Source organism: Chiloscyllium plagiosum, unplaced genomic scaffold (assembly GCF_037043375.1).
Source record: "Chiloscyllium plagiosum isolate Xiang-an unplaced genomic scaffold, Cpla_swu_hap1 HiC_scaffold_15, whole genome shotgun sequence".
Classification (NCBI taxonomy): domain Eukaryota; kingdom Metazoa; phylum Chordata; class Chondrichthyes; order Orectolobiformes; family Hemiscylliidae; genus Chiloscyllium; species Chiloscyllium plagiosum.
In genome coordinates this window covers 44,151,420-44,258,139 of record NW_028270153.1, presented here as the reverse complement: position 1 = coordinate 44,258,139, position 106,720 = coordinate 44,151,420, and the positions used below count along the sequence as shown (strand labels likewise).

Here is a 106,720-nt window from a genome sequence, read left to right as displayed (position 1 = left end):
CTAAATAAATAATAAGTCCAGCATTACAGACCTTCAAAAGTATAAATTCATAGTAATAAATTATAAAAGTAAAGAAATAAAACATTATGACCGTGTTAGTGTGGTTGTGTCTTAATATCACGCAGTATAATTGTCCACTTGCATGTAGAAATATGATTAAGTATTCTGAATCATGCGTGAAATTATAACTCACAACAATAGATTGGTTGTTGGGGGATAGACGGGTGAAGTAGGGAATATTTAGGTTGGAACTACAAACCAGCTCCAGTGTGTCCACTTTCAATTCTGACAATGTGGGATGAGCAACCAACTCATTCCAGTCAGGATTTTAATATTTTCGAATCACCCTGTTCAGTGATGTTACTATACACATCTGGAATAGATGGGATTTGAACCTTGACCATAAATCATTATAAATTTACAGTTTACAGCTCTTCTTTTATGCACGTTCCTGTTGTTTTGTTGCATTTACAGGCAGTATGGTGGCGCAGTGGTTAGCACTGCTGCCTCACCATGCCAAGGACCTGGGTTTGATTCCCGCCTCAGGCGACTATGTGTTTGGAGTTTGCACATTCTTCCCATGTCTGTGTGGGTTTCCTCCGGGTGCTCCAGTTTCCTCCCACAATCCAAAGCTGTGCAGGTCAGGTGAATTGCCCATGCTAAATTGACCCATAGTGTTAGGTGCATTAGTCAGGGGTAATGGATTCTCAAGTGAACATAGCACGAACAGCCAAGTTTCTGGTATTGAGACTGGCTCTCATGCAACGAAGGATATGCCGGCTTCCAAGAGATCAATTGTGTTAGGGGATTCTGTAGTCAGAAGTACAGACAGATGTTTCTGTGGCCAGCAGGGAAAAAGCAGAATGGTGTATTGTTTCCCTGGTGCCAGCATCAAGGATGTCTCAGAGAGGGTGCAGAATGTTCTCACGGGGGAGAGGGGCCAGCAAGAGGTCATTGTTCATATTGGAACCAACGATATAGGAAGCGAAAAGGTTGAGACTCTGAAGGGAAATTATAGAGAGTTAGGCAGAAATTTAAAAAGGATGTCCTCAAGGGTAGTAATATCTGGATTACTCCCAGTGCTACGAGTGAGTGAGGGCAGGAATAGGAGGATAGAGCAGATGACTGCATGGCTGAGGAGCTGGTGTATGGGAGAAGGATTCACATTTTTGGACCATTGGAATCTCTTTTGGGGTAGAAGTGACCTGTACAAGAAGGACGGATTGCACCTAAATTGGAAGGGGACTAATATACTGGCAGGGAAATTTGCTAGAACTGCTTGGGAGGATTTAAACTAGTAAGGTGGTGGGGGGGGGGGAACCCAGGGAGATAGTGAGGAAAAAGATCGATCTAAGACAGGTACAGCTGAGAACAGGAGTGAGTCAAACAGTCAGGGCAGGCCTGCCAGGGTAGGACTAATAAATTAAACTGCATTTATTTCAAGGCAAGGGGCCTAACAGGGAAGGCAGATGAACTCAGGGCATGGTTAGGAACATGGGACTGGGATATCATAGCAATTACGGAAACATGGCTCAGGGATGGGCAGGACTGGCAGCTTAATGTTCCAGGATACAAATGCTACAGGAAGGATAGAAAGGGAGGCAAGGGTGGAGGGGGAGTGGCATTTTTGATAAGGGATAACATTACAGCTGTGCTGAGGGAGGATATTCCCGGAAATACATCCAGGGAAGTTATTTGGTTGGAACTGAGAAATAAGAAAGGGATGATCACCTTATTGGGATTGTATTATAATAGTCAGAGGGAAATTGAGAAACAAACTTGTAAGGAGATCTCAGCTATCTGTAAGAGTAATAGGGTGGTTATGGTAGGGGATTTTAACTTTCCAAACATCGACTGGGACTGCCATAGTGTTAAAGGTATAGATGGAGAGGAATTTCTTAAGTGTGTACAAGATAATTTTCTGATTCAGTATGTGGATGTACCTACTAGAGAAGGTGCAAAACTTGACCTACTCTTGGAAATAAGGCAGGGCAGGTGACTGAGGTGTCAGTGGGGGAGCACTTTGGGGCCAGCGACCATAATTCTATTCGTTTTAAAATAGTGATGGAAAAGGATAGACCAGATCTAAAAGTTGAAGTTCTAAATTGGAGAAAGGTCAATTTTGACGCTATTAGGCAAGAACTTTCGAAAGCTGTTTGGAGGCAGATGTTCATAGGTAAAGGGACGGCTGGAAAATGGGAAGCCTTCAGAAATGAGATAACAAGAATCCAGAAAAAGTATATTCCTGTCAGGGTGAAAGGGAAGGCTGGTAGGTATAGGGAATGCTGGATGACTAAAGAAATTGAGGTTTTGGTTAAGAAAAAGAAGGAAGCATATGTCAGGTGTAGACAGGATAGATCGAGTGAATCCTTAGAAGAGTATAAAGGAAGTAGGAGTATACTTAAGAGGGAAATCAGGAAGGCAAAACAGGGACATCAGATAGCTTTGGCAAATAGAATTAAGGAGAATCCAAAGGGTTTTTACAAATATGTTAAGGACAAAAGGGTAACTAGGGAGAGAATAGGGCCCCTAAAATTTCAGCAAGGCAGCCTTTGTGTGGAGCCACAGAAAATGGGGGAGATACTAAATGAATATTTTGCATCAGTAATTACTGTGGAAAAGGATATGGAAGATATAGACAGTAGGGAAATAGATGGTGACATCTTGTAAAATGTCCAGATTACAGAGGAGGAAGTGCTGGATATCTTGAAACGGTTAAAGGTGGATAAATCCCCAGGACCTGATCAGGTGTACCAGAGAACTCTGTGGGAAGCTAGAGAAGTGATTGCTGGGCCTTTTGCTGAGATATTTGTATCATCGATAGTCATAGGTGAGGTGCTGGAAGACTGGAGGTTGGCAAACGTGGTGCCACTATTTAAGAAGGGTGGTAAAGACAAGCCAGGGAACTATAGACTGGTGAGCCTGACCTCGGTGGTGGGCAAGTTGTTGGAGATAATCCTGAGGGACAGGATGTACATGTATTTGGAAAGGCAAGGATTGATTCGGGATAGTCAACATGGCGTTGTGCGTGGGAAATCATGTCTCACAAACTTGGTTGAGTTTTTTGAAGAAGTAACAAAGAAGATTGACAAGGGCAGGGCAGTAGATGTGATCTGTATGGACATCATTAAGGCGTTCAACAAGGTTCCCCATGGGAGACTGATTAGCAAGGTTAGATCTCATGGAATACAGGGAGAACTAGCCTTTGGATACAGAACTGGCTCAAAGGTAGAAGACAGAGGGTGGTGGTGGAGGGTTGTTTTTCAGACTGGAGGCCTGTGACCATTGGAATGCCACAAGGATCGGTGCTGGGCCCTCTACTTTTTGTCATTTACATAAATGATTTGGATGTGAGCATAAGAGGTGCAGTTAGTACATTTGCAGATGACACCAAAATTGGAGGTGTCGTGGACAGCGAAGAGGGTTATCTCAGATTACAACAGGATCTGGAACAGATGGGCCAATGGGCTGAGAAGTGGCAGATGGAGTTTAATTCAGATAAATGTGAGGTGCTGCATTTTGGAAAGCAAATCTTAGCAGGACTTATACACTTAATGGTAAGGTCCTAGGGAGTGTTGCTGAATAAAGAGACCTTGGAGTGTAGGTTCATTGCTCCTGAAAAGTGAAGTCGCAGGTAGATAGGATAGTGAAGAAGGCGTTTGGTATGCTTTTCTTTATTGGTCAGAGTATTGAGTACAGGAGTTGGGAGGTCATGTTGCAGGACATTGGTCAGGCCACTGTTGGAATATTGCGTATAGTTCTGGTCTTCTTCCTATCAGAAAGATGTTGTGAAACTTGCAAGGGTTCAGAAAAGATTTACAAGGATGTTGCCAGGGTTGGAGGATCTGAGCTACAGGGAGAGGCTGAACTGTCTGGGGCTGTTTTCCCTGGAACGTTGGAGGCTGAGGGGTGACCTTATAGAGGTTTACAAAATTATGAGGAGCATGGATAGAATAAATAGACAAAATCTTTTCCCTGGGATCAGGCTGTCCAGAACTAGAGGGCATAGGTTTAAGGTGAGAGGGGAAAGATATAAAGGAGACCTAAGGGGTAACTTTTTCACGCAGAGGATGGTAATATATGCACATCTATCTATGAACCGTCAAAAGACGATGGTCACTCTATGGCTTAGGGCTATGCCAATTGAACAGCAAACACTTGGAGGTAGTAGTGAACCATGTACAAATACAAAAGCAAAATTTTCAAATGGCAGGATTTATCACACCATTACCATAAAGAAACAACCCAGTCAAAAACTAAGGCATACAAAATGACATAGGTTAATGGTAGACCAGAGGATTGGAAAGTTTATTAAGATGGTGAAGTTTGATGCTAAATATTGGTTTAAATTATCTCCCTTTTCCCTGTTATCATGACCGAATTGTATCCTTCAAGGATCGCACACGTACTTTATCTACTCTCTTTTGTTATACTTGATTGTTTTATATTTCTTGCCAACTTACTTTCATAATTAATTTTCTCTCTGTTTATTAGCCTTGTAGTCATCCACAGCTCATTCCTAAAATCCGCTGACTACTCTTAGTTAATGCCATTTTGTATGCCTTGGTTTTTGATTAGATACTTTCTTTTATGGTAATGGTGTGAGAAATCCTGCCATTTGAATACCCTGCTGTTGTATTGGTACATGGCTCACTAAACAAACCCACACTTAACATAAGCACCATTATCTTTTGAAGATTCATAGAATTATGTAGTTGGGGGACTGGTGAATTCTAAATCAAAGGAGGTTTTCAGTAAATGAGAATATATCATTCAACTCTTAAGGACAAGCCCGGGAACTATAGACCAGTGAGCCGGACATTGGTGGTGGGCAAGTTGTTGGAGGGAATCCTGAGGGACAGGATGTACATAATTTTGGAAAGGCAAGGACTGATTAGGGATAGTCAACATGGCTTTGTGTGTGGGAAATCATGTCTCACAAACTTGATTGAGTTTTTGTGAAGAAGTAACAAAGAGGATTGGTGAGGGCAAAGCAGTGGACGTGATCTATATGGACTTCAGTAAAACGGTCGACAAGGTTCCCCATGGGAGACTGATTAGCAAGGTTAGATCTTATGGAATACAGGGAGAACTAGCCATTTGGATGCAGAACTGGCTCAAAGGTAGAAGACAGAGGGTGCTAGTGGAGGGTCATTTTTCAGACTAGAGACCTGTGACCAGTGGAGTACCACAAGGATTGGTGCTGGGTTCATCTTTTCATCATTTATATAAATGATTTGGATGTGAGCATAAGAGGTATAGTTAGTAAGTTTGCAAATAACACCAAACTTGGAGGTGTAGTGGACAGCAAAGGAGGTTACTTCTGATTACAATGGGATCTTGATTAGATGGTCCAATGGGCTGAGAAGTGGCAGATGGATTCAGATAATTCAGATAAACGTGAGGTGCTGTATTTTGGGAAAGCAAATCTTAGCAGGACTGATACACTCAATAGTAAGGTACTAGGGAGTTTTGCTGAACAAAGAGACCTTGGAGTGCAGGTTCATAGTTCCTTGAAAGTGGAGTTGCAGGTAGATAGGATAGTGAAGAAGGTGTTTCGTATGCCTTCCTTTATTGGTCTGAGTATTGAGTATTGGAGTTGGGAGGTCCTGTTGCGGCTGTACAGGACATTGGTTAGGCCACTTTTGAAATATTGTGTGCAATTCTGGTCTCCTTCCTATTGGAAAGATGTTGTGAAACTTGAAAGGGTTCAGAAAAGATTTACAAGGGTGTTGCCAGGGTGGGAGGATTTAAGTTGTAGTGAGAGGTTGAATAGGCTACGGCTGTTTTCCCTGGAGCATCGGAGGCTGAGGAGTGACCTTATAGAGTTTTATAAAATCATGAAGGGCATGGATAGAATAACTAGCCAAGCTCTTTTCCCTGGGGTGGGGAAGTCCATAACTAGAGGGCATAGGTTTATGGTGAGAGGGGAAAGATAAAAAAAGAGACCTAAGGGGCAACCTTTTCACACAGAGGGTGTTATGCGTATGGAATGAGGAAGTGGTGGAGGCTGATATGATTGTAACATTTAAAAGGCATCTGGGTGAGTATATGAATAGGAAGAGTTTGGAGGGATATGGGCCGGGTGCTGGCAGGTGGGACTAGATTGGGTTGGGATATCTGGTCGGCATGGACGGGTTGGACCGAAGGGTCTGTTTCCATGCTGTACATCTCTATGACTGTACTGTAATTAAATACCAATTTTAAATAAGGTTCATGGATTTGAGTAGAAAAAGAATAAGTTTGTGCACAAATAGTCAAGTATCTCTGTCAGTGCTGAAACAATTTCTATCTTGAATACGTGTTGAGAAATTGCTGATCATAATTGAATATCTAATTTTGGATTTTAAATTTCCTACTTACTGATGAATTCTTCATTTATAACAAGTTAATTCATGCTGGTTGTGTGACCAGCTGAGTTATGACATTTGATGGGTTTGTGATTCTCAAGCTCAGCTGAAATCTGAGATCAGGAATTTGCCCAAATTGCTGCAATGACAGAACCATGTCGAATTTCCATGATTGGCTGAAGAAGTGGTCTTTGCAAATAGTTTTTAACTATAAAAAGACCAAATCAGGTTAATGCCAGCCTCTGCTTTAAAATGTATGATGTTAAAATAGTCATGGAGTGAAATTTATAAAACATATGCAAACATGTTGTAAAATTAATAAAACATGAATAAGAAATAACAGGGATTAAAACAGGATGAGAAAGATAGAAAAGATGGACATAATCTAGGGAATAAGAAAAGACAGTGAAAGCAGAAAAGTATTTGATATTCACAATTTGTGCTAATTTATATTTTGACAATAGAACAATAAAGTCAGTACTTCTAGCATTATTGTTACTATAATAAAATGATTCATACGCATCACAGTGCCTCAGCTGAAATTTTATGTAGCAGTACAGAACTTCTTGGTACTGATGGTGTTGTAAGGATTAAAGTGACAGTAATGATTAATGATTGCATTGAATAATACAACAGCAGTGATTAATGTTGGGGCTCTTGGGTCTTTCAGACACCTGGACACGATTACAGAGCCATTGGTTAAGCCACCATGATGACTTGTACTTGGAAGCTAAGTGTCATAATAAGCCACAATTCTGGCACGTTTAACAATTTCTCTTGGAGTTTAGATAACAGTGAAAACATCACAAAATAATTATACTGTGGACTTTCCCACAAGAGTCTGTATTATAACTAGATTCAAATGGCTACAGGTAATCTCAGTCAATCGGATGAATTTTCCATTAACTCAATGCAGAGGTGCTGCATTTTACACAGAAAATGATCTTCTTGAAGACTGTCAAGCTCCCAGTTCAATGTATGACTCTTTATTGTTAATTAACATTGATTTCTGTTCGGAAAAGTAAGTACTGTACTGGTGTCCACAACACCTAACAGGTAAGTCACAAGCAGCAGGCATAAATATCAAAATATACTTGGCAGGTTTTCACTAACCATTGAGAGGTCATTTTATTTTGCTAGACTCTTTTGGCAATTGTTCCTAATCTACCCTTACAATTTTATATTGGATATGCTCCCAGCTATGCATGACCCATGAAGCAGAAGCCAGCTTGTATTAATAATGAGAAAACTATAAGGGCTGGATTTTTATTCTATGTAAGCAAATGGGTTTTGAGTGAGTTTACAATGAGCAATGTTTCTGTCACCGTTGTGCTAAAAGTTAGTTGGACTAAATAACTTATTACACTGTTGTAGCATGCAAGGAATAAGCATCTCAACTCTCTCTCCATTTGGTTTGATTTGATTTGATGAGTAACTATAGTTTTTATTATAGGAATATAAAACCCATTAATGTGTGTTGTACTGTTGGAACATATTTACTATGGAAATAGCAATCTGATATTGTTATAATGCACTGAAAACTATGGAATATTGGCTTAATTATAATCCATAAATCTTCTTCTAATAGATTTCACCACTTTTCCTCTCTAAAATGTGATTTTTATATGTTGAAGAGGGTTAAAGGGTTAAATTCTCTTTCAGTGTCTTTTTTTGTATCTTTAACTATTTTTCTACTTTTATGTGTCTGATTGAAGAGAATCCAAATTTATGATTCCGGAGATAACTTCTCATCTACAGTGTTTCTAGAAAGCGTTCAACTGCTATACTGCAATGATAAAGTAGGATTCATACAGGTGTTCTGTTATAATCACCTAAACTGACTGGTGAATTATGAACAGAATTAAACTTCCAATTGTGTCCTAATAATAGTAATAAAATGAACTCAAACCTTTTGGATAATTGTGGAAACTCAGTTATTTTTATTAATTTCCTTTAGGGAGGCAAAGTTGCTTGCACAAATGTAGATTTGCTAAAGTCATTCAGATCCTCAAAACAATAAACCTCACTCAGTGATCAACATTAAATGCCAAGCTCAGCAGCAATTCTGGACCAATGTGAAGACTTATTGAAGTTGCTTTAACTGAAGCATATGGAAGCAAAGTAACTGGCACTTCATTAGTTTCACAAGCTTACAGTGTAACATTAAAAGGTTGAAATTTCCCAGATGTTAACTCCAACTTTTCTGGATCTTTACCTTTTCTGGGTGATTCTCATGACCTTGCAAGGAATAGTAGTTCTCACTTATACTTCTCAGTCAAGATCTGGTGTTTATGTCTTAGCTGGTATGCTGACTTTGGAGGAATACCAGTCTTCAAATGGTACATACACCCACTGAATAGTAATTAGACAAGTTTCAAGTGGTGTGGGATGTGCTGCAGCACAGTTTCACCAGAATGATGCCTGGATTGTAATTGCAGTGACCCAGTTGTATTCCCAAAATTAGAGATGCAAAACAAGTGGCTGTGAATTTCCGGTATTGAAGGGGGTAAAACTAGTGAAAGGCCTCCTACTTAAACCTCTAATTGTAGAGAATTCTTAAACCAATTGGCCAATTAACAGCTGGTAGGCATGGTCACTGATCACTCCACACCTGGAAGTGGGATTTGAGGTAGTGGGCATGGCAACACCAGGCTCAGATGACAATGCTGTCACCACGGTTCACAGTTTCCCAGCCCTGATTCAAAAGAGGTCAGTAAAAATCTGACACTATGTCAACCCCCGCCAACATCCATCAGTGTGTAACTCCCGAATGTCCATTAGTGTGTAACCCCTGAATATCCAGAGTCTGTAAAACACGCAACATCCCACAGAGTTTAACTATCCACTACCCAGCAGTCTGTGAACCCTGTATCATTTAGCAGCCAGGACTACCACAATATCCAGCAACCTGTGATCACCTGACAGCAAGGTGTATTTAATACCTGCCCCTAGTATCTAGAGGCCTGTGAGACCCCATCACCAACAGCCAGCAATGTCAGATCCCCAACCCCAGCAGCCACCGTACTCACACAACAACCAGGGTCTTCACAAAGCAGTCAGAGTGAAAACCACAAGGGCACATGGGAGAAGCAAGATTCCATGTAGTTCCATGGAGCAGTGGCCAATCACCCAGTGTTCTCCACCATGTTTTTCAGACAAGGTGGGTGGTTTCACTCCACAGAAATAAAAGAAGGAGTTCTGTCCAATTAACCAAACAAACCTGGATGGTTGAAGTAGAGGAGATCAGATGCCATGTAATCAAAAGGGGAATCTGGTTGCAGTTTCACATAGAGATCACCGACCTTCTTTGATCTGCTAGGGGGTATGTCAGTCCCCTTTGTGGGGGCAGCAAATGGTTGGGTCAGGGTGTAGATGCTGGGAAGGGGAGGCCTACTGTGATGGCAACAAGAGCAGATGTCGCAGTACTCCCGAGGAAGGAATTGCTATTGTTTGTCAGGGGATGCCAGCCATATACCGTCAATCCTGATATGGTTGCACAAGTGTCCACCTGTGAACCATTGGTCACAGACCTACCTACAAACATGATTAGACATTGTGTCTGGTCTCTGACAGCCCATCCTTAAGATTATTCTTCTGTATTCACCCAGAAGTGGAGGGCCCAAAACATTGGAGAGAGAGAGAGAGACAGAGAGAGAGAGAGCCCAGATTAGTTCAATCGAGCCCAATTATTGCAATCCCAACTCCCAGGCAGGAGCATGTTTTGTAGCTGGAAGATTATCAGGACAGCCACTCCAATGCAGACTATGAGGCTGAAGTTCAATCACCTCATGGGAGAAGGCTCCGGGTGACCTGGAACATGGTGTTCATGTGTTTTCTAATATACAGACATCAGTGTGAAATGAGGTCGATCCTGTGGGTTTCTGTAGACTGAGCCTGATCATTCTGTTCTCCAACCACAAGAACAAGAGAGATAGAATCTCTGGGGGACACTCACTCCGGAGGAGGTGCAGCATGCTTTACAGAGTTCAGGGTCATATCATTCAACTCACTTTTCATCAGTGTAGATATCTGAAGTCAAACTCACAACTTGTTCAAACCACAACGTATATGCTGACCTGCTGTCAAAAGCTATGACAACTGAGGCCATGAAGAGTCAGAGGACTGTAGGTGGTCAGGATTACACTGATCCCTTTGCTGATGAAATGCCTTGGGAGCTATCTGTGAGGCAACAGATGCTGATTGTCCAGATTCACCTGCATGAGGATCTGGTGGATATTCCAGTGAGCATCCAGACCTTGGTTTGGACAGAGGAGAAACCCATCAGCCCCAGACTGCAACTCCCCATCCCCATCTGTGCTTGTAAGCCTGTCCATAGTGAGGTTCCATCCATTGGAAACTATATGGAGGCCCAGATAGGGCACACCAGTCAGTCAGTGGGATATGGTACTGCAAAAAGAAGAATTGTGCTCCTGCGATTGATTCTGGGTACACTGACTGTGATATTTTTTGTTCCCATATAAATGCTAAAGCTTGACTAATAGACTTCATCAGACACTGCAAGAAGGAACGAGGGATACATTGTTTTGTTCAAAATTGCTGAACTTTGAGAAGTAATTGTCTTTAGGTTATCTTATCAGGAAAGGCTTTAACGATAAGCCTTAAGATACTGAAGATGCAGATGCAGAGCACTTATTGTGTCTCCTTGAGACTTGAGAAACATAACTAATTGCTCAGTCATAACCAAAGCATTCAGGCTACAAATCTGGACAATTGAATCAAAACTGAGATCGGCCAAAGAACATCAGAAAGGGAGACAAAAACAGGAAGTACTGGAGAAACTCTATATATTTGGCAGCATCTGTGGTGAAAGAAATAGAGTTAGCATTTCACCTCCCATCTGGCTCTTGTGAGGAAGGTGAGGAAAGGTGAGGAAGAATGATTTGCCTCCTTTTTTTTAAACCCTCTCTTGGTTGATGACAACTTACAGAGTTAAGGAGAAATTTCTTCAGCCAGAGAGTGGTGAATCTGTGGAATTCATTGCCACAGAAGGCTGTGGAGGCCAGGTCATTGAGTATATTGAAGACAGAGAGAGTTAAGTTTTTGATGGCCAAGGGAATCAGAGGTTGGGGGTAGAAAGCAGGAAAATGGGGTTGAGAAACCTATCAGAGCTGAAAATGTGTTGCTGGAAAAGTGCAGCAGGTCAGGCGGCATCCAAGGAACAAGAGAATCGATGTTTTGGGCATAAGCCCTTCTTCAGGAGGGCTTATGCCCGAAACGTCGATTCTCCTGTTCCTTGGATGCTGCCTGACCTGCTGCGCTTTTCCAGCAACACATTTTCAGCTCTGATCTCCAGCATCTGCAGTCCCCACTTTCTCCTTGAGAAACCTATTAGCCATGATTGAGTGGCAGAGCAGTCTTGATGGGCCAAATGGTCTCATTCCTGCTCCTTTGGTCTTATGGTTATAATATTTTTGTTTCATTTTAGCATGAACCTATATCAAATGACAATAAAAGGTGATTACTTCTGAATGAAGGAACCAATAGCAAGGCTTTGACTGAAAAAAAAAATGAATTTTATTACCAACGAACCCCAATGAGTTTAAAAAGGAATGAGCATCTGGTTACAGTCAGGAAGACTAAAGGCCACTAAGTTTAAATGTGCTCACAGTGCTTGGGTGTTAGATTTTTAACCTGAGAACACAGTTGCTTATTTGTTGACTGCTATCCCAAGCAGTGACAAATCTGCACCAGGCCTGACATCACAGTCTCTCCCAGCAATGGTCAAAACCCATCCCTCTGCACCTTTGAATCCAATCACATTTGAAAGTGGTGGCATGGTTTATTTTCCCCCAATTTTCCACAATGAGGCACTGCCAGAATTATAGTATGCTCTGCATTTCTGGAGAATTTCTGATCAGAATTACCTGTCTGAAAGGCAGACCATTTTTGTAGCATGCAAAAGGAGCTACCTGACTGTGACTGTTACTCCTTGGAAAATCCAGCCTTTCAAGTCTGCCAGGCATATCAGTTCTGTTTGAGGATTTTGGGAAGACTGTAGAAGGGAACTGTTCGAGGTTGGGGGAAATACAAGATGAGAAGATGTGTTGAGATGATTTCCAAAGAGGGTGAAGTCAGTGACAGTCCTGGAAACAGTAGACTTAAAACATCAGTACGAGGTATCTGCCCTCAAATTGCACTTTTGAATTTTGTGCTGAATGTCAATCATTGAGGCCAGAAATTAACATGGATCTGACCAGATGTGAATAACTTGCAGGTTCAAATTGGTCTAGAGGTTTTCTTTCTCTTTAGAAATACAGATAACGGTCCCTGTGAGCAGCAGGGTGTCTTGGTTCAGGCTTTCACGGTGACATTCCTAAATTGGCAGAATGATGCCGTGTGCACCCAATCTATGTAAGTGCTTAGAAAGAATGAGGAAGTGACCCTCAGTGTGAACACAATCTAAAGTGTTTCCCTCAAGCAGGGAGGGAGATGACTATCCTAATATCTTGAAGCTTGACCTGTATTCAAAGATTAAAAATTCAAACAAATTATTGTTGTGGGATAACTTACAAGGCCCTTCAAATGAAGTGTGTGGAGAGTGGGACAGTTCTGGTCAGCTAGCAGTCTTCAACAGATAGCTCCATTCTTCAGATGGAAGACAGACATGGAGACATGGCAGAAAAGCAAGGGATGAATGGAGAGGGAGGTTCTGAAGAAGGGTCACTGGACGTGAAACGTTACCTCTTCACAATTGCTGCCAGACCTGCTGAGCTTTTCCAGCAACTTCTGTTTTTGTTTTTGAAGGGAAGAATGACCTTGCCTTTGGCTAGAGAGCAGGATGCTGCTATCAGAAGCTACTGAGAGGAACATACTCTGTGCCAATAGTCTACTTGTCCTCTCGTATCATTAATATACCCTCAATTGTCACAGTTTGTATACTTAGTTTGAATACAAAGACAACAATCTTAGATTATAGTTAACTAAGTGGGACATTGTTATTAAGGGAAGCCAGAAGTCACAAAGGCATTGGCATACAATAGGAATGTCTGATAGAGAGTCTGACTGAGTAAATAGGCATGACTGGAGCGAGAGATATCCAGGGAGTTGCAGAACACAGTGTGATAGATTTGCAGCATCTAACCTATCAACACCTTGTGCAGATGATCCCTTCATTCCAGGAATCAATTTATATATCCTTCTCTGAACTACTTCTGATATAAATTGGTCTTTCCTGAAATAAGGATAACAATACTGTATGCAGTACTTCACACCTTGTCTGGTGTTTTACATACGTCAGTTTATTCGTTCTTAGATAAGCTTCAGTAATTTATTGCGTTTATATGAACCATGCTTTAAAAACATCTGCAGCTCCAAATAACCACAGTTTTCAAAGCAGATTGGTGTTCTTCATTGGACCAAGTAAATATTTCTGCTCCTAGAAACTTGGGATCTACTTCTGAGCATTGAAAACCAACTCCTATCCCATTAAATAAGGTAAAAGTTTTCATTCCTTCTGATTGTCATTACTTAAAATATCTTTGTCTCGAGAAACTATAAAATAATTTGAGAGATAAGATTTGTTCATTTCCTCTATTATTCATAGCTCCAAAAAGTAAATGAGACACAATTAGGTATGTTCATATCCAAACAAAGGAAAGTCCATTATTAATATGAATATGGGATTTGAGAATTAATCTTGGTTGTGAACGTCTATTGGTTCTGTACTCTATCCCAGCAAGATACTACCTTGCAATACTACTTTGGATCATAAGACTAATAAGCCAAACAGTCAGAGGAGTTATTTTGTTTGTTAATACAACAGACTACCTAATTTTGAATTATTTAGCATTATGGTCTAGAGAGGTTTTTGACTCAAATTTACTGACTCGGCAGGAGTATCGGTAGGGTTGACCACCGATACTCCTGCCGACTTCATCTGCAGGAAATGCAGTCAGATCCTGCTCCTCACAGAACGAGTTATGGAACTGGAACTGGAACTGGAGTTGGATGAACTGAGGATTATTCGAGAGGCTGAGAGGGTGATAGATGGAAGCTACAGGGACATAGCTATGCCAGAGAACAGAGGTAGCTGGGTAACAGTTAGAGGTGGGAAGGGGAGGAAGCAGGCAGTGCAGGGATCCCCTGTGGTCGTTCCCCTAAACAATAAGTATGCCGTTTTGGATACTGTTGGGGAGGACGGCCGAGCAGGGGTAAGCTGCAGTGACCGGGTCTGTGGCGCGAGGTCTGGCTCTGAGACTTAGAAGAGAAAGGGGGAGAGGAGGAGAGCGCTAGTTATAGGAGACTCTCTTGTTAGAGGGACGGACAGGTGGTTCTGTGGACATGGGCGAGACTCTCGGATGGTTTGTTGCCTCCCAGGTGCCAGGGTCTGAGACATCTCGGACCGTGTCTTCAGAATCCTTAATGGGGAGGGTGTGCAGCCAGAAGTCGTGGTGCACGTTGGCACCAACGACATAGGTAGGAAGAGGGGTGGGGAGGTCATTCAAGAGCTCAGGGAGTTAGGCTGGAAGCTGAAAGCTAGGACAGACAGAGTCGTCATCTCTGGGTTGTTGCCGGTGCCACGTGACAGTGAGGCAAGGAATAGGGAGAGAGTGCAGTTGTACACGTGGCTGCAAGGATGGTGTATGAGGGAGGGCTTCAGATATTTGGACAATTGGACTGCATTCTGGGGAAGGTCGGACCTGTACAAGCAGGACGGGTTGCACCTGAACCAGAAGGGCACCAATATCCTGGGGGGTAGGTTTGCTAGCACTCTTCGGGGGGGTTTAAACTAATTTGGCAGGGGGAGGGAATCCGGACTTGTAGTCCAGCAAGTAAGCTAGCTGTGTCAGGATGTCCAAGACTTTAGGGAGGCTGTGAAGAAGGTAGCACTGACAGGGAATACTTGCGGACACAGAGCTGGGTTCAAGTGCGTATACTTCAACGCAAGGAGTATCAGAAATAAGGTGGGTGAACTTAAGGTGTGGATCGGTACCTGGGACTACGATGTTGTGGCCATCATGGAAACGTGGATAGAAGAGGGACAGGAATGGTTGTTGGAGGTTCCTGGTTACATATGTTTCAGTAAGATTAGGGAGGGTGGTAAAAAAGGAGGGGGGGGGGTGGCGTTGCTAATTAGAAATGGTATAATGGCTGCAGAAAGGCAGTTCGAGGGGGATCTGCCTTTGGAGGTAGTATGGGCTGAAGTCAGAAATAGGAAAGGTGCAGTCACCTTGTTGGGTGTTTACTATAGGCCCCCCAATAGCAGCAGAGATGTGGAGAAACAGATTGGGAAACAGATTTTGGAAAGGTGCAGAAGCTACAGGGTACTAGTCATGGGCAATTTCAACTTCCCAAATATTGATTGGAAGCTCTTTAGATCAAGTATATTGGATGGGGCGGTGTTTGCGCAGTGTGTCCAGGAAGCTTTTCTAACTCAGTATGTAGATTGTCCGACCAGAGGGGAGGCCATATTGGATTTGATACTTGGTAATGAACCGGGACAAGTGATGGGCTTGTTAGTGGGTGAACATTTTGGTGATGGTGACCATAATTCTGTGACTTTCACCTTGGTTATGGAGAGAGATAGGTGCGTGCAACAGGGTAGGTTTTACAATTGGAGGAAGGGTAATTACGATGCTGTAAGACAGGATCTGAGGAGCATAAGTTGGGAGCATAGGCTGTCAGGGAAAGATGTCGTGGAAATGTGGAACTTTTCAAGGAACAGATACGACGTGTCCTTGATATGTATATACCAGTCTGGCAGGAAAGAAATGGTCGTGTGAGGGAACCTTGGTTGACGAGGGAGGTTGAATGTCTTGTAAAGAGGAAGAAGGAGGCTTACATAAGGTTGAGGAAACAGGGTTCAGACAGAGCAGTGGAGGGATACAGGATAGCCAGAAGGGACCTGAAGAAAGGGATTAGGAGAACTAAGAGAGGGCATGAAAAATCTTTGGCGGATAGGATCAAGGATAACCCAAAGGCATTTTATGTGTATGTGAGAAACATGAGAATGACGAGAACGAGGGTAGGTCCGATCAAGGACAGTAGTGGGAGACTGTGTATTGAGTCGAAAGAGATAGGAGAGGTCTTGAATGAGTACTTTTCTTCAGTATTTACGAACGAGAGGGACCGTATTGTTGAAGAGGAGAGTGTGAAACGGACTGGTAAGCTAGAGGAGATACTTGTTAGGAAGGAAGATGTGTTGGACATTTTGAACAACTTGAGGATAGACAAGTCCCCCGGGCCTGACGGGATATATCCTAGGATTATGTGGGAAGCAAGAGAGGAAATTGCAGTACCGTTGGCAATGATCTTTTTGTCTTCACTGTCAACGGGGGTGGTACCAGGGGACTGGAGAGTGGCGAATGTTGTGCCCCTGTTCAAAAAAGGGAATAGGGATAACCCCGGGAATTACCGGCCAGTTAGTCTTACTTCGGTGGTAGGCAAAGTAATGGAAAGGGTACTGAGGGATAGGATTTATGAGTATCTGGAAAGATACTGCTTGATTAGGGACAGCCAGCACGGATTTGTGAAGGGTAGGTCTTGCCTTACAAGTCTTATTGAATTCTTTGAGGAGGTGACCAAGCATGTGGATGAGGGTAGAGCAGTGGATGTAGTATACATGGATTTTAGTAAGACATTTGATAAGGTTCCCCATGGTAGACTTATGCGGAAAGTCAGGAGGCATGGGATAGAGGGAAATTTGGCCAATTGGATAGAAAACTGGCTAACCGGTCGAAGTCAGAATGTGGTGGTAGATGGTAAATATTCAGCCTGGAGCCCAGTTACAAGTGGAGTTCCGCAGAGATCAGTTCTGGGTCCTCTGCTGTTTGTAATTTTTATTAATGACTTGGATGAGGGAGTCGAAGGGTGGGTCAGTAAATTCGCAGATGATACGAAGATTGGTGGAGTTGTGGATAGTGAGGAGGGCTGTTGTCGGCTGCAAAGGGACTTAGATATGATGCAGAGCTGGGCTGAGGAGTGGCAGATGGAGTTCAACCCTGCCAAATGTGAGGTTGTCCATTTTGGAAAGACAAATAAGAATGCGGAATACAGGGTTAACGGTAGGGTTCTTAGTGAGGTGGAGGAACAGAGGGATCTTGGGGTCTATGTTCATAGATCTTTGAAAGTTGCCACTCAGGTGGATAGAGCTTGTAAGAAGGCCTATGGTGTATTAGCGTTCATTAGCAGAGGGATTGAATTCAAGAGTCGTGAAATGATGTTGCAACTGTACAGGACTTTGGTTAGGCCACATTTGGAGTACTGTGTGCAGTTCTGGTTGCCTCACTTTAGGAAAGATGTGGAAGCTTTGGAGAGGGTGCAGAGAAGATTTACCAGGATGTTGCCTGGAATGGAGAATAGGTCGTACGAGGATAGGTTGAGAGTGCTAGGCCTTTTCTCGTTGGAACGGCGAAGGATGAGGGGTGACTTGATAGAGGTTTATAAGATGATCAGAGGAATAGATAGAGTAGACAGTCAGAAACTTTTTCCCCGGGTACAACAGAGTGTTACAAGGGGACATAAATTTAAGGTGAAGGGTGGAAGGTATAGGGGAGATGTCAGGGGTGGGTTCTTTACCCAGAGAGTGGTGGGGGCATGGAAATCGCTGCCTGTGGGAGTGGTAGAGTCAGAATCTTTGGTGACCTTTAAGCGGCAATTGGATAGGTACATGGATGGGTGCTTAAGCTAGGACAAATGTTCGGCACAACATCGTGGGCCGAAGGGCCTGTTCTGTGCTGTATTGTTCTATGACTCATTTCCCTGGCTGGTTAATACTGTATACTATCCCTCACCCATTTGCTCAAACTAAATCCTCCTGAATTGGACCTGGTGCTATCCTTAGCTGTATGTGCGGATACTGTAGGCAATCATCACGATGGCTCAGTAGTTAGCACTGCTGCCTCACAGCACCAGGGTCCCAGTTTCAATCCCAGGCTTGGGTGACTGTCTGCGCGGGTTTGCTCTGGTTTCCTCCCACAGCCCAAAGATGTGCCGGTCAGGTGAATTGGCTATGCCAAAATTGCCCATAGTGTTAGGTGCATTAGTCAGAGGGAAATGGGTCTGGGTGGGTTACTCTTCAGAGAGTCGGCATGGACTTGTTGGGCCAAAGGGCCTGTTTCCACACTGTAGGGAATCTAAGTTAATCAACCTAGAATTGTCGTCTGGTGACACCATGAAATATGCAGAGCCAAAACCCAACTGATACTCACTAAATGATAAAGGATTACTGAACACAAACTAATTTTAGCTCAAAAAGAAAAGCCTTTTCAATGGTATTGGAATAAAATGCTATTGCCAAAATGTTTCTTTTCCTTTAATGAATAAGGTATGCATTTGCACAGGATTGTTTAGCATACAGTATTTCAAGTCATATAGCAATTTTCTGGCTAACTTGTATTGCTTTGTAATTTAAAGCTAAAAATAAAGTCTAAATACTGCCATCTGCTGTGCTGAAAGGTATTACCAAGTACAAAAGGATTGGAAACCTAACAACTAGGTGTTTTTATGCTGAATATTTAATTGCCTTTTCCTTGTAGATTGCATTGATTAGACAACTCTCTTACTATTGCAAGGCTTGCCAGAAATGAAAAGCTCTCCAAAAATGTAAATGAACATCCAAATTATCAAAGAGCTATGCAACACTAATTAGATTAGATTAGATTCCCTACAGTGTGGAAACAGGCCCTTTGGCTCAACCAGTCCACACCGACCTTCCGAAGAGTAACTCACCTCGACCCATTTTCCCTCTGACTAATTGACCTAACACTATGGGGCAATTTAGCATGGCCAATTCACCTGATCTGCACATTTTTGGACTGTGGTGGGAAACTGGAGCACCCGGAGGAATCCCACGCAGACACGGGGAGAATGTGCAAACTCCACACAGACAGGCACCCGAGGCTGGAATTGAACCTGGTACTCTGGCGCTGTGAGGCAGCAGTGCTAACCACTGAGCCACTGTGCGGTACATTGTGAGGAATTCTCCTATACTATAGACTATTCTTCGAATAATCAAGTACAGGGAGACAATCCTTTATCTGAAATCCCAAAATCCGAAAAGCTCCAAAGTCTGAAGGTTTTTTTGTGAATTTTTTTTCTCATTAATAAGGTTATTTGGTGTATAAAACAGTTAACCCAAGTCGACATCCACTCGATGCATGTCACTCAGATCCGACGTTGAGGGAGTGGCCCAGCACCGACAGGCCTTGATTCTGTTTCAAGGCATGTTTTACTCAGCGAGTATGCTCCTCCGGTAAGATTTTTAAAAATTTCACCAAACTGTCACTTATTCTGAAATTCGAAAAATTCTGAATTCCGAAAACCAGCTGGTCCCGAGCATTTCGGATAAAGGATTGTGCACCTGTATTTTAATTTGATAGAAAGAAATTGTATTTATTTAGGACTTTGCATGTTCTTGAGGTTTACCAAAATGCTTCATAGCTATGGCAGTGCTTTTGAAGCTTAATATCTTTGTACGGAGAAATGACAGTTTTATTCTGCTCAATGCAAGGTCTCACAAATGCCATTCTGACTAATGACTATATAATTTATTTTAATGCTGCTAGTTGATGGAAACACAAGCATTTACAGAATGCTTTTTGTACCTACTCCCAGATATTTCAAAGTACAATAAATAATTTGAGCGCGATCACTATTGTAATGCAAGAAACACAGCAGCCAATTTGCAGACAGCAAGCTCCAACAAAAAAAAGTGATAACTAGACAAATTTGTTTTGCTGAAGTTGACTGAGGGAAATATCTTGACCAAGCCCTAGTGGATAACTCTTATATTTTTCTATGACAGAATGTCAAAAAGGATCTTTTTACATTCTGCCTCAGTTTAACATCTCCCAAAAAACCCAAACTTTGAACAATGTAACTCTTCCTCATTCCTCCCCCAGGAATGTCAGGTTTGATTTTTTTTCCAAGTCCTGAAATAGACTTGAATCTGAAACCTTGCAACTGAGAGAAAGTGCTACTAATTGAGGCACCACTGACAATAATAGTTGAGGTTTTCTCCATCACAGATATCAGTCTTCAGACAATTCAATTCAGTCCACATGATTAAAAATAAGTCTGAGGGTAGTACAGCCAACAAAACGTATGAGCATTGACAACATCCCGACTATAGGACTGAAGACTAGTGGTTCAGAAATAGCAGTGTCCTTTGTTGCTGTCCCAACATAGCAACACCAGCATCTACCCAACAACATGCAAAATTGCCCAGGTATGTTCACCCATGAAATATATAGCACATTCAATCCAAGCAACAACTATCTGATCAGTCTACTGTCAGTCAGCTTCAAAAGGGGTGGAAAGTAGACAGGCTGAGGCTGGAGGAACACAGCAAGCCAGGCAGCATGACGAGGTGCGGAAGTTGAGGTTTCGGGTGTAACCTTTTTTCTGCACCTCCTGATGCTACCTGGCTTGCTGTGTTCCTCCAGCCTCCTGCCTGTCTACTTTGGATTCCAGCATCTGCAGTTTTTATTATCTCTGAAAACGGGGTGGAAGGCAGTTGACAATGAATGCTGTTAAGCGGCACTTAGCAACAAACAATTGTCTGTTTGGATTCAATGGTTGAAATATGTATAAAGAACCAAATTCCAGAGGTGATGATAGAATGACTGCCCTTCATATCAAGACAGCATTAGCCTCAGCAAAATGAAGTCAATTGGTATCAGGAAAACTTTCCTTGGTTAAAGGATCACGTCTCACGCAAAAGAAAGATTGTTGCAGCTACCACAGCAATTCAGATGTCAGTGGTCTGTAATTTGCTTACAAACATTTTGAATATCATTATTTAGATGCTTTGCAATTGTAGAAAGGGACATTTTGTATAACAGTCTTAATTTGGAAGGTCCTTGAAGAGTTTCTTTCTTCCTTTATTATAAAAGTGTAATAAAAGTTTTACCTGTTTAACTTTCAGAACCAAGTTTAAATCTAGGGCGTGAATTTCCCAGTGTCTGAACAATATGGCTGATGGAAAAGGTAGGACAATATAAAGGGAATGGAAAATTAGATTCATAATGTCAAGAAAGGATCATATATTCCCCTGAAGATGGCTAGATGGCAACCTCACTGGAAGTGGTGAGGGCCCGATTTGAATGCATTACTTTGGTCAAATTTATAGGAATGTTACTGTTTTCCCCAAGTACCAGTAAGAAACTAGACCATTCTGATTCCTCATTTTAAAGGGAGAGTGGTAACCTGACAGCTAAAGCTTGCTCCCACCTTCACCAGGCCCCTATGTTGGCCAATATTTCTCAACATCTCAGGGCTTGTTCCACAGGCAGAAATCACCTGTATCCTCTGTCCATGGATGAACACATTGGCAAAGCAACAGCTTCGTATCAGGATAGCCTTCCTGAATAACTTAGTTCAGTTCAGCACTGTTACCACAATTTGGAGTCCACTGACCCCCTGAATTGCAATGTTGCTGCTAGGCTGTCTTGTGTGCAGAGATAGGCACTGATAACGTACATTGGAACAATGTGCATCGCAGCTTGCTCGCTTACTTTGCTTTTACTTGGACACTGAGCTGCTCTATCTTTCCTTTTTCACAGGCAGATTGCCATGTTTTCCATCACCAGAAGGCCAAGGAGGTGAACATGTTAATGTACTTACTGTATTACATCAATGTCACACCTACAGCATATGCCAGCAACTTAAGCAACAAACACAATGCATGCATTTCAACCAATTGACTGTGTGTGAAGGTTTAATGGTGGTAGCTCTTAAGTCAGTCAAGGGGGACTATGGTCTGTCAGAAATCCCGATCATCCCCAATCAGGGAAAATACTGATAGGAACTGATTGAGTGAGTAGAAAGTACAAAAGGCACAAGGGTTAGTAGATATTTTGTGGGGACTAAATAACCTGCTTTCAATCAGTATTATAGTTTTATATAAAGGAAACTCAAATGCACTGAATTAGTAATTTCAAAATTTATTTTAAATTTTATACACCGATATTTAACATCTCTTTTGAAGTGCGAAAATAGCATATAAATATATAAAAACATAAAAGGAGAACTTTATTTATATAGACAAAACATTCCATAGAAAATAACAAAAATGATCATTCACAGGCCTAAATATTCTCGAGATGCATCTTAGTCAAAGCTATGAATTAGCCACGACGTTGTACATGGAAGGTAAAATGCTGCAAAATACAATGCTGACAAACTAAATCAACCCACATCATTACAAGTTTAATTCAGGTTTTAAAACTTAGTGCATAAAAGTGTAAATTAGAAAGAATATCACCCAGAAGCTGTGCAGCCATAGAGGCAATTTCATAACTACTGCAATGTTGGTTTAGTTTTCAGCTTTCCCCAAAGTTGTATCTGTTGAGAACACTAAGGCCTCCTGCTTGTACTTCCATGGTCCAGAAGGAGCTTTGCAGCTCAGATGTAAAGGAAATCTAACACACCAGTCAGTGATTAAATAGTTGAGACTCCAACCAAACCAAAAGGAAAGTCGAGATACTTATCACTTGCAAATACTCCAAGCTATACTACTACATTTTGTGGAAACACCATATCTCTGTTTCAAGTCACAGCAAAGAGCTGCTATTTAGAAAAAAATAAATCCAACTTATATTGGGAAGGTGAAATACTTAAATCTTCATTGATTAGTAAAGAAACTATGATCTACTTAGATAATATTGCTCAAATATTTCAGTCCTATTGTTATTAGATATACTAGGAAACCAGATTATGATGATTCATATGGACAAAGTAAAAACCTAAAACCAAGTGTTTTTTGAAAATATCTGACAAAAGACAATTTAAAAGTTCAGCTACTTCCCAATTTTATAGGGCCCCAAAAAAGTGGAATTACAAAATACTGTTTGACAATCTTCTTCGAGTTCATCGCATAATATTTCTAAAATTGGGAATTCAATTACAATATTAATAATAAGCTTAATTCAGCAAAAAAAAATCTAAGAAAGAGATTAGTGGAAAAAAGGGACAACAGGAAACGTACCGTACTGTGTTAGCTGGTATCACTTTGGATAGTTCTAACTGATCTGCTTTGTATCTCAAGCAATTTCTGTTTTTGTTTTCACATGATTGACAAGTTATTAAGTATAAATCCAAATGCTTGAATCATGCAACATACATGCAAAAGATTAATAAAGATAGCACTGGAAGTAATATTAGAAGGAACAGTAAAATGTCTACAATAGGAAGAAAAAAATTGAGACACACAAGGCATGAGGGATCATGCACAGAATATGCTGCCTACTGAGTACATATTTAATTCAGATACTTGTAAATGAGCACACAAGTTTTCAGTAATATCCCATTATTACTTCAATTCTTAACTGTGAATTATTTTCACTTTATATAGGACTTGTGGCATTTGTACATTTGCTTACAATCAAGTTCTTTACAACATTGCTTGCCCATAAACAGTTAACACAAATCAGATTTATGGCCGAGGTAGTGGAATACAATTTTTTCCACACCTGTAAAAAAGTGTAATTGCCCGTATGACAATAAATGTTTCATATGAAACATGATCAAATATTAAGAAAACATACAGTAAATTTGGCAAGCTAAAGTAATATGCTATCTTTTGTTGGCTTGTTTGATTAAGTGAAACAGATTTATAATTTTAATATTATTTCTTCAAGATTATTTTTCTAAAAGTGGTAAATAAAAACTAGCCACACCTTAAATTACCTAAATACTCCACATTTCTCCATATTGGTTCCTATATTCAAGAAAGTCAAATTTCACATTAATATTGGAAGTATTACAATGGCAGACAGACAAATGCTTAGAATGATAAATGTTTACTTTCACAAATATGGTCTCAATGGTGAAAATACCATCATCACAATGAATACGTTTGAGCAAATGCTTGTTGGTACAGATATATTCTACAAATATAATATTCATAAACAAAATGTCCAGCTCTAAATGTTTCTATGAACATTAGTTTTAATTACTTCAAACTCTAAATATTTTTTAGAAATACGGTCATGAATATTTAAATTTCAACAGATCATGTCTTTGATAAATAGAAATTTTAATTTTCCATAAAAACCCCAAAATTAAATATACAATCAACAACAAATCAAACCTGCTCATCACAAACATTTGTGACAGGGTAGAAAATTAGACATAACTAAATTCACCATTTTAACTTTGTGCTGTGTTATAATTATTAATTGTCGCAACTTTTCAGAAGAATCTTACCAAAGACTCTATTTGAGTATGTGCAGCAACTGACTGTAAAGCTGAAAATCATGTTTTAGCTTTGTAAGGCCTCTTTGCTTGATGACCCTCTTAAGTAAAACAGCCAATAAGACAGCATTTTAGACAATGAGGGAAATAAGACAGCAAATGAGCAACTGAGAAGCCTGAAGATAGTGACAATAAAGGAAGATTTAAAAAGGTAACTAGTTCGACATTTTAGGAAAATTAGATAATGGGAGAAAGTGAAATGGACTTCGTATTGGCATGAGCAAATCAAGACACAATACAATAGCTGATGAATTTGTGCTTAGCAAAAAAGGTGGGAAAATATGCCTGTACTTTGAAGGTTGGAATTACTTAGCACGTTTTTCAGTAACTATGGAAAGAGAAATGAGTTAGTGTTTCAATCAATTCTAAAGAAGATTTCTTGATGTGCCTTTTGCTCCTCTCTCCACAGGGAGCAACAAACGAGTATTCCAGTAGTTTTTTTTTTCAGATATACAGTACCCACTGTATATTGTTTTTATGTAAGCTGTCTCTAAGTTAAGCATTCTGGCAAGTTGAGAGAGAAAATACACTAATCTTTGAGTCCTCCTTATAATAAGATGTAAAAGTAAGGTAAAATCACCATAGTCCAAGAGGACCATCAGGATATTTTCTCATTAGAGAGGTATGGCTGGTGGCAGATTAACCAGAGGGTCGCCACACCTCAGGCAAGAGGTGAGGTATTCATAGTGACCTCCACTGGTGAGAAATTTGCATCTGTGCTGTTGGCCTCATTCCCCATCACAAACCAGCCATCCAAGCTGCCCAACCTCCAAAGATAATGTACAATGTTCAGGAATGACTCTGAGAAACTGACAAAATTGAGTTGTGCACTCAGGAATGTGAAAAGTTAAACAAAATGAATTTATGCTGAAACAAAGTCTAAAACTGTATTGTCCAAGATACTGAGTTGGAAACCATTTAATCTAATCATTTTAATGTTTCATGTATCAGAGCATTTGATGAATATTTTCTTGTTGGATCAGTTTGAATCGTTTCAAGAAATACTTCAGTAATCCTAATTATGTTGTAGAATGGGTATATTTAATAAAACTAATATATTCCTTGAACATATTTTAATATTGAACTTAAATCACACATTTTCCAATAACTGTAATCTTCCCATCTATTAAATTACGTCAAAAATAATGGGCATTTATAGAAACATATATGTCTGAGTTATCAGTACAAAGGAAATAACTTCCAATAACTCTGTTGCAATGCAGCCTACATTTTGAAATTGTTAAAATTTACAATAACTGAAAGGAATTTTAATTGTCCTTATTTTACATGAATTTGTATCGTCATTTGAAAGAACACTAAATATTTCAAATGCCATGTTTGAACCAACTTAAAAGACAATGCTAAAAGCTGGTTGGTTCTACAAGAAATACAATGACTTGGAGTAGTGGTTAAAAACCGATGAAGGTCAAAGACAAATAATTGAAATTAAGTATGTAACTTATCTTTGTGTTCAATGTAATGAGAATATAGTGTATGGACTAAGCTTTTCTCTTTTATTAGCTTTTTTCTGATAGAATACCTTATTTCCTTTAAGACGTGTCACCGGTATTCTAGAATTAATCAAATAGCAGATAGAGAACTTTATTTAAAAAAAGTTTGAAGCTCTGCCCGCTCTTATATACTACTCAAAATACAATATTTGATGCATGTTTAATTTGAACAAGTGGGATTTATGTTTATTTTCACATATTTCTATCTCAAGCTTGAATAATAAAAGATGGATACCATTACAGTGTTAGCTTCTGCAAATTAACATTTCACCAACTTTAGGCTAACCATAAAACTTGCATTAAGGCCACTCAAAAGTATAACTGCTGCTGAAAAAGCTAGCAAACTGAAATCTAAAATTGCAATAATAGTTGGAAGATTGACAGTTGGTCTTGTAATGTGGTTCATTAGAGCTTGCTGGAAGCTGCATATATTCATATGTAGGACATGGTTCTTTGCAGGAAAACTGAATTTGTCCATATTGTGCATTTTCAATTAAAGTTTGGGGTATATTGTTATCCGGAGCATTCCTCATCAAATGTCTCAACCCAGGTCAGCTTGCTCCCTTTTTAATACAATTTAAACTTAAAAGCTCTGGACTTACTGTTCCTTGGTGCGATGTCTGGCAAACCCTTGGCCAATCCGAGCCCATTTGCCAATCATTCACTCTTCCTCATGCAATACAAATTTACATACATTTTTATTATTTATAACATAACATTACTTAAATGCAGGCAGACAGCAGAATGTTGCCAAAAGAACGAGCCTGATGCCTTGTAAATGATTCACAAAGTTAGCACACTGGTACAGTTCAAGTTATTAGGAAGGCAAAAGGAGTTGCCTTTATTGTTAGGGAGATGTACAAAGGTAGCAAAATCTTACTATAGCTGGTCAGGGCACTGCTGAGATGATAGCTGGAGTACTTTATATGGAATTGATCTCTTTACGTAAGGAAATATAAAATTGCATTTGAGGAGTTCAGAGAAGTTTCATTAAATGGATTCTTGGGATTATGGAATTGCCTTAAGAGGAACTGTTGAGCAGGTTAGATCAATACTAAATTGCATTTTAAAAATTGAGAGGTGATCTTATTGAAAAGTTTGAAGGGGCTTAATCAGGTAGATATAGAGTCTTGCCTCATATATAGCAGTTTCAAAAGAAGGGACATCCCATCTAAGATCTTAGGAGGATTTTCACCTCTTACAGAGCTGGTAACCTTTGGAGTTCCACCCCCTAAACAGCTGTGGAAGCTGGATTATTAATTTTTTTTAAGGCTGAATTAGACAGATTTCTGTTCGCCAAGGATTAGTGAGGGGGTAGGGGAGGCTGAAAAGTGAAATTAAGGCCACAATCAGATCAACCATGATCTTATTGAATCTAGAAACAGGCTCATTTTCATACACATTACTCAGACACTGTGGATTGGTCATTTATTTTGAGCAGGATTGTGATGTTTAGTTGCTATCTTGGGGACTATGCCTTTAAAATTGTGGTCTAATTTTCTGACTGGTATCTAGCCTCTGGTATCAGGTTGAAATAGAACTACTTGCATTTTTCTTGTAATGCACAATGATTTTGCTGAATAGCTAACTGCATCCCTTTAGAGACACAAAGGTTGAATTGTTCACAAGGAAACACAAGCTAAAGTCAGTTTGGTCTGGACATTTGAAGGCCACAAAGTGTATACCCCAGTGGTATGATTAAATCTGCAATGGCTCAAATATTTTTGTTTAAAATCAATCATTACTGAATGAAAAATCCCTTTGTAAGTGCAATTTATTTGAACCATACTGATGCTCCAGACAAAAAGTTTGTGGACAATCCAGTGATGTAGCAAACATAACTCATCAAAATCTGGGAGAAGTGGATTTGAACACCTACTAGTGGTGAAATTTACATTAAAGTATCGTGACTGCATCAGCAATTTGACAAGTAAGTGTGGAGATAAGTTACAAATTAAAAAGCAAGTACATTTTTCTAACGGCAGCAGGGGGAGGAAAAGCAGCAGGATTTCTTATTTAGCAGCTATGTGAACCGATCAAAATGCTGCAGGATCAAAATGCGCAAGTGGGGATAGTGTAAAACTGTGATCTTATTTACAATAAAGTGCATATCCAGTTGTGATACAAATGTTAATTTACATTTAGTTTTTTTTAATAAATATTTCTCAGATTAGCATTAACTGCTCACCTTCATAGTAGCCATCTAAACATGCAAAATATTATGTAGAAGAATTAAGTGAACACATTTACAGTATTCATCTTTAAAAAAATTAGAACAGCCAACAGATGGCACTAGGTACATTTTAAGAGGCTCAGAATGCAATGTTGTGTAATTGAATCATATTGGTGCCAGCCCTTCTCCTGAATCTTTATTAAACTTGATATAGTGTGCAAAGTCTGGAGTAAAGCCCAGATATTTAATCATTCCGTATGCTAGAGCAGCTCCTGTTCATCATCTTCAGAACCTGATGGTCCTTGGCGCACCTCCTCATACCACTTGTTGGTTAGTGTTTTCATCTGTATTCGGCCATGGTGGAGGTCCTAGAATACATATGTATAATCAGAAGTATGAGAGAGGAATACACTTCAGTGTATCAATGCATCTCAGTTGAATTACTTATATCCCACTTTCCTTGGCTGTATTGCATCTCCGGTAGAAAATTAAAGCATCCATATCATTCAAAATTAAATTGAAATATAAGCATCTATGAGTACAGCCAGGTTACCATAAAATGTTGCCGATTTGCCATGGCCAACTTGAAATTATAGAATTATATAGAGTTGAAAATGATAATGAAAAACCACTAAATGTTCAAGGGGACAAAGATGTACACAATGCGATGGAAGTTAGAAACTAAGATACCACTTAGTGATCAACCTGGTAATTGATACTTGAATTGGACAGTAATCCAAATGCACTGTTGAGGAGTTATCAATCAGCCTGGTGCATTAACAGAAGCTGCAAGGGCCACAGATAAGGGCATAGCAAAGGTCTTTTCCTGGGGTAGGAGAGTTCAAAACTAAAGGGCATTTTTTAAGGTGAGAGGAGAGATTTAAAAAGGGAACTGAGGGTAGTTCATACATGGTAGGATAATAACATTTAAAATACATTTGGACAGGTAAATTAATAGGAAAGGTTTAGAGGGATATGGGCCAAATGCAGGCAAATGGGACAATTTTAGCTTGGAAAAACTTGGTCAGCATTATGAGTTGGTCTGAAGGGTCTGTTTCCGTGCTGTATGATTCTTAAGACTAAATTTGTTACTAGGGCTCGAGAAATTTTCCATTCAAATCGTAAGACCACAAGATATATGAGCAGAATTAAGCATTCAGCCCATCAAGTTTGCCCCACCATTCAAGCATGGCTGATACATCTCTCAACTTCATTCTAGTCTTCTCGTCTGGTCCCCTTACTAACCAACCACCTATCTTTCTCAGTTTTAATACACTCAATGGAATTGGTCTTCACAACCTTTGGTGGCAATGAATTCCACAGATTAACCATCAAATTCCTCCTCTTATCAGTTGTAAAAGATTGTCCTATCAATGAGTCACTCCTACTACTGGAATCACCTCAACATCCACTCTATTCAGGCTGCTCAGTATTTTGTAAACTTCAATGTAACCATCTTCATCCTTCTGTACAGACCCAGAGACCTTAACCGCTTCTCGTATGACAAGCTCTTCATTCCCAGTATCATTCTTCTAAACCTCCACTGGAGCCCTTTCAACGCCAGCACATCCTTCCTTAGATATGGAGCCCAAAACTGCATACAATATTCCAAAGGTGGTCTCAGAGCCTTACACAACCTCAGCAGTACATCTGTCGTTGTATTCTAGCCCTCCTGAAATAAATACCAACGTTGCATTTGTCTTCCTAACTGCCAACTGAACCTGCATGTTAACCTTAAGAGAATCCTGAACTAGGATTCCCATGCTTCTTTGTGCTTCAGATTTCCAGTCTTTCCCAGTTTAAAAAAATAGGTTATGCCTCTATTATTCCTATTAAAGTAAGTAACATCACACTTTCCTACACTGTATTCAAAGTGCCATTTATTTGCCCATTCTCCTAACCTGTCCTAGTCTTTCTGCAGTTTCCTCACTTCCTCAACACTACCTGCCCTCCACCTATCTTTGTATCATCTGCAAATTTAACAACAATGCCCTCACAGTTCCTTCATCCAGATTGTTAATGTATTACATGAATAGTTGTGGCCCTTACACTGACTCCTGAGGAACTCCACTGGCTGCCATCCTGAAAAATACCCCTTTTATTCCCACATCTTCGACTTCTGCCAGTCAGCCAATCCTTTATCCAGCCTCTAACACCATGGGCTCTTATCTATGTAGCAGCCGCCTCTCCTTTGTCCAACCTGCTTGTTATTTCCTCAAATAATACTAAAAGATTGGCCATGTGTGCTGACGAAGCTGTGCTGATTCAGCCCTATTTTACCATGCACTTCCCAGTACGCTTAATAATGGAATCTAAAATCATACCAATAACCCAGGTCAAGTTAACTCTCCTACAGTTTCATCTATCTCCCTCCTTTTTAAACAGGGGTGTTACATTAGCCATTTTCCAGTCCTCTGGGACCCCCTCTGACTCCAGGGATTCCTGAAAGATCACCAGTGCGTCTACAATCTTTGCAGCTATCTCCTTCAGATCTCTGGGGTGTAATTCAACTGGACCAGGTGATTTATCCACCTTCAGACCTTTCAGCTTCCTCAACACCTGCTTAGTAATGACTTCTTCCTCATTTCTTCCCCCTGAAATTCTTGAAGTTCTGGTATGTTGCTGTTGTTTTCCACTCTGAAAGCCAATGCTAAATTCCTCCACCATTTCTTTGGTCCCCACTACGACTACCTCAGCTTCAATTTCCGGCTGTCCATTGCCCACTCTCGCTTCTCTCTTACTTTTTAACATATCTAAAAAAAATACTCTTGCAATCCGTTAATATTACTCACTAGTTTACCCTGATTTTTCAGCTATCTCCCCTTATTGCTTTTTTTTTAAAAGAAGTTATCCTCTGCTGGTTTTTAAAGGCTTCCCAAACCTCTGGCTTCCTACTAATATTCACCGTATTGTATGCTTTCTTGTTTGTTTTTATAACCTAATGGGTATCTCATTGCAATACATTGCAGATGCTGGAAATCTGTGGAGGGAGTAAACTCTGAAGAAAGATCACAAACCTAAAATGTTGTCCCAGAAAGTCCGGTGGTTAGCTATTTGTTTTCATTAAGCTGACTGGATGTGCTGTCAAGACCATGTAGAAATCCTAATGTGGCTGACTCTGTGGAAATTTTCTTTGGATAATTATCTTGCATCTGGAAATTTCTAAGAATCGTCCCTAGGGTGAGCGCTTTTGGAGAGTTCCAATTGACTTAAGTTTAACAGTTACCCATGAAATGTTAGAGAATTAAAAGCCTCCTCTAACTCTTCGGTAAACATTAAATTGAATACAGAGGTCACCACCAACCTCACCAATTACACAACCCTGACCACTGACACTTCTAGAACCTTTAATCTTTAATCGCCAGATGTGATCCCCCCCCCCCCCCCAACAACTCCCATCCCTCCCCACCCCAAACTATCCTAAGCCTTACCATTATCTTCGCCAGTCATCCAGCAGGTATTCTAACCAACAACATCCTTCACTCACCTCCTATTCTAACCACCATACATACCTTTTCACAGAGCTGTCAAAGTGGCTGGCTGTAAGACAATTAAACCCTCAGAATAAAACACTTACTGCTGCAGAAGTGTGGTTTTCACTCTGATTTACTGGGTTGCTGGCTATGTTTCCTGGATTGGTCTCCACTTATTTGCAAAAGAAGATATCTGTCCAGGAAATTCCAGAACACATTTGATCAAAAGAGAAATACTTGTCTTTTAGCCCAATCCAGATCAGAAATAGTGTTCTGATCCCGATTGGAGTTACTGGATTCTTTCTCAGACACTGCCAGACTTCTTGAGTACTTCCATCATTTTCCCTTTATATCTCAAAATAGGTAGTGCATTTAAAATAGGTTGAACAAGTGGAATGAAGCTTACATTGCCCAGTGATGCAAACATTTTGGAGCAGCTTTGTGGGATTAACGGTGTCAAATTCTGTGAACAAGTTGAGAAGTATTAGGAACAATTATGTGTCTCTGATACTTTCACTTTTCGAAGTCAAAAATCATGCCCAAAGAGCTATTTTGGTAGTACAGTGGGAAAGGAGAGTCTGAATGGTGAAATTCAAAAATGTAGCTTTGGGAATAAAGGACAAATACTTGGAAATTGTACATGGACAATAGTAGAAAATGAACGAGATAACTTTTAACAACGCCAATCAAAAGGAGAAACGGGGCATAGTGACATTAGATTTGTAATCTAGAGGCCCAGGTCAATTATCTGCAGTCAAGGGGTCAAATTCTATCAAGGCAGCTGGAGGATTTCAAACAATACATTTTTAAAAAGGCTGGTGTTGAAAACACCAAACAATTAGTTCACTAATAAAATCGAGGGAAAAAAAATCTGTTGTATAGTTATCCGGTCTGGCCTGGCCTACTTGTGACTCCAGTTCGCTGAGTTTTAAACAGTTTAGCAAGGCACTCAGTTCAAGGGCAATTAGGGAAGATCATCAAAAACTGGATTTTCCAAGAATACTCAGATCTCACACTAGAATAAATTAAATTACCATCATAGGAGTGAGGGAAACAGGATCAGCAGTTTAATGGTAATATAGTGCCTACGAGCAGGAATCTCATTAACAATTGATTAGTGTCATCAGTGAGTAAATAAACGTTGTTGCAAGACTCGGTGAAGGGACATTAACCAGATGTAGCTGACATAATGTCACTGTCAGAAGAGTAATACACGTACTTAAGGTACAGACACAGGATTTTGCTTGATTTGTTGGAACTAGCATAAACATTTAAAGATGATATACTTTCAACTTCTTGAAGAGCTCCTGGTATGTGATTATATAATGGTGCCTTTCCCTCACAAATGCAAAGATCGGATTTATAAACTCTTTTTTTTAATAAAGAATACAACCCAGTGTTTCAAAACATCCTAGTCATTGACCATGTATTAGAAGCAATAATATCTTGTTAAGGCACCTCATTATGTTAAATGGATTTGGTTTTCAGGAAACATCATCTCAGATTTTTCAAAAGGAACTGCTTTGGATTTCTAGCATCTGTGCACTTAATTCCCTTAAAAGTGAATTTAACGAAATCCAAGTAACTTATTACAAAGTTACCCAAAATTGCTCAGTGAACAATCCAATTATTCTAAGTGCTGACTAAAAAAAAGACGTCAAGCAATTATCACACTGAATTTAAGGAATTTGCAAAAGAACAGCAGCAGGCCACTCATTACCTCAAGCCTGCTCTACCATTCAATGTGATCATGCTACTCTAACTCAATTCCATATCTCAAAACACTCCTTGTGGAACTGTGCACCAAATGTCTACTATCGTTTGTTTGTAGAACTTCATTCCAGAAAAGTCAAGCTCTAACCTTTAGGCTATGTCTCGTAATACCACTGTCCCCAATAAGTGGAAATAGTTTCCCTCTACTGACTTAATCAGTTGTCCTTAATATAAAGTTCAAGGATATATACTTATGTATCTTACATTGAATAAAACTAGAAAGAGAGAATGAAGTATGGAATGTTAAACTTCACTAAATTAGAATAGCTACGAGCAGGGGGAAGGATCTTTTTGAATTTACTAATTGGCAAATCCAAATTTTAACTTTCTTTTCCACTGTTAAAAAATACAATAAATTCTAGTATTCCATAGCTAGCATAATCAGTTTATGCACTGTAATGTACAAAACTTTGATTTATCGATCAAAGAGAAAATTAGAAAGGCCAACCTCTGGAGTAAGTCTTCGTGTAAAGAAAGGGTTCAAATATTTCGCATCCAGCCACATGAAGCCTTTGAGATCATGCCGCTTGATGTATTGCGCTTCATATTCTTCCTCAGTTAGTTCTGATAAATGTTCAGATTCAACCGTATTCCCCTGGAAACAACAGCAATCAATTAGAACTATCTATATACATTTTATGCCATTTTATAGTGAGTTAGATTGCTAGCTATAAATTATTTATTCAATTCTTGAAAATAATGCTGCAATTTTTACTACCAAATTGTGTTACTCTGCTCATTACCTTTAAATAAAATGAAAGGCAACAAGTAGCAAATTCAGTTATGAAGTGGCGAACATAATGCTATATTTTTACCCATTGATTTAATTCCAAAACAAGTAATTAGGTCTTTTATTCTAAGAAGTTATGACTGAGTTATTCTATCTTAATTGTTAAATTCTAAATTTTCTGTGCCAATAGGAAGGGTGTGTGTCAAAGAGCCACAAAGGATGGGAAGACAAAAGGCAAATTAAATACCATCTTCTCAGTTTTGCTGAGGGTAATATCTTTCTTGTTTCTTCTACGTGTTTTGGGGTCTTCTATATCCATCAACCTGATGAGAGGCATTGTTCCTCCACCCAAAACCAGAATTGTGAAAAGCACAATGACTATTGTGGTTGTTCCAATAAGCTGACGCTTCTCTATTGGCTCCATCTCCAAATGTAGGCTCAAAGCATAAGGAATGGCACCACGCAGACCTAAATGTTAAAGTAATGAAATAAGTCCAAAGGATTTGAGTAGTAACCAGAAGATAAAATCACATTAGCTACTGTGTCCATCAATTTTGATTACAGCCAATTTAACCTCAACTGAATTTTCAACTGAACTGATGGGTGTGTAATATTTTTTATAAAAAAGATCTCTCAGCATTTCACAAAAAAATTACTATAGAGTCAAATTTGTGGATTATAATAAACATATGATTATAAAGCAGATTGTTATTACTGATACTTGGTTTAACGTATGATTGAATTACCTGCAGTTATAATATGCTAATGTTTGCTGAAGATTGTTTCCACTTAGATGATCAAATATATGTGATGAGCAAGTTGAATTTGTAGGATGTTTTGAGATGAATCCAGCAAGATTAGAGAAGCAATGTTTAGGAAGGAATAGCATTCAATAAAAGTACTTTTTGGTGCAAAGGATGCCATTTTAAAAACAAATTTATAGACTGACCTTCATGACATCAAGGTGTCCCAAAGTGCTTTACAGCCAATTAGGTGTTTTTGAAGTATACTCACTGTAATACATGGCAGCAATTTACAAATAGCAAATTCCCACTCATAATGGAACAAATATGAGGTTTGTTATGTGACCATGTCTTTAGTTTAGGGTAAAATTGAGGAATGAAAGGGCTCACGTGACCTGCTCAAATTCTGCTCAATAACAAGCAACTGCGCTGACATTCGATACACTGTTTATTTCAAGATAGGACAAACTTAGCGAGGTGTAGGGGATAGCTAACTTGCATACCTCCTGGACCCAACATCCATGAGATTTGTATCACCATGGAATGGAGCTTTGAGAGTGGAAGACAGCACAGAAAGTCATTGCAGAATTATGTTTCAGAATTTTCTACAAGTAACACTGAACTTCGGACAAGTGCAGTGAATGTGAAAGCACATGAGATAGAGGCAAAATAGAAGTGGGAGCCTTCAGATGAAGAGGGTTCAAATGAAGCTGGAAGGTTCACCTGGTTTTGACCAAAGAGAGGGATCACCAGGGTAACCTGCACTATGAGAATTTGTAAGTAGAACTGGTTTTAGAATTTTAGTCTGCTTCGCTTGGGGATTCTACAAGGCTTTTTTTCAAATATATTGTATACTACTAGTCTAAGGAAACAAAGATGCCAACTCATACTGTCACACAGATACACTAACATTTTCTGATCAAAACACTTCTATAGGTGGCAGTCAGTCAGTCATAAACACATGATTGAAGTACTTTAATCATGCTGTAATCAAAGTAATTAACAGGTAGTTAACAAGTATTTTTGTTAATTTATACTAATTACATTAAATGACCATTTTAAATACGATGGTTAGAAGACTGTGGGAAATAAATAAACAAGAGACCTCCAGGGGTCTTATCGATAGCCTTGTCCTTGAGTTTTAAACTACAGGGTCACTTATGAATAAAAGCTTGTTTGTTTTTTAAAGATAAACAAAACATTCTATCAAGACAACCCATTGTCTGTATGTTGACGGTAATGTGCACGTGAACAGATCTATCAGTGACAATTACCACATTATTAACAAATTAGATTTCAATAAATTTTAATCAGGAAAGTTGATATCAAATTGGATATAAAAAGAAGGTTCAGAGAGCCATTATTTTACGTACTTCATATATCAAATGTGGCAAGTGCAGTACAACATGGATTAGTACATTGTTCTTCAGTTCCATAGGAAAAACAGAATGGCAGGGTCTTAAGTGGCAATAATTTGGGAAAGGTTGGCATAGAGATCTGGGTGTCCTTTTACACCAGTCAGTCACAAAGCAAGTTAGTTAGGAAGTTGTTATATTTTGGCCTTCATTGGAAATGGGCTTGAATAAAAGGAGCAAAGAAGTCTTATTATATATACACAGAGCTTTGGTGAGACCACACCTGGAGTACTGTGCACAGTTTTGGTCTGCTTAGCAAGGAGAAGTTATACTTGAAATAGAGGGAGAGCAGCAAAAGGTATATAAGGCTAATTCCTGTGATAACAAGTTATCAAACGAGAAAAGATTGAGTCGACTTGGCATGCATTCACTAGAGATGCGAAGAATGAGAGGGATCTGATTGGAATGTACTAAATTCTAAACACTAAATACTACATGGAACAGTGCTTCTTCAAGAGATTGCATCTAGTTTATGTCCACCTGAGGACTGGATGGGTCATGGTTTCTTGTCTCATCCAAAAACTTGTGACAGTGCACCCTTGGCTTTGGTAATGCACTGCAGCATCAGTTTAGATTACGTGTTCAAGTCCCAAGAGTGGGACTTGAAATCACAACCTACCGAGTCAGGTAAAAATGTTACCACTGAGCGAAGGGTGATCCATTTCCCCTGTTCATGAGAATCAGGTTAGTGCAGGAAAGGTTGTGAAATTGGCAGAAATAAAATAGTGCAAGCAATTTGCAAAAGTTGGCTTTAATTGTGCTTGACATGACAGGGAGAGATGGCAGAGAAATTATTTTCCTTAACTCTTTGGTTCTTGTCATTTCCCTCTTTCTTAAAGATCATCTTTAAAATCCCATTTACTCCTCTCTTGTTTGCCCCTTCTAACATTGTGTCTTTTTCACTTTTATGACCATGTCTTGAGATATTTGTTCTCCATTAAGGACAGAGTACAAATTTAGGTTTTCACTGGAAATGGAAATCAAATTAAATATAAAGCAACAACAAGTTGCGATCAATCATTCCACTAAGTTTAGCATCACTATTACATCAAACAGCATAACTATATGCCCAAGTACAGCAAATGCAAATGAAAATTCTAAATCTAATGAGTTTTGATTATTTTATATTAAAAATGTTCAACTTAAAACTGCATTGTACTATGCCACAAATAACAAGTTTAAAATAACTATCGTTGATATCCACTTACCACTAAACCACATAACAAACATCATTTTGGGGGTAATTTTATGATCTCGAAAGAAGTTCAGAAGGTAGGACAGGGGAAAGATATTCACTGCTCTGCCAAATAAGACAAGAACCTGTAAATAAAAGTCTTATTAATGGAATTAAATATGGGTAATCAACAGTAACTTTTTTTTTGAATATATACAATGTATTTATTTAGTAAGTTTAGTATAACCGGCAATACATTTGTCTTGATATTTTAGTTACAGAGTACATATACTGTGATTTAATTTTGCTTCAGGATCCACACCTATTTCAATAGCGATTCAGTGAAAATGAGTACATTTATATTAAGTGATAGCATTAAAGGATTCTCTTTCATTTCATCAAGACCAAATTTTTTTTGTATCGTTGATTGTGGACTGAAATAGGAAAATGGTAGGAGAAAAGCCACACACACAGATCAGATCCTGAACTACAACAGCAACCACCTGAACACACAGAAGAGAAGGTGCATTAGGACCTTGTTCAAAAGGACTACCACACACTGCAGCACTGCTGACCTGCAAAGAGAAGAAGAATACCTCTACAGAGTCTTCACCAAGCATGGATATCCCCACAATTTCATCCACAGATGCCTAGCAGACAAAGTTGATGAGGACATGCCACGTCTCAAGATACTAGCCACGCTACCTTATATGAAAACTGTCAACTAACAGCCAGACTTCCCCGACCACTTGGATTCATGAAAGCCCATAAACTGACAGCCACGCTCAGACAACTTACCAGAACAAAAGACCCTATATCCATCAACTGCAAGACTAACATAATTTACAAGATTCCATGCAAGACTGCGTGAAACACTATAAAGGACAAATAGGCAGACAACTAGCAATCCACATCCACGAATACCAACTAGCTACTAAACGTCACGACCATCTGTCCCCAGTAGCCCCAGACACAGATGACAGGGACCACAAACTTGACTGGCCAACACAACAATCACAAGACAAGCTAAAGAGAGGATACCAAAGAATTTCTCGAAGCATGGCACTCATTCATAGACTCCACCACCAAACACATAGACCAAAGCCAATATACCAGTCACCACAATAGACAACCAGAAGCAGCAGAAACGGAACCAAATAAATTCCAGAAGCCACAGTACATCAGCGTTTCACAGGAAGCTCCAAAGCACTTAAGGTGTCACCGAGACAGAGTACGAAAGTTGCTTTTAAAAAGTTAAGGTAAGCGCTCTTAACACTTACTTGTTCAGTCAGTGAACAGGAAGTGTAGTCGCAAACAAACTGTCACCAGAGAATGAGTACAACTATCAACAAGTGGGCTGAGACATGGTGACCAGTTGTCGATAACAAATACTTTCTGCCTATAAATGACTACGCAATTGGCTTTTAGGCAGCTGAACTTGTAGGTGAGAACAAGACAGCCAGAAGCCTTTGGATCTTCATCAAGGGATAGAAAATAGAACAGTTCAGCACAATAAAAAGTCCTTCTGCTCATCATTTCTGCACCAACGGTGACGCTATTCTGAACTACTCCCTCTGACTGCACATGGTCGGTACACCCCCCCATTTCCATGGGTCTGTCTAAATGCCTTTTGAAATTTGCTATTGTATCTGCATCTACCACTTCCCCTGACAACACATTCCAGGCACCTACCACCCTCATTAAAAAAAAACTTGCCTCATTCATCTTGTTGCAACTTTCCCCTCTTATCTTAAACCTATTCCCCTTAATATTTAACATTTGCCCATCCAATCTATCCTGGCCTTTCAATTTTATATACTTCCATCAGGTCATCCCTCACCTCAGCCTCCAACACTTGTTAAAAAAAATTCCAAATTTGTTCAACTTTCCTTATAGCTAATACACTCCATTCAAAGCAACAACCCGGTAACACTTTTGCACCCTCTCCAAAGCCTCCACATCGTTCCTATAGTGTAGTAACAATAGTCCAAACGTATCCAAACAAAATTTTTTTATACAGCTGCAAGATGTCTTGCAAACCTTTATATTCAGTGTCTAAACCGATAAAGGCAAGCATGCCATATGCCTTCTTTACCACCTTATCCACTTGCGTTGCCAGTTTCAGGGAGCTATGAACTTTCACCACAAGATCCCTCTGTATATTAACGTTCCCAAGGGTCCTGCCATTTGCTATATACTTTCTTCTTGCAATTGACCTCCCAAGATGCATGTCTAGCCCAGATTAAACTCCATCTGCCATTTCTCCGCCCAACTTTGCAACTGACCTATATCTGACTGTATCTCTTGACAACCTTCCTCACTATCCACAACTCCACTAATGTTAGTCTACAAACTTACTTGTCACACCACACACACATTCTAATCCATACCATGTGTTTACATGTATATTTATTTGTGGAACATCACTATTCACATATCACCAGACAGAAAAACATCCTGCCACAATTACCCTCTGTCTTTGATGACCAAGCCAATTTTGTATGCAGCTTAATCTTCTATATTAGCCTATCATGAAAAACCTTGTCAAATGCTTTAGGAGAGTCCATGTAGATAACATCTACTAATCAATGCTCTTTGGCAGTTCCTCAAAAACTAAAATTTGAGAGACAAGACCTCCCCCATACAAAGCCATTCTGACTATCTCCATTAAGTCCATTTTTCTCCAAATGCAAGTAAACCCTGTCAGAGAATCTTCTCCAATAATTTCTCAGACCACTGATGAAGGCTCACCAGCCTATAATTTGCTGGATTAATCCTGTTGACCTTCTTAAAAAAAAGGAATAAGACTTGCTATTCTCCAGTCTTCAGGGACCTTCAGGGAGTGGCTAAACCTCAGCGATCTCCTCCCTTGCCTCCCTCAGTAACCTGGGAATAGACACCATCATGCCTTGGGGGCTTATCTACTTTAAATGTTTTTCCAAGACACCTAAAAGACCCTCCTTCATATTGACACGTCCTAGAATATCAACATACCTCTCTCTAATCTTAACATTAGCCATAACCTTCTCCTTGGTGAGTACCGATGTGAAGTACTCATTAAGAATCGATTCCTGAAGAAGGGCATGTGCCCGAAACGTCGAATCTTCTGTTCCCTAGATGCTGCCTGACCTGCTGTGCTGTTCCAGCAATAAAGTTTCAGCTTAAGAATCTCACCTACTTCCTCTGGCTCCCCGTATAAATTCACTCTTTTGTCTTAGAGTGTATCTACCCTCTCTCTTAGCTACCCTCTTGCTCTTAATATACAAATAAAATGTTTTGGGGTTGTCCTGAATCCTACTTGCCAATGACATTTCATAGCCTCCCGAATTCCTTGTTTAAATTCTTTCCTGATTCCTTCATATTACTCCAGGGTTTTTTTTTTCTGATTTACTTTACATGCACTTTTTAAAATTTCTGACTAATTGTCAATATCATTGTCATTCCGGATATCCCGAATTTCGCCATCCTTTCATTTTCACAGAAAGACCCTGGTCCGAAACTGTCATCAACTGGCTTTTAAAAAGGTTCCATGTCAGATGTAGATTTGCCCTGAAACAGCCACCTCAATCTAATCAGTTCTTAATATAGTTGTGATTCACCTTCCCCCAATTTAGCACTTTTCATCCGAGGATCAGTCTTATCCTTATCCATAACCATCTTAAATGCTCTCCCATTGAAACTTTGATCACCTGGCCAGGTTCATTCCTCAATACAAGATCCTGAATGACCCATTCCCTAATTGTTGTGTCTCTGCAGTTAAAAAAAAGCCTAATGGCTGAAGAGAACCAGTTTATATTCCCTCACTAGTCAGCCAATGTAAGCTGTGGCTTTTAACTAACAAGTGAGACTTTTAAAACGTTGCAAACCAGTTGTTCTGTGCTCCCTGTAAGCAAATGAAAGTATTCAAGATAGACACAGCAGCAGCAAATCCTGGCAAGTCAAAAGGATTGTGTCAGAAAATCCTGTGTACAGAGACCACTGAAGTGCCTTCATAGTTTTTCCATCCTGTCCATGAATTTTTCTGCCTCCATGTTTGTGTAAGGGGAATTTTATAAAGCAGTTTGAGTTTTAACTGGTAGAGTTATATGTTAACAGTTCATTGTTGTCTACTTGTAGCTTGAATCTATTTTTTTGCAATAAATGCTAATGTTTGTTAAGTACAGAAACCTAATAGGTGCTGTCTGTCACCGGGTCTAAAAAGACAGGTAACCTGGAGAATTTCAGGTACTTTTCTAAAATATTTAACTTTTGCAACAATCCTGGAAATAGTGAGTCTTTATTTCCAGTGGACTACCTGAGTGAGGTGACTGGTATGGTATAACTAGAGGGTCACCATTCCTCAGGTGAGGGGAGGGGTTGAGAAGGAGAATTCAATGTTGGCATCACTCTACATCACAACCAGTTATGCAGCCAACTAAGCCAAACTGACCCCCAATGTGTATTGTGATGATCTTTGCATTTCACAAAAAGCTTTTATTTGATGGACATACCCTTGCCCCAGAATTATATGGAGATAATTGAAAAGTAGGTGTAATTGGATTTCTTGGCTGGAAGGTCAATTTTAAGCAGTGACATGGCAACCTGAATTTGCTGTGTGGATAAAAGCTGAAGGATGTGGAGTATTGTGTTCCAGCCTGCTGTGCTGCAGCAGAACCAAGAACTCTTTGTGAGTATAGGAAAAACAGAGCCATGAACATTTGAGGTTTCCTTTGTTTTCAGGTTATTGGTCTCTGTAAAGATCAAGCCTAATAATTCTCATAGCATTCTACCTCATATGAAACTCAGTGGAAAATATCAACTACGGAGTTTAATAATATACAAAAAGTGTACAACATTTGAAGGGTTAAATTATGCTGGGGCTGGGTAATAGCTTTTTTTTGTAATTTGCCGTGGCATGTGGACTTCATTGACTGGACCATCAAAAGTCACATGTACAAACACAGGAATAAAGGTAGGTTTCCTTCTCTAAAAAGGCATTAGTGAACCAGATAGGTTATTATACAACATTAGGCAAGGTTATTATACCAGTTTTTTGTGTTACTGAATTCAAATCTGATCATTTGTCATGGTGGAATTTTTCTTTAAACACTTGTTCACAGGAAGTAGGCATCACAGGCTAGGCCAACATTTACTGCCCATCCCTAATTTCCCAGAGCGCAGTTCAGCGTCAACCACATTGTGTGGTTCAGGAGTCACATTTAAACCAAACCAGGTAAGAATAGCAGACTTTATTCTCTAAGGGACATGAGTGAACCAGATTAGTTTTTAATTATAATCAACAGTAATTATCGAATCAATGTTACTAGAATATTAGCAGGGGTTTTGGATTACCTCTGCCATGACATTACCACCCAATGTAACCACACACTTCCAGCTTGGGTGGATTTGGGCCCAACCTCTTTACCCTATCCAAGGTGGGTTAGACCTGACTTCAGGTAGAGAACTCCAGCTGGTTGAGACAACTTTTAAGCAGTAGTGGTGTGATGGGGGCAGAATGTTGCTCTTTAAAGACTGATTTGAGCTGCTCCTCCGAACACATATTTAGGCAAGTAAATTTCCAAGACTCTAGGACTCCTGGAAAACCAGTCCTGCATGGGGCCTGCTGTAGTCCATTTGGAGTAGATACACCCACAATGCCAATAAGGAGAGTGTTCCAGCATTGTGACCCAGTGACAGTGACAGTCCAATTATATATTTCTAAATTTGAATGGTAAGTAGCTTGGAGGGAAATCTGCAGGTGGCAGAATTTGCATGTATCTGTTACCCTTGTCCTTCCAGATGGTTGTGGTCATGGATTTAGAAGGTGCTGTCGAAGGGGCCTTGGTGAATTTCCACAGCCTGTCTTGTAAATGCTGCTACTAAGTGTCAGTGATGGAGGGAATAAATGTTTGTGGATGTGGGGTGAATCAAGGGGGCTATGTTCCAACTATTGTTGGAGTTGCTTGCATCCAGCAAGTATTCCATTACACCCATGACTTGTGCCTGCTAGTTGCTGGACAGGCTTTAGGGAGTCTGGAGGTGAATTAATTGCTAAAGATTTCTAGCTTCTGACATGCTCCTGTAGCCATAGTTCTTATTTGACTAGTCCAGTTTAGTTTCTGAGGTTAGAGTGATGCTGGAAATGCACAGCAGGTCAGGCAGCATCCAAGAAGCAGGAAAATCGACGTTTTGGGCAAAAACCCTTCATCAGAAGTCCAGCATCTGCAGTACCACCTCCGCCCAGTTCAGTTTCTGGTCAATAGTAATGCCCAGGATATTGATAATGGGAGATTCAACAACAGCGATATCATTTAATGCCAATTTGAGAATATATGTCCTATTTTGGCAACAGTCTTAACAGCATCCCTTTTAAATTTCCAGGAAATAAAAAATATAACCATATTTATGGCTGATATCCAGACTTTGAGGATGACAGTGTATGTGGCGCAAAGGCTACGTTGTTGAAATCTTTGATTAATGAAGGAACTATCAGTGTTTATTGAAAAGTGCATTGCAGTCATGATTAGTAGTCAGCAACATTGAAATAAATAGATTATACCTCTTTAATCTGGAGTTCACTAAATACACAACCGAAGTATAGTGCACTAGTTTCCAAAACTTGGTTGAAGACAAACCACATCAAAATGACTGACTAACCCCTACAAGAATACTAACATTTAAATTAATGTCCTAAGACATCACTAGTTCCAGATGTGCAGAAAGAAAAATTGAAATCTCCTGTCATAGGATCCAATGTATGCTGAATGGATCTAAAGCTTACAGTATTAGCATTCTCTCTGGAACTTGACCCAAGTATTGGTTAATTGTGTGAAGCAATTCTTCCTGACGTCAATCCTGAACACATCTCTCACCACTGGGACTGGATATGGTCTGCAAAAATGGTCTTCCAAAACACACAATATCTCAAACTGGTGGCAGTCCAAGTTTGATTCAAAGCTAAAGAACATCAAATTCTCTGATTTCCCTCATAACTTAACAATCTAATGCTGTGAACCATCTTCAATATTTCCTTTCTGTCTTGATGAACAAAACAGAAGGCGCAGTCTGTCCAGAATAGTTTCAGTGCAACATATTCTGGTTAACTTTCTTTGAATTAGCAATAAACCTAAGCTTTCATTCTACTGATTACTGGCCCCCTTGCTTGGGATTAAAAATTGAAGGCGGTGGTTGTTGACAGTGGTAATCTTATATAGTTCGTATGCTTTCACTATTTTCTCTCAATGTATCCCACATATTTGGATCCTGAAGCAGCACCACATCAGGGCCTCTTGGCAGCTATGGTTCACTTTCCAGCACTGCAATATTGAAATAGCTTTTCCCTTCAGCGCAGGCTCATACCAATTTAAAATTAGAGACAGCTGTGCAGATTATGCAAATAAATTGAACACAGAATTTGTTCACCTTCGAATATGCAGATAAATTTGGTAAACAAAGAGTCAGTTGTAATTTCAAAAAAACTTGGAAGGATTAGCAGTAACCTATTAGTGGTAGTCAAATTTGCATCCACTTACAAAATGAAAGGAATAATGCAGGAAAAGACAAGTCCCAAACATGTGAGGTGAGCTATAGTCCTCAAGATGATTTAAAGTTATGAATTATGAATAAATTTAAAGAAAGGTGTTTTGATGAAATCAGGGAGGATCTGTTTTTGAAAAGTTCATTTTCTGATATTTTATGACATGTTTGTGTTTTACCAGACGTTGGCAACTAAGAAATCTAAAAAAGTGGATCAGCTTCTCAAATGACTCTTTATTTTCAGTAACTCAGCTGTTTTATTTACTCTTTACACACTTCTCACATTTCAGTACTCTGTTACAATAATACATCAAATGATTCATGAATGAATGAGACAAATTGTACTGGATTAAAAAAAAAGGTTAAGATTAATATAAAAGATTGTCAAAAATATGTACTTACAATACACCAGATAACAAAGGAGATCTCAAACTTGTGAGGAAAACTGAATATTGCCAATCCAATGTAAGCAAAAACACAAGTCTCTGAAAGGAAAATGGTTTAATATTATTGGATAAAAAGGTAATTGTAACATTTCACAACAGTAGTGTGACCAATTTAGGCTTTGTTGACTGCTCTAATATCTAAGGAATGGAGTCTGAAACTACTTTGAATTGAGAATATGAAATTGTTCTCATTCATTTGCTGCAGAAAAGGACCTGTTCCCATGAACAATATACAATTTCAACCCATTACCTAAAGATCATGGGCCCATAGTGCAAGGGTACATACAGGACAATTTGATAGCATAATTTGGATGATAAATGTGGGTTTGAAATCTCTATAATAACTGATGCTTTTCTGAGGTATGCCACACCAGATATACAGAGGCTCAAATGAAAAAAAAATATTGTTTTCATTCCAGCCCAAAGCTGAATAGCAGAACTGTCTTCAAAAAATTTAAATTTAAACAATTCCACTTCAATTCCAAAAGCATCATGTTGGTGCATTATATTCAATTCTTCAACTTCATATATGGGAAAGCTTCAATCCTGACACTGAAGGAAACACATTGTCAAGTCCTGAGTACATTTTAGTTGTTCAAATAAGCTAACTGTATCAGGCATATCAGCACTCCTATCTAAGGGGCTGGGAAATAATAGAGTTTCATTAAAAACCAAGGACGGTAAAATATTAAACTACTTTTAAGTCCATTGCCTTATTTACAGTTGCTTAAAAATATAACTATTTAGTGACAGAATAAAATGCTAATCACTGTAATTTGAATCTTAGATTTAATAATCTATTCTATATTTTCCAGATGAATCAAACCACTGCTTGACATGTAAGCAGAAGGCATATTAGCCTATTTATTTGAGGGGAAAAAAACAACAAACTGCCATTCCTACATGTCACAGTAGAGCGAACAGCCAATGGAGAACTTCAAACCAGTGTCTACAGGAAAACAACACATACGAACCAATTACTGAAGTACAGAAGCAATCATCTCAATACCCACAAATGCAGCTGCATTAGAACATTATTTCAATGAGCCACCACACATTGCAGCGCAGACGAAAATCACCTATCCAGTGAATTAAAAAAATAGGTAACCAATGAACTCAGTCCGCCAATTTCTCAGCAACAAACCCAAACAAGCAGACAAAACGCGTCCAGAAACCCTAGCCCCTCCCCTACATCAAAGGCATCTCGGAAATGACTGCCAACTACTCAGACCTCTTGGCATCATGGTTGCCCAAAAAACCACCAACACACTAAAACAGCAGCTAAGGAACTTGAAAGACCCCATTCAGACAACAAGCGAAACTAATTTCATTTACAAAGTACCTTGCATGTAACAAACACAACATTGGACAAACAGACAGAAAACTAGCCACAAAAGATACATGAAATCACTTCTATATTTTTGATTGTGAACTTAAATGGGAAAAAAACCTTTATTTTTTAAAAATTGCTACTTTTTTGTAAGCAAGTAACATGACACTTACTGTAAGCACTATTTATATAGCTGCCGGTTTAAGCAGTTGTGAAAGATTTGCAGATGAACTAGAACCAAGAACTGTACAAATCGAGATTCAACGGCCAACAAGTAACTGACTGATAACTGTTCTGTGAACAGTGAACAATGACAAAGGTCTTCTGCTCGCCAAAGACTGTAATTGTTCCCACGTAACTGAACAACTTGGGGTTGTGAATGAGGTCCAGAGAAGCCATCAAATCTCTGCAAGCTCAGGAGCTGTCTGTTCCCTGAAGTTAAAACTACTAAGCCTGAATAAAACCCCAGTTTCTTTTTTGCAGCAGTTCCTGTAAGCCATGACTTTTAATTAATGAGTTAGAGACCTCTAAGTGTAAACCCACAATCCTGTGCCTCATATGAACAAGTAAAAGCATCCAGAGAAGGAAGATCGAGGTGTGTACTGATCAGTACAATAATTATCCCATCAAATTCTGTGAACTGTTTTCCCAGATTTTCCTTCATGCATAATTTGAATTCATATCTCACCTCTGGACTACCAGTCTAGTAATGTGACTGTGACATTAAGCTTCTTCTTTCCTATTGCAACCATTCTTGGTCTGCCTTCTTACTAACATTTCCAAACAGTAACAAGTCAAAATTCTCATGTGTTTCTTGAATAGATTGGGTAGTTATTTTTCAAATGATATTCAAATTAGTATTTGAGTTAAATAAAATTGTTAGTTTAATTTCAAAACCATTTCCAAGCTGTAATTGGAAAGATTGGAGAAATGCATGCCACATACCACACATAAAAGCAACAGTTCGCAGTGTCTGCTGCATTAGGATTTGAGTAACTGGTGAGAGGTTATGGTGAGCATAATGCGACATCACAATGCCAGAAAACAGAATAGCCATGATTCCTAAAAAGAAACAAGAAAAAGTTTGACACAGGAAATTTTACTTATTAAAAAAAGACTAACATTTCTGTTACTTAAATCTATGAATTACTGTAACCATGAAACAAGCATCATTGATGACAATGATTTAGACACGGAACATCAGCACCTTTGTTCTGTGAAATGTGTGGAAGGCAAAAATACTCAAATTTTTACACATGGCTGCAAAAGCTCAACCCAGATTTTGCAGTCAGCGGTGAATGAATGGAACTCACTTATATGCTTACACTTTCCCACAGAACCTGTGGGTTTTCACACTACAATATGCAGTTCCCAGTCATGTCTCAACTGTTGTTACCTTCTGCAGGCAATCTCTGGCTTGCAAGAACAGGCAACTGAGAGGGTATCATAGAAACACAGAATCCCTACAGTATGGACACCGGCTGTTCAGCACAGAATCCCACCAAGACCTCCTGCCCTATCCTATTCCTGTAATCCTGCATTCCCCAAGGCTAATCCACCTGCAAACCCCTGGACACAATGGGAAATTTAACATGGACAATCCATCTAAATAGCATATCTTTGGACCATGGGAGGAAACTGGAGCACCGAGAGGAAACCCACAAAGACAGGGAGAATGTTCAAACTCCACAATTGCCAGAGGCTATAATCGACCAAGAATATTGTGAGGCAGCAATGCTAACTGTTGAACCACTGTCCCACCTTCTCAAATCAATCAAGCAAAGAATCCTTAATAAATACTGCAGTCTGAATTGTGAGGTATACTTTTGACAGGATAATTCAGTGGAATATCATCTAAAGAAAATGAAATAGAAAGGCAACAAAATTAGACAGGGTGAGAGATAAATCAGAAAAAACCTTTCAAACGTAGGCCAGATTTTCCAAGGCGTGGCAATCTCAAACAGATTGTAATTATATTCCTTAATTCTGACAAAAGGGGAACTCTGCATTTCTAAGAATTTTCACTGAGCTTTACTTCCATTTTGACAATTCATTTGTAATGTAGAACTGTTCGAGGAAGGCAAACCACTTTTATAGCAGGCAACTGCCGTATTCAGAAATTCAAACTATTGCTATCACATGCTAAGGACATAAGGTTGTTGGCTATTGTTGGCTGATAGGAAGAGTAGGCGCCTGATGTGTAGGGGAGAGGAGGAGCTAGGTAAATGGGGGTTGCCAGGGCTGGATGCCTGGATTCTAGGGTACAGTGGGAAGGGAATATGGTGCCAAGATATTAACAGTGATTTAGTGTTTGGGGGTGGTCAGCATGGGTGAGAAAAATCAGGTCTAGCAGTGGAATAAAGGAAGTGTGTCAGATCAGTGGGCAGCACGGTGGCACAGTGGTTAGCACAACTGCCTCACAGCACCAGAGACCCGGGTTCAATTCCCACCTCAGGCGACTCTGTGTGGAGTTTGCACATTCTCCCAGTGTCTGCGTGGGTTTCCTCCAGGTGCTCCAGTTTCCTCCCACAATCCAAAAATGTGCAGGTTAGGTGGATTGGCCATGCTAAATTGCCCATAGTGTTAGGTGAAGGGGTAAATGTATGGGAATGGGTCTGAGTGGGTGGCGCTTCGGCGAGTGGGTGTGGACTTGTTGGGCTGAAGGGTCTGTTTCCATACTGTAAGTAATCTAATCTAATCTTGTCTGGGGGAAGCATAGTTTGGTGTCTTGAGCTAAGTATGGCGGTTTGCTGAATAGCTATTCACGAGTCAGACCGTGTACTTAATTGTCTGAATGTTCCTGATTAACTGTTTATTTAATTTCATTGGAATTCTCTGAATTGCGTGATTTCAAAGAGTTCAAAACATATAGGAAATCTTCAATTTTCTGGGCGATTCCTGTGGAGTCTGCTACAATGAGGATCCCACAGGAATACTAACTGACTGGCCATCAGAAAATCCAGGCCAAATGTTTTTTTTAAATCTACGACAACAATTAAAATGTGGAAGAATGTGACTAATATACTCTAAGGCAAACTTTTAATTCAACAGAGATTAGATTAGATTAGATTCCCTACAGTGTGGAAACAGGCCCTTTGGCCCAACCAGTCCACACCGACCCTCCGAAGAGTAACCCACCCAAACCCATTTCCCTCTGACTAATGCACCTAGCACTATGGGCAATTTAGCATGGCTAATTCACCTGACCTACACACCTTTGGACTGTGGGAGGAAACCAGAGCACCCGGAGGAAACCCACGCAGACACGGGGAGAATGTGCAAACTCCACACAGTCGCCCGAGGCCGAGAGGTGTTGTGAGGCAGCAGTGCTAACCACTGATCCCCCGTGCCGCCCTATTGTTTAAAAAAATATCGTTTCCATTGAATGATCACACCCCAACACTACCAAAACACCACACCCTTTCACGTAGTTTATCAATGAGGTATTGTAAAGAAAAGTTGCTAGAGGTTGTAGGTTTCTAGATCTTGTAGGTTTCTGTACTCACACATGCAAATGAGTGGCAGAGGCTGCTGTCCAATTAACTACTTAAGAATATTAAGTGGCAACAAGCTGCTGTTAATACTATGGCAAAATCCAAGTCATAGTCACACTGCCATCCCCACACAGCATTTCATAAAACTCCAGTCATAGTGAATATTAAATCAAGATCATTCTACCAATGTGGAGATCAAGTTTCACAGTCGAAAACTGTTGAGTTACTTGTAATTCTTGAAAAACTTCCAGCAGAGATGGACCTTGATTTAATTTTTTTTTGTTTGAACTACTGGCTCTTCCAGACATGAAAACAGCAGTTTACTAATTTTAATCAAGTGTACCTTTTAATCAAATCCTTATGATTTTAACAGCAAAAATAGTACTTGCATGATTGAAACGTTGTAGTTTCTCTAATTTAGCATTTTCTCTTACTGTATATGCAAGTTTAAGCAAAATAAGTTATGCTTCAATAGTTACATTTTTTTATTATGGAGTTTCATACATCTTAAAATAGCCATTTCACTTTAATCATCTTAAAATAGATAGTCAAAGCCCATTATTTCATGAAAGAAAACAATATAAAAACAAACTACTTTAGGTGGCATAAAATCTACTGCATTACTAACATAGTTAAAAAGATTACTGAATGAGATTTTCAATGAACAAAAAAAATTACAAACCTCAAAGGCAACATTGTAAAGGTTGTGTAAGAGAATTAGTATTAAAACAAAGTTGTAATAAAACATTTTGTTTAATCCAGCTTGCAAGACTTCGTACAGTTACTGAAGATTTAAATGGGTTCTACTCCTTATAATGGTCTTCTACATTACCAGCTCTAACAGTTCAAGTGGTTAAAGTTTGAGCAGTTCAGTCAAACAGAAGAAAATAATTCAACCTGACTCCCAACTTGTGTTCTTAGTTGAGAGAATAAATGCAAGTCAGAGATATATTTCCACATGAGTTGGGTTTGTTAGTTACCAACACAAGCAAACACTGAACAGCCTTGCCTCTCCCCAAACATTTAATATCTCTAAACCAGAGATTAACACTGGTGCTGTTTGAGAAGCAAGAAAAAAGTTGGCTTTAACCTTAAAGAGATCCTTAATTGTAAGTAAATGCTTATTTATAAAGACTGGCAGAAACAAGATGAAGTATTTTCTTTTTGGATGTCTGATGCAATAACATGTTTTAATGAATTTTAAAACATCACACCTACCTTTGTAAACACATCTGAGCTTCATGGCAAATAACTTTTATTAATTTTCTTTTCATTCCTACACATTTCCCCCCTCATTTAATTAGAATGAGAAACAGACCCTTTGGTCTAACTCATCCATGCTGACCAAGTTTCTCAAACTAAAACTAGCCCCAATTGCCTGCGTTTGGCAGATATCCCTTTAAACCTTTCCTATTCACGTACCTGTCCAAATGTCTTGTAAATGTTGCAACTGTATCTGCATTCCCTGACTCTTCCCTTCCAATCCACCTAATGACCCTTCCTTCCAGTTACCAACTGGATTCATTCCTCACATCGACCAATCAGGTCGTACCCTCTACCTGTGTTCACTTATTACTACCTCACCATGCCGCCTCTCTCCCCACCCCACTTTTATCTGCAGCTCCCCCTATCACTATCTTCATTCCTGAAGAAGGGTTATACCAGAAATGTTGACTTCTCCACCTCCTGATGCTGTCTCGGTTGCTGTGTTCTTCAGTCTCCTGCTTATCTACTTTGGATTCCAGCATATGCTTTTTGAAAATCTCAATCACTTCCTCTGGTAGTTTACTGCACATACAAACCATCCTGTGTGAAAAAGTTGCATCTCAGGTCCCTTTTAAACAGTCTCCTCTCACCTTAAAAATATCCCCCCTAATACTGAACTCCCACACTCTAGGGCTATAGACTTATCTATGCCCCAAATGATTCTATAAACCTCTGAGGTCACTCCTCAAACTCCTACATTCCAGAGAAAAAAGGTCCCAGTCTATTCAGTCTCTCCCTAAAACCAGTCCCAGCAACATCCTGGTAAATCTTTTCTGAACCCTCTCCAGTTTATTAACATCTTTTCTGTAGCTGTAGAACTGTGCACAGTACTCCAAAGGTAGCTTCACCAATGTATTGTATATCCTCAATATTACGTCCCAACTGCTGTACTCAATGGTCTGAGCAATGAAGGCAAAAGTGCTAAACACCTTAACTACCCGGTTTACCTGTGATGCAATTTTCAAAGAACTATGCACCTGAACCCTGAGGTCTGTTTGACAACACTACCCAGGAGACTACCATTAACTAAAAGTCCTGCCCTTGTTCACTTTACCAAAATGCTATACGCCACATTTATCCAAATTAAACTCCATCTGCCAATCCTCAGTTGACTGACCTAATTGATAGAGATCGCTTTGTAATCTGAGGTAACCTTCTTCACTGTCTACTATGCCACCAATTTTGATGTCATCTGCAAACTTACTAACCATGCCTTCTATATTCTCATCCAAATCATAGGCCTCCAGTACTGAACACAACCCTTCGTCTTTCTTTGACAATCTCTCCCCTGAATCCCATGTGAACCGATTTTACTAATCAGTCTACCATGTGTAACCTTATCAAAGGTTTTATTAAAGTTCATGTAGAAAACATCTACAACTCTGCCTTCAATCTTTTAGATGACATCCTCAAAAAACTCAATCAAATTTGTGAGACATGATTTCCCACAAACAATGCCATGCTGACTTTCCTTAATCTGTCCTTGCCTCTCCAAATGCAGTCAAATTCTCTCTCTCAGAATCCCCTCCAATAACGTACCCATCATTGATGTCAGACTCAAGTCAACAGATCCCAGCCTTTCTTCAATAGAGGCACCAACAGTAGCCAACCTCTAGTCTTCTGGCAACTCACTCATAGCTATAGATTATACAAAGATGTCTGTTAGGGGTTCCATAATTTTTTCCCCTAATTTCCCACAAGGTCCAGGAATACACTTGTTCAGGTCCCGAAGATTTATCCACCTTTATGTTTTTTTTTAAGATCGCCAGCATCTCCTGTATTGTAATGTGGATTGTTTTCAAGATATTTTATTTACAAGTTCCCTAACCTCCATGTCTTTCTCTACAATATAAGTTGACATGATATATTAGTTTATCTCCCATCTCCTGTGGTTCCACTCACAGATGATCTCATTGATCTCTAAGGAGCTGCATTCTCTCCCTAGTTGCTCTTTTGCTCTTAATGTACTTGTATAATCTCTTTGGATTGTCCTTAAACTTATCTGCCAAGGCTATCTCATATCCCATTTATTTCCCCCTCCTGATTTCCCTCCTGAGAATGCCCTTACATTCCTTACATTCTTCAAGGGATTTACTTGATTTCAGTTGTCTCTACCTAAAATGTGTTGTCTTCTTATTCTTGACTGAAACCTCAATATCTTTATTCATTCATTGTTCCCTACTCTTACCACCCTTACCCATCACCCTAACAGGAACATTATGTCTCTGAACTCTTGTTATCTCACTTTTGGAAGTCTCCCACTTGCCAGTCATCCCTTTATCTGCAAACAGACTACCCCAATCAACTTTTGAAAGTTCCTGTTTCATACTTTCAAAATTTGCCTTACTCCAATAAAGAACTCAATTTTTATACAAGGCCTAACCTTTTCCATAACTATTTTAAACTAACAGAATTACGATCACTGGTCCCAAAATGCTCCCTCACTAACACTTCAGTCACTTGCCTTGTCTTATTTCCAAAGAGGTCAAGTTTTGCTTCTTCTCTAGTAACACATCTACACATATAAGAAAATTATTGAACACAAATTCTTCACCATCCAAGTCCTTAACACTATGGCAGTCCCAGTCGAAGTTTGGAAAGATAACATCTCCTACTATTAGAACCCTATTCTTCTTGCATATATCTAAGATGTCTCTACATATTTGCTCAAGGTGATCATCTTTTTATTTCCGGGTTCTAGCCATGCACCTTCACTGAATGATCCCTCAAAAATATCCTTGAAGTACAGCAGTAATGTTTTCCCTCATTAAAAACACTATTTCTCCTCCTCTCAAGTTCCTTTCTATAGCATCTAAACTCAGAACATCAAGCTGCCAGTCCTGTCCCTCCCTCAGCCATGTTTCTGTAATAGCTATAATGTCCCAGTCCCATGTTTCAAAACATACCGAGCTGATCTGCCTTACCTGCAAGACCCCTTTCATTCAAATAAATAGTTTAACTGTTCAGTTACCTCATTCTCTGACTTGCTCTTGCTTGCCTTCTCTAATTAACTTGTTCTCTTTAGCTTCAGAACCATCTTCATATATCTCTATTCTCATTAGTACTTAGGATCACCCTAATCCCCCTCTTTATTAGTCTAAAGGCTCATAAACAGAGCCAGCAAATCTCCCTGCCAGGATATTACACCCTGTCCAGCTCAAGTGAAACCCATCCATTTTGAACAGGTCTTTTCTGCCCCAGAAGAGATTCCAATGATTTAAAAAAAAGAATCCCTACCCTCTGCACCAACTTCTTAGCCACTGATTTATTGGCCCTATCTTCCTATTCCTACTCTCACTAGCACGTGGCACTGAGTAATCCAGAGATTATAACCTTTGGTCCTGCTTCTTCCACTAGGTTACTAATTTGCTTTTAGTTTTTTGTTTTTTCTTTTGCTATGTTGCTTCTCCCGGTTTCAAATTTTATTGCCATTCATGTTTCATTTTCAATTAGTTTTTTTAGATTAGATTAGATTACTTAGTGTGGAATGTACAATATTCTTTTCAATACTACATGGATAAAGTAACATTATGCAGCCTTTACATGGCCTATTTTTAACTCTTCCCATCTTCAACTTCTGTCCCCATTTCTGCAGAGACTGTCAACCTATATTTAAGGCCCAAAGATTCCCGCAGCAGCTACCTTGATTCCACTTCCTCCCATCTTGCATCTTGTAATTTTATTCTTGTGCTAATGGATTCTTTTTCCGTCAATCAAGTGTTGCTCTCCATTATGGTTGGCAAGGCCATCAATCATACAGGTCCCAGTTTCTAATCTCTGCTCTCAGCCCATCACCTCTCTCCTAGAGCCAGGAGAGGGGTTTACCATGTATCTCACCAGTCTTCTCACTGATCAGATCATCTCCTACCATTTAGGCCAGATCTTTCTCATTGCTCCCAGCATTCTAAAGGGTTAGCTCGCTCTGGAATAATTTGGTCCACTTTTCCATCACACTCAACATCCGATCCCTCTTTATAGAGCATTCTCCTCATGTAAGCAAAGGAGGTGCAACACCCATCATTTCAAATACTCCTACTCACCCCAAACACAAGGTCAAACAAAAATGGCTTCACAGTTGAGGAATGGTACTATTTAGCTGAATTCCAAGGCCTCTGCTCTTCGTCACAAAACCACTTCTGTGAACAAACTCTAAACCAATGCAAATATTGGACAGCCATCTGGTATACTTGAAAAATGCTTACATGCAATCTAAATTATACCTAAGCCTGAAAAGATTGATAATTATTTCCAGAACTTAGTGGTTCTACTCCAACTTTACCAGCCTTTTAAAATATTGTGCCCACAAGAGCAAGCCAGATAAAGGGAATTCTGTGACAAGTAAATCACTTTCTAACTTTCAACTCATCATGTGCATGAACAAGTCATGTGCATGATGGAATACTATCCACTCGTCAGAAAGTGTAGCTAAGAGTGGAGCGAAACAATCCACAAGACATTCAACGCTCGTAATGTATTTACCACTTGCCATTTGATTGACACCCCCATCAACCATCAATGCACAACTGCAGATCTGTGTACCATATTCAAGATGCACTGCAAAAAATTGCTAAATTCCTTTGATAACACCTACCATACCCATAACTACCATCATTTAAAAAATGAAGTGAGGCGGCGGATGATATAGAACACTGGAAGGTGCAGATTAACAACCAGGTTCAAAAACGTCCCAACAAAGTTACACTGGTGCTCCTTCATCACAGATAGATCAAAATCCTGGAATTTCTGCATGGAAGAACTGTGAGATTACTTACACACACACACACACACACACACACACACACACACACACAAACTGTGTGGCTCAAGAAGATTACTAATCACTCAGAATTTGCAAGTGCAAGATAAAGTTAACAATTTTGGCTACACGAATAGTTGACTGTCAAAATGCATACATTTAGGCATGTACATGTTAATTATGCCAGTACAAAGTAAATATTTACTCGGTTGGTGGTAGAGACAACATTGCAGTGGCACAAGACTTCTAGATTTCAATTTTATATCTAGATAAAGCACAGAAATTATGTTTCTGGTTCTAACAATCATATTGCTAGAATGGTTTTGTACTGACAGCAGCAGCTCAATGGCCCATATAAAAGAAAAAAAAACCTTTTCTCTCATCCAAAGAAAATGAATAACTATTTCAACTGTCAGTGATTCTACTGTCCAATTCTTTGGCTAAAAAAATTCTTGCAGGAAAAGTACCTTATGCAGTGTTAATCTTGCACTTTTCTTTGCCGTTGACTCCTCATTGAGGCATTATTTTGCAAGGGCCAATTATTCTCTGGCATGTCACACAAATGGCCATAGATCATACAAAAGCATCTGTAGGATCGGCAGGCTGTTTCATTGCTGGGAATGTTCTAATCCAGTCTCACCCAATCTCCCTGTAGTCTTTATATGTGGTCCTCCAACAGAGGATAAAGGATAGTAATTTACAATAAGTATCCTGGGCAATTTTGTTACCCCAGTGAAAGTTGTCATCATCGGCTGACCCCGAAATCAAGGTGATGTTGACTCAGGGTCACAAGGTTTTGCGATGGGTCTTCACAGCACTGAGCAGCTTGATGCTCAATCCGCATATCTTTGGGCACTTTAGCCAGGATGTTGAATGTGGCAATGCAGTCTGGAACGCAGGATCTACTCCTTTTCTTCTTTGCTACATTATTAAGGCATTTGATTACAAGCATGATGAAGAAGCTTGAGAACTCAGGGTTTTTGTGGTGCAGTGGCACTGTCTCTACCTCTGGGTTTGAGTCTCCCCTGCTTAATGTGTAATAATATCTCTGAACAGGGCGAGTAAAAACAAAAGCAGACCCAGCTTATAGGGTTCTTATGGTGCAGTAGCAATGCTCCTACTTCTGAGCCAGATGGCCCAGGTTCAAGTCCCAGCTTGCTTTAGGGGAGTATAATAGCATCTCTCAACGGGTTGATTGGAAAATAAGAAAGCACACTGAATTCCCACTCCAACTTTTGTTTTGCCCTTTCTGCTTTCCCTACCCTTCCCTCCCCATTTTGATGGTTTGCTTTGCCAATAATTGGCTGTGCATATAAACTTCTAATTGACAGCATATGGTGGTTAATAGTCAAAAACAAGAACAAAAGTCAAAAACAAAAAGAAAATAACAGTGATTTTGTGGTGGGAAAGTCATTTGGCTGTATAACACTCCTTGATAAAAGAAAAATATAAGCAGGCCCAATTCCTCCTCCAACTCCATTTTGATTTATTCCCTTCTGCTTTCCCTAGCCCTCCCTCATGTTTGATGGCTTGCTTGCATTTGCATGTAAATTCCTAAATTGGCTACATAGATAATTTACTGGTGGCAGTTAATGGTTAAAAAAAGTCATGGCGATTTGAAAACCAGTAAGAGTATTTTCGGATACATTAAAAACACAATATTATAAAACTAAAGTTGACCCAGCTGTGATTTGGGGGTGGGAAAACCATTTGGTTGTATGTAAGTGCACTTCCAAATATTAAAAAAAAAGCAGGCCCTGTGTCCATAAAGGGTTTTGCATGTAAGTAGGCAAATAACCACAAGTGTTTTCCTGATGGCAGTTAAGCTAAAAACAAGAAAAAAGAATCACATTGATTTGGTGGTGGGGGAAAAAAAAGTTCAGTTGTTGGTGATCACACTTCGAGACAGTTTAAAACAAAGCATATCAAGGAAGGGCTCTTGTGGTACTATTGTAGTGTCCCTAGCTCTGAATCAGGAGGCATGGGTTCAAATCCCACCTGCTCCAGAGGTATTTAACAACATCTCTGAATAGTTTGATTCAGAAGTATCAATAAGCCACAAAGCAAACCCAGGCGGGTCTTTGTGCCATTGTGGAGGGGTGGCTGGGACTAGCCTATGTATGTCACAAGCAGCAGCTTTATTTTGGTGTTCAACAATTAACACGTTCCTTTCTAGTCAGCCATCTAATGTCCATTTTTCCATCCCCACTTGCCTGCACATTTTGATTGTCATTTTAGGTGTGAAGCTATCACACCTGGTGATGTTACTTAGCATGGTGACGAAACACCTGAGAACAAATCTACCAGCTCAGTGAGCAAACATACAACCTATCACACCTTGATTTCTTCTTTATTCCCCCAACCCAGTTATGACAGTTTTGCTCTTTAGCCCTCAGATACCTGTCATCAGGATTCCTTTCAATTCTCCCCTCTCAGCTATTCTGTCCAATTAAAATCCAATCAGTACTTTTTGACCTTCATATTTTTCTGATACTATCCCAGGCTCAACTTCCTCTTGGATAATCATAGACATCCTTTGTTTCAAGGTATTCAGCACTGTCAGCTTAAAAAAACCACCCGATAGCTGCATTTTACACACACATTGACCTTCCTGACAAGTGGCCAGGCTGGACATAATCTTTAAATACTTGCTGTTGAACTCAACCCTCCTATAGTTGATCCTGTCGACTCTCAGCTGATCTCCTATCAGCACCACAGTTCACACCTCCTGACAAAATATCTGCTCATTTGTTAATTAGGTCCTCCCCAGTTTATTCAGGGGCTTATTGTGTATCACTGCATTAACATCATGGCATTGATAGGAACCTGGCTTGCACTTCCCATCTCTAAATGTGGCTACTGCACCAGTTGCCTCACCCAGACTGTTGCAGTTTGACTCACATCACCAAATCATGAATTAGAGTCTCGTCATAGAGATGTACAGCATGGAAACAGACCCTTTGGTCCAACCCATCCTTGCCGACTAGATATCCCAACCCAATCAAGTCCAACCTGCCAGCACCCGGCCCATATCCCTCCAAACCCTTCCCATTCATATACCCATCCAGATGCCTTTAAATGTTGCAATTGTACCAGCCTCCACCACTTCCTCTGGCAGCTCATTCCATACACGTACCACCTTCAGTGTGAAAAAGTTGCTCCTTAGGTCTCCTTTTATAGCTTTCCCCTCTTACCCTAAACCTATGCCCTCTAGTTCTGGACTCACCACCTCAGGGAAAAGACTTTGTCTATTTATTCTATCCATGCCCCTCAATTTTGTAAACCTCTAAGGTCACCTCTCAGCCTTCGATGCTCCAGGGAAAACAGCCCCAGCCTGTTCAGCCTCTCCATATAGCTCAAATCCTCCAGCCATGGCAACATCCTCGTAAATCTTTTCAGAACCCTTTCAAATTTCACAACATCTTTCCGATAGGAAGGAGACCAGAATTGAATGCTATATTCCAGTAGTGGCCTAACCAATGTCCTGTTCAGCCACAACATGATCTCCCAACTCCTATACTCAATACTCTGACCAATAAAAGAAAGCATACCAAACGCCTTCTTCACAATCCTATCTACCTGCGACTCCATTTTCAAGGAGCTATGAACCTGCACTCCAAGGTCTCTTTGTTCAGCAACACTCCCTAGGACCTTACCATTAAGTGTATAAGTTCTGCTAAGATTTGCTTTCCCAAAATGCAGCACCTCACATTTAGCTGAATTAAACTCCATCTGCCACTTCTCAGCCCATTGGCCCATCTGGTCAAGATCCTGTTGTAATCTGAGGTAACCCTCTTCGCTGTCCACTACAACTCCAATTTTGGTGTCATCTGCAAACTTATTAACTGTACCTCTTATGCTCACATCCAAATCATTTATGTATGTGACAAAAAGTAGAGGACCCAGTACTGATCCTTGTGGCACTCCACTGGTCACAGGCCTCCAGTCTGAGAAACAACCCTCCACCACCACCCTCGGTCTTCTACCCTTTAGCCAGTTCTGTATCCAAATGGCTAGTTCTCCCTGTATTCCATGACATCTAATTTTGCTAATCAGTCTCCCATGGGGAACCTTGTCAAACGCCTTACTGAAGTCAATATAGATCATATCTACTGCTCTGCGCTCATCAATCCTCTTTGTTCCTTCTTCAAAAAACTCAATCAAGTATGTGAGACACGATTTCCCATGCACAAAGCCAAGTTGACTATCCCTAATCAGTCCTTGCCTTTCCAAATACATGTACATCCTGTCCCTCAGGATTCACTCCAACAACTTGCCCACCACCGATGTCAGGCTCACTGGTCTATAGTTTCCTGGCTTGTCTTTACCGCCCTTTTTAAACAGTAGCACCACGTTTGCCAACCTCCAGTCTTCCAGCATCTCAGCTGTGACTATCGATGATACAAATATCTCAGCAAGAGACCCAGCAATCACTTCTCTAGCTTCCCACAGAGTTCTCGGGTACACCTGATTAAGTCCTGGGGATTTATCCACCTTTATGCGTTTCAAGACATCCAGTACTTCCTCCTCTGTAATATGGACATTTTGCAAGGTGTCACCATCTATTTCTGGCCTGTAATTTTCTGGTTTTCCATTTATAACCTCTCTGAAGGAGCTGCATAGAATTTGCAATGTTCTGCTCCAAAGGAAGAGTTTCTGAATTGCAAGAAATTTAGAGAATTATAGTTAGGGTAATACCAAAGATTAAAATTCTTTTTTTCAATGTATTGAGATGCATACTGTATTTTGAGGATTTGTCACTTTTTACCATCATATTTTCTCCAGTCCTATTATTTTGCTCATGTGAATTATGGTGAGTCCTTGTCCCTGATACAAGATTAGTTTTATTGAGTGAAATGGCACATCCTTATCATCTACCAAAAATACTGACTGCCATTAATTCACCAACATGCCAACCATTCCTTACTTTAATTAGGAACATTATCATTGTGAGCTTCAATAATCCTCTTGATGTTTCCCCAAATAGAACTTTAAAACAATTGTATTGAATTTGATGTCCCATATTCAAGCTCTTTTTTTTAAAGCACATACTCTCTGTTTTGTTGTTCTTTATGCACTTCAGTTCACCAGGGTTTACACATTTTCATCTTTTCTTGAAATTTCTGTACTCCTTTCTTCTTTAGTCATCTGTTTTTTCTTTGCCAGGTAAAGTTCTTATCCAGTTTGAGTATAAACTGTTTCTCTATCATATTGGTCCGTCCCATTTCTTATCTGACACTTTTGCATCCTTTAAGTTTTTTTTTGAGTGCGAGCAGCAGCAGAGTGTAAAGGAACCCAGAAGGCTACAGCTAAGGTGAGACAGTTTGTTTTAAAATTACTTACCGGTAGCAGGCAGCGGTGTTTTTTTTTCTCCTCACAGAAAGGGCGGGAGCAGCAGGGGGAAGTGATGAAGACCAGAGGGGCAGCTGGGTAGGTCTTTTCCCTATAAAAGCGCGCAGGTCTTTTCCCTATAAAAGCTCCCTCCTCCTCTAACCTAATAATAAGACCCGTTGTGGTAAGTAGGTAAGTGCTGCATTTTGCTTGTTCTATTCTTTAGACCCAGTTTTTTTTTTAAAAAAAGGTTACTTTTAGAGGGATGGCAGTGAAGGCAGTGCAATGTTCCTCTTGCAACATGTTTGAAGTGAGGGATGCCATGGATGTCCCTGCTGATTACACTTGCAGGAAGTGCACCCATCTCCAGCTCCTCCAAGACTGTGTTAGGGAACTGGAGCTGGAGTTGGATGAACTTAGGATCATTCGGGAGGCAGAGGGGGTCATAGATCGGAGCTTTAGGGAATTGTAACTCCAAAGATTGCAGACAGATGGGTGACAGTGAGGGGGACTGGGAGGAAGCAGCCAGTGCAGGGACCCCCTGCGGCCGTTCCCCTCAAGAACAAGTATACCGTTTTGGATACTTGTGGGGGGGACGACTTACCAGGGGTAAGTAATGGGGCTCAGGCCTCTGGCATGGAGCCTGTCCCCGTTGCTCAGAAGGGAAGGGTGGAGAAGAGCAGAGCAATAGTAATTGGGGACTCGATAGTTCGGGGCACAGATAGGCGGTTTTGTGGGGGCAAGAGAGACTCACGTTTGGTATGTTGCCTCCCAGGTGCAAGGGTACGTGATGTCTCTGATCGTGTTTTCCGGGTCCTTAAGGGATTGAGGGGGAGCAGCCCGAAGTCATGGTCCACATTGGCACCAACGACATAGGTAGGAGGAGGGCTGAGGATGTTAGGCAGGCTTTCAGGGAGCTAGGTTGGAAGCTCAGAGTTAGAACGAACAGAGTTGTTGTCTCTGGTTTGTTACCCGTGCCACGTGATAGAGAGTCGAGGAATAGGGAGAGAGAACAGTTAAATGCGTGGCTACAGGGATGGTGCAGGAGGGAGGGATTCCGGTATTTGGATAACTGGGGTTCTTTCTGGGGAAGGTGGGACCTCTATAAACAGGATGGTCTGCACCTGAACCTGAGGGGCACCAGTATCCTTGGCGGGAGGTTTGCTAGTGCTCTTGGGGGGGGGGGGGGGGGGGGGGGGGGGGGGTTTAAACTAACTCTGCAGGGGCATGGGAACCTAGACTGTAGCTTTAGGGTGCAGGACCTGGAGTGTAGGGAGGTTAGGATCATGGCATCAATCTCAAAGGAGGGTGCCTGTAAACAGGAAAGTGGCTTGAAGTGTGTAACTTCAATGCAAGAAGTATACGAAATAAGGTGGTGAACTTGCAGCATGGGTTGGTACCTGGGACTTCGATGTTGTGGCTATTACGGAGACATGGGTAGAACAGGGACAGGATTGGCTGTTGCAGGTTCCAGTGTTTAAATATTTTAGTAGGGTCAGAGGTGGGGGTAAAAGAGGGGGAGGTGTGGCATTGCTTGTCAAAGATCGTATTACAGTGGTGGAAAGGACGCTGGAAGAAGACTCGCCATCTGAGGTAGTTTGGGCTGAGGTTAGGAATAGGAAAGGTGAGCTCACCCTGTTAGGATTTTTTTTACAGGCCTCCTAATAGTCCTAGAAACGTAGAAGAAAGGATTGCGAGGATGATTCAGGAGAAGAGTGAAAGTAATAGGGTGGTTGTTATGGGGGACTTTAACTTTCCTGATATTGATTGGGAAAGCTATAGCTCTAGTTCGTTAGATGGGTCGGTGTTTGTCCAATGTGTGCAGGAGGGTTTCCTGACACAATATGTAGATAGGCCAACAAGAGGTGAGGCCATACTGGATTTGGTTCTGGGTAACGAACCAGGCCAGGTGTTAGAATTAGAGGTAGGTGAGCACTTTGGGGACAGTGACCACAATTCAGTGACTTTTACTCTAGTGATGGAGAGGGATAACTGTGCACTGCAGGGCAAGAGTTATAGCTGGGGGCAGGGAAATTATGATGCGGTGAGGCATGACTTAGGATGCGTGGCTTGGAAAAGTAAGCTTCAAGGCAAGGGCGTAATTGATATGTGGAGCTTGTTCAAGGAGCAACTATTGAAAGTCCTTGATAAGTATGTACCTGTCAGGCAGGGAAGAAAGGGTCGTGAGAGGAAGCCGTGGTTTAATAAGGAATTGGAATCCCTTGTTAAATGGAAGAGGGCGGCCTATGTAAAGATGAGGCGTGAAGGTTCAATTGGGGCGATTGAGAGTTATAAGGTAGCCAGGAAGGACCTGAAGAGAGAGCTAAGAGCAGCAAGGAGGGGACATGAAAGGTCCTTAGTTGGTAGGATTAGGGAAAACCCTAAGGCTTTCTATAGGTATGGAGGCTGAAGAGATTGGGGAGACACTGAATGAATACTTTACGTCAGTATTCACTCAGGAACAGGACATTGTTGCCGATGTGAATACTGAGTCACAATTAAGTAGAATGAATGGCTTTGAGGTATGTAGAGAAGAGGTGTTGGAAATTCTGGAAAGGGTGAAAATAGATAAGTCCCCTGGGCCTGATGGCATTTATCCTAGGATTCTCTGGGAAGCAAGGGAGGAGATTGCAGAGCCATTGGCCTTGACTTTTATGTCCTCGTTGTCTACAGGAGTAGTGCCAGAAGACTGGAGGCTAGCAAATGTGGTTCCCTTGTTCAAGAAGGGAAGTAAGGATAACCCCTAGTAACTATAGGCCTGGTGAGTCTCACTTCTGATGTGGGCAAAGTCTTAGAGAGAATTGTAAGGAATAGGATTTATGAACATCTGGATAGGAATAATGTGATCAAGGATAGTCAGCATGGTTTTGTGAAGGGCAGGTCGTGCCTCAAAAACCTTATTGAATTCTTTGAGAAGGTGACTAAGGAGGTGGACAAGGGGAAAGCGGTAGATGTGGTGTATATGGATTTTAGTAAGGCGTTTGATAAGGTTCCCCATGGTAGGCTACTTCAAAAAGTACGGAGGTATGGCATTGAGGGTGAGTTGGAGGTTTGGATTAGGAATTGGCTGGCTGGAAGAAGACAGAGGGTAGTAGTTGATGGTAAAGGTTCATCATGGAGTGCAGTTACTAGCGGTGTTCCGCAAGGATCTGTTTTGGGACCATTGCTGTTTGTCATTTTTATAAATGACCTGGAGGAGGGGCTAGAAGATTGGGTGAGCAAGTTTGCGGATGATACAAAAGTCAGAGGAGTTGCTGACAGTGAGGAAGGATGTGGCAGGTTACAGCGGGATATAGATAAGCTGCAGAACTGGGCTGAAAGGTGGCAAATGGAGTTCAATGTAGCTAAGTGTGAGGTGATTCACTTTGGTAAGAGTAACAAAAAGATGGGGTACTGGGCTAATGGTCGGATACTTGGTAGTGTGGATGAGCAGAGGGATCTTGGTGTCCATGTACACAGATCTTTGAAAGTTGCCACCCAGGTAAATAGTGCGGTGAAGAAGGCATATGGCGTACTGGCTTTTATTGGTAGAGGAATTGAGTTCTGGAGTCCTGAGATCATGTTGCAGTTGTATAAGACTCTGGTGCGGCCGCATCTGGAGTATTGTGTGCAGTTTTGGTCGCCATACTATAGGAAGGATGTGGACGCACTGGAACGGGTGCAGAGGAGGTTTACCAGGATGTTGCCTGGTATGGTAGGAAGATTGTATGAGGAAAGGCTGAGGCACTTGGGGTTGTTTTCATTGGAGAAAAGAAGGTTTAGGGGTGACTTGATAGAGGTGTACAAGATGATTAGGGGTTTATATAGGGTTGACCGTGAGAACCTTTTTCCACGTATGGAGTCAGCTATTACGAGGGGGCATAGCTTTAAATTAAGGGGTGGTAGGTATAGGACAGATGTTAGGGGTAGATTCTTTACTCAGCGAATTGTGAGTTCATGGAATGCCCTGCCAGTAGCGGTGGTGGACGCTCCCTCTTTATGGGCATTTAAGCGGGCATTGGATGGGCATATGGAGGATAGTGGGCTACTATAGGTTAGGTGGGCTTGGATCGGCGCAACATCGAGGGCCAAAGGGCCTGTTCTGCGCTGTATTCTTCTATGTTCTATGACCTTGTTCCACCCCTTTTCACCTCTTATTTCAAATTCTTATTCTCGACCACTCACCAACTGGCATAAAAGGTTTCTGTGATATCTTTATTATGTTCTTACTTCACTTTCTACAATAGAATTTCTCAACCCTGGTTATTTCAAACTCCATCTCAATTATTTTCCTCAAGTTCACTACTTTTTACTTTCCATAATCTCATTTTCCATTTGGATTTCTGAATCCACTTTCATAGCTATTTAGAGTTCCACCTGATGTTAACTAACCTACAGTGCATCAACCACACAGAAGGCAGTCTAGGAACTCTTCCTGGTATCACCCTCCTTCTCACCTCTTTGGTCCACACAATCCTATTAGTTTTTATGCCCATTTCTGGAAAACACATTCTAAATACATTTTCAAACTTTGCAGCTCAGATTGAGGTATTGGATGTAAGTTTGCTCGCTGAGTTGGAAGGTTCATTTTCAGACATTTCATCACCATACTCTATCATCATCAGCGGTGCTTCATCCGAGGCTCACTGATGTTACCTAGTATGGTGATGAAACGTCTGAAAATGAACCTTCCAGTTCAGCAAGCAAACTTACATCCACGTTTTCAAACTCAACTATCCAGCCTTTGGTTCTTGCTCTCATCTGCCAAAACTACATAATATTCCAGTAACACTTCCTTTTGCAATCGCAAATTTGCCCCTATCTAAATGTCTGTTGTCCATGCTCTAACTCACACCAAGTTCCATTCATTCATCTTGTTTGTTCTTGCTGATCTAAGTAAAACTTTGTTAATTTTCTAATACTGAAAGTTCCACTTTGCTTTATTTTAGTATTTTAGGATTTTACCATAGCCAGTTCTTTTTTAAAAACACATTCAGATTAAATTTCTGCCTGCTGAGGGAGATCATTAAACAGCAGGTTTCAAAAACAACAACACAAATTACCAGCCCTGTAAGGAGAATGTACTGATTAAGGCTTATGTCAGTTCTAAAGGAATCAGCAAACAATTTGAACTCAACAGGACTTCAGTATGATGACAATTGTTAAACAAGAACATTTTTTTGCATCAGACTTAATCTTACTAACACATTGATCTATCAACCATATCTTTGGTATAAGGACACAAATATTTCATGAAGGCATCTTATCTTGTACTCAATCTGCATGAATGGTTTGGGCTGTTTATGTAAATCAGTAGGATGTTGCATTTCAATCTGCATCTCCGAGGCCTAAGTGAACAGAGATGCACTTGTCTCTAGTTCACGAGATGAGTTGACACCAGATAAGCCCAACCTTAGACAATGAGGAGTTAAATCAGACCATTCTCTGATAAGGAATCAGAGACAGAGACAGTCAGAATTAATGATAAAAGTTAGGGGCTTCTTTTGACAGTTCTATCAATGCTTAAGTCAGCTCAGAGACAGAAGATGACATACTTCACATGTACCATTTGCACTCAAGGAAACCTAGGCCTGTGGAGAATAAGAAACTTCCATGATGTTTTCATTACTAATTGTTAAGTCTATCTAAAATCTTACTTAAGAAACCTTTGCTTAGTTCATAAATACTGCCTGCTCATTCCTCATCAGGTCAGGCACAACTGGGATCGCATTAAGAATTTGGGACTTTAAGATTGTAAATAAGTGTTTTATGCCTTAAAATCCCTCAAATTCTAACACCACATTGAGTGTCAATGAAACAATGCCTCAATTATTAATATTTTCATCTCCTGTTTTAAATATGTGTACACCCGTCCTATTATTGCATTCTCAGTCATACAGCACAGAAATGGACCCTTCAGTCCAACTAATCCATGCCAAACATAATCCCAAACTAAACAAGTCCCACCTGCCAGTTCCTGGCCGATATCCCTCCCTCCAAACCTTTCCTATTCAGATACTTATCCACATGTCTTTTAAACATTGTAATTGTACCCACATCCATGACTTCCTCAGGAAGTTCATTGTTTGCCCCCATGTCCTTTCTTTAAACCTCTCCTCTCTCACCTTAAAAATATCGCTCGTCTTGAAATTCCCCCATCCTAGGGGGAGGACAAGTACCATTAACCTTATCTATACCCGTCTTTTTGTATCAACTTCTATAGAGACACCTCTCAATCTAAGCTCCAGTGAAAAAAGCCCCAGCCTATTCAGCCTCTCTTGATAATTCAAACCTTCCACACCTAGCATCACCCTGACAAATCTCTTCTGAACCCTCTCCAACATATTAATATCCAGCCCATAACTGGGTGACCCTAAGCGGACACGTTTATCCGAAGGACACAGGCAGGGAGTATTTCGTTTGGTTAATCGAATACCATATAACATAATTTAGCCAAGCATCGGGACCTTGTGATCTTGCCGGATAATCAAGGTTCCTCTGTATTCCAGAAAAGGCCTACCCACTCTTCTGTATAACCGCAACATGACTTCTCAGCAGTAATACTTCAAAGACTGAGCATTGAAGACAAGCATGCCAAATGACGTTTTAACCGCCCTGTATGTATGTGACGCAAACTGCAAAGAATTATGTATCTGAACCCCTCGGTCCCTCTGTTCTCCAACACTACCCAAGGCCCTACCAATAATTGTATAAGCCCTACCCTTGTTTGCTGTACCAAAATGCAATAACTCGCACTTACCCAGATTGAACTCCATCTGCCATTTTTCAGCCCACTGACCCATTTGATCAAGACCCCTTTGTAATCTTAGAAAACATTCTTTACTGTCTCCTATGCCACCAATTTTGGTTTCATCAGCAATCTTACTAACTATGCCTTCTATATTCTCATCCAAATCATTTATATAAATGACAAAAGAGGACTAGAACTGATCCCTGTGGAACACCGCTGGTGAAGGCCCACAGTGTGAATAGCACCCTCCTACCACCTCTCTTTGTCTCCTATCATTAAGCCAATTGTGTATCCAATTCAGCCTGAATCCCATGTGACCTAACTTTACTAATTAATGCACCATGTGGAACCTTCTCTCAGGCTTTACTAAAATTCAAGTAAACAATGTCTACTGCTCTGCCTCAATCTTTTTGGTAACTTTCTCAAAAAACTCAAAGTTTGAGAGATATGGTTTTCCTCGTACAAAAGCCGTGCAAACCATCCCTAATCAATTTTTGCCTCTCTAAACAGCCATAAACTCTATATTTTAAAATCACTTCCAACAATTTACCCACAGCCAAAGTCAGACTCTCAGTCTACAGTTCTCTGGTTTCTCCTTACAACCTTTCTTAAAGAAAGGTACAACATTAGCTACTCTCCAGTCATCAGGTAACTCACCCACAGTTGTAGATCATGCAAGAGCTCTCACAATTCCCTCCGTTACTTCCTTCAACATTCTGGGAACTTGTTCAATTTTAACTGCTTTATCACTGCGGGCTATATTTCAACAGCCAAGGCTCTGAAGTGCTGGAATTTCCTCCATAAATTTCTCCCACCCTCCCTCTCTCTTCTCTTGAAGACGCTCCTTAAACCTTTCCCCAATGGAATACATTTTTGGCTATCTGCCCTATGAGCACATGATTTGTTGTCAAAGTTTGCTTAAAATACTCCTATGAAGTTTCTTGGGATGTTTTATTACATTAAAGGCACAGTATAAATACAAGTTATTACAGGTTTTTCTTTATGAAACAAAGTGTACCTTTAAACTTTAACCAATGTTTTAAATGGCATCACAAAGCAATGAACGTTTTAGAACATGACAGATTTGATGAACATATTTACCCCAGCATATTTGCATTTTAGTTTATCACAGTACTGGTTAAGATAATGTACAGAAGGTTGCTATTGTAAATTTTTTGTCACGGTAACAACTCTGGTTTTAAGTTACCAAAAACAAGTCACTTTTTAAAGGAAAGCATAATAATAACAGAAAGGAGTCACAGGATTGTAATAGTAAGAGCTATAAAAGGAGGTTGCATATAAAGCAGTTTACAGATTTAATCTGCATGTTGAATAGGGAAATTGACGCATTGAACAGGAAACAGAAGCGGTGAATGTTTACCAAAACATAGGTCTTCATAGATCACTAAAAATATTTTGGCCCCTCAAAATTCAGTTAAGCTTAACTTTTCTTAATATAAAATGATATATCACTTTAAAATTGCAATAATGTACACAACTACAGATATGATCAAAGTGTTATTCATAAAATATGGGTTATAAAGTGAAATGCTATTAAGAAAATTTAATCTTGCTTGGTAGTTTTCTCCTCAAAAAAACCTTCTATGCTCCCATAATCAAGCAAAGATCAAGGAATCAGTCTCCATACAAATTTAATAAAACAGGCACTTACCAGACAACTTTATACCTTCTGCAAGCCCATAAGGAAGATAGGCAAAGATTATCATCATTCCAAACTCAAGTGACGGTGTCTTTCTGAGGTCTATGTGCTTTAATAGGTGAATACTTAAATATTAAGGAAAAATAAATATTCATTTATTCACGCACACGAGTATAAGCAAAATTTCACACTGAAAATATTTACTTTCATATTTTGCTATGTGGAATCCAAACGGTCTATGATTTTTTTTTTTTACAAACAAAGTTGAGCTCAAATCTATTACTTTTTTTTAACATCTTATTCTGAAGCTATATTGTATATAGACAGCCTAAATAGGCAACATTCACATGATGAACATAACTATCATAGATATTATACAGATAATAAGACCCTGAACTTCTGTGATGATAGTTTGAATGCTTAAGTTTAAAACTCCTCTTCCATATTTGATGTACTTAATTTAAATGGGTTAATCCCTCTTCTAAAATAACTGTGTGGATAATCAATCAAATATTTTAATAATTCTAAACAGTATCTTATGATGATAATTTCAGTGTAACATTCCATACTATTTTACAATATTGGCATCTGGTGTGGGAGGGACAATGTGCAATATAAACCATAAAGCTTTTGGTGCTATACCATAGCAAATAAATAATATTTGAGGTTTAACCAGTCTTCTAGTGTCAGGCCAAAAGGATATGACAATGTTTTGAGATTCTAAAGAAATAAGAACAGATTTCTTCAGGTGGGTTGTTTGGAGTGCTCAATATACATAGTCATTTCTCTTATCAAGAGATTATTTGACAGTTTAGGAAAAGATGAGGTACAATGAGACCTGGGTATGATAGTGGAACAGTTGCTGAAGGCTGGCACGCAGGTGCAGCAGATGGTGATGGCAGGCTGGACTTCAAAGCAAGAGGATTTCAATATAGGAGTGAGTATGTCTTGCTGCAGTTATACATGGCCTTGATGAGGTCATACCTTGAGTATTTTGTGTAGTTTTGGTCTCCTAGTTGGAGAAAGGATATTCTTGCTACTGAGGGAGTCCAGCGAAGGTTAATCAGACTGAATTCTAGGATAACAGGACTGACATACGAGGAAAGACTGAATTGACTGAGCTTGTATTCGCTGGAATTTAGAAGAATGGGGAGGGGGTGGGGGAATCTCACTTAAACAAAATTGGGGGGGGGGGGGGGGGGGGGGGGGAGAAGGGGAGAATCTCACTGAAACAAAATTCTGATGAGACTGGACAGGCTAGATGCAGGAAAAATGTTCCCGATGTCGGGGAAGTCCAGAACTAGGGGTCACAGTCAAAGAATAAAGGGATAAGTCATTCAGGATTGAGATGAGGAAGAATATCTTCACTCAGTTGTGAACCTGTGGAATTCTCTCCTACAGGAAGCTGCTCAGGCCAGTTCATTAAATATCTTCAAGGGGAAGCTGGACGTGGCCCTTGCAGCTAAAAGGATCAAGAGGTATGGGGAGAGGGCAGGAATGGAATTCTGAGATTGCTTGATCGGCCATGATCGTATTGAACAGTGGTACAGACTCGAAGGACCAAAAGACCTACTCCTGCACTTATTTTCTGTGTTTGTTTTTTTGAGAAACAATATATCAACTAGAATGTTAGTACTCCCAAGTTAAACAAAAAGATATCAATGCAGAGATGAGACCAGTGAGCGTTCCAAGTGCTGCAGATCCAAAAAACATCTTGAGGAAGTAGCCCAATGCTTGTAGGAAGGTTTGCCATCCACTCACATCAGGTGCATTCGCTCTGGCTAAGCCTTCTGCCGTGCTGAAATCAGTATTTGAACATTGACTTCATTCTATTGCTGAAATATTTCATTATTTACATCACTTTGCATGCTAAACAATTTTGGTCAGAATTATTATTATTATTGATCAGGGAAAAAACATGCATAATACAAAATAGAAACTGGGATCACCACTAAAATACAGTATTATGGAAATAAGGAAAGGCTTTGCCAAACAGATCATGAAGTTAGCTAACAATTGACTAATTATCTGATAGAATAATACTGTATGACGAACAATTCAACTGCTAAATAAAATTGTATATATATTTAATGCAGAGTAAGGAGGATAGACAAAATGGGGGAAGTGGAAATTAAAACTTACTTTGTTAGGACAATGGAAACTGCATCATTAAGGATACTCTCTCCAAATACTAACATGTTCAGAACAGGATCCACATTCAGAGCATTAAAAATGGCAATTGTAGCAACTGGGTCAACAGCAGATATTAGGGAACCAAAGGCAAAACTACAAAACATAAACAATATTCGCACAGGTAAGAAACCATAAGAAACTTTAATCATCGGCTATTATCAAGATTTCTTATGCAAAAAGTATTTATTCTAAACACTGAACATTACCTTTTAAATGACACTTTATATTTTCCAGCACAAAAACAAAACTGAAAATGTCTACTAACTTTAGAAGACAAAAAGATAATCTGAGTGGTATTACAGAAAGTAATTGAATCATGGCATTAAAATGAACACTGTTCTAAATTCTACTGGGCAATCTTTCAAGATTATTTTAATGCTTAGATTTAAAACTTTTTTCCCACATTAGAGAGAATGCATTAACTTACTTCATTTAAACAGGATAAAGCCTTCCTAAAATAGCCAAGAGTGGATCTTCAGCCAAACATATTGAGCAACCCTAAAATAGTATCTCATGGCAATAATCACAGTGCACATTCTGTGTTGTTGTTCAATACTGTGCCTGGTGTGGTAGGAAAAACATGCAAAATAGACCATACAGAATTCTGTGCCATACCGCAGCAGATAAATAAAACTTGAGCTTTAACCTAGTCTTTTAATGTCAAGCCAAAAGGATACGATAACTTATTCAGATTCTGCAAACATAACAAGGGGTTTCTTAAGATAGTTTTGTTAGACTGTTCTATAAATCAGCTGGAGAGATATTCCAAGCCAGTGTAAGCTAACTGTGACAGCTCACAGGTGAAATGAATGATGCTGCTGCAACTTAGTTAATTGTTGCTGGGCAGACAGGGGAAAATGCCTGCCTGGAAGGAATGCGTTTCATTGTTGGATGCTGGTTTGATGTATTCTTTACCCATTTTATCACTCCAATGGACCATTTTCTCATAAGAACAAGGGGTATTTCTGATGAATGGTAGATAACAGAGTAAATATACATTCAAAATCATAATACAGATGTGGGGAAGCAATGACCAAGAAGTATTATCGCTGGACTGTTAATCTCCAGACCCAGGTAAAGTTCTGGGGCCCACATTTGAATCCTGCCACAGCAGATGGTAGAATTTGAATTCAATAAAAATCTGGAATTAAGAGTCTAATGATGACCTTGTCGACTTTCAGAAAAACCTAACTGGTTCACGAATGACTTTTAGTGAAGGAAACTGTCACTTTTACCTTGTCTGCCCACGATAAAGTGGTTGACACTTAGTTGCTTTCTAGGAAATTAGGGATGGGTAATAAATGTTGGCCGAGCCAGTGCCACCCACATCCCACAAATAAATGTTAAAAAAATACAGCTAAGAAAATAGTATACAAACTTTCCAACATCAAGTTAGCGAGAATTGCATTCTATCTACTGGATGGGCAAAGCATGCAAGGGAGCTACAAATTTCCCTCATGCTGTTATAACTTGAGGGAGGCTTTTAGAAAAAAACGTTCTCTCCAAACTTTACAAGCGCACTATTGCAGGTCACATTTGACATTTTAAAACAGCAAAGGACGCTATTTGACTATTGCAAAAGCTGACTCTATTAATCAAGCGGACCACATAACCTTCAAAAATACGTTTATCTACTCATATGTAAGCTTACTCTCAGGGTTATTTACGAAAGACTTACAACTTTCCGTGGCTATGAAATATTACAAATGCTTGACTTCACAAGTTTTAAAATGTCTCTTTTAAGTTAAGCTAAGTCAATATGCCCTGGAATAGAGGGATGGTGTTAAAATGGACTAAATTCTTCTTGGTGATAATTACATGTGATTTGGTTTCTATAGCCGGGTTAAGACCTATTGAGGAAAGGACCACATGTAATTCCTGAGCACAAATAAGAAAACAGCTGTTCTTGCTGTGTACAGACTCAGAGGCAAGCGGAACAAACACAGATGCTTGCTGCTCCAGACAGGAGAAAATGACTGCTTTATGACTAATAATAAAGCAAAGCACTGCTGAGGCCAGATCACCTGTTGAAGGAAAAAGGCTTGTTGAAGAGGGTTCAAGACCAAAGAATCAACAGTGAACATCTTGTTGCTCCAAGTCCATTCAAGTATGCTGAGAAGATTGAATGAAGAACAATCTGTTTACAAAAGGCTTCTAGAAGAATCACTCTAGCTGGGCTGGGAGAACAGAGGGAGACATTTGTAACATTAAATACATGGCTACCTTTCTAAGAAAGAGTTGTGAAGTATAAGCATGTAGTGGGACTTTGGTTATGATACGTTACAGGAAGATTTGTTTTCTGTAATTCAGTGCATTAAGTGGCTACTAACCAATGTTTAAATAATGTTGATTTTAGTTTGATTGCTTTAACATAGGTATTAATATGGCAAACCTTGTTATGCAATTATTTGCATTGGTCTTTGAGAACGTTGCATCTTTTATTTGAAGTTATGAGCTTCCATGCAAATTATAAAAGAAGCCAGAGAAAACAAAAACTGTCAAAACTCTTGCATTTTTATAAATTCTGCTAAATCAATACCAGATCACTGCATACATCTTGGAAGCAAAACGTCATGTTGTACTGATTTGTTTTGCAGATTGGTTTCCAAAATGCTCATGTAAGAGTCTGGAAACTAATTAAAATTCCAAGCTCTCAATTTCAAACAACAACATACAGAATGATTCATTTACAGAATAATTTGTAAAATAATTACCTGTCTGTCACTGTGAGCTTATAGATAACTTCAGCCTAAAATAAGAAAGAGAGAGTTAAGGGTGAAACAAAGATCAGCAGTACACTTCTCTATCTGAAATCTAGATCTTGCAACTATCTTGCTTCATCAAAGTATGTGCAATATTTTTATTAAAATAGGAATTTCAAGCTACATTTAGCTTTCAAGGAGTTAAATTTCAATAAAGTAATATTCAGAGACAAGGATTAAAAGTGCATTGAGTGTCTATTGTCCAAAATGATTGGGTCAAGTACCAGCCTGATTTAAAGGTGGCATTTATTTTTGATTTAATTTAACTCCGTACCTTTAATAAATACTCGAGACTGACACATAAAATATTTCCAGACTTTAGTGGCAGTATTCATTGCAGACAGTAGGGATGTTCACTTTTAGATCAGTTAAGCTTAGGTGGATGAAAAGCTATGGTTCATGGTCTACTGAAAAGGACTAGTCCAGCTCACCCAGTTCAAATACTCTGAACAAATCACATCAAATCGTTACTGCTTCTAGAACCTTAATGCAAGGTGGATGCACCATTTGAGCCCATAACAACATTGGTTGCATTTCCGAAGTTTATTAGTTGTAAATACTTTGTGACTTGTTAACTATATAAAAAGTATTACATCAATGCAATCCTTCTTTCTGAGGTGGGATGAAGAATTTCTGTAGATGATGAAAGGAAGGGCATGACAATTCATGTCAAATTAGAGGACATCGCCAGTTCATTGAGAATATTTAGTTAGCAATTGTATTCTGAAGTGTGACATAATTGAAATTGGACATTGCAGGATATAAGTGCCTCACAAAAACTGCTACATACTCACTTGTTCCCAATTTCCTCTCTAGGGTTTGATTAAAATTTCACTATGTCCAGCAACACGATGCATTCTCTCTACAATACATCATTGGGACGTATATCACAATCACTCTGAACAGTATTGCAGAAATGTACAGGACACTCTCAGACCTACTGAAACAGCAGCACTTCACTCCATAAAGCAGACTTTTGCAAGGATGTAACAGCAAAGCATTCAGAAATAATATGATTTAAGACAACTCACTATGGTTTCATGAAGGGGAAATCATGCCTGACAAATTTAGAAGAATTCCCCGAGGAGCTAACAAGCAAGATAGATAAAGTGGAAGCAGTAGTATATTTGGAGTTTCAGAGGGCATTTGATCAGGTGTCATACACTGGGCTACTTAATAACATAAATGCCCATGGTGTTAGAAGCAGAATATCTAGATAAAGGATTAGCTAACTAATGGAAGACAGAATTATGATAGCATAATGTTACTGAGATTTTCAGGATGGCAACTTATAACTAGTGGAGTGCCAGTGTATCAGTGCTGGAGCTAAAATTATTTACAATTTAAGTTAATGACTTGGATGAGGAAAGGGAATGCCAAATTTCAGATGACAAATAAAAGGCGCTAAGACAAGTGGCGACGGTAACAGTCTACAGAGGGATATAGGCAAAAGTGAGGACTGCAGATGCTGGAAATCAGAGTCTAGATTATAGTGGTGCTGGAAGTGCACAGCGGGTCAGGCAGCATCCAAGGAGCAGTAAAATCGATGTTTTGGGCAAAAGCCCTTCATTAGGAATGAAGGCAGGGAGCCTCCAGGGTGGAGAGATAAATGGGAGAGGGTTGGGGCTGGGGAAAAGGTAGCAAAGAGTATAATAGGTGGATGGGGGTGGGGATGAAGGTGATAGGTCAGAGAGGAGGGTGGTGCGGATAGGTGGTAAGGAAGGTTGGTAGGTAGGTCAGGTCATGAAGATGGTGCTGAGCTGGAAGGTAGGAACCGGGGGTGGGGGGGGAGTGGAAATGAGGAAACTGGTGAAGTCCACATTGTTCTTAGGCAGAAGGTGAGGCATTCTTCCTCCAGGCGTCAGGTGTTGAGGGAGTGGCGGTGGAGGAGGCCCAGGACCTGCATGTCCTTGGCAGAGTGGGAAGTGGAGTTGAAATGTTGGGCCACGGGTCGATTGGTGAGGGTGTCCCGGAAATGTTCCCTAAAGCGCTCTGCAAGAAGGCGTCCATCGCCCCAATGTAGAGGAGACCGCATTGGGAGCAACGGATACAATAAATTACATTGGTGGATGTGCAGGTGAAATTTTGATGGATGGTCAAGTCTTCTTTGGGGCCTTGGATGGAGGTGAGAGGGGAAGGTGTGGGCGCATTCTACCTCCTTCCCAAGATCCACAAGCCTGACTACCCTGGCCGACCCATTGTCTCAGCATGCTCCTGGCCCACCAAACTCATCTCCACCTACCTTGATACTGTCCTATTCCCCCCCTAGTCCAGGAACTCCCCACATATGTTCAAGACACCACCCACGCCCTCCACCTCCTCCAAGATTTCAGTTTCCCCAGACCCCAACGCCTCATCTTCACCATGGATATCCAATCCCTCTAAACGTCCATCCGCCATGACAAGGGCCTCCAAGCCCTCCGTTTCTTCCTCTCCCAATGTGCCCAACAGTACCCTTCCACCGACACATTTGTTTGGCTGAACTGGTCCTCACCCTTACCAATTCTCCTTTGAATCCTCCAACTTCCTCCAGACCAAAGGGTTGGCTATGGGCACCTATATAGGCCCCAGCTATACCGGTCTCTTTGTTGGCTACGTAGAACAGTCCATCTTCCATAGTTACACCAGCACCACTCCCCACCTCTTCCTCCGCTACATTGATGACTGCATCAACACCACCTCCTGCTCCCGCGAGGAGGCTGAGCAATTCATCAATTGAACAACACATCCCCCCCCCCCCCCCCCCCCACCTTAAATTCACCTGGAACATCTCTGACATCTCCCTCCTCTTCCTGGACCTCTCCATCTCCATCAATGATGACAAACTTGACAGTAATATCTTTTTTTAACACACCAACTTCACAGCTACCTGGATTAACCTCTTCCCACTCAACCTTCTGCAAAAATGCCTCCACCGTATCTGCTCCCAGGAGGACCAGTTTCACCACAGAACACACCAGATGGCCTCTTTCTTTAAAGATGGCAATTTCCCTTCCCACATGGTTGAAGATGCCCTCCAACGCATCCCATCCACATCCCGCACCTCTGCCCTCAAACCCCACCCCTCCAACCGTAACAAGGATAGAACCCCCCTGGTCCTCACCTTCCACTCTACCAACCTTTGCATAAACCACATCATCTGGCGACATTTCCACCACCTCTAAATGAACCCCACTACCAGGGATATATTTCCCTCCCCACCCCTTTCCGCAAAGACCATTCCCTCTATGACTACCTGGTCAGGTCCACGCCCCCCAACCCACCTTCCCCTACCACTGCAGGAATTGCAAAATCTGCACCCACACCTCCCCACTCACCTCCATTCAAGGCCCCAAAGGAGCCTTCCACATCCATCAAAGTTTCACCTGCATATCCACCAATGTAATTTATTGTATCCGTTGTTCCCGATGCGGTCTCCTCTACACTGGGGAGACTGGACGCCTTCTCACAGAGCGCTTTTGGGAACATCACCGGGACACCCGCACCAATCAACCCCACCACCCCGTGGCCCAACATTTCAACTCCCCCTCCCACTCTGTTGAGGACATTGCAGGTCCTGGGCCTCCTCCACTGCTATTCCCTAACCACCCGACGTCTGGAAGAAGAACACCTAATCTTTTGCCTCAGAACACTTCAACCCCAGGGCATCAATGTGGACTTCACCAGTTTCCTCATTTCCCCTCCCTCCACCTTACCCCAGTTCCAACCTTCCAGCTCAGCACTATCCTCATGACCTGTCCTACCGGCCAACCTTCCTTCCCACCTATCCACTCCACCCTCCTCTCTGACCTCTCACCTTCATCCCCACCCCCATCCACCTACTGCACTCTTTGCTACCTTCTCCCCAGCTCCACCCTCACATTTATCTCTTCACCCTAGAAGCTCCCTGCTTTCATTCGTGATGAAGGGCTTTTTCCAAAAACATCAATTCTCCTGCTCCTCGGATGCTGCCTGACCTGCTGTGCTTTTCCAGCACCACTCTAATCCAGAGGGATATAGACTGGTTAAGCAAATGAGTAAAAACTTAGCAGATGGCACATAATGTGATGAACTTTGAGGTTATGGACTGTGATGGGAAAAATACAGAAGCTGAATATTAATTAAATAGAGAAAGTCTGCACAAAGCCATGAAATAAAGGGATTTTGTTCCATGACTCTCAAAAAGCTTACATCCCAGTTTAGCAAGTAATAGGGAATGGCACAACGTAAAATGAAATTTTGACCTTTATTTCGAAGGGAATGGAATATAAAAGCAGGGAGGTTTTGCCAAATCTATACAAGGCATGAGACAGACCACAACTTGAATCATAGAATCACAGAATCACTACAGTGTGGAAGCAGAGCATTCGGCCCATCAAGTCCAAAAACAGCATCCTACCCAGACCCACTCCCTGACAAATCCCTATAATCCTGTATTTCCCCTGGCTAATCCACCTTGCTTACAAAAGCCTGGACATTATAGGCAATTTAGCATGGTCAATCCACCAAACCTGCACATCTTTGTACTGTGGGAGAAAAGTAGGAAACCCATGCAGACAAAGCGAGAAAGTGCAAACTCCACACAGACAGTCACCCAAGAATGGAATCGTACCTGGGTCCCTGGTACTGTGAGGCAGAGTGCTACCATCCCACCCAGAGATACTGTGAACAGTTTGAGGCCTGATTATCTCAGGAAAGATTTACTGGCATTAGAGGAGAGAAGGTTCATTTGGGTGATATTAGTTCTTGGAGAGAGAAATGAAGAGAAATTTCTTTAAGAAAAATTGAGTAGATTGTGTCTGTACTCCTTATTGAAACATTCAAGACTCTTATGGGACACAACAGAGTAGGTGCTGAAAGGTTATTTGCCCTTTTGAGAGAGTCTAAGACTGGAGAACATAATCTCAGAATAAGAGATCACACATTTAAGACAGATGAGAATCTGTGGAATTCCTTACTGCAGGCAGCTGTTGAGACTGGGTCATTATGAATATTCAAAGTTGATATAGACATTTTTAATCAGTAAAGGGATCAAGGATTATAGGGAAAACAGGAAAATGGAGTTGAGGGTTATAGGATCAGCCATGATTTCACTGCATGATGCAGCAGACTCATTGGGCTGAATTGTTCACTTACTTACTTGTATTTTATGGTCTTGCAATCTTAGTAGAGTGAAAGGATATTCCAAATGTAAAATTTTGGTAATACTAATTTTCAGGGTTCCACGTAGTTAGAAGTTACATTTTAGTTACATGTGCACAGTTATCTTTTTAAATAACTTGGTCCAAATTATCAGCCAGCTGCTTCTGAGCAATTGGTCTTGCTGGCTTTAATTGTCTTAAAGGTGAAATAAGGTGTTAGCTTCTTGAGACTGATGAGGCATAAAGAAGCTGCCTCACTCCCTGATGTACTGCAAGTCAGCAGCTCCATCCATACTGATTGTATCATAGGCTCAGTCGTGGGCACTGCAGGCAGGCCCACAAATGAAGACAGTGTGGATCCTGTAGTAACGCAAGTCTGGGGAATGGGATAAACAGCAAAAGGGCACCCCATGAAGACAGTACAAAACCCCTTTCTTCTGCTGCTTTATGAATGCCACTAAAAATAGTAACTTGGCTACTCTCATACAATTGTTGATACCAAACATGTTTTGGAGTGGGCAGCATATGATCAGAGTTTGACAAGCTCAGTTGGCTCTGATTTATCTATTGAAGAACGTACTGCTGATTTTAGAATCATCCGATCCTCCACAATATGGGCATGAACTTGGGAAGTTGGTGGGCTTGCCAGTCAGTCTACATTATGCACTCACCCACTAAATATATACCCGGCAGGACATTCAATATGCAGCCCAATGTCTGTTTGATTACTTTAGATGCAATTCAAGGCTATTTCTCAGCTTTAAGAAATAATTATGACACTTCATCTTTAAAGAAAAGCAATATATTATATTGCTTATTATATAGGTTTTAGCTTACTAACTGCTTTGCACTAGCACCATTACACATAAAACAAAGCACCTATATTCTAAGAGTCATGATTTGGAGATGCCGGTGTTGGACTGGGGTGTACAAAGTTAAAAATCACACAACACCAGGTTATAGTCCAACAGGTTTAATTGGAAGCACACTAGCTTTCGGAGCGATGCTGACAATCACCTGATGAAGGAGCATCGCTCCGAAAGCTAGTGTGCTTCCAATTAAACGTGTTGGACTATAACCTGGTGTTGTGTGATTTTTAATATTCTAAGAGGGTATCCTTATATTCTGCTAAAAGCATTTGTTCTTCGTGTTCATGGAACATTTACACGGACAGTTTATTATACGTGGCATAATTAATGAGTGTGTAACACTTTGTTTATACAACCTCTCTTGTAAGAAAAAGAATGATTCATTTCTTTACACAATGAAATATAACTCCTGGAGCCCAAAGAAAGAGAGATGGACATTTGTCGTTACCTACATGACAACAGATATAGAGGAGAGGTGACACCAGATGATTTACCCTTTCAGGCAATGATAGAGATTAATCAGACTATTTCCAAATAAGGGACGAGTGAACCCACAGAATTAAGGACAAGAGTTGGAAACTCAGTCTTTGTTAGCAGGTTTAACCCTGTTTTCTGTGCTCTAATTCTTCTGAGATAATATCACTTAAGAAACAGAAAGAGACATCATCTGTGCTGGCAACACTCAAAGAATCCTGGCTGCAGAAAGATTTAAAAATATCATGTCTTCACTGCTTGGCTGTTAATTATTTACTGCTGAAAATGTGTTGCTGGAAAAGCGCAGCAGGTCAGGCAGCATCCAAGGAACAGGAGAATCGACGTTTCGGGCATAAGCCCTTCTTCAGGAAAACTGTTAATTATTTATAAAATCTTGCTGAATCAATTTTCATAAAGTCATGGTTTCAAAGAAAAATGCATCACCCTATACAAAATAGAGAATGCCAAGACAACCTGAAAGAGGTTTGCTGCGTTTCTCAAAGCTGTAATGATACTTGTGCATGGCAGTGGGGATGCACTTCAAATAACATTAACATAGCCAAGCTATAAAAAGCAATATAATTCTGGAAATTGCTTGGTACAAAGCTTCCTTCTCCATGTCCTGAGTGCAGACATGACAGCCCGCACATACCATCAAAAATATTCCACGGAATTCTTCCTGTAAGCACAAGTTCATGCAGGAAATTAACGTCTAACCAAGGCTATACATTTATATTGCAATAAAAACTTACCTTACCAAGAAAGTAAACCCCACCACCTACAATGAAAGCTGATATTGCTGTGCCAAACACAGCAAAAAGTGTAATGGATCCAATATTTTGGAAAAAGTTACCCTGTAAATGAAAACAATTATCAATAAATTTAACTGTACCCAAGCATAATTAATCATATTTTTTGAACTTCGGAATTGGATTACAAATAATGCCATTTCCAAAATTCTCTCATCTTCTAGCAGCAACGCATTCCACAATATCTAGGAAGAAGCACAGCACTCAGGTGCCTCATCCAATGGCCATTTGTCTAGTTAGACTCGATGACAAACGTTGGCAAGACATTCCAAAGTGTGAATCTCAGCAGAATCAGATCCTGCTTTATTCCCACTCACCCGCTGCTGCCAGTACACATCAAACTGCAGCAAAACAAATGAAGGTTATTTTCCACTTTGGTATCATTAACATCAAAATCACAGTTTTATACAATAACACTGGACAATGAGTTTCTAACATTTTAACATTATATTCCCCAACCACGAGATGGGAGGAAAACACCTAACAGTGTATTTGATATTAAAAATGTTTTACAAAACACATTTGCATTGCTATTCTGATTTTCCTACACTTTTAAGCTTCTTATGAAACTGAAATTCAGTGTCTTTGTTTCTACCATGGAAAAAAATGATTGAATGATCATATTTACCTCCTGCATTTTAGGTTTCCACTTCAAAATTCCATCCTGACCCTTCATCCTTTGTAACTAATGTTGAATTTCCAAGCTCCCTTGTTCCTCCCACCCACCAAGGCAGCTGAATATTTCCCAATTCTATACATAATTTTTCCAAATCCCACTGTTAAAACGTCTTTGGCTTGTACTTTGGTAGCAGAACTAAAAACATTCTGGCCAAAAATCACAAACATCATCCTGTGTAATTTGGGACATGATTTAATATACTTCTGATTTTTATTTCCTCAGCCCAGGAGTCCATATTACCCACACTGTCTCTCCTCTGCAGTCCATCTCTGTGGATCACCTTCACATGCTACTATTCATGCCTGTTCTATTATAGTGAATAAATATTCAACAGAAACGCTTAATTCCTAGTCTATCATGAGTATTGCTAAAGAATATAAGAGGGCTCCCTCCTTCTCATCTGCATGTCAATGACAAAATTTACAGTTTCCAATATATACTGGTCATAACTAGCTCTATCCCAACAATTTTCTAACTGAATTTAAGTTCTGCTCTTACCTCTTCCGCAACTCACTATTACAACTGGAATATCTCCATGATTTTCCACTGAAATTATCTTACTTCTTCGAAGCAACTCCAACAGACTACTGTGGCAAATGGATCCAAGAAAGTGTCAGTTTCCTGCTTGATCTCTCTAAATAAACTTTCCACTTAATTTGAAGGAAAAGATTGAATACATCTACCTTAAAATAGGTAGATAATATTCCATCCCATTTATTACCATTTATTTGAGCCAGAGTAACTCTAGCTGCTGGGCATGACATCGCAGATTTTAGATGGACACATTGGTATTTCTGAATTATGCTGCCACTTAATAGGTGATAATTACAATAATATTAATTTCAGAAAAATATTAGAAACCTCTGATACTTGGATTTGCCTTTCCCTGATTTACAATTTCAAGAAAAACACTAACTATGCCTGCTGTTTATTCTTAAGCCATGTCTATTAGAAAGTTCCACTTCTAAACAGCTATAAAGTTCTACAGGTATTTGGACAATAAATGAACCAAGAGCTGTGGGGAGAGGCCAAATAACTAACCCACCACAGGTGTGTTATCCTTGCTAACACTTTGATTGTATAGTACGAAGTCGGATTATAGAAAGCACGAAATAGCATTCAGAAGTATTTAACTGAGAACAGAACCCAAACCCGAGCTACCTTTCTACTGGGAGAAAGTGAGGACTGCAGGTCTTGATGAAGAGTTATGTTTGAAATGTCGACTCTCCTGCTCCTCGGATGCTGCCTGACAGGCTCTGCTTTTTCAGCTACCTTTCTAACTACGCTTAATCCTAAATTGAAGGTATTTTTGTAGTTTTGTAAGTACGGCAAACTTTCTATTAACTGGCATCTATGGAACCAGGAGTGTGCAGGCTGATCAAGTGGTCCACATAAACAATGCAAAAACACATACTAAATAATAGAACGTAATGCAGGTAGTGAACACATCACTGTTATACCCTATTCAAGTGATTTATCCTGTAAATATTATTAAAACTTTGCCTTAAATGAAGCTTACCTGCAAAAAGTTTCTCACTCACACCTTTAACTGATTGCACAGAGATCACAAGATCGAAATAATACAGTAAGCTTGCAGTACTTCAGGTATATAATTTTTGCAGGTTTAGTTAAGAGTGTGGTTCATAAAATGCCAGTTAAAACAAAATTTGTTGTACTATATTTGAAACTGTTAAGCAAATATACATCTGAAGATGCAGATTTAATAACATGCGGGGCAGGAGGTAGAAATTGGGGGAAAAAAAGCATTGATTCAAGGTAAAGCATTCATAGTCTATTCACCACCAAAATACCCAAGATTACAACTGATTTAAAATAATTCCAGAAAACCCACACAAGATCAACACCACATAAATTAAGATGTCTTTCCTCCAAAATAGTTCAAAAATATCTTACAAAGTAAAATGTTAGAAAAACAATCATTCCCCTAGTTTCTCACTTCTTTCATGCCTCACCTACCTTGTGTAATGAGTATCCAGACTCAAATATAATAGGCGGAAGCAACAAAAGAAAGAACATGTTTGGTCGAAACATTTCTTCTTCCTGGGAAGGAAGAAAATCAAAGACATAATGACCGGTGATCCATTGCTCTTTATTTCCACAAACAGCAGAGCAGGACCGGAAGTTCTTGTGGCCAAAGTTGACTGAGGTTCTCTGTGCACTAACTTAAAACTCTTCCAGTATTATACACACAATTTAGTCCCATGCTGTACTTCTAAAGCAGAAGTAATTTGATAACAGAAACTAAGACAAAGGCCTAAACTTCAAGCAACAATTAAATATGGGTGTAAAACCATTTTCTTTAGGTACTTTTAAAATTGAAGAACTTTTTTTTTTAAAAGGTTAACTTGAAAAATTTATTTTGAGCTCTGCGTACTGATCAAACTGGGAACATGTATGGTGATTGCAAGTAGCTTCCACACTATTGTCTGGGCAATTTTGGCATAAGGTTTCTAAGGATAATATAAAATATCAATCTGATGATATTCATGTGATACAAATCATTACCATCCACTTTAATGCATTCTGATTTGTAACTTAACAGTTAGAAACCTACCTTCCAGTTAGCCCAGTGCTGTGATTCAATAATTTTAATCACAGCTCCCATTAAGATCCCTAGGGGCAAAAAAATATGATAAATACAGATTAGCATCATTTCAAAAGCAATCTTCTCTCAAATAAATGAACAAATTAGCTCTATATTGGATATAATATCTGACATGCATTAAAAATGCCCCTTGTCCCAGAATTCCTCAGACTACTGATGTATCTACATCATATGGACTGCAGTGGTTCCAGAAGTCAAATCACCACCTAGGGTTGGGAAATAAATGCTAACCCAGCCAGCAATGCCCACACCCCATGAGTGAATATAAAATAAAAAGCCAGATGGGTATACATGCCTAAAGTAGGACATGTCAAGACTTTATACTTGCATGTAAATTCTTAATTTTTATGGTTAAAACATCCCATTCCTTGCAGTTTTTATTTGGCAGATCATTCTACTTTCTGTAAAGATTTTTAAAAATATATACATACTATTAATCTAATCCAAAGAACTATAACAGAATGCCAGGTCATCATTATACTCATACTGGATACAAGAAATCTCATGGATATCCATTCAGAGACCCGTGCTCTGAACTTTACATGATTATCCTACTGGATGTCAATCCAGTCTAATAAAAAGGTTTAGCATTTCACATCATGGATTATTTGCCCGAAATCAATTGTGATCTCTCTCTCCACAGATTATGTCTGACCTAATGCACATTTCCAGCACTTTCTGCTTTTATTTCAGGTTTCCAACGTCTGCAGTGCTGTGCTTTTATATTTTTAAAAAGTGCTAAATTGCGAAGGGACCAGATCTGAAATTCTGCTATAAAGTACAGACTTCAAACTTAAAAGGGTTCAGAAACGATTTACAAGGATGTTACCAGAGTTAGAGATTTTGAGCTATCGGAGAGGCTGAATAGGCTTGTGCTGTTTTCCCTGGAGCAGAGGCTGAGGGGTTACTTCATATAGGTTTACGAAATCATGAGGTGCATAGATAGAGTAAATGGACAAGGTCTTTTTCTTGGGGCGTGGGAGTCTAGAACTACAGGGCATAGATCTAAGGTGGGAGGGGAAAATTTAAAAGGGACCTAAGGGGCAACTTTTTCATGCAGAGAGTGATGAGTGTATGGAATGAGCTGCCAGAGGAAGTGGTGGAGGCTGGTACAATTACAACATTTACAAGGCATTAGATGGGTATATGAATAGGAGAGGTTGAGAGGGATATGGGCCAAGTGCTGGCAAATGGGACTAGATTAGGTTAGGATATCTGGTTGTCATGGACAAGTTAGACCGACAAGTCTGCTTCTGTGTTGTACATCTCTATGACTCTTTATACTTCTCTTGAATACTATTTTGAAACCTTTAGTGAAGGGATCATGAATTATTCAAGTTAGTGTCACGCGAGTATTCATTTTATTTACTCCACATAATAACCCATTGATTTTCATGGTTTTTAGCATTAAGGAAATGCTCTTGTTACACAGAGAGCACAATTTCAAAGAATAATTGGAATTTGGTTCGGATAGCATGGGATTCCAAGCTAGAAATGTCCAAGTCAAGAAATGTGAAAAGCAAATATATCTGCATTGCAAGTGCTGAAAACTTTTCTAACAGGTTCTCTGTAGTTAAGCATAGCCAATCCTGTTCTAAACTGGAAGAAGATCTTGTTCAGTGGATCAAGTGAAAATGACTGCTTACTTACCTAATGACACAACTGCCACACTTTCTGGCAGAAAATGCAGTTTATATTTGATTAGCAGCCGCACCAATATGATGCAAATAGCTGGGAAATTAAAAGTAAAATCTTAGTTATGCATTAATAATATTGTTACAAAGCCAAGGAGCAGAGTTATACTGTTGAATACTACTTTAATAAAATATAACCAAAATTACATAACAAAATTCAAACTAATAGCAAGCCAATAGCAAAAAATCTTTGACAGCAAAAGCCCAACTCCAGCTACTATAAAGTTTAAAAGTTAACTCAATTTTTAAAACCCACTTATTAAACACACCAATTTTCAATAGGTAGATACAATATTCTTTGTCTGTTTAGTGTATCCATGCCCCTCATAATTTTAGAAATTTCTATGATTGTCAGAGATCACATTATGTAAACGTGATATAGAATTATGATGCCCACTGTTATTTTAATAGCTTATTTGAGTTTTAAGTATAAATCGCCTTGCTTTTAAATTTACACAGGTTATATATGGATGGCAAAGATTAAAGAAATTTTATGCTACAAAATAGGTAAATTTCAATAAGCATAATCAATTTTTTTCATTTCACACTAGAGTTAAGCTAGTATTTAGTGCCCCATCCCACATGTACTTGGGAAGTGAGTGAGCTTCCTTCTTAAACCAATATAGTCAATATGGTATAGATACACCCACAGTGCTGTTAGGAACGGAAGATAAGAATAATTATGATCCCAAATTACTCTTAAAAGGGGGAAAAAAAAGTCAATTTAAGTAGCAACTTGTGACCACTGGATTTCCTAAAACTGTTACTTCAGATAGTCAATAAGTTACTTTAAGCATACTTACTGTTCTAAGTGAGGAAACGGGGGAGCCAACTTTCTGCACGAACTATCATAAACAATATGATAATGACCCAATTTTTTTTTCTCTGGGATGTTGATGAAGATATCATTACTGATTAAGGGATCAAGGATAATTCCACTGCTGTTTTTAAATAGATCAGAGAGATCTTTCTCATTTATATGAGATAGTTTACAGTGCTTTGTTTTGTTTTGTAGCATTATTTGACAACCTTATTTAGTGCAACAGCAAAACTGCTTCAAAATGATTGCTTCCTTATTTTTGGGAGTTGATTACAATGCAAACACCTGACACTTGCACAAGCTGGTATTGGCTGGATATCTCATCTGAAAGATGGCAGTTTTGAATGTAGCACTGATTGTCAGTCTAGGATTGGTCTGTTCAAATCCCTGAATGGTAGTTGAGATGTTAGAGTGCTGACACAAAGAAATTTTATGTAAAAAATTAAGTTACTTAGAGGTATGAAGCCAATGCATCAATTCTCAGAAATAAATCTGCCACAAAAAGACATTCAAATAGTATTTGTAAATACAAACTTGTTTTTCCCCCAAAGTTGTTTGTCTCTCTAAATTAACAGTGGAATTGAGAAACAGTGATATGATTTGCAGTCTGTATCATCCTGCTTTTTGTATTAGGCTTTTTAAAAAAATTATGAAAAGGGAACATGAAAACAGACTAAAGCAGCTCAAAGAAAACAATAGTTCTACAATTATAAAAGTAAAATTACTCTGGTGTCCAAGAGTTTAGTTATGAAACATAAACATATATTTCTGCATTACTTTGAACAGTGGAAAAAAAAGGTCAGTGAAAATTACCAGGAGAAGCCTGTTGTTTAGGTAGCCTCTAAGTAAATATGAAATTAAAATTCTGAACACAGTGACATACCTAATATAAGCAGACTAAAGAATATAGTCATTCCACTTGACTGTTCTTCTTGTTGTGCTTCAGCCCCCGTCTGCAGAGGCAATATAGGTTTTGGTGGAGTTGGTGGAACCAGTATTGGAGTAGTAATAGTGGTAATGGTAACGGAGGTGGTCTGTAGTGTGTTATTTTGTTCTGTGATATTACTTGACATCCTGAAATTAGCAAAATAACAAGATGTTTCGAAAACAAATTACCTTCTTAAGAGTTGGTTATAAATCCAAATAAAGGCACTTATACAAGTTGGATATTTATTCAAACATCTGCACTTAAATTAATTTGGCTGAATAAGTCAGGTAATTGTCCCTGCTTCCAAACTCCCACTCCTCCCTTTCTCTGTGCACTCCTCCCACAATCCAAAGGCGTGCAGGTTAGGTGAATTGGCTATGCTAAATTGCCCATTACTCAAGGGTACATATGAGAAAGGAGTCTGGGTGAGTTACACTTTGGAGGGCTGGTATGGATTTGTTGGGCCGAAGGGTCTGTTTCCATACTGTAGGTAATCTAATCTAATTCTGACCTAGATATTAATTCTTCCACCAGTGTCTTTCACTGCCTGGAGGAAGGGTTAGGCCATAGTGGTTGCATGGCAGTGGGGTGAGGGGGATTTCAGGCATTGTTGACTCAGACGTCACTTTCGATCAATAATCACAGAAGCAGAGAGAAAGTAGGACTCGCTACTGTATTCTTTGGCTTGCTGGCCTTAAGCTTTGAAATTCATTCCTTAAAACTTCTGACCTGCCAATTGGCATGAAAGAATCATTGTCTATTCAATTCCACCATTTGCCCGAAATATTGACAGGGAGGAAAAGCTGATCAGAAGATCTTAATATAATTTTCCATTGTCTGATATAAGTCCAACAAGTCAAATGTTGTACCCAAGATCTACTAAATATTCTAACTTTCAAAACTTAGCTGTTGGTATTTAACTTTCATGCAATGGGACTATTGTAACTTCCACATGATTATGATATTATCATAGTGAAAATTAACTTTTGATACTTTGACACTGCAATCACCAGAGATAGTTTCAATGTTTACAAATTAGAAACTATGCTGGTGAATAATAAAATTATTTCAGAACTCTTATTAATTTGATAATAAAAATGAAGTGAACGCTTCAAAATGGTTGTATACAAACTTCGACACAGCTGAAAACACCTTCCACGAACCACCTAATTTTCAAATTAGCACAATTTTGTCTACATTGGAAAGATTTTTGTTAAAAATACAAAGTTGGCATAAAGAACAAAGGATAAAGAACCAATTTACTATGTATATTGGTGTAACAGTTTTTCTTAAGAAAAGATGGGATAATAATGTGCATGCATACAAGGCCAATATTCAAGCAAGAAAACTCAAGGACAAGAGACTTTCAAATTTCTCCATACAAAAAAGCTTTTGCTACATCTATTTTTACTGGTTTATGTAACTAACAAAGAGCAAATACAAGCAATACTCTATTATCCATATGAAAATTCTTTCAGGAAATATTGTTCATCTATTTAAAGATAAAGCTATAAGTGAATAAGAAAAAAACGTTACCGGGTCAGAGATCTAACTTAAAATATGTACTAAAAACTATTGCACAGCATTAAAATAACCAGTTCACAAGCCCCAACCTGAGTAATTATCCTTTCTCAAACAAAGCCCTTTTACAAGTTCCCATCAAGGGCACAAAGGAGTTCAGGAATTAATTTGTCCTGAATTGTAGCCTTTTCCTTGAATACATCCAACTGTAATACTGAGACAATGGTGATAGTCATTGTTCAAGTCATTTTTTCCTCATCAAAACTTTGGAAGAGCAGATTTTGTCAAGAAATGTCTGCCTAGTCAATAATCTCTAAACTACCAAATAGTCTCTTTTGCTAAGACAGTACCAGACAAAACATCAATAAAAAAAAAGAATAGCACTCTCAACTAGTCATATTGGAGTTTTACGATTGTGGTGACTGGGCAATTCCAAGCTTCAAGTTTTGAGTTCAGAACAAGAATAATTTGAGATAAATCTATCTGAAATTATAAACAAGTTAGGATAAAGAATTTTACATAAATAATTCAGTAATGGAGTTAAAGCATGGCACTTGATTGATGACTCAACCTCTTGATGGTTTCTACTCAAAAATTTCAAAAATAGGTGGGTGAGTAAACTAGATGTCTAATTTTCAGTATTTTCCAACGTTCTCTGAACTGAGGAACTCAGTCTTTAGATCGCAAAGCTACAAGGCATAAATTTGGAAACTAGCCCGTCAGATTAAAACCTGTTGCGGAAAATTACAGGAAACAATTAAATGTGTAGTTAGATAAATGAAGATCTATCAATGAGGACAGTGTTGATTTCTGAATGGTAGATCCTCTGAATTATTGCATGTTTTGAGGTCACAAATGTCTGGTTCGGGAAATGAACGGATGATGCTTGTATGGAGTTCAGGAAAATATCTTAAGAATCAGCACTAAAGATTAAGAAAATTGGAAAACGACAGATTTTGTGATTTTATTTATTCAGGGTTGGGCTAGCTGAACCAGCATTTATTACTGATCCCACTAAAGATAGTACTGAGCTGCCTTCTTGAACAGCTGCAGGTCAAGGGACATTGGGATATCAATGATATTAGAAAGGGAAGCCCAGGATTTTGACCAAGTGATTGTGCATTGTTCCAGGTTGGGACGATCTATGGTTTGGAGGGAATTTGCAAGTAGTAGTATTATCATGCATTTATTGCCCTTGCTCTTTCTGGTGGTTGAAGACATGTCTGGAAGATGCAGTTGGAGAAATTTTTTTAAGTTACTATAGTGTACCTTATAGAAAGTGCATGCTGCTCCCACTGTGTTGATGGTGGGGATATGAATATTTAAGGTGATGGACAAGGTTCCTGTCAACTCTCCTGTTTAGTGTTCAGTTTTTGTTCGAGCTGAACTCATTCAGTAAAATAGGATGAGTAGACAGTACTCTATCATATTCTTTGTGTCTTGTAGATGGTGGACACAGGCACTGGGAGACAACAAGTTAATTACTTGCCATGATATTTCTATCCTCTGACCTGCTCTTGAAACCACAGTATTTATGTGATTGACACAGATCAGATTTGGGTCAATCATAACCTTCAGGCTAGTGATAGTGTGGCATTCAGTGATGATAATACCATTCATGGTCAAGGGTGATGGTTACATTCTCTCGTTAGAGATAGTCAGTACCTGGCAGTTCTATGGTATGAACGTTATTTACCATTTGTCAGCAGAAGCCCAGACGGTATCCAGGTTTGCTTTATGTGGACATGGACTGCTTCAGTATCTAAGTTGTTGGCGAATGGTGCCAAACTTCTGAGATTAGTAACTATCCCACTTCTGATCTTATGATGGAGGGAGGTCACTTACAAAGCACCTGAAAATTACTCAGCTGAGGACAATACCCAAAGAAACTCCTACAGCCAGATATTGGGCTGAGATGATTGATCTTCAACAACCACAACCTTTTTCTGAGCCAGGTGTGATTCCACCCATTGGAGTTTTTCCCCTCCCTGACTCCCACTGAATCTAGTTTTGCTAGGAATCCTTGCTGTCAGACTTGGTCAAATGCTTATGTCAAAGGCAGTCAATCTCAATTGAACTCTGCAATTTAGAACTTTTGTTCATACTTGCTGTCATGATATCAGGAGTCAAGTAGCCCTGACAGAACACAAATTTAGTGTCCGTGTGCAAGTTATTTCTTTCCAAGTAGTATTTGATAGTACTGTCAATGATTCTTTTCATCACTTTACTAATTAATGGTCCATTCTTCAGAAGGTGATAATTGTGCGATTGCATCTGTCCTGCTTTTTGTGCATAGGAAATACCAGGACAATTTTCCACATTGTCAGGTAGAGGACAGTACTGTAACTGTATTGGAACAGCTTGGCTCGGTGCGGCCAATTCTCATACATATCTTCAGTACTATTGCTGGAATGCTGTTCGAGCCCTTAGCCTTCACATGATCCAGTTTTTTCAGCTATTTATTGATGTCACGTGGAGTGATTTGAATTGTTTGAAGACAGACATCTGCGATGTTGAAGACGTCAGGAAAAGGCTGGCATTTTGGACTGATGATGGATGTAAATACTTCAGCCTTGTCTTTGATGTTCTGGATGTCACCATCATAGGGGATGTTTGTGTAGCCGCCTCCTCCTGTTGGTTGTTTAACTGTCCACCACCATTCAAAACTTGAGGTGGCAGGACCGCAGAGCTTTCAAGAGACCTATATGTTGTGGGATGATTTAGCTCTCTACAACATGCTGTTTCCACTTTTTGTCATGCAAGCAGCTTCAGTGGGCTGCTATCTCCTTTCTTGTATACTTTATGCTGTCTCTGCATGCCTCTGGGTTCATCTTCCAGCTTGACGCTAATGGTACAGTGGGGTATATGCCAGTCCAGAAGGTTACAGGTTGAAGTTGAATACAATTCCGCTGCTGATCATGGCCCACAAAACCTCATGGATGTCCCCGAGTTGTGAGATCTGTTCCAAGTCTATCCCAATTAGTACCGTAGTCGAACAACCAACATATTTGAAAATGTGATTTGACTCCACAATGACTTCACAGTGGTCACTCAAACCAATACCATCACTGATGGATGAACTGTGAAAGGCAGATTGGTGATGATGAGGTCAAGTGTAGGTAGAGTTGAAGAACCGAAAAGGTGAATAAACCAGAATGGAAGTTATCTACAAGCCTCCATGAGATAAATCAAGAGATAGAAAAAGCATGTAAGAAAGGCAAGGTTATAGTGATCATGGGGGATTTCAATATTCAGGTTGGTAGTGGATCACAAGAAAAGGAATTTGTGGAATGTCTACAAGATGTGGCTCCGGAAAAGCACAGCACATCAGGCAGCATCCAAGGAGCAGGAGAGTCGATGTTCTGGGTATAAGCCCTTCATCAGGAATTTGAGGGTGGTGTGGATGAATGGCTGGGGTGGAAGGAGTGAAGGTAGCTTGGAAGGCAACAAGTAGATGCAGTTGGAGGGTGGGGTGATAGGCATAGGTTGGAGCAGAAAGTAAAGCGGATCAGTGGGAAGGAAGATGGACAGATGGGACAGTGCCAAATTGGGGGGTAAGATCCGGGAATGCAATGGGGGAGGGGAAAGGAGGAAACTGGTGAAATCGACATTGATTCCATGTGGTTGGATGGTCCCAAGGCAGAAGATGAGAAATACAACCAAAAAAAAGAAACAGATGATCACGTTATTGGATTGTATTATAGATACCCTAATTGTCAGGGAAATTGAGAAACAAATTTATAAGGAGATCTCAGTTATCTGTAAGAATAAAGGGTGGTTATGGTAAGTGATTTTAACTTTCCAAATAAACACTGGGCCTGCCATAGTGTTAAGGTTTAGATGGAGAGGAATTTGTTAAGAGTGTACAAGAAAATTTTCTGAGTCAGCATGTGGATGCACCTACTAGAGAAGGTGCAAAACGTGACCTACTCTTGAGAAATAAGGCAGGGCAGGTGACTGAGGTATCAGTGGGGGAGCACTTTATGGCCAGCGACCATAATTCTTTTAATTTCAAAATAGTGATGGAAAAGATAGACCAGATTGAACAGTTCAAGTTCTAAATTGGAGGAATACTTTTGATGTCATTAGGCAAGTACTTTCAAAAGCTGATTGGGGACAGATATTTGAAGGTAAAGAGATGGGTGGAAAATAGGAAGCTTTCATAAAATAAGATAATGAGTGTCCAGGGATGGTGCATTCCTGTTAGGGTGAAAGGAAAGGCTGGTAGGTGTAGGGAACGCTGAATGACGACAGAAATTCAGGGTTTGGTTCAGAAAAAGAAGGAAGCATACGTCAGGTATAGACAGGAGAGATCGAGCGAATCCTCAGAAGAGTACAAAGGCAGTAGGAATATACTTAAAAGAGAAATCAGGAAGGCAAAAAGGGGCCATGAGATAGCGTTGACAAATAGGGTGAAGGAGAATCCAAAGGGTTGTTACAAATACTTTGAGGACAAAAGGATAACTAGAGAAAGAACAGGGCCCCTCAAAGGTCAGCAGACAGCCTTTGTGTGGAGCCGCAGGAGATGGGGAAGATACTAAACGAGTATTTTGCATCAGCGTTTACTGTGGAGAAGGACACGGAAGATATAGAATGTAGGGAAATAGATGGTGACATCTTGAAAAATGCCCATATTACAGAGGAGGAAGTGCTACATGTCTTGAAATGCATAAAGGTAGATAAATCCCCATGACCTGATTAGGTGTGCTGTAGAACTCTGTCAGAAGTGAGAGATGTTATTGCTGGGCCCCTTGCTGAGATATTTGCATCATTGATAGTCACAGGTGAGGTGCCAGAAAACTGGAAGTTGGTTAACATGGTACCATTATTTAAGAAAGGTGATAAGGTTAAGCCAGGGAACTATAGACCGGTGAGCCTGACGTGGGTGGTGGGCAAGTTGTTGGAGGGAATTGAGGGACAGGATCTACACATATTTGGAAAGGCAAGGACTGATTAGGGATAGTCAACATGGCTTTGTGCATGGGAAATCATGTCTCACGAAATAGATTTTTTTTTGAAGAAGTAACAAAGAGTATTGATGAAGGTAGAGCGGTGGACATGATGTATTTGGACTGCAGCAAGGCATTTGACAAGGTTCCCCATGGGAGACTGGTTAGCAAGGTTAGATCTCATGGAATACAGGGAGAACTAGCCATTTGGATTCAGAACTGGCTCAAAGGTAGAAGACAGAGGGTGGTGGTGGAGGGTTGTTTTTCAGAATGGAGGCCTGTGACCAGTGGAGTGCCACGAGGATCAGTGCTGGGTCCACTACTTTTCATCATTTGTATAAATGATTTGGATGAGAACATAAGCAGTATAGTTAGTAAGTTTGAAGATGACACCGAAATTGGAGGTGTAGTGGACAGCGAAGAAGATTACCTCAGATTACAATGGGATCTTGACCAGATGGGCCAATGTGCTGAGGAGTGGCAGATGGAGTTTAATTTAGATAAATGCGAGGTGCTGCATTTTGGGAAAGCAAATCTTATACACTTAATGGTAGGGTCCTAGGGAGTGTTGCTGAACAAAGAGGTCTTGGAACGCAAGTTCATTGCTCCTTGAAAGCTGAGTCTCAGTTAACGAGGATAATGAAGATCGTGTTTGGTATGCTTTCCTTTACTGGTCAGAGCACTGAAAATAGGATTTGGGAGGTCATGTCGCGGTTGTACAGGACATTGGTTAGGCCACTTTTGGAATGTTGTGTGCAATTCTGGTCTCCTTCCTATCAGAAGGATGTTGTGAAATGTGAAAGGGTTCAGAAAAGATTTGAAAGGATGGTGCCGTGGTTGAAGGATTTGAGCTAGAGGGAGAGGCTGAACAGGCTGGGGCGGTTTTCCCTGGAAAGTCGAAGGCTGAGGGGGAACCTCGTTGAGGTTTATAAAATCATGAGAGGCATGGATAGGATAAATAGACAAAGTATTTTCCTTGGGATGGAGGATCCAGAACTAGAGGACATAGGTTTATGGTAAGAGGGGAAAGATATAAAAGGGACCTAAAGGGCAATTGTTTCACGCAGAGGATGGTGTGTGTGTACAATGAGCTGCCAGAGGGAGTGATGGAGGCTAGTACAATTTCAACATCTGAAAGGCATCTTAATGGGTATATGAATAGGAAGGGTTTAGAGGGATTTGGGCCAAGTGCTGGCAAATGGGACCAGATTAGGTTGGAATATCTGGACAGCATGGACTGGTTGGACCAAAGGATCCGTTTCCGTGCTGTGCATCTCTATGACTATGACTCTATGAGGCGTTCTTCCTTCAGGCGCTAGGTGGCTCGGATTTGGCAGTGAAGAAGACCCAGCACTCGTATGTCTTTGGCAGAGTGGGAGGAGGAAATGAAGTTTATGGCCACAGGACAGTGGGGTCATTTGGTGCATGTGTCCCTGAAATGTTCTGTGAGTTGGGGAGGTTGCCTATTGTTAGGTTGGTAAGTAAGTAGCTTGTGGTACTTTATGCAGCAATTGGTGCCTGTATGGAATGTACTGTGACAGAAGTCAGTAGTGAATAATTCTATCAACAAGTTCACAGAAGGGTAACATCAACAGCTATTGAAACATTTGATACAAGAATTTAACAAAAAGTACGTGACCCGTAAGTTCCCAGATACCTCCAACAGCCAGATGAACCCCAATGGCTTTTTCTAATCCTATCTAAATGAGTGCACTGAGCTTACCTGGTAAGCTATTCCACTACTTTTAATGGACTCCTTATTTGAATCATTAGAGAAAACAACTTGCATTTATACAAATCCTTCCATGGCCATGGGGCAAGGGAGACATTCACAAAGTACATTTACAACAGACAACATATGAATAGTGAAGTTCCATAAACAGCTATAAATTTCCGCAAACCAGTTTGACTTGATTGTGGGATAAGTAGTAGCTAAGCCACTGTATGAACTTCTCAGTAAAGAACATTTGGAGTCATGGTCATCCAAAATCAGGGCAGACAGAAATTTTGTTTTACATCTTTTCGGGCATGTTTGGGCATCAATCTCTTATGTACTGCAATGTTTGCAGATTAGAGATTTTGTTCATTCTCCAGAATAGATTAACAGAGACTTAGATGATAAGGTGCTAACTAATTTCATGACTCTTTCAATCCAAAGAAAAATGGCTAGGTAACTAAAAACTGGAGAAAAAAAGGGGCAGTTAATAAACTAATCACTATACAGAGTTCAGCCATAATTCTGGTGCGATTGAGAGTGACCCACCATACAGTTTTGTCTGAACAATCACACCTTCAATAAGATATTTTGACAAAAGCAATTTCACACCAGCATTTTCAGTATTGAAATCAAAATTCCCATCAAGGTGAAGTACCTGTGACTTTTGAGTTGATTTAAATAATACACTGCGCTAGACAAAACTTTCAAGTGCTCAAAGTTCTGCATTGTTATAGCAGATGAATCATCCATCACATTACTAACACGTTCACAAACATTTAATTTCAAAAGGAGCATCGACATACAAACTGCTGAAATCAGGAAGTCTACGAATAGTCTCAATTGCGTATTGCTCAATTTGCATGAACCAAAGCCCTCTTCATTACTTCAGTTATTTATTTTAAAATGTTAAAAACAAATAGCTAAAATAAATCTGCTTTATTTAAAAAAGTTATGAACAGTTCTTAAAAACCACAACAAGTGCAGGTCAGTGTCGAGCAGCAGTCTCTAACAGCAATTACCTTGACCCCCTTAATCTTACCCACTCGGCCTCACCTGTCCTGATCTCCTTTCTTTCCATTTTCCGCAGATGTGTCACTGTGACTAACCGCCTGGGATTGAGCACCATCTCGCTGCTGACTGGCCCTGTGCTCCAGGAGAGCCTGTGTCTCAGAGCCAGCTGCAGCCTGCCCGGCCTCCACCGGATCGCACCGAATGCAACAGCCCGTCAGCCACAGGGCGACCACAACCAGGTTAGCAGCACAAGACACCATCCCCGCCCCCCTCTGCCACCACAAACTACACGCACCGACAGGACTCGAATCAACCCGAGCACAGCCTCTCGCTCCTTCCCCCACCCCCAACCTGGACTATCGCTTCCGGCCGCAGCACAGCCTGCCGGGAGATTGTAGTTCGCCTGTCCGACCGCAGAACTCCAAGTCCCAATACGCTCCGGGACATCCCACCGTGTCACCTGTGGAACGTCCAGTTTCTGAATGTTCCATTCCACTTAGTGCAAGAGGCTGGGCACAGTTATCACTGTGCAAGCATTCATATCAATCTGTAAGGCACTCCCAAAATGCAGACTTTTTAATATCCTCTCAGAAAGACTCACTGTGAGAGGTAATTTCGGTTTAAACTTTAAGATGTGCCTGGACCACAGACTGATCTATAATAAAAGACAAAACTTTTGTTTCTTTTCTAACAACCATTTTATATACTCAAAAGTAGAATAGTTTAAATTGTGCAGAATGCTGACAATTTGTGAGCGATAGTAAAAACAAACAGGCTCTTGATTGATGAAGCCATTAACACAGCAGGGAAGGATGAGTCCTTGACTGATAAGACTACAGGGTGAGAAAAACAACAACTTTAGAGACTCTGAAGACATTTGTTGCAGACTTTGTGATAAGGGTACAAATCGAAGAATAATGATGTTTTTAAGAATGTGAACCTCATGGCTTGTTAGAGCCAAGGAGGGGAGGGACTTGTACTGTATATAATGGGAGACTTTGTAAGCCTCAGCGCGCTTTTTCTCAGAAGAGTGCCCAACTCTGCAGACTTGCTAATAAAACTTTGTTTTCCTGAATTTGTCTAGAGCGATTATTGAGAAGCGATTTTCGTTTCTAACAACTTGGGGGCTCGTCGTCCGGGATCAACACTCCGGCCGCAAGGGGAGTTGAGGAAGGATATCGGAGAAGGTGCACCCTGCTGAGTTCAGCAGTCCCTGATTCCTTGCTTGTCGCCCCGCGCGGTTTGAGCGAGTGATATCTGGGAGGCTCAGGAAAACAAAGGAGGGGTGTACCCGAGGCAGTGGGGACGGTTAACGATCGAGTAATTTCGGTGCACCGAACCCAGGTAAGAAAAAACTTGCGGGGACCGTGTTTCCGGAGGACTGGGGACCTACGGGGTGCCTGTGGATTTTTTCTACAGAGACGTGGGACTCAGGAATCTAGAGACCGGGGCTCGCCTGTGAGGGATTTTGCAGAGACCGTGTTTGAGGAGGAACGTGTACCTACGGGGTGCCTGTGATTTGTGTCACAGAGACGTGGGACACAGGAATCCAAAGACCGGGGGTGCCTGCAAAGGAACCTGGGCGATCACGGGACTGAAGGTCCAGGAATTGGCTACATTGTGATAGATTATCACGGGAAAAATACGAAGTCCTCGGAAATGTGAAATAAGGGATCTAAGGCGATTAAGGGAAAGGTAGGCTTAAACAGGGACAATGACACATACCCCGGGGTACCTGACGATAATCCGTTAGGGGGAATGCTAAATAATTGGGATCAGGGTGGAAGAAAGGGAAAATCTAAAAGGAAGATGGTAAAATACTGTCAAAAGTGGTCCCAGAAACCTATTCAGGGCGACTCAGTGTGGTGGCCTAGATTCGGTACTGACGAAGACTGGGTCCGGCAAGCCCTCATTTTATATGTCAATTCAAAACCTGATGTTAATCTGGAAGAAAGTGATTATGCCCTTTGTTGGCTGCCGGTTACGATATCTTGCCAAATGCAGGTAACCAATAAAGACTCGAAAGGGCAGAAAGAATGGGACCCTTTAGATCACTTACCGCCGCCCTACGTGACCCCGTCTGCCCCACAAAATGTTCCTTCGGGTGACGACGATTCAGGGGAAGGGGAAGAAAATGGGGAGGAACCACAAACTACCTCAGGGGTACAGACCAGATCTCAAGCTGGAAAGGGTCACAGACAAAACCCTGTCTCGATTGCAAGAATGAATCCACTCCGGGAAGTGCCCATGGGGGGCGAGGAGGGAAGGATGGGATATGTGAACGTTCCCTTGACGAGTACTGAAGTACGGAATTTCAGGAGGGAGATGAAGGGTCTACTAGAGGACCCCATGGGACTTGCTGAACAATTGGATCAGTTCCTGGGTCCGAATACTTACACGTGGGAAGAGATGTGTTCCATCATGAAAACATTGTTCTCTAGCCAGTAGCGTCAGATGATACGACAAGCTGCGCTCTTGGTCTGGGAGAGAGAGGGGGGAGAAGGAGGGGAGCAGAAGTTTCCCCTCACCGACCCCGAGTGGGATAAGAACACGGAGGGAGGACGGCGCAACATGAGAGACATGCGGGAATATTGGATAAAAGGAATAAGACACGCAGCCCCGAAGGGGCACAATTTTACCAAGGCCTTTGGTAATCATCAAAACCCGGAGGAAACCCCTACGGACTTCCTAGACAGGATTGGGAAGAATTTGCAGCAGTTTGCTGGGGTGGACCCTGAGACGGACGTGGGGCAACAACTCATACGGGTAGAGTTTGTATCAAAGGCCTGGCCGGACATACGAAAGAAGTTAGAGAAAATGGATGATTGGGATAGTAAATCTTTAAGTGAACTACTACGGGAGGCGCAAAAGGTGTTTGTGAGAAGGGACGATGAGAAGCAAAGGAAGGCGACAAAGATAATGATGCAAACGGTGCAACAAATGACAGCTGGAAGAAAGGAAAAGGGAGAGCCGTGGCAGAAACAGGAAAGGGGAGAGTCGTGGCAACAGCAGAGGAAAAGAGAACCATGGCCGGAACAAAGGAAGAGTGGAGGAACGCGAGACCGCGACAGGGAAACGAAGAGGACACTCAGATGTTACTATTGTAATGAAGAGGGACATTTTAAACGGGAGTGCTCCCGCTACAAGCAGGAGGTGAGGTCGTACGCCCTGATGGAGGAAGATTAGAGAGGTCGGGGGTTCCTACCCTTGGGGCAAAAGGACTATCGACAGGAACCCCTGGTAAACTTGAAAGTAGGGCCCCAAGGATCGGAGATCACATTTATGGTGGACTCGGGAGCCGAAAGATCAAGTATAATCCAAATACCCCCGGCACCCGAGCAGGAGGAAAAGTTATGGGGGTATCTGGAATTGGAGGACAGAAATTACAAGTCCCAGTGGTGGAGGACGTGGAAATTGGATATGAAACAGAACTACTAAACGAGACCTCCTTCTACTGCCATCGGCGGGGTTTAATTTGTTAGGAAGAGACTTGCAGGTCAAACTAGGGATCGGAACGGTACCAAATAACGGGGAAATGGTGGTAAGGTTGTTCGCCCTCACCGAAGAAGATGATCAACAAATAGACCCGGAAGTATGGTACCGAGAGGGGAACAGAGGGGGTCTAAACATCAAACCTCTCCAAATCACCATGTTACCAGGAAGAGGCCCGGTAAGAAGGAAACAATACCCGATTGCTATGGAAGGACGGGAGGGGTTACAACCTGTGATAGAAAGATTAATCACAAATGGACTACTGGAGGAATGCATGTCCCCTTTCAATACTCCAATACTCCCTGTGAGGAAGCCGGACGGGACATATAGGCTGGTGCAAGACTTGCGGGGGGTTGAATGAAGTAGTCCAGGCTAGATACCCGGTGGTACCTAATCCCTACACGTTAATGAGTAAAATTCCCCCCGAACATGAATGGTTCAGCGTAATAGATCTGAAGGATGCTTTCTGGAGTTGCCCCCTTGACGAAGAAAGTCGGAACCTTTTTGCCTTTGAATGGGAGAATCCCTTCTCAGGACGAAAGCGACAGTTAAGATGGACGGTCTTGCCGCAGGGATTCACGGAGTCACCCAATTTGTTTGGACAAATACTGGAGCAGATCTTAGGAGGATTTCGGTGTAACGCGGAGAATCAATTGCTCCAGTATGTCGATGATCTCTTACTCTCAGGACCAAGAGAAGAGGAGGTACGAGCAGACACCGTTGCCCTGCTGAACTTCCTGGGGAAACAGGGTCTACGCGTCTCCAGGACAAAACTCCAGTTTGTGGAGCGAGAAGTAAGATATCTGGGCCATCAAGTCAGTAAGGGGCACCGCCGTATCACGCCAGAACGAATATCAGGGATTACGGGTATGCCAATACCCAGGACGAAGAAGGAAGTCAGACAATTCCTGGGACTAGTAGGGTATTGCCGGATATGGATTGAAAGTTACACCACTTTAGTAAAATATTTGTACGACAAACTGGGACAAGAAGGACAAAAGGTGGACTGGTCAGATGAGGAGGAGCAGCGATTTAATATTATTAAAAATAAACTGATTCGAGCTCCGGTATTGGCTTTAACCACCCTGAAGGAACCGTTCCAGTTATATGTCAATAGCGCCGGTGGAATTGCCCAGGGTGTGCTTACTCAGCTGCGGGCAGGGAAACGTCAGCCGGTTGCATTTTTGTCAAAAATGTTAGACCCTGTGTCATGTGGATGGCCGACCTGTATACAGGCAGTGGCAGCTACGGCAATGTTAGTAGAAGAGGCCCGGAAACTTACCTTTGGAGGAAGGATCACAGTATACTCCCCACATTCGGTTAGTACCATACTGGCTCAAAAGGCTCACCGCTGGTTAACAGACTCTCGCATCCTGAAGTATGAGACGATTTTGATGACCGGGAACGATCTCAATTTTGCAAAAGATCTCAGTTGCAACCCAGCCCAGTTTCTGTACGGACGTCCTGCAAACGGGGAACAGGAGCATGATTGTGTGGAATTTCTGGACTTGCAGACCAAAAGCCGAGAGGACCTGCAGGAAGCCCCGCTGGGTGAGGGACAGGAACTGTATATCGACAGGTCCTCCCGGTGCATCAGTGGAGTACGATACAGTGGCTATGCTGTTATAGATGGTGCAACGAAACGGGCGATTGAGTCCGGACGACTGCCCGGGAAGTGGTCAGCCCAATCCTGTGAGTTGTACGCCCTCCAGAGGGCACTGAAGTTGTTGGAAGGGAAAGTGGGGACCATATATACTGACTCAAAGTATGCATACGGAGTCGTTCATACTTTCGGGAAAATCTGGAGAGAGCGAGAATTGATAACTTCCCGGGGAAAAGAATTAGCTCACGAACAAATGATCAGCCTAACGTTGGAAGCCCTAGCGTTACCTACGGAACTTGCAGTAGTCCATGTACCCGGTCACCAGAAGGGGTCGACACCGGAAGCGGTGGGAAACCGGCTGGCAGACGAGGAAGCCAAGCGGGCAGCGGTCGAAAAATCCGTCCAATTGTTAACGTTAACACTGTTGCGGGAAGGGCTCGCTAAACAACCCGTCTTCACCCAGGGGGAGATTGATAAAATGGATCAATTGGGTGCCCGGCTAGATACTAACGGGAAGTGGACGGTTCCTGATGGGAGACAAGTACTGAACAAACAGATCACCTGGGGTATTCTGCACCGATTACACCATCAGACCCACTGGGGGGTGCAAGCCATGTGTGACACAATCCTGAGAGACTATGTATGCAGGGGGATATACACATTAGCCCAACAAGAGGTAGTCGGATGCCCCACTTGCCGGCGTATTAATCAGAAAGCCATGCGTTCTATGCCAGCTGGTGGTCAGCCCCTCGCGATTAGACCATTTCAGAGGATCCAAGTCGACTTTACAGAATTACCCCCAGTACAGAGATGGAAATATCTGCTAGTAATAGTAGACCACTTCACTCACTGGGTAGAGGCTTTCCCAACTGCCAAAGACGATGCACCAACCGTGGCCCGACTAATCCCGAGATATGGCATAATGGAATCTATCGACTCAGACTGCGGGACGCATTTTATTTCTAAGCTACACCATTTGATCTGTACTGCCCTGGGTATCCAATGGAAATTCCACGCACTCTGGCATCCTCAGAGTTCGGGTCGAGTTGAGAGAATGAATGGCACGCTCAAGACCCAATTGACTAAGCTGATGTTAGAAACTAAGTTACCCTGGCCAAAGTGCCTGCCCATTGCCCTATTGAGGATACGTACGGCACCTCGCCGAGATGTCGGGGTTTCCCCCTATGAAATGCTGTTCGGATTACCGTATTGGAGTAAGGTTGATGGATGTCCCACTCTACAAGGGGGGGATGTATTTATCCGAACCTATTTACTGGCCTTATCCCGTTCTTTTGCAGAACTCCGGAGGAAAGGTCTCCTGGCTCAGACTCCGCCGCTCGACTTCCTCCTGCATAAGGTGGAGCCCGGAGATTGGATACTTGTTAAGACCTGGAAGGCCGAAAAGCTCCAGCCGCGGTGGGAAGGTCCGTTCCTGGTTCTGTTAACAACTGAAGCAGCTGTTCGGACGAAAGAAAAAGGGTGGGTCCACGCATCAAGGATAAAGGGGCCTGTTCCGCCTGAAGAAGAAAGCACCTGGACATGCGAGCAAGGGGACAAGCCGTTGTCGGTAAAACTGAAAAGATAGCAATAATGAACTCTACTTGGACTGTATTGGTGGGGATATTGATCAGTTTACTCCTGTATGTGGGGGAGGGTGAGGGGAGATGTGACAAATGTCGAACTACAGTAAGACTTGGGATTCGAATCTATTCGGGATCATTTGTGTCCCATTCCTATGTGGACGATAGGTGTTACGATGTGAGTGCACGCCATGAATGTTGGGAGGATGGGAGACCCTATTATCAGGTATATAATAAAGGATACGGTGGCAAAATCCATGGATGCCCTATAAATGACCGCTGGGTGTGTATCAGCAAAACTGGGAGGTGGGACCTATCCTCCGTGTTGCTCAGGGAGCAGGTTGACAGAGTCAAGGAGACCAAGATACAGATCACTGATCGGTGGTTGGGGAAAGAGCAAGACGGTCAGGGCACGGTCGTACTCCCTAAAGTGCCATCTGTATACGCAGAGGTAGAAGGAAAGATTGAACTCCCTGATGTTACACAAAACCTGTTTATTGATCTCACCTCTAGAATAGCCACTGTTTTAAATGTTAGCAGTTGCTGGTGGTTGGGGGAGGCATGATTCTTCTTCTCGTAACACCCTGCCTAATTCCTTGTATTCAGTTTTTAATTCAGAAAAATATTTCCCGACTCCAGGCAGTGGTGGTTCCACAGCATGGGACGCGGGAAATTAAAGTGATGTTGCTGCGAAAGACCAAGGATTTCCCGGGCCCTTGAGGGAAGGGGGGGCTTATCTTAGTCAGGCACATCTTAAAGAAAGAAAAGGGTGGAATTGTGAGAGGTAATTTCGGTTTAAACTTTAAGATGTGCCTGGACCACAGACTGATCTATAATAAAAGACAAAACTTTTGTTTCTTTTCTAACAACCATTTTATATACTCAAAAGTAGAATAGTTTAAATTGTGCAGAATGCTGACAATTTGTGAGCGATAGTAAAAACAAGCAGGCTCTTGATTGATGAAGCCATTAACACAGCAGGGAAGGATGAGTCCTTGACTGATAAGACTGCTAGCACAGACAGAGAAGAATAAGTCTTTGACTGATAAGACTACAGGGTGAGAAAAACAACAACTTTAGAGACTCTGAAGACATTTGTTGCAGACTTTGTGATAAGGGTACAAATCGAAGAATAATGATGTTTTTAAGAATGTGAACCTCATGGCTTGTTAGAGCCAAGGAGGGGAGGGACTTGTACTGTATATAATGGGAGACTTTGTAAGCCTCAGCGCGCTTTTTCTCAGAAGAGTGCCCAACTCTGCAGACTTGCTAATAAAACTTTGTTTTCCTGAATTTGTCTAGAGCGATTATTGAGAAGCGATTTTCGTTTCTAACACTCACTTTGTCGCAGGTTTTCGTCACGCGCTCATCACAGTGACCTAGACCTGCCATCATTGTCAGAAAGAGTGTTCATTGAGTTCAGTTTTGGATGACACCAAACTGATATGCTGCCATAGGATCTCCACTAATATCAGCTCTCACAAACATGTTAAACATGATGTGGGGGTGCCGGTGTTGGACGGGGGTGGGCAAAGTTTAAAAGTTAGGTGTTGTGCGATTTTCAAACATCTTAAAAACCGAAAGAACTGCGGACGCTGTCAATCAGAAGCAAAAACAGAATTTGCTGGAAAAGCTCAGCACGTCTGGCAGCATCTGTGAAGAGAAATGTTTTATTTCACACACTAACTATTGTAAGCCACTAACAGCCTCCACAACAGCTATTTGCTCTCCTAGCCAGATTGTTATCAACTCCTTTGTCCGACTGTTCTCTCTTTTTGGACTCTATC

At 40.5% G+C, this 106,720-nt stretch overlaps 1 protein-coding gene and 1 long non-coding RNA gene across 3 annotated transcripts; one reads left to right on the top strand and one right to left on the bottom strand.

The window, feature by feature from the left end:
* Positions 1-22,239: 22,239 nt before the first annotated feature.
* Positions 22,240-98,542, bottom strand: slc9a8 (solute carrier family 9 member 8). Of its 2 annotated transcripts, XM_043710280.2 has the most exons (16): positions 98,301-98,541; positions 89,016-89,206; positions 87,269-87,349; positions 85,568-85,626; positions 84,970-85,053; positions 82,257-82,358; positions 74,994-75,028; positions 72,229-72,372; positions 71,746-71,884; positions 70,099-70,204; positions 47,795-47,911; positions 45,476-45,558; positions 37,593-37,704; positions 34,474-34,694; positions 33,945-34,091; positions 22,240-28,618 (listed from the first exon to the last, which is right to left on the bottom strand). In XM_043710280.2, the coding sequence occupies exons 1-16, from the start codon at positions 98,516-98,518 to the stop codon at positions 28,511-28,513; spliced, it is 1,947 nt and encodes a 648-aa protein (XP_043566215.2). In that variant the 5' UTR covers positions 98,519-98,541; the 3' UTR covers positions 22,240-28,510. The 2 variants fall into 2 exon arrangements, with proteins under 2 accessions (XP_043566215.2, XP_087851052.1); XM_087994926.1 differs by lacking the exon at positions 87,269-87,349 and having other exon boundaries at positions 98,301-98,542.
* On the top strand, positions 98,361-106,226 carry LOC148147648 (uncharacterized). The gene is made up of 3 exons (XR_015759588.1): positions 98,361-98,497; positions 99,343-99,602; positions 104,652-106,226. It is a non-coding gene; the product is annotated as an uncharacterized LOC148147648 (long non-coding RNA).
* The last annotated feature ends 494 nt before the right edge of the window (positions 106,227-106,720 follow it).

Bases quoted from the DNA above. Each gene is read 5' to 3' on its own strand.
- slc9a8 (XM_043710280.2), bottom strand. From the start codon at position 98,518: ATGGTGTCTTGTGCTGCTAACCTGGTTGTGGTCGCCCTGTGGCTGACG. The intron at 34,695-37,592 runs GTAAGTGGATAT...TTTAACATTTAG, and splicing joins GTTTGTTATGTGGTTTAGTG to GTCTGCGTGGTGCCATTCCT. The intron at 34,092-34,473 runs GTATTTAATTTG...TGTTGTTTCCAG, and splicing joins TCAGCAAAACTGAGAAGATG to GGGAATACGGTTGAATCTGA.